We start from the raw sequence: 144,179 nt of genomic DNA, 5'->3' as shown, positions 1-144,179 counted from the left end.
GTGGGTTGTAAGGACTGAATATAGTATTTAAGCATGCCAATAAGCATGAGCAACAGATTATGGGAGTAGGGTGAGTATAGGAGTAACAGAGCATAGGAGTGTAGGGATGTGTAAAATAGCCACCCCTAGTATTATGTGCAGGCAGTCCCTCAAAGTTATGGACACCTAACTGGGTCCTAAAATACAGTTGGGAGGGGTACTGTTTGCTCTTCCTGCTCTAAGCTATGGCCCCTGCTGCTTCTGACCAGCAAATGGCATTGTGCTAGGATATAAAAGGCTCTGAACCATGCTTTCAGGGTCAATTTTGTGCTGGCTCTGACCTGAACAGGCAGGTAGAGCTCTGTGGAACCTAGACAGGTCAGGTCTAGTAAGAATAGGCTACTCACCATTATAGGTCACTCTAGGAGTGACAGACAGACAGGTTATTTAGCTGAGCAGCTCAAGGCTCCGACGAGGAGAGTCAGAGGGATTAAGATCCCTGGTACTAATAGCCCAGAAGTAGGGACTAAGTGTATAGGAACAGGGTAGATACACTTAGGGAAAAGGCTGAAACCTGGGTGTACCTTTATTGCTGCTGAGCACGTCCTCTTGCCTGTGGGGACTAATACTGACCATATGGTGTTGTGAGTATTGCCTATTCAATGTGATACCAAATCCTGTCATGCTCTATTGTATACTCCACTGAGGATTGTGTATGTTCAATAAATAAGTTCATGTTTAAGTTATAAGAACCACTGGCGCCCAATTATTATACTCTGAATCCAGTTACAGTTGCTCTACACCCTGCCTCCACTGCGTTGCGAGGGCTCACTCCCTAAGATTACAGGTCTCATCTCAATAGTGGTGTACAACACACACAATTTACTATAGCGCTACAGGAGTAATAGAATATACAACTATGGAGCATAAGAAATGAAGTACGGGAGTAACAAAACAAAGCAATTAAGCAACAAGGTTTTGGAATATTGGGCTTTGAGGACAGGGTATATGGGAATAACTGATTATCACAGCATGGGAATAGGCACGTAACAGAGTATCAGATAGTGGAATAAACTGCAGTGGAACATGAAAGTAATGTAGTATGAGAGTAACAGATTACTGTACTGTCTGGCTACACCAATTCCTCTACTTCAAGGATATGTAATGGAGACATCTGCTTTGTGACCCAAAAAATTATTTGTATTAATTATTCACCTTACTGCAGCTGCAACTGAGATCCACCAGCTCATAGGTTGATCACCTTGTAGATAAGTGTGTATCAAGGACATACTCTTTATATGTACCTCTGGACCATACCAACAAGCAGGGTCAAGGTGCTTAAGCTTTATTTCATGGTAGAGAATATGGCAGGCAGTTTAAGTACAGTGTAAACTGATGGTAAAGCCTCCAGCGGATTAGCGATAAAAGAGAAGGACAGATGCTTTGGTTATCGCCTTGCTCGCACTGTTTCCTGTTCCTGTTCCGTATCCATCCCAGTCATAGGATGTGAAGTCCCCGCATTGTCTTGGGCTCTCTTCTGGGAAGAAACCACCGCCTCCAATGCACAACTGTTGAGTTACCAATTTTGGTATGGTGTGTATCATAGGCCTTAATTTCATTTTATATAAAGATTAATGTGATTCAGGCCTGGCCCGGCAATCTGTGGATTCTGGCAAATTCCAGAGGGGCTGCTGTAGGATGCCATATAGACAATCACTATTTATGGGCCTGTGGGGGGGCTGTTTGGGTATCTGTGTGCCTGAGAGGCCACAGACAATTTTGAATCACAGTTCAGGCCTGACCTGATTCCATGGGGCAGCATCAGAGATGGATGAACTTTCTAACCAGACAACCGGGCCTAGGGCGGCAGTCTTTTAGGGGGTGGCATGCTGCCCAACCACACCCACATTGGTTCAGAAGCACTGGGGATGTGCAGGAGATACAATAGTTTTTCAACTTCCCGTGCACCAAATCCCAATGCTCCGATCCCGATGATGAAAATTTGCGTAAATACAAGGGAGGGAACGGGGCAACGAACTTCAGCTGGCCTAGGGGCGCCCGCTATGTTAATCTGGCCCTGCAGACAACATGGCTGCCCTGGCACTGCGTATTACCTAACAAGTTTTTTTCATTAATTCGAATAGAATCTGAAAATGTAGAATCTAGAAGCTCATTATGTTTTGAGTGTCAGTGGCACTGCACATGCTCAGTGTGCTCTAGACTGCTGCTAAGCTAAGTTTAGGGGGTAGTCAAAAATCATCATGCAGAATATGAGGTTCATCTGTCATAGAAGCTGATGCTACAGGGCTGATTATTACAATCTAATTTAATTACTAATACGTCTTGTTGTACAAAGGTTATATTGTATATATTGTGAGTGGGTCCCTATGCTCAGATAAGTGACAGCAGCACAGAGCATGTGCAGTGAATCAGCAGAAAAGAAAGTCAAGGAGCTGCACCTTCTTCAGGGGCACAGATCTTCCCTGCTTCAAGACTGTGGTTGTCTTAAAGAAGCCCAAAGTGTGTAAATGAATAGCATTACTATGTTACTTCTTTAAAATGCATCGTTTAATGGCACTCCTCCAGCAGAGTTCTGCATTGAAATCTGTTTTTCAAAAGAGCAAATAAGATTTTTATGCAGGGTTAGACACATTCTTAGTTTTTCAGGCGCCCTCTGTCATGTGACTTGTGCTCTTATAAACTTCAGTCACTCTTTACTGCTGCACTGCAAATTGGAGTGATATCACACCCCTCTCTTTCCCCCAGCAGCCTGTCAACAGAACAAGGGGAAGGTAACTAGATAGCAGTTCCCTGACACCTGCATCGCTAAAAATGCTCCATGCCTATTGGTAGATATGAGAATAGTACTCAATAGTAAAACACCCATTATCATTGCCATGACTCCTTCAGTTACATTGAGTAGGAGAAACAACAGCCTGTCAGAAAGCAGTTCCATCTTGAAAGTCTCTTTCTGAAAGCACATGACCAGAGACAATTACCTGGGATGGCTGCCTACACACCAATATTATTACAAATAATAAACAATGAAAACCAATTGCAAATTGTCTCAGAATATCACTCGCTTCACCATATAATTCAAAGGTGAACAGCCCTTTTTAGTTCATTTAAGGCAGTAGCAAGCCTACAACAAAGAACTCATTGGTGATTTTGTCTACCCCACCACCCAATAGGTTTAGTACCACAACACATCCAAAGTATAGAAACTTATGTGCCATGTCAAGGGCCCTGGGTGAAATTAACTTTGCCCAGTGCCCACTTTGCAATGCTTTTATGGACCAGTGCAGTCATTTTACTGCAGTTATCTGGCCTCCATTACCCTTACAAAAATAGAATTTTTTGAGTGTGTTCAAGACACAATTTTAATGTAAAAAGTAGTGTAGGACCACGCACACCCTATAGAAGTTGAGAGACGCCTGGTGCACAATGGTAGAGGCTCAGCAACCTCACAGCAGGATACAAGTCAGCGACATCCAATGGCACACAGGTCTACAGGAATTCTTCCAAAAATTCTTTATTTACGGATTGCAAATGCAACGTTTCGGGGAACAAAAATCCCCTTTGTCAAGCATACGAATTCAGAAAAAAAGTGCATACATATAGCCAAATCAATTATTCAATTAGTGTGTCATACCAAACTAGCCAATAGTGTGAAATAATTAATTGTCCAATCAAAAAGAGTGAACCTGCAGCACAATACACCCACTTTTTTAAGAATTATACAATTCTGTTAAAATGGTAAATGCACAGTTAAAAAACATTTTTAAAAAAATTGCAATACTACTGCATCCAATAAAACAACTATGTGAAGTGATACCATAAATTACATAAAAAGCACAATATCTGCAAATCCAAAAAACAGGTGTGTCTTAACACTACTCCCTCCTACAAAGAATCATAGTATAAAAAAGATTACATATATTAGTTATACAAAAATAGAAGGGTACATAAGAATTTACTCTTACCCTATAGAGGGATTACTGGAACAAAGAGAAGCTGACCCTAATACATAAATAAACCAGACCATGTGGGTATGTGTTGATCATCTGTAAAAGACAAAAAAATATTTTTGATAAAACAATAGCTATAAAAATATTTTACAAAAAGCAAGACATGTTGAAATCTTCATTGAGCCCTTTCGGATCACGTGTCTGCAGAAGCCAAATCCAAAAACACTCTCTTTGGAGTAGCAGCCTTTTAATGTCCTGTCCTTGCCTAGCAGTTACTTTCTCTAATATCTGCCATCTCACTTGTGACACCTGATGCCCTTGAATAAAAAAGTGTTTCGCCAATAATGTTTCTTTTCTTAGTTTGCCCTTTTCCTTAACCGCACCAGCATTCTCTGGTTTAAAATGTCTTATTACACATTTATGTTCATTTAAACAGACTTTGATCGGTCTTGTGGTTTGGCCCACATAGGCTTTACCACACGGGCATTTAATGCAATATATAACATTATGGCTGTCACAGGTGGAGAAACAGTTGACAGGGTGTTTAGTCCCTTGTGACGGATGTACCACTACATCACCAGCAATAATACCATTACAATGTCCGCATTGTCTACAGGGGAAAGTCCCCTTGCTATTCGTGGTTAAATGGAGATCGAAATTTTGAGTAGGTCTAGGTTTAATAAGGTCCCCGATGTTTCTGCCTCTTCGATACGAGAATACAGGGGGAAGATGAAATAAATGTCCTATTTTCGGATCAGCTTGTAACAAGCCCCAATGTTTTAAGATAAGTCTCTTACACGCAGCAGAATTAGTATTAAAGGTAGAAATAAAAGGGACTCGAGTGCTATTAACACCTGTTTTCTTACACTTCCCAAGGACGTCTCTCCTAGGTATCACTGCCACTTCATTCTTCACCTGCAATAAATTGCCTCTATTGTAGCCCTTGTCTGTGAATTTATCCACTACCTTGGTGGCTTCCAAATCAAAGAGTGCATCATTAGAAGTGATACGTCTTACTCTTAATAATTGACTCTTGGGGAGACCTTTAAACACCCCAGGCGGATGATGGCTAGTAGGACGCACCAAATTATTTTTATCCATCGGTTTGGTATACACAGATGTAACAAACCTATTGTTTTGTAGTTGGATGTTCACATCCAGAAAATGTATTTCACTATCATGTGATTCATATGTAAATTGAATAGAGTTGTGCACACTGTTTAAATAATTAACAAAATTAGATAAATTGTCCAGACTACTTGTCCAAAGAAAAAACGTATCGTCCACATACCTCACGAAGGAGTGTATGTGGCGGGCATACTCAATCTGTGAAAAAATGTATGTTTGCTCAAAATGATCCATAAAAATGTTAGCGTACGCCTTGTTGGCCCCCATTGCGCAGCCTTGTATCTGTAAATAATATTCATTTTTAAATTCAAAATAATTATTCAATAAAACGCTTTCAAGCAGTGTGCACACAAAATTAATCATGTAAGTAGGTGTTGACCCCTTTGATAAGTAGGTCCGAGTACATTCGATGCCTTCCTCATGGGGAATTGAAGTATATAAATCCTTTACATCTAATGAACAGAGAAGAAAAGGTTCATCTGGCAACGAAATGTTCTCTAACCTACATAAAAAAATCACAGTATCAACTAAACAGGGCTTCAATGTAGGTAAAACCTCCTGTAGGTAAGAATCAACAAAAATAGCCAGCGGCTGCCAAATAGAACCTACGTTAGAAACAATAGGTCTCCCTGGGGGATTAACCAGATCCTTATGTATTTTCGGCAGAAAGTAAATATACGGTGTTTTGGGATTCTGGGTCAACAACAGTTTAGCAATTTCATCAGAAATAATCCCATCAAGCGTAGCCTCATTTAACAGAATATTTACTGTCTCCTTAAATCGCAAAGTCGGATCAGCATTAAGTTTTGTGTAATGTAGTGGATTACTCAGTTGACGCTGCGCATCGCATACATAATCAGTAGTGTTAAGCAATACAATACCACCACCCTTGTCTGCCTTAGTGATAGTTAATGACTTATTTGCCTGTAGTATTTTTAACGCATCCCTTTCCGCCTTATTGAGATTATTATGAACTTTGTTGCTTTTACTCTGAGGCAATTTACCAAATTCTTGTAACAATACAGATTCAAATGTATCTATTGCAGGAAATCCCCCAGGTGGTGTAAAGTTACTTTTTGCTGATAATTTAGATCTTAAATTTAGCAACATTTTATCCTTCTGTACAGAAAGTGGTTTATCTGCAAAAAATGCTTTCAATTTAAGCGAACGAACAAACCTGAAGACATCAATAGTTAAAGCAAATGGGGGAACAGTGTGAACAGGAATAAAATTTAACCCCTTGTTTAAAGTCTTAAGTTGCAGCGGAGTCAGTTCGTGAGAAGAAAGATTATACACCATATTTACCTCCGCTGGTGGTATGGGCGTCTGCGACCCCTCCAAGTTGGAGCCGGCTTTTCTGCGACCCCTCCGAATCCTGCGTTTTCTGCAGTCCAACCTTTCCCTAAAAAAGGAGTAGAGGGAGTGGAAGAGAGTTGAGATGATGCCGAGGAACCAAACTCCCGGTCTGATGAGCCAGCAGAAAGAGAGGAAGTCCCGCCATTTGATCGCTGCGCTGTGCTCCGTGAGTTGCGGAATGCCCGTCTGGTCTCCTTCCAGGTGTAAACTTCTCCGTGTTCGTAGTCTCGAGTGTCGCGTTTGAATTTGCGCAGTTTGACTTGGAGGATTTCCTGTTGCAGTTGCGCCATCTTGCGTTCCAAATCCTGCAGCCTGCTTTCGTCCGCGTCTATTGTAGAACGGTAACTCTCCTCCATTGTATGTATTTGCTGTTTGAGCTCCCTCATCCCGGTGTGCAGCTGCTGTACGGTCAAGGTAATTAAATCTAGGGAGCAACGATTTAAAATACCTTGCCATTTCTGTAAAAAGTCCACGTTGTCTCGAAATAAGACAGGGTTCAGGTTGACACGCAGTCCTCGTGGGATACGCTGTGCCTTTGCATACTCTGCTAGTGAAGAATAATGCAGCGCCCATGATGTTTCTCGCCGTTTCAACTGTTCCAAATTGTGCAAATAATTAGGACCCACTGCTGGTATATTTAAGGGTAAGCTCTGTGCTGCATTAAGAATTTTCTTACGTTCAGCTTCCATGAAAGAGAAAGTGTCTGCTCTCAAATCCGTAGTTGAAGCAATATCCGCAAAAGACATATTTCAGCCAAATGGCACAATGGGGTGCTGATAGTCCTAAAACCGAAAATTCGCAGGTAAAAAGTAGTGTAGGACCACGCACACCCTATAGAAGTTGAGAGACGCCTGGTGCACAATGGTAGAGGCTCGGCAAATTGTCTCAGAATATCACTCGCTTCACCATATAATTCAAAGGTGAACAGCCCTTTTTAGTTCATTTAAGGCAGTAGCAAGCCTACAACAAAGAACTCATTGGTGATTTTGTCTACCCCACCACCCATTAGGTTTAGTACCACAACACATCCAAAGTATAGAAACTTATGTGCCATGTCAAGGGCCCTGGGTGAAATTAACTTTGCCCAGTGCCCACTTGCAATGCTTTTATGGACCAGTGCAGTCATTTTACTGCAGTTATCTGGCCTCCATTACCCTTACAAAAATAGAATTTTTTGAGTGTGTTCAAGACACAATTTTAATGTAAAAAGTAGTGTAGGACCACGCACACCCTATAGAAGTTGAGAGACGCCTGGTGCACAATGGTAGAGGCTCGGCAACCTCACAGCAGGATACAAGTCAGCGACATCCAATGGCACACAGGTCTACAGGAATTCTTCCAAAAATTCTTTATTTACGGATTGCAAATGCAACGTTTCGGGGAACAAGAATTTGCAGATATTGTGCTTTTTATGTAATTTATGGTATCACTTCACATAGTTGTTTTATTGGATGCAGTAGTATTGCAATTTTTTTAAAAATGTTTTTTAACTGTGCATTTACCATTTTAACAGAATTGTACAATTCTAATGTGTCACACCTTTAAAATGTATTGAAATGTATAGAGAATACTTGTGTTTATGTAGATACTTAAAGCAGAAGGAAAGGCTAAAATTAAGTAAGCTTTATCAGAGAGGTCTATATAAATACACCAGTAAACCCTCAAAGTAATGCTGCTCTGAGTCCTCTGTCAAAAGAAAAACAGCATTTTTTCCCTTCTATTGTGTCCTCATGGGCTTCTGTATCAGACTTCCTGTTTTCAGCATAAACCTTCAGGGCTAGGGCTTGAGCATGCTCAGTTTGCTCCACTATCCCTCTCCCACTCCCCTGCCTGCTCTAATCTGAGCTCAGAGCTATGAGTAAGCAGGGAGAGACTCAGGAAGGAAGTGATGCCACACCAAACTAATATGGCAGCTGCTATCCTAAACAAACAGAAAGAGCTTCTAGAGCTGTTTACTCAGGTATAGTAAAGCATTCTGCACAATAAATATAGTGTTATAGCTTGCACTATTATGACTAATCTATTGGCAATAAATGGCCTCTGTAGCTTTCCTTCTTCTTTAAGCAAAGAACCAGCAGCATAATGACAGGGCACTGGGCCCACCCACAGAAAAAAACTTCAGAGGGGCCTGACACGGACAGGAATCTACTAGGCTTCCCCCTCTCTTCCCTGGCTATAGGGGAAGCAGCTAATAGGCCTGCTTCCTCTATAGTTACACCATTGCCAAGGGCCTCAAGAATGCAGGGCCGGAACTAGGGGTAGGCAGAATAGGCATGTGCCTATGGCGCAAAGCTGGGGGGGCAGGCATGTATTTTATGTTCTCTGCCTCCTACCCCTAGTCCTGTCCCCTCTCTCATACCGGTTGTTCCCGGCTGAGAGGGACTATGCCCGCTTACCAGGGCATGGGAGGCAACGCAAAAGGCCAGGTTGCCTAGGGCACCTGGCTGGCCTGGCCCGGCACTGCTAGAATGTGGTATTTTGTTATTGTTCTTTTACCCACACTTACATGCTCATTATGGCACCCTTCGACCTTCATCCCTGGACACAAAGCCAATGCTGCTTTCTCTGTGTTAAACACTCGAAACTGGATATAACCAGGGGTAAACCTAGCTAAAGAGGGAAAGATAACCTTAGCATATATAAATGAACAATAAAAAAAACAACAACATATTTTGTGTGTCTAGTTCTTAAATATAGATTCCAACCAAGCCATAGATCTTTGAAATGACAAGTAAAAAGAAGCCGTCTTCTCGCTGCTCCCAAAGTCATACACGACTCGCTCAACAGGTCCATTGTTTCCTGGGCAGCTTCCAGCGTTGTACCTCAGCGGATATATCTAAAGAGCAATGAACAATTCTAAGATGATTCTAATTCCAGTGCTGGGCCTAGACAACAGGCCACAGTCAGGCCTGCTCCTCCTACTTGCACCTCCAGCCCCCCAGTCATCCTCTCGCTCATTGCTGCTCTGCTGCTCTGATTAACCCTATCAAAGAATTGAAATTAACCAGGGCAGGCAGGAGCGGCATGTATTATCGTATTATGCAGTCATTTTCTAATGTGGAATTATATCCATCCATAGCTGTGCTCTAGGCAGCTGCCTATCCTGCCTATGCCTAGTATGTTGCTAGGCAATTATTCAATATAAGAGTGTTGCTTTTTACTGAAATGAAAGATATTACACATTATAATTAATCTATGAGGGGCCATGTACAAAGACCCTGGACTAGGGTTGCCACCTGCCAGCTTTCAACCAGACAGCCCGGTTTTTAGAAAGGCTGTCTGGATGAAAACTGTCTGTCTGGTTTCCAAATAAGGAAATCCGGAAAGGACTTTGAAGTGAATCAGCCAATCGCCTATTGCCGTGTCGTAAACCTACCCCCTGATGTCATAGAACCACTCCAGAAATGTCATTCACCCATTCCCCTGCCCCGTCTACCCAGCCATAAAAGGTGGAAACCCTACCAGACAGAAGTGCAAGAGCAGTAATGGGTGCAACGTTACCACCTTTTATTTCTTTAGACTCTAAGACACATGTGGATTTACATCCCCTTTAACATCCTTGCACAGAGAAGAGAACATGGGTGGTTGGGTTCAGTTTATTCTGCACTGGTTACTATGGACAAGGCTCACTTTTCCACTGTTATTGTCTAACTCAGCAGCTTTGTAAACATGTGGGCAGTGGGCACTGTTAATGGAGGCAGGAGGAGCACAGGGTGAATAAAACCTCTGCATGGTTGATTTCACTGTGGAATAGTTTTTCAACTAGAAATAGAAAACACCATGTTAATCCTATTAAGAATGTTACATTTTGAAACTTTGTTTGTGGGTACTGACCTGGTACAAGTGGAAAAGGTTTCCACCTACTCTGGAAAAGAAGCCACTTGTTGTGTGATATCTCTGAAGGGATGAACCCCTCCAGCCTCTTAGTGGAGTCTTGTTGGGCACATGCCACACGCTGATGTCTTTGGCTTGGATGTCATAATAACCAGGATTCTGTCAGTTCATACAACACAGGACAGAGAAGCAGAAGAAAGTCTGTTAGAACAGATTCATATGCATAGTAGATGCCATTTCAGCATTTCATAGACGCAAACATATTAGGGCTCACTTAAGACCACAAGTTGAGCATTTACCCACGATACAGTGGTCCCCCCCACACACACAATTTGAGCATTACTGGGCCAAACACATTGCTGCATTCATTGTAATTGTGACTAAAGTGTGTCAGTGTCGGGATAGCTTCTTTACTATCTCTCAGCATTAAGGTGCCCATAGACGCAGTGATAATATTCTACCAAACTAATTTTCCTACGATAATCTGTGCATGTATGGTGGGAGACAAGCCGACTGATATTGGCAGAAGACTTGGATAGCTTGTTGGTCGGCTCGTAGATTGGGCCGGCCTGTAAAATTTTGATCGTGGGCCTTTGAAAGCATCCGAACATTGACCATTGTTAGTGCTGAATCGTAAGATACAGGTAGAATTCTATTGTTTCAACTTGGGAAGATCTTCTCCTTTTTCGAGCGTGCATGCATGCCGGGTTGCCTTGGGTGCCTGGTGGGCCTGGCCCGGCCCTGGCTTAGTCTGACATGCCTATGAAGGTTTGTGTTGAAAATGCAACCAATCAGCAGGTAGCATTTGCTGGTCACTTTTTTAAAAGCAAGCATCTTATTAGTTGCTATGGGTTACTGCTCCTGGGCAAACTCAGTGCCTTTTATTACAATAAGGGCCTTTTTCTGAGTCCAATTGGTTAAAAAAGATCCAATAGGATCAGAGCAGCTATATGACCTTGATTGCTTTTACCTGCCAAAGTTTTTTTTTGAACGCATTTGAATATTTTAGTGATATACATACTTCATAATTCTCAATTTTTTTGCATTTTAGAGAAATACCATATAAGCACCGAATATCATACGAAAATTCGTTTTGTACGATATTATTGGTGTGTCTATGGCCACCTTAAGTGTTGAATTGCAGATTGCTGGAATCAGCCAGTTAGGGCTGGTGAAATCCATCAGTAACACACAGCATGAGGGTGTTGGCTCCAGCCTGACCCTTTAAATATGTATGTATAAGTATACTGAATGTAATGTGAAAGAGGGCATTGTGGAATTGTTACCTTGTAGTCATCGCTAGTTGCTCCATCAACTGATCCAAACGTGTTATAGTTTGCCCAGTTGCCATCGCCCTCTGGATAGTCAGCTCGATTCCCTTGTTGGCTGGACCAGCGATCCCCCATAGTGCACTTTCCTGCCATGTTGTTCTCATGAACACTGGCCACCAAGGTCCAACCTCCTCCATTTGTAGTCATGTCACAGAAGGTCTGGTAGGATATCCCATCTGAAGAGGTCAGTGTGTATATTCCATCTGTGAACATGCATAGAGACTTAAATACATGTCCATTTTATTAAGTACATGGCCATGTAAAAATGCTCATGTGTATTTAAATAATTGTAATCAAATATAGGTAAAAATAATGAGCAGCACTAATACCAAGTGTGCATCCCATAAAATAGGCTATGAGGGGTAATACTTTAAACACATTGGGGGTTATTTATCAGAATCCAAATTTTTCTGATGTTTTAATATAAAAAAAAAGTCAGAGCAAACTAGAATCCACAATTTTCCCTTAGTTGGACTGGGAAAAAACTGTGACTTTTTTAGTCATGCGAAAAGTTTTTCGATTTGATGCCCAAAAAGTCAGAATTTTTTCATGAAATCAGAGGAATCAGTGGAAAAGCTTGAAATGTTTGGATTATCGTACGTAACCCAGTGCAGACCATAATATCTTCAAATTGGAAATAGGACCTCTGACAATGACTTCTACAGGACCTCGACAGGTTGAAGATGGAGTGTTTTTGGATTCTGACTTTTTGCATCCTCGGAATATAACAGGGGTGCTTCGCCAATGAGATGAGTTGAGGCTGTCGCCACTAGGTACCAGGGGCAGCAAAAATGCTGCTCCTGGTACTTTAAGAGCGAATTTCCGGGGGAGGGGGGGCAGCAGCAAGTGCTGCTGCCTCAGGTGGCAGAGGGGCCAGGATTGCCCCTGCCTGCAAGTTAAATTAACAGCCACGGGCTGTTCTTCTACATTAACTCGAAATTATCCTTTGATGATATGCATTTAATATTTTTTTAGTTTTTGGCATTCAGACAAAAAATAACCCCCATCTTACATAGGCCTATAGATACCCTTTATTTACACATATTCTGTAAAGGTTTATCTGGACACATATTGGACACAGCCCTAAGAAGGCAAACACATGGAAGTTACAAAAAAACAAAAAACACTAAGGCAAATTAATGGCACATAAGTAATGTTTGGGTCAACTGAATCCTCAGTCCTAATGATGGCAGATACGGTTTCTCACCTGGTGATCTTTCATTTGATTTCTTAATGTCCCAACAGCTGCTAAAAGTGTAGTAGTTATTCCATGTTGTGCCTGAAATGGAAAGAGATTCAACAGACAATATCCATTTCTATCCTGGCTGAGAGCACACGCAGCACAGCCAACATTCTATGTGCCCTGACTGTGGCCCACTGCACATTTTTAGGAATTCTTTTTCCTCTAAAACAATGTCAATTCAAAACCCCACAAAGGATCTCAGAAAACTGATATTCTATAGTGCAACAAGAGATTATTGCCTTGTAATGGATCTGGATGTTTGCAAATTATCTCCAGCATGGTGATCCTCTGAGATGTTTCAGAGATAATTCTTAGAAATAATGCTGGAAAAAATGCTGAACATTCCTTTTGTGGCACTCTGTAGCAAGGAATACATATACAAAGTATATGAGTGGCATTGATTCTTATTCTGAACAAATGTTACACTGACATCACCAGGGCCGTTTTATGGTACCAGTGGGCAGCAATCTCATTGATGGGCCCTTGCAATTTCCCCACTTCATCCCAAATATTGATAAAATACTGGAGCAAGTGAATTTGAAAATGCTAAAATAATTTAAAGTAAAATAATCCTGCAGTGATAAAAAAGTAAGAAAATATACTTACCCCATGATTGACAGAGTCCACCAATAGATGTCAGGGACAGAAGGAGGAGATTGTACACCAGCATCTTTCACTAAACTGAAAACAACAGTTCCCAGTCCAATCAAACCTTGCTGTTGCATTGCATTTATACACAGACCCCATTATAACATATTTGATTAGTACTGAGGTTTTGTATAGCCACATAAAAGTACAGTGCCTCAGACGTGGACATTTTATCCATGTCATGGTACTGCTGTAAGTTAGTTTACAAAATAATCATATTTTAAAGCACATTATTTTCTATCAAGCACAAGCTGCAGTGAGTTATGTGACTCAAGTGACATCACTGCACATCATTTATAAGGAAAGCACTGTATTTAAAGAAAATACTTCTCAAAGCTCTTGTGTAATAAGATTTTATTAATACCGCCTTGCTTCTGGGCTAAATACTGTATCACACTTGATTTTGTATAGTAGGTGAGACAGGAGAACCCATAGGAACCCACTGATGCCAGGTTACTTGGTAGCTAATCTCTATGTGGCACCGGGCAAGTAAGTAAAGTAAAAAGTACAGAGTAAAGTAAAAGTAAAAGACTCTCCTCTCAACATATTTAGGAAATTCTCTTACCAGCTGTGCAGAAGCTTTTCTGGAAGACTGGTGACCAGGGCCGCCATCAGGGGGGGACAGGGGGGACAAGCGTACCGGGCCCGGGCATGAAGGGGGGCCCGGCAGCGCTGCATTTTTTTGAAGATCCGGGCCCCCCTTACGAGCGCCCGAGCCGTACGTCTTGCCTCTTCAGTGCCGAATGCGGAAGTGCCGAAAAGCCGAAGCCGATGCGACGAAAAGACCCGAAGTCACGGAAAAAGCCGAAGTCCCGAAGTCACGAAGCGCCGAAAAGACCCGAAGTCACGAAAACAGCCGAAGCCGAAGTCCTGAAGCGGTGAAAAGACCCGAAGTCACGAAAGGAGGCGAAGTTGAAGTACTGAAGCCATGAGTTCAATTCTACTGAACACCAGTTTGTGTTTTTTTTAATCCCCTGGCCACCAATGTATTATTTTAATATTCTATAGGCCCCTGCCACCAATCTTTTTTTTAAAACTTTTGTTTTTGGGGCCCCAATTTTTTTTTTAACTCGTAAGGGGCCCCTTGCCACCATTGTTTTTTTTTGGGTTTTTTTTTAAAAAAAAAAATTAATTTTCTTTTTGGTGGCCCCAAATTTTTTTAACTTGTAAGGGGGCCCCTGCCACCAGTTTTTTTTTTTTTTCAAAAAAAAATTATTTTTTTTTTAAATTTTTTTTGGGGCCCCAATTTGTTTTTAACTTGTAAGGGGGCCCCTGCCACCATTTTTTTTTTTTTCAAAAAAATTTTTTTTTCTCCAAATTTTTTTTTTGGGGCCCCAATTTGTTTTTAACTTATAAGGGGGCCCCTGCCGCCAATGTTTTTTTTTTTTTTCAAAAAAAAATTAATTTTTTTTCAAATTTTTTTTTGGGGCCCCAATTTGTTTTTAACTTATAAGGGGGCCCCTGCCGCCAATGTTTTTTTTTTTTTTTCAAAAAAAAATTAATTTTTTTTCAAATTTTTTTTTGGGGCCCCAATTTGTTTTTAACTTAGAAGGGGGCCCCTGCCACCAATGTTTGTTTATTTTTTAGTTTTTTTTACATTTTTTTTTGTTGGGGCCCCAAGTTTTTTTTAACAGGGGGCCCCTGCCACCAATGTTTTTAAAAAAAAAAAAATTTTAATTTTTTTTTTTTGGGGCCCCAATTTTTTTTATAAGGGGGCCCTGACCATCAATAGCTTTTTACAACTTGTGTGTGGGGGGGGTTACTTTTTTAGCGCTGATGTCTGTGTGGTCTTTTAACTGCGATGTGGGCGGGATATGGGGCGGAGCTTGGTCGTCAGTGTGGGCGGGGCCCAGGGGGCCCCAAAAATTTTGTTGTACGGGGCCCCGTGATTTCTAATGGCGGCCCTGCTGGTGACACATTATGGAGCCTCCTTAAATAGAGGTAAGACTTCGGTGTCAGTGGAATTTCTTACACTCTAATAAATATTCTTTATCTTAATGTCAATAGATTAAACCATACCACAGAAGGACACAACTGTATCTCTTAATCTATCTGCAAATATAATAATGCTTGTATTTTCCAAAAGTAGAATTCATAAGAAACTCCACTACACCACAAACATTTGATCCAAAAATCACATCATAAACATCATGTCATCCTGGCACATCTCCATCTCCAGATCCATGAGCGTTTTTTTGTGCCATACAATAAGTCTATATCTCCTTATTCACCAACAGATCATCACTGTATCGGTATCAAATATTGTACATATGTATATCACGGCCTGGATGAATGAGAACCTTCACAGACATCACTGTATCAGCCATTCAGTCATAGTTGCCACCAGGGGTGCTTATGGGGTAAGTGCTGCCCTGAGGAAGCCTAGTGGATGTCGCACATGCTCACCTCCCACGTCTATTTTTCTTTGCCTCAAAGTAGGGTTGCCACCTGTCTAGTTTTTACCAGGACATCGCGATTTTTGGAAGGGCTGTCTGGGTCAAAACTTCCTTCCTGGTTTTCCAAATATGAACAAAATGGTCCCACCTCTTTGTACCACCTGCTCTACCCACGCCCATGCCCATGTCACATCATGGCCTTTCCCCCTGCCCAGACTTCATCCCATAGAAAGGTGGCAACCCTACCTCAGAGCAGGTTGAGCCACATCACTAATGTAGAAAGTGCAATAATTCTCTTTTTACCAACCCTGGTAACTTGCCAGGCATTTCGCAACTCGTCTCATGGCAGCAGTGCTCCTGTCTGCAACAATATCCAGGCAGCAAATAACGTGTATTTGAATGACGTGCAAGTTAGGAGATAGGGGGAAGGTATCTACTTGCCTCGCCCTCATGCCAACCCTTTATGCCTCCCTTATGCTGCTAAAGCAAGACAGAGCTGCATTCATTGGGGCAACCAAAGGTCTTTGTGTTTCATAACAGAGTGCAGAGACCCGCAACAATTCAGAGGGTGGAAGTGCAAAAAAGATGGTAGATTTAGTTCATTTTTTGCACTTTACATTCAACTTTCCACTTGGTAAATGATCCCCATTGATGCCTTTTTTTTTCTAACCATTAAACTGGGTTAGGGACATAATGGGGCATGACAAAAAAATCCCTCTCTGAATCCTGTCTGTCTGTGGCAGACCAGGGATCCCCAACTAACTGGTTCTTGAGCAACATGTTGCTTGCCACCCCTTTGGATGTTGCTGCAGATGGCCTCACCGATACACTCGTTTACTCTCATTACTTATCAGCAACCAATTGTAAAGCTTCTGCTCAAATTGGTCACTCCCAATGAACCTCTAAGTATCATTGCAGATGGAGTCTTTTGCAGGACACAAAATGTCTAATTTACAGGCAGGCAGGAAGGAAAATGCACTAAAATACCCCTGTATAGAGTATAAATTTATTCATGCTGACCCTGCTGGTTGATTGTCATGCCCTAGTATCAAAGAGGTCAACGTTGGCACCATTTTCTCTTTAATTGGTGAAACCAGGCTTTGTAAATAGACTCCTAGTCCTTGGGGCTTAGCCAAAACTCAAGGAAGCTGATAACAGTTTATTGCCGTATGACGCGATGTTCAAAGGAAATGGAACACCAAAGAGGTGCTGTTTATTAGTTGTTCTGTAGGGCATGGAATTTATTGTTATTCTGTAATTATCTGGCACTAACATATTCTACAGAGATTACACATCATTCACAGTTCCTGCCCCAGTGGAGCTTAAGCAGAAAGAATCCCAAGGCACACAGGATAATTGCAAGCAAGCTGCCTTGCGTGTTTATTGCAAAGTGCAACGTTTCGGGGTCACGCCCCTTTCTCCAGCATATGGAACACAGTGCAAAGGGTGAATATAAAGCATTTGATATGCAAATTAAGTATTGTCCAACAACCAATGATAGATAAAGCATTTGATATGCAAATAAAGTATTATACAACAACCAATGATGGATCATTCCAAAGTGTGGGTCATCAGTGTGTCAGTGATCCTGCAAAAATTAGTGAATTTTTTTTTTTCTAGCTTCATAAAAACATTACTATCATAAAACATTGAAGTATATAAATATACAAAGATAAAATACCTTAGTAAAAAAATACATTAATAGAAAAGTTAAGTGGCCAAGTGCATTCTAGTGAACCAATCAGAAGTATAAAACAGACAAAAAATACAAAATGACATTTACAATAAAAAATAAGTGAATTAGCACTTCTTACCCTAAACGAAGGGAGAGCAAGATATAGAAGGGAATAATATAGCATTCACCTGGAAGACAAATAAATTATTATAAAGAATTATTATAAAAAACAGGCCATATTAAATTCCTCATTTAGCCCCTTAGGGTGTCTAGCCTTTAAGAGCCATATCCAGTAACACTCACCTTGGAACAGCACCCTCTTTAGATCTTGGCCCTGTTTTACTACCAGTTTTTCTAAAATTTGCCACCTCAACTGTGACACCTTGTGGCCACATGCAAAAAGATGTTTTGCTAACAGTTTATTTTTTCGCCTCCTTATTTGTCTCATGTGCTTCTCCTGAAACAGGTTTAAAATTCCGTATCAGTGGAGCTTAAGGGCAGAGACACACGGTCAGATTCGGGGAGATTAGTTGCTGGTGACAAATCTCCTCTTCTTCGGGGTGTCTAATCTCCCCGAACTGCCTTCCCTGTCCTTTCCGCCGGCTAAAATGTAAATTGCAGGCGGATGGCACTCGGAGCGCTTCGTTTTCCGAAATCGCCTGAAGTTGCCTCACGAGGAAACTTAGAGCGACTTCGAAAAATAAACGATTCGAGTGCGGTGGGAAGGCAGAGGAAACAGAAATAGACCTATAAAACCTTACAAAGGTCGCGTTTGGGAGGTTTTTTTCTACCTTGAATAAACTCACAAACTCAAATGTTTGCTATTTATGAAAAAACTTGAATGTAAAAAACTCAAATTAATGCAATCGGGGAGAAAACTTAAATACTCTGAGTTATCAGCAAAAAAAACCTTGAATAGCTCGTATTGATCAAGTTTTTGAGCGCATACCAGTGAAGAAAAACAGAACATCAAGAAGGCTAAACACATTTTCAAATGGTCCAAGGGAGATCAGATGCTTCCAAATGTTACCAGACAGGACAGTCCTATACCCATCAGTCAGGAGAACTGGTTTCAGAAGGAAATGGTACTCTCGAAATGGTAACACCCTTTTATGCGGCAAACTCTTATGTCATAGGTTCCCAAGTTTATAAAAACTATGTGATGGGTTCTGACTCTTTGTGAGTTCCGAGTACCCCAAGCTTGTGTCATTATCTTTTCACCTCAAGTGGTCTCCGTTTCTTGCAGTTCCACAACACCTGTGGACTCTCACCTTACATGTAAGCAGTAAAAGGGGAGCCCAAAAGATTATTAAAAGGCCAAGTAAAGATGTTTTAAACTGTCAGTTACTATAGGTTCCAGTTTTGTTGGATTGTATTCCAGTTCTTCACCATACCTTAGGGGACACAAAGGGAATTCCATATGGTAGTGTGTAGGGTTTCTTGGGGTTTTTATTCCTATCAATTTGCTGTTTTTAATGTGTATACAATGTATGCCTATTTTGTAAGCTACTTTTCTGTAAAAATGATGTGTACCCAAAGGTAGTGCAACCTTAAAAACCCTAAGGTAGTTAATTACCAACTCATAAATGTATTGTATTGTAACTAAATTTGGTTAAAGTAAACAAATGTGTGAAATTAAACTTGGAAACTTGGAAAGGCAATAACCCAGACATATAGGCTCTCTTTCTGCACAGAGATTGACAATTGAGGAAAATTAGGAAAAGATGAAGAGATTTGCAAATGTTGAGAAGAAATTGTATTGACTGGTATGTAGTGGAAATGAGGGGAGAGCACATGGGGGAACCAGGTAAAAGACAAGATTGGTAAAAGGAAGATATCAGCCACATGAGAGGAGACTTGCACACAGGGAAAATGGGTAAACATTACCACAGGGGAATGGGGGATAACAGGCAAGAGATTGGCAAATCAGTGGAAATAAAATATTATGGTGGAAATCAGAGGAAAGGAAAAGGGATTGTCAGCCAGGAATCTTGTGCCTTCACATAGTCTCACAATTCCTTGGTAATCTACTCCTGGTGGTATCTAAGACTACAATTACCCCGGATTGATTACCTCAGAAATCAAATCGGATCAAACCGGTTAAAAACACCAAAAGGTAGTATTCACTGCATTTGTATAAATCCTCAGTGTTAGATGAAGTGTATAGTATTACTCCAAGAATCTGTATATATCTGAGCCTGACAGCTTAAGTCCCTATACTGGCAGCATTGACATGGAGTGTACTATCCCCAGAGTCAGACCGGGCTGGGGGGACACCGGGAAAAAACCCGGTAAGTAGGTGTGGCATTATAGCAGGAAGCTGCTATAATGAAAAAGCCAAGGTAAGTAGGTGTGTTCTACCACATTTTCATTTTCCTTGTTATAACACTGTAAAATGCAAATAATATTAAAGGAGAAGGAAAGTCTTCTTGCACTTGGGGTTGCCAAATGTTAGCCATTTTAGTTCGACTTACCTGGAACCCGGCCGGTGCTTCTTTAAGCAGAAAACTGCACCGGCCCGGCGTTATATCATTGAGCACCACCGAGCGATCCTCTTCCAGTTTCTTTAACTAAAACGTTGCCTATTTCGTTCTACTGCGCATGCGCCTGCCCCAGGAAATTTGAAGAAAGAAGAAGCTGGAAGAGAATCGCTCTGTGGTGCTCACTGGTATAACTCCAGGCCAGTGCAGTTTTCTGCTGATAGGAGCAGAAGGTAAGTAAATACAATCACTTAGGGGTGCCTAACATTGGGCACCCCCAAGTGCAAGACGACTTTCCTTCTCTTTTAAGTCATGTGTAGTTGATTTTGATTCCCGGAGACCATATGGACTGTGTTTCTCCTGAATGTCCTGTATTCTGTCTGACTTATCAGGTTCTTCAATTGAATTATACCAATAAGCAATTTTAGTGAATTATGGTTTACATAAGGAGGGTTGGCCTCTGGATAAACAACAGCATATCCAGAAAAAAAATTTATGTTCGTAATAAAATAATAATAGGCAGTTGAGCAAATACTCGCTTGATCTGTCACCTGCTTCAAACTCAGCTGTTTACGAACCTCTTCTTTCATTTGCAGTTTAACTTAAAATGAGCTTTAAATAGGAGTTAGACTGCACACTTAAATGACAACTTGCAGTTAGTCTTTGGGGTTAATTTACTAATGGAGGGGCAAAGGGCAAAAAATTCAGGCTTAAAGTGTGTTTTGCAGTTCTTTTCACACCAAAATAGAAACATAACATCCGGCCTGGGTTTGAACCAGTGATCTGCTGGTTGTTATGCAGTCTCCTATACTGTACCTCTGCTCCTGGTTCACTTTTACAGGTATAGAATCTGTTATCCAGAGTTTATCACAAATATGCGTTTCGAGAGTGTGGTTGCTCATATCCAAAACAAAACCCCTAGATTTTTAGCTATATGGGCTCCCTACGAACGCTTAGGTAAACCAGCTGATTTATAATTTGCACTTAATAAAACGGGTATGAAGGTGAGAGGGATACTACTTAATCTTTGTGCTGAGGGTGGGACTGAGATCCATTTCGAGATATAATGGCATGATTGGGCCAATGCCCGAAAAAGGCATCAGTTTCCCAAGAACAATATATTGAATACACAGAAGGAATAAGTAAAGGTAGACCAGTTGATGTTATTTAAATTAATTTCTTGTTTAACTGACATTACAGTATGCAACAGTATTTACAAATGGATAACAAAATACATTGATAATGTCATTGTTGTAAAGTGTGAAAGGGACACTGTGTGTATCTATGCAATGTTTTCTTATGCAACTGATGTAAACTTGATTTTATCCAATAAAAAAATCCAAGTTACAAAAAAAAAAAAAGAATCTGTTATCCAGAAAGCTGCAAATTACGGGAAGGTTGTCTCCCATAGCCTCCATTTTAATAAAATAATTCAAAATTTAAAAGAAAGATTTCATTTTTCTCTGTAATAACAAAACAGTAGCTTGTAGTTGAACTAAGATATAATCCTTATTGGTAGGAAAATAATCCTATTGGGTTTATATAATATTTACATGATTTTTAGAAGACTATGGGTTAAACAACACGAGAGATTTTGATCAGATTTTGTGGGTCAGATTCTATCTGATCTTGCCATGCAATAGCACGCAACACCATTGGATTTTGTAGGATGCTACGAAATCTGATCCTCCACAGCTGTAATGTAATGTCGGATCAGATAAAGTTGGATGGAGTATTTTGTTCGTCAATGTATTTCAACAGTCAATGTATTTCAATGAGAAAAAAAGTCTTTCAGCATGCTGCATTCCCATTTGATTCCCATCATGTTTCATGTAGTCTACCCATCAAATTGTTGTATCAGCCCCATTATATTTTAATCCATGCAACTACATCGGACTCTATTAACAGGGGATGACACATGGGAATGCCCCTTGGCTTTGTCATATTATAGCATGTGTTAAAGGAGAAGGAAAGGTTAAAACTAAATAAGCCTTATATATTTAGGTCCACCTAAATATACCAGTAAACCCTCAAAGTAGTACTCTGTCAAAAGAAACACCACATTTCTTTCCTTCTATTGTGTACACCTGGGCTTCTGTATCAGACTTCCTGCCTTCAGCTTAAACCTCCAGGGCTAGGGCTTGAGCATGCTCAGTTTGCTCCTCTCTCCCCCCTTCCTTTTCCCACCACCCTCCTCCCCTCCCTGCTGTAATTTGAGCCCAGAGCTATGAGTGAGCAGGGAGAGACTCAGGCAGGAAGTGATGCCACACCAAGCTAATACTGCAGCTGCTATCCTAAACAAACAGAGAGCTTCTAGAGCTTTTTACTCAGGTATGGTAAAACATTCTACAGAATAAATATAGCATTCTAGCTTGCACTATTGCAGCTAATCTATTGGCAATAAAATGCCTCAGTAGCTTTCCTTCTCCTTTAAAGGAAGGAGGCTAGAAATGTTGTACATACTGTTTTGGACTTCGGTACCAGCCCAAGACAACCACAGCCCTTTATCAGGGAATATCTGTGCCTCTGAAGATGCCCCAGTAGCTCCCCATCTTCTTATCTGCGGATTCACTGCACAGGCTATGCACTGCTGTGAGTTTAGGGACCAACTCACAATATAAATGTCACAATATAAGACTGATTAGTAATTAATACAGATAATTACTACATGGCAGCACAGAACTAGTGCAACTAGCATCAGAATTTAATACTCGGCCTTGTAGCATCAGCTTATATTACAGTCCAAACTCATTTTATGCTGGATAATTTGCAACTGCCTACTAAACTTAGCTTCTCAAGAGCTGCTCAGAGCATATGAGTGTCACAGACACTTTCCAAGATGGTGACCCCCCTGTGACAAGATTGAAGTCCTGGATCATTACTGCTATTGACAAGCTGAAACTTTAGATTGGTACAATGAGTTCAGTATATAAAATATGGCATTGTTAGCCATATTCATTTTACGGTTTAGTTCTCCTTTAAGTACAATGCTCCCATGTGTCCAAGAGTTCTGCACTCTGCACCTTACACTGGATTTTTAATCCAGCTCAAGGTGCAGAGCGCAGCAGATTCCATGGGTTATCGCACTTTTAGGATTAGTAAATAATTCCTATTTCCATAATTTTAGGTGGTTTTTAACCTTTATATCCTCTCTATTCCATGACATGTATAACAGCACTTATTCATCATGCATGCCGTTATATGGTCAAGGAACTCCTTGTTGTATATATCCCTATATTTTTTAAATTCAGGCCAGGTTTTATTGATACAGCAAAGTGTACATGCAATATACAATATCCCTATATTTTTCAATGGAGGGGTACATAATTCTCTATGCATTTTACAACAGAGTTTCATGTATAAACACTATAAATGACACAATAGCACTCACCCATCAGCCTCATGGTCAAGGTCAAGGAACTCCTTGTTGAATATATCCCATTCAGGCCAGGTTTTATCGATATAGCAAAGTGTACATGCAATATACAATATCCCTATATTTTACAATGGAGGGGTACATAATTATCTATGCATTTTACAACAGAGGTGACATGATTCATGTTTAAACACTAGGAATAACATATTTTGGCATTGCTTATTCTGCATGTGAAGCTCTGTCTATCTGCATATTTGTTTATAGTCACAAGTAAAAGCAACTACATTGATTTTACTGTCTGATGAAATATGCAGTGTATCTGAAGTGAGTAGGTGGTCTGCAAATGTATTATTCATCTAATACACAAAAGCCGTGAATATCTTGTAAATTATATCCTTATAAACGGTGAGTAGTGATGTCATCTGTTATAAACGGTGAGTAGTGATGTAATTTCTGTCACATGACTCACTAAAATTTGTGTATTATAATTAATAAAGTACCCCCAGTTGTAAAATATGAGGATATTAGAAGTTACCTCGGAGTTCCATGACCTGTATAAAAACACTCGGCCTTCGGCCTCGTGTTTTTATATGGTCATGAAACTCCTCGGTAACTTATAATATCCTTATATTTTACAAGAGGGGATACTTTATTCACTATATATTGTGTCACATTAGGGCAATTTGTAACTACACCCCCACAGCACCCTATATAATCCTCATCCTCATATAATTCACATTTGGCTTGATAAAGGGTCCTGGAGGGCCCGAAACATTGCCCCTGTATTGTATGTTTATGGGCTAAATAAATCACTAACCACAGTGTGCATATGGATTTCTTCTTCTGTATGTACCAGCTGACCCAAAGCAGGTGAGGGTCTTCCAGTATTAGCACCAGAGAACTACACAGGTATATTTAACGTGGGTTGAGCATTCCAAACTCCGAACATTAGGGCAATGAGACACGGGGCAATTTGGCAAAAATGCCAAAATGCATTGTCATTGCCTGCAAAGTAAATGACAGATGGTAAATTACTCAAATTACATAATTGTGCAGAAATACCTTCAGATTGGGATTTTTTTTAACATTTGTACACCATTTGCACCAACCCCATTTCAGCATGACATGAAGCTAACTCTTTTTGAACTGCTGAATTCAGCCTGCATGGGTGCTGAGATAACACTGGGAGGTATTTGAAACCTCCCATTGGGACATTGGTAATGATAGTGACAAATCCCTATTATTAACAGGAACATGTCAGGCAAGGATATGCACCACCTCCACCATTGTAGGGAAATTGTATTTTTTAAATGCTCCACAGACAAGTGGTTCCCTTTAAAGCCCTGGCAATTTGTTAATCCAAATATTAAACCATTTACCAGCACCTTCTACAATGATGGATGTTAGTGATTTGTTTGGACAAAGCTGAAGCTAATGCAAGTGCTCAAATTCTTGTGCTTATTGCAGATGATCAGCCTAGTTTAAAAATTGCCCAGGCCCATGACTATCTTTTGGGGGGATACCCCTCAGGTACCTATGTGGTAAATTGAAAAAAATACCACTGCCTGACACTTGCTGCAAATCTGGCAACAGATTTTAGGGAAAAAGTGGTACAGGTATGGAATCCGTTATCCTGTTATCAAGAAAGCTCCAAATGATGGAAAGGCCATCACCCACAGGGGCAAATTTACTAAAGAGCGAAGCGAAAATTCACCAGCATGCATCATTTCGGTACTTGGCCGATTTTCTAACGGTCTCTGGCGTAACTTCGCTAGCGAAGGAGATAGACTCTACCGGTACTTTGATCCCTAACACCTGGCGAATTTGCTCTCTGGCATATGGACGTAACTACGCAAATTCACTAAGATGCGGAATTTACTGAACGTTACCTCTTCACCACCTCAGACCAGGCGAAGTGCAGTAGAGTAGATAGGACTTCCTCAAAAAATAGTTAAACATTTTTCTAAGTCCCAAAAAAACGATAGCATCTTTTCCTTTTTCAGGGTGATAGGCTGAAAAATAGCGTATTTTTTTGGGGGGGGGGGTATCCGGCTTCCTCCCTACATTTCCTAACATATGGCACATAAACTATACACTGGGCTCATGTGTAGGTCAATATAACAACTTTATTTTATTCTATTACGTTTCCCGGGCTTGTGTAGTGTAATGTATTTGCTGCAACATATACGTTCATTGAACTTTAACTTCTCGCTGTATGCAAATTAGCCAACGCTAGAGCAACTTTGCTTCGATTGGCGCAGTAATGCTAACTTTGACTAACGCAACTTTGACTAATTTTAGTGAATTAGCGTTGTCCTGGCGAATCTACGCCTAGCGAAGTGTTGTGCTGTGAGCGAAGCCGTCGCTGCCGAATTTTCAGAGGTTAGTGAATTTGCCCTACAGACTCTATACATAGGGGCAAATTTACTAAAGGGCGAAGTCATTTTGGTACTTCGCCGATTTAATAATAGTCGTTAGTGAAGGAGATAGACTCTAGCGGTACTTCGCAACCTAACGCCTGGCGAATGCACATAACTATGCAAATTCACTAAGACGCGGGTTTTACTAAACATTACCACTTGCGCCAGACTTGCCTTCAACACCTCAGACCAGACGAAGTGCAATAAAATAGAATAGACCTCCCTCACAGTGCTGGCAGGGACAATTTTTAAAAAAATAAAAAAAACGACTTTTACCCTCAACCAGAGTGTGGGCTCTATTAGCCTACACCTTTGGTTGGGGAGAATATTTTTGCCCAACAGGTGCCCTTTAAATGAGAAACAAACCCCTTATTGAAAAAACCCTACCCCCCACATAGACCCCCCTCCCTAGCTGCTACCCTGGATAAATGCCCCTAACTTTTTACTTAACCCACGGTGCAGATTCAGGGATCGCAGTTCACAGCAGCAATCTTCCGGGTCTTCGGTAGGGTTGCCACTTTTTCTATAGGTGGGAGGGGGCGGGAACAAAAGGGGTGGGCCATAATGTCAAAAGGGGCGGGGCCACAGCATGGGGAACCGAAGACTGAAGAGAAAAGGTAAGTTACAGGGGATTGGGGGCAGCAGGCTGAGGGCTCTTTTTGAAGGGTATTACAAATTTACTGGCAGCTACATTGCTGGTAAATGTGTAATACCGGCCCCGGCCTTGGCAGGTGTTTTACCGTCTAGGCTGGTAAAATACCGGCCGGGTGGTAACCCTAGTTTTCGGTAATCTGAGACTGCAACAACTGCGCATGCACCAAAATTGCAGAAGTGCCGGAAGAAGACACGAAGACCTGGAAGTTGGCTGCCGTGAACTGTGATCCCTGAATCTGCACCCAGGGGTACAGTGTTGTACTGGGACACCAAGGCCCACCCAAAAAGCTTAGACCAGGGGTGCTATTATTCTTCCTCTTCTCACTCAACCTCTGTTTGCCTATTCTGTTTTCTTTACATACTATAACCTATTATAATACACAAAAGCCATGAATATCTTGTAAATTATATCCTTATAAACGGTGAGTTCTGATGTCATCAGTTATAAACGGTGAGTTCTGATGCCATTTCGGTCACATGACTCACTGAAATTTGTGTATTATAATAAATAAAGTACCCCCAGTTGTAAAATATGAGGATATTAGAAGTTACCTCGGAGTTCCATGACCTGTTTAAAAACACTCGTCCTTTGGCCTTATGTTTTTATATGGACATGAAACTCCTCTGTAACTTATAATATCCTTATAAGAGGGGGTACTTTACCCACTGACAACAGGGCCCACCGGGAGTTATCCTGGTGGGCCAGTCCGACACTGGAGAGCTAAGTAAAAAGTTAAGGGCATTTCCCCAGGGTAGCAGCTAGTCTGGGGGGGGGGGGAGGAAGGGGTCTATGTGGGCTAGGGGGTAATTTTAATAAGGGGTTTGTTTCTCCTTTAAAGAGCAATTCCTCCTTATTAGCAAAACTGTAATGACACATAAAACCTGACCCTAAAACCCCCAGAAATGTGTTCAAACTTACAATAACCTGCCAAATTTTGTAAAATGAACATGGTAATAAGGGGTGTGACCATAAAATGGGTGTGGTCAAAAAAAATCGCCAGTTCTGTCCAGCAAATCTTTTCGTCCCTCTTTCTATTTTCCAAATGTTGGGAGACAAAAATGTTTTTTGGATGCCTTTTAAATTATGTGCTTTGTCCTCAGGCCTGGATTTGTGCCACCAAGGCCTAGGCCGGCTGAATTTTAGGGGGCGGCATGCTGTCCAACCACACTCACATTGGTTCAGAAACACTGGGGATGCGCAGGAGATACGATAGTTTTTTAAACTTCCCGGGCGCCAATCCCCATTGCTCCTAAAATTTGGTGTATAAGGTGGCCATAGACGTAACAATTAGGATCTTTCTTGGAAAAGATCTTTCCAAGAAAGATTGTTTGTTTCAATACACACGTGTAGAGCTGAATCGTCAGATATACAGGTAGATATACGGGAAGGACCAATAGAATTCTACCTGTATCTGACGATTCAGCGACATCGCCAAACGAGCGGATCTTTCCCCGATATGCCACTAACGGCATGGCTATATCGGTGGTAATTCAAACGATCGAATTACGATACGCCAAGGGGCGCCGACGGGTCGGTCGGTTAAAAATCAAACCTTCCCGATCGATATCGTGGCCAGATATCGATCGGGAAGACCCGTCGGAAGCCCCCATACATACCTCCCAACATTTTGGAAGTAAAAAGAGGGACAAAACTTTTTTTCACGCACGTAGCGCAGCAATTTTGACCACACCCCTTTCTGTGGCCACACCCCCTAATTACCATGTTTGTTTTACAAAATTTGGCAGGTTATGAAAGTTTGAAAATATTTCTCCTAATCAGTGCTTGAATTGGGAACAAAAAGGTGAAGGGATGGTGTATGTGTGATGTGCAGCCCCGCCCACAGAAATGGTCTGGTACGAGGAAAGATGTGGCGCGCGCAGCGCGCCCCGAAAATTTTTCTGGTGGTCACGCCCCCTTTTGTTGCCACGCCCCCAACTAAATCAGGATGGCGTCGTGGCAATTTCATGTATAAATATCCCCAGAACCCATAGCAGGGAGGCACATAGACAATTTCATATATAAATGAATGCAGCCTGCCAGGAATTGTACTCACACATGGTAAAAAGCTGTAGTCATTCCTCTGTCCTGCTATATATCATGCTTTGATCTCCCTCATTGTGTCTCTGTCCTGGCCACAAATCAAGTTGAGATCTTGCTCCTCTAAAGTGAGTATTTTACTTCTGTGCTCCCACCTCAGTCTTTGTACTTTTCATTCTTCGCTCTCTGACTTCTGCATTATTTAATACTATAGTTCACTGTTCATTTTCTATGAGGTACCCATTTTAACTTCCTGCCCATAATGTTTTACATAATACTGCAAACTTCCAGCCAATATCCTTTTAATTATTTAATTTTAACCAATCTTGTTTAAGCAGGCATTTCTAATATTTAAAAGAGCCATGTTTTTTTTTGTCCAGCCAATCAGACAGGCAAAGTTCATATTGGCCTGCATTTGGACTTACAAGTTAGTTAAATTACTTATGTTCCTATTTAATTTAAATACTAATCTTACCATTTATTAATCGTTGGCTGTAATAAAAAATATATAACGAAGTGGCTTTTTTAAAAATTGGAAATGCCTGCTAAAACAGGATTTGTTAAAATGACATGGAAAAGGAGCAGTGAGTGAAATATAGTATGAAATAAGGCTGAAGTCAGAGGAAGAATATAGAAATGTACAGTGACTGAGGGGGGAGGTTAGAGCACCAGAGTGAAATATGTGCTTTGCAGAGGAGCACTAAATAACAAGTACAGAGAGGGGGGAGGGAGGTTTGAGGAAGGAGATATGAAAAAGGTATGGAGGGGCAAGGAAGGAGAACAAAGAACTAAAGTGGGAAGAGGAGACAGTGTCGGACTGGGACACCAGGGGCCCAACCAAAAACCTTAGACCAGGGGCCCACCATGAAACCTTAGACCAGGGGCCACTCTCAGTACTATTATTCTTCCTCTCCTCACTCAAACTCTATTCTCCTAGTCTCTTTAGTTATACATACTATAATCAATTATTCCATCTATTTAGCCTCTTTGTTCTCATAGCAATAGGGAATGACCATGAAATAGGCCAAAAGTTTAGCAGCATGAGGGCCCACTGACACCTGGGCCCACCGGGACTTTTCCTGTTATCCTTATGGGCCAGTCCGACACTGAGAGGAGACTGAAAAGCACAATGACTGAGGGGGAGCACGGATCACAGAAGTAAAATACGCACTTTGCAAAGAAGCCGAGATCGCAACTTGATTTGTGGCCAGGACGGAGACATCACAACGGGTTAGATCAGCGCATTATAAATGGCAGGACGGAGGAGTTAGTACACAAACACAATGCAGGATTCAATTCGGATCCGTAACAATCTGTACTGATAGCATGTAGTCAAAGTAAATAAAGTGATTCCTACATTGCCGTTTTTGGAGGCGAGTGGATTCCACTCTGCAGGCTGTTACTTACACTGGGGCTTCTCTTCCTTTCCCTGCAGCAGCGCATCAATACTGCTGGTACCTGTTAACTCGGCTACTACAGCTGAAATCGGGTAACTCTGCCTGACTGCATATGGGCACTCACTGCTCCTGCAACCAAACTGCCCCCCCGTCGGACTAGACCAGCGGGAATTGGCTCTTTTGGGCCCTCCAACCCAGACCCGCTCCCTGCACTCCTGCCTACTTACCTCCCTTGCTGATCGCTGCAACACGAAGGAAACTGTGGCGCGCAGGGGGGGATTGGCGAGCTGAATGGGTGTCCCTGAGGTGGGTTGCAGCTGGGAATGGTGTGGGGGCCGCTGTGCTGCAGGTCCGGTGGGCCCTGGTCCCCCACAGTCCGACGCTGAGTCCAGACAGGTTCTCCCGGCCAAATTTCACTTTCATTTTGCGCGCGCTTAAGAAGAACTGTGCAGCAATTGGAGGGGAGGCAGGTTCAATGTGTACACTGGTCCAAGCACTGCCAGCCTTTATAGGGAGCTTAAAGCAGGACAGTACAAGCATGGACGCTTGAAGTGACGTAAAAAAAATGTCAGCACAGAAAAGCTCCGGTATGCAAAATCTTTGCATCCCGCCCGGCGGGATGCAATTTGGTGAAAAAAAGAAGTGGCGGCATGGCATCCCGCCGCATCCCGCCCCAATTCAAGCACTGCTCCTAATCTAAACTGTGTTTTTGTCTCAAAATTGTTACAAAGTATCTTATTTGCACCTGTTAGCTGTTCTGGGCTCTCTGCTAAAAGCCAATTAAGTGAGAAACTTTGTTTCTTTTTCTGGCTGTTCAGTGCAGAGAAAAGAGGGACTTTCCAGTACAAATGAGGGACTGCGGGTTGAGCTGTCAAAAGAGGGACTGTCCCTCCGAAAAAGGGACAGTTGGGAGGTATGCCCATACACAGGCAGATAAGCTGTCAAATTGGTCCAAACGACCGATATCGGCAGCCTTATCTGCCCGTGTATGGCCACCTTAACAATGGGCGATGTTTGGGTCCCTTCAAAGGCACCCGATCAAAATTTTCCGTCCAGCCCGATCGACGAGCTGACCGATATCGCTCTTTTTCCACCATACACGCACCGAATATCGGACGAAAATTAGTTTCATAAAATATTATCTGTGCGTCTATGGCCACCGGGAGGGGACAGGGGCACCAAACGACAGCAGGCCTAGGGGTGCCCGCTATGTAAAGGCAGCCTTTGTAGCCTGCAGATGGTTTTCAAGGGTCACTGACCCCGGCAACAGCAAGAAAACCCTAGCAACCAGATAGGACCTGAAAACTGAAGCTTCAGAGACCGACAAAACATAATGTAAATATTTAATAAAAACTGAAAAAAGAAGACTCGTTGCAAACTGTTTAGGGATTCTTTGTGCCAAACTAAATTCTGAGCAATAGTTTTAGGGTGAACGATTTTTTAACAATCTATGTCAGTGTTTCTTTATTAAACAGCTCAATTTCTACTTTACAATTCTAGTAATAAAGTAACAGGGCCTGTCAAGAACAAATAACCGAATATAAACGCCTAACACGCATTCTAATACTAAAGGGAAAGCCGCTGCCGGATACACGTAACATTACCGCGCCACCTACTTCCGGCGCGCTCAGTGCTCACATGTGCTGTTCCTGTGCACAGTTCCAGGGCTGGTGTGGATAGAACGTTCCTATACTCCGGTTGTGACACCGCTACCATGGGGAAGACTGCAGGGAAGAAGAAGGGGAAGGTCCCCGCGGCAGCAGCCCGAGTTGTAGCCCAGAAAGCCCGCACGGAGATCAGGGATAACCCTTTTGAGGTGAAGATAAACAGGCAGAAATTTAACGTGCTGGGAAGAAAAACTGGGAAACACGACGTGGGACTGCCCGGGGTCTCCAAGACCAAAGCCCTCAAGAGGGTAAGAGAGGGGGATCTGTGGGAGCCGGAACATAAAGCTTGTCTGGAGGCTTTAAGTTAACTTTTACTTTGTCATAGAATGACCAGCAACTTTTCAATTAGTCTTCATGTTTTTTTTTATTTCATTTTTAAATTATTTGCCTTCTTCATCTGACTCCTAGCTGTCAAAAGGGGGTCACTGACCCCATCTAAAAATACAAATGCTCTGTAAGGCTACACATTTATTATTATTATAATTATTCTTAATTTTTATTACTCATCTTTCAATTCAGGCCCTTCCCCTTCTGATATGGCAGTGTTTTATTCAGATTAATTCATGGTTGCTAGAGTAATGTGGAACCTAGCAACGCTGTATCTTTTATATGCTGAGCCTTCTTGACAGATAGTCACAGTGTCAACTATATGTGTCTGATACTTTAGTTTCCTTCACTGCACACCAGCATGGATTTGGGGGCAAGATGCTTAGGGGCAAGTTATAATGATATATTCACCTGAATAAAAAGGAACAGTGCAACATAGTTGATGCATTTGTCAAGCTCCTTCTCCTTGAATTAATCCCTCCTTTTACAGTAGTGGTGTTGGACTTTTTCAGTTTACATCCCATTTAAAGATCTAAACTATGGTTAGGGTGGCCCTTAGCTATATATCCATGTTTTAGTCATTCAAAAAAGATTTAGGCCGCTCCAAACTCGCCCCCTGTGTGTTCTTCTTATTGTAGCTCCATTTTTTAGTTGTTGTGATCCGGGTGCTCTGCTGTCAGCGTCCCCACTGAAATAGTAATTGCTCAAGGAATGGAAAGGCGGCACTCCTGTAAGATAAAAAAGGTGGTTTATTCCAACAGGTCACTGACCAGCATCACCTGACGCATTTCGGAAGTAACTCACTTCCTATAGCCTATGATTAAGGGAGTTACTTCCAAAACGCGTCAGGTGATGTTGGTTTGTGACCTGTTGGATTAAACCACCTTTTTTTCTAACCTGAGTACCACCTTTACATTTTTAGAGCAATTTTTAGTCATTCAATCACACTTCCAATAATATCTAGAGCAATAAATACATATTCACCTCAGATATGAACCAAACTGACCTTCGTGCTGGGCTCTTTAGGTGCAGGTCTAAGGATTCAAAATAGGCCCTGGCATTCCACTTACACAGAGGTTCAAACAGCCCCCCACCCCACTAAATAGTGGCTTTCTATGGCATCTTACAGCAGCCCTTCTGGGATTTGAACCCTCAGAACCCTCCTTCTTAGCAAAGCAAATAGGCATTCTAAACAATTCTCTCCTGGCCTTTAAGCTGAGCCTGATGTCCCATTTCTATCACAAAACAAGAGACCTGCGGCACAACTGTTGCAATTGAATAAGTGATTAGTATTTATTCATCTCATAAAAAAACGGCAACGTTTCGGGCCTCCACTGTGCCCTTTATGGAGGCCCGAAACGTTGCCGTTTTTTTATGAGATTAATAAATACTAATCACTTATTCAATTGCAACAGTTGTGCCGCAGGTCTCTTGTTTTGTGATACACAATTTTTGGGCTTTTTGGGCAGTATTGAGCCCGACACCTGAAGGCACCTGACACCAACCCGGTGATACAGACCTGTGACAGCACTCCAATCTTGGGATTTGATGTCCCATTTCTAGTCCTCTAAAGGCCAGAAGGATATGCAGTTGATGCTAAAGTGGTCCATGCTTCAATAGTGTATGTTCCAAATACATGAAAAAGGGCTGGCTTTGTTTTGCAGCGCAAGGAAACAATTCTAGTGGAATACCAGCGGCGAGGGAAAGTCAGTGTTTTTATGGACAAGCGGTTTGGGGAATATGACACAAAATTAACCCCAGATGAAAAGATGATGAAGAGATTTGCTATGGAACGGCAGGTAAGGATCATTTATTATCATGTTTCTGTTTTTCACTTTTCCTGTTAATTATGACTCTGTTTCCAAGTTGCACATATAAATTGTCTGATTCTTGTATTGAAATTTAAAATTGTCACTCATTGTGCTAGGCAGCTCTTGGTTTTATGCTCTATGCAGTCCTTTAATATTCCCCAAAATTTGTTTACTATGTCTAAAATGATGGAGCATCGGTGGCACCTTCATACTGTACATCAGGGACATCGATCGCAGTCTACCAGTAGATCCCCGTCATGTTCCCAGCAGACCGCAACCTGGGGCCTGGCTTCGGAGCAAGAGAGAGCTGGCTGGGCTCAGTGCAGAGTAGATGGGCGGGCTGAGGGGAAGGGACATGGAGGGTAAGGAAGGCGGGCTACAGGCACAGGGAAGGAGGGCAGGCTGCAACAAGCACAGACCCGGAGGTCAAGGAAAGGAGGGCAGGCTACAAGCACAGACAGAGGGTAAGGAAGGGAGGGCTGCAACAAGCACAGAAACTGGGGCGAAGGAAGTTAGGGCTGCAACAAGCACAGACACTGAGGGACATGAAGGGTGGGCAGGCTACAGACAGGGACAGAGGGGAAGGAAGGGAGGGGTGAGAGCAGCAAGCACTTAGGGCAAAAGAGCGTGTTCAGACTTTCATAACCTGCCAAATTTAGTAAAATGAACATGGTAATTAGGGGCTGTGGTCACAAAAATGGGCGCGTTCAAAAATTGCAGCAGGTTATCAAGGTAGATTTCTTGATGGGGGCCAGTTGTCGAGAGTAGATCCCAGTGTAATAGTCTGGGCACCCCTGCTGTACATACTTCTAGTTAATTGTAAACTGTCAGTATTGTAAAACAATTCTGCTGGTGGCGGATGCTACATGTTGTAATTCTGTCACAACTGTAGAAATCAAACTGTTGAAACTCAGAACTGAAGGGAAACTGGAATGTGCTTACAATGTGATTAGTGTTGATTTGAACCACCACCATATTGTTTTGATTATGTACCCTAGAGAAGCACAGAGAAGAAAAATTTGTACAACCTAAATGAAGAAGAAGAGCTGACACATTATGGGCAGTCACTGGCAGGTCTGGAAAAACTAAATGATGCAGTAGAGAGTGACAGTGACTCCGAGGAACGTGGAGCTTTGTCAGGTAACTGCTGACACATTTGTCTTGTGTAATCAGGGTAACTGGCTACATATAGGTTTTCTACCTGGCCATTGAATGGACTTCAGTCTTATGAAGAGGCAAGAAAAATAACAGATAGGAAGGATGGTTTTTGCTTCATAAAAGTTGGCATCTTTAGTGGCACAACATTAGAATTAAGGGATACTGTCATCAGAGTGATTTATGCTTAATAATAACCTATAAAACTGTTATTTTGCTTGTGGGATTTATTTTTCTGATTGTCACCTGCACAGTTAGAGCTCATGGCAGTAGCTTAGTGAACAATTGTTAACAACATTGCTACCAATCTGATAATCAGGAGTGCTGTGTCAATGGGCCGAGTTGAGAAACTCGCCTCAGACGGCAGTGCCCCATAAGTTACCAGGGGCAGCAGTTCCTGGTAACTTTAAAAGGGGTTGTTCACCTTCCAACACTTTTTTCAGTTCAGTTGTTTTCAGATAGTTCAGAAATAAAGACTTTTTTCAATTATTTTCCATTTTCTATATGTGACCGTTTTTCTAATATTGAAGTGTAAAGTCTTATTTTTCACCTTTCTAAAGCACCTCTGGGAGGGGATACATTTCTTATATTTGGGGTTCATTAGCAGCTGCTCTTAGAATTGATACAATAATTGCCAATATTCCAGAGATGTTGCTGAAAAATGTATCAACCAAAATGTTGCAAAATTTAGAGTCTGCACCTGAATAACTGAGCAGCCAGACTCAAACACCAGAGACAGGGACATTAAACTTTAAACTTAGATTTTGGAAAAACTGTAAAAAATAAAAGATGGAAAGTAATTGAAAAAAGTCTTTATTTCTGGAGAACCACCTGAAAATAACTCAACTAAAAAGTGGAAGGTGAACAACCCCTTTAAAGCCAAATTTCTGTTTTTCAATCCGGAAATCCGACTTATAGTGCAGAGAATGCAATTGCACTCATGAAGTGGAGCCCACTGACCCTTTCCAGACCCGAAAATGGGACTGCCGTGGGGAGACTCAGACTGACGGCCACCTTGGGCGGCAATATGCCAAGGATCACTGTTGCTGCTAGTCATCACAAAGTATTAGTTAGCTGATATTAGCAACATTTTAATTTTCCAATCAAATACCGCTTTATTTCACTTCCATTTACAAAATATATTTGTGCTGCATTGCTGCCCCCTTGTGGGAAATCATGCGCCTCACCTCAAATGTTAGGAACATTTTTTTTTTAAATAAATGCATAGCACCAGGTCTGGACTGGGGATACATTTTAGGTACACAGAAGCTCAAACTGCACTTCACAGGCCCAATAAATCATGAGTAGCATCTATGACATCTTACAGCAGCCCTCTAGCATTTGCCAGAATACACATATTGTCAGTCTGAGGTCTCAAAATATTTGGAGTTAAATTTTTTTTCTTTTAGAAGATAGTACCATTGCTTTGTACACTTGAATTACTGTTCTGCTGAAGCATATGTTATTATTGGCATGAAATGATCGTGTGTGATTTTGAAAATGTGCAGCATGGGAGTGTTTTACACGTTTCAGGAATAAAGGAAGGGAGTATTTGCTATTTAGAGATGCATTCTTAATATAAATAATTAAAAGCTACATTTTATTACTACCCTTTCTGCAAAACGTTGGCCTACTCCTGAAAAATAGTACCCTTTTTCTCTATTGTTGTAAAATATTAAGTAGACTCTGGAGCACCCTCCTTTTACTTCCAGTAGGTACATTGTGAAATGAATGTTTGTGTGCAGACTGACCCCTCACTTTGTACCAATTGTAAACACAGATGAGAGAATGATCACTAGAGCTGCATGTCTTTAAGATGGTATAATGCAGTGCTATCCATTTGAATAATAAAAAGAGCATGTGAATTTGAAAAAAACACATTGTTTTATATTGGGAAGCTCATGTTTGAATTAGGTGTTTTATGCTCTACCTAAAAAAAAAAAAGCAAATTTCATGCAGCTAAAATCTTTCTACCTATATGATCATGTCACTGATACAAACTTTTCTTCCTTCCTGTAACTCCAGCTGAACTGACTGCTTCCCATTTTGGTGGTGGCGGTGGCCTGCTTAGAAAAAAAACCCAGTCTGATCAAAAGGACGAGGAGGCTGAGAAACCAAAGAGTCGTAAAGAGCTGATTGAGGAACTGATCGTAAAATCCAAACAGGAAAAGGTTTGTCAAGGCTTTTTTTTTTTGGTTCATCCAAAAGCCTCCAATAAAGCAGGGTTTATGTTCTTCAAGGCTGTTCTTGCCATGATGCAGGGTAAGAACCTTTCCCAGATAGCAGTGAGCAGGCAGTTACTAGGGGTGTCAAAAATCCGCAACTGGTTATTTTGAAGGGGAAGGAAATCTACCGAAGCAGATTATTGTCAATAGATTAGCCACAATAGGTCAAGCTATAACACTATATGTATTCTGCGGAATGCTTTACCATACCTGAGTAAACCGCTCTAGAAGCTCTCTGTTTAGGATAGCAGCTGCCATATTAGCTTGGTGTGACATCACTTCCTGCCTGAGTGTCTCCCTGCTCACTCATAGCTCTGAGCTCAGATAACAGCAGAGAGGGGGGGGGGAGAGGAAGAGAGGAGCAAACTGAGCATGCTCAAGCCCTAGCCCTGGATGTTTATACAGAAGCCCATGAGTACACAATAGAAGGAAAGAAATGCTGTGGTTTTTTTTTTGACAGAGGACTCAGAGCAGCATTACTTTGAGGGTTTACTGGTAAATTTATATAGACCTTTCTGATAAAGCTTACTTAATTTTAGCCTTTCCTTCTCCTTTTAAGAGTCAGATTTACATTGTTGGAAATGAAAAATCAGCTTTTCTAGTGCAGGGAGCGCAGTAGTGTTGCAGTTATTGCTTGACCTGCTCTGACATCAAAGAGCTCAGAGTGGGCAAAGGGTTGCGGCATCAGCCTCAGGCAGCAGCAGCAGTCCCAGAATCAGTGTTGCTGTTCCGGTGTAATTGTTGGAAACTTGTCACATATGGCTGTATATCTCAAGTTATTGCATTGGGAGAGTGTTGCATATGCAACACAACACAGGTGATTCTGAAGGTGTGTAAGCTGTATCATGCACCCTTCTCTTTTTCCATTATATTTTAAGTCCAGCTCTTGCATTCATCTCTTTTATCCACTTTCTCAGTGCTGACATAGTTCTGGGGCATTAACGATTTTTTGCTTTGTTTCTTAAGAGAGAAAGGCAGAGCCAAAAAGAGAAGTCAGTGGAACTAACGGAGAAACTCGACAATGACTGGAAAGCCATACAGGGACTCCTCTCACACAAAACACCAAAATCCGAGAGAAAGACAGAGGGAGAAAAGCCCAAGGTAAGCTCCTGGTCATCATTTGCATCCAGGTCTGGTTTAGGTTTTACTTGATGGCGCTCTATTATGTAACCATGTGAGTTTATAACGGATGGCGTATTTTTTTTAGCAAGGGAGAAAATACAAAGATACTGAAATGAATTGTAGAGTCATCATATAAAATAATATTTAGATGCTATCTGACACCCAAGAGAATTGTCAAAAATGTGGTGTCTACCAACCCTAATTGTTTTAGAGGTTGCCCCTAAAACAGGCTGGATGTATCACATCTGGGGGACGTGTGCTTACGTGATTTGATTCTGTGACCTGGGTATATAATGTTATTTTCTTTATTATTCATATAAATGTAAAGTAGGATCCATTGTCTGACTTACTAAATGGAAAGTGTATACGCTGCAACATAAACTACTCATGATGAACTTTTTGGCAGCACAGCAGACAATTGTCATGGTGTGGAAATTAATTTTTAGTTCACAGTTGATCGAAGTTGAGTTTTTTTTTTTTGCCTTCCTCTGTATCATCTAACATTTAAGCAGGTTTCATGTGGACAGGAACGTTTAAACTTATACAACTCTACGTTTATTATTCCCCCTGACCTTTCTGTTTCCCAATAGCCGGATCACTACGATAAGATTGTCCGGGAGCTGGGATTTGAGATGAAGGCTCAGCCCACAGACAGGATGAAGTCTGAAGAAGAATTGGCTAAGGAAGAGCAGGAACGCCTGCAGAAACTGGAGGTAACCAAGAGTTTTCATTTTAAAGGATCTCTTCAGTCAATGTAATAATGTGTATATTGCATTTACTTTGCTTATAAAAGGTATTTACAGTTTGCTTCTGTTGAATGGGGCACGGTACAACATTCCAGCTGATGCTTGCCATAGCACATGGGAGGTTTGATTGACTCTCAAAACAACTCCATACTCCCTACAAATAGTTTTTGTGCTGACTTCACTTCTGGAGGCAATCTGGAACTCTGCCGCACAGTTCATAAATCAGCTCCTTAGGCTCATTCCAAAGCCAACATTGTAGTCCAACACTATGGAAATTAATAGGAATGCATCGAATCCAGGATTCGGTTCGGGATTTGGGCTTTTTCAGGAGGATTCGGCCGAATCCTTCTGCACGGCTGAAGCGAATCCAAATCCTGATTTGCATATGCAAGTTAGGAGTGGCGAGGGAAATTATGAAATATGCAAATTAGGAGTGTGGAGGGAAAATTTAGTGACTTTTTTTGTCACATAACAAGGAAGTAAAAATGGTTTCCCCCTTCCCACCCCTAATTTGCCTATGCAAATTAGGATTTGGTTCAGTATTTGGCAGAGCCTTTATCGAAGGATTCGGGGGTTCAGCCGAATTCAAAATAGTGGATTCGGTGCATCCCTAGAAATTAAGGACCAGAAAACATTTTGTTTATAATTGTGGTACTACACCTGTACTACCATACTACTGTACAAGCAGGGCACTGAAATACAAAAAAACTTGTGTACGTTTTTCTGTTAGTGTACTTGTAACTTGAGTGTGCTTGTTGCTGCGGTCACATTGGTATGTGCTGCTGTGTATTGCTAATATAGTGAATAAAGTACCCCTTCTTAAAATATAGGGTATTGAAAGTTACTGAGGAGTTCCTTGACCATATAAAAACACGAGGCTGAAGGCCAAGTGTTTTTTATAAAGGTCATCGAACTCAAGGTGACTTCTGATATCCTTATATTTTGCTACAGGGGGTTCTTTATTATAATACACAAGTTTCAGTAAATCATGTGACATCACTTCTCTCCGATTATAACGGATGACATCACTAAGCACCGTTTACAGGATATTCATGGCTCTTGTGTATTATAGCTATATATTTATGTGCTTGTGTGTTAGAGGCATATGCATGCACAGCTTCTTTAACGACAATGAATCTGTTTTTGTCTCTTTTAATTCCAGGCTGAGAGGCTCCGGCGAATGCGAGGAGTAGATGAAAATCAGAAATCCAAGAAAGCCAAACACATCTCAGCTGATGATTTAATGGATGGCTTTATACTGGATAAAGATGATCGCGTGATGCTGTCCTATAAGGTCTGTCTCATCACCCATTACACATACAATACATGTTTAACTTCACCTTACCCAAATTTCTCCCACAAGCCAGAATTCTGCAGTGCTTGTAGGTCAATATTTAAATGTGGGAAGAAATGATTTCTCCAGTAGGTTAAATACACAATGATTTATATCCTCAAGTTAATTGGCTCCTGATAAGTTTGTGTCATAGGATAATGATAGACTGATGTGTCCCCGCAGTTGGGAGGGTGGGGCCAGCATCGGACTGGCCTGCCGGGAAACCGGGAGAAAACCCAGTGGGCCCTGGTCCTGTTGGGCCCCACAGTCCAGGCACATAAACAGGCAATTTAGTTGAGTGGAGGAATATGGGGCCTCAGAATGCCACGAGCGATAAACTGCCCAGAAAAACCATCAGCACTGGAGGCTTGGTGGCATCAGGTGGTGTGCCAGAGGGGGCCCTTAGCTCTGGTTTTCCAGTGGGCCCCACCTCCATCAGTCCAACACTGGGTGGGGCTTGTGAGTTTCAGATTTGTTTGAGCTTCTTGCACTTCACAATGATGAATGAGGATTAGAAAGGGTAGTAGATGAAGATGGAGGCTAAATATTTCCAACCAATTTATTTTCATGAAGACTGGTAAGATGCTTCTCACTGTGTAGATTGTAGTGGGTGAATCTTAATTGAAATGCTTTCTTTGTGATGTTTGCCTGTTGTAATAGCAGTTTTTGTCAGCATCATGGAAGTAGGTGGGTCAGAACCAATCAGCATGCTAGAATGTTTCACAGTTTGTTTTTTTTTCACTATAGGATGGCACCATGAATCTTCCTGTTACAGAAGAAAAAGAGAAGGAAGATGTAGAGAAAGAGAGCAGTGGTGATGAGAATGAAGAGGAGGCCAGTGGTGATGAGGAAGAGGAGGGCAGTGGTGAAGAGGAGGAAGATGACGGGAGTGAGGACGACTCAAATGAAGGTGATGCCTCAGACAATTATTCTGACCTAGAGTCGGATGCAGGCAGTGAGGAACAAGATAGCGATGATGAAAAATCAAAGACCAAAGGAAAAGAAAAGAAGAAAAAGAGCAAAGCTGACACAGAGGCTGCCAAGTCTGAGCTTCCATTTACTTTTGCTGGTAAGACTTGTTATCTTTATAACTGAGCATCTAGTCATAGCAGTCTAAATAGCCCGTTGTCATTTGAATATGGTAACACACAGGTGCACAGCTGTCCTTGCAGGGGAGACATTCTGGAGTCGGTGCCATTATCCTCCCTCCTTTGGGGTCACAGCAGAGCATTGGTTTTCTACACTGGAAACAGAAACAAGCTCTTTTGTGCTTATGTGTTGGTTTTCAATACATGCAGCTGTGGGATAGTGTCTTGTAAGGACTATAAATTAGAAAAGTATCCGTAGAGAGTATGCCACCTCCTGCCATGTTGTTTGCTTCAACTAGTACGTTCCCTAGTGTCCATTAATTGATTTTGTTGTAGAGCTGCATGTAAGGGCAGTCTACTACAAAGGGTCTCAGATAGGCAAACCCACGGCTTCTCATTATAAAATGTTTTATATTTCTTGCCAGTTCCTGAATCCTATGAAAGTTTCCAGTCTCTCTTGTCTGGAAAATCTGTGGAGCAGCAACTGGTTGTGTTGGAGAGGATCCAGAAGTGCAACCACCCAAGCCTGGCCGAAGGGAATAAGGCCAAGTTAGAGGTGCGCTCTATTGTTTCCGTGCCATCATGAGTGTGCCTGTGACATGTTCACTGATTTTATTACAACAGTAAAGAGAACTCACAGTATACATATCCAGTGCTTTAACATAGAATATTAATAATAATAGAACAGTAATAACTACAAATGAGTTCCAGCAAAAGCTATGTAATATACTGGTCTTGCCATTTGGTCATAGGCAATAGGCCTGCCTATAAATGACCTTCATTGTCCCTCCGCACGCATTAAAGGGGTGGTTCACCTTTAAGTTAACTTTTAGTATGTTATAGAATGGCCAAATCTAAGCAACCTTTCAATTGGTCTTCATTTTATTTATTTAATTTTTTTTTTTTACAGTTTTTTAAATGATTTGCCTTTTTCTTTTGACCCTTTCCAGCTTTCCAGTGAGGGTCACTGACCCCATCTGAAAAATAAATGCTCTGTAAGGCTAAAAATATATTGTTATTGCTACTTTTTATTGCTGATCTTTCTATTCATGGTCTCTCCTATTCAGTTAGGAAGATATAGACAGTGTCTCCATTTTGCACACGGTGATTTATACTAACATATGGTCATTATGAGGAACTCCAGTACTTTTAGCCATCCATTTAAAATACCTATGACTCAATATAGTTTTTTAAAAAGTATAAACTTTAATTCATCACTATTAAAAAAGTATTTTTTCAATCATGTGTACAAAGTTGATATTAATTCATTTAACCTTTAAAAATACAATATATAGAATATTACAGTTATTGAAACAATTGCGTATAGATTGGTGTATTAGGATTAATTGATGAGAAGGAGTTAATGCTTCAAGCTTGCATTAGACAGTCCATGGATTCCTATTTGAGGAAAAAGAGATTGATGTGGGAAAGAAATGTCGGAGGAATAAATCACTGAAGGCACCCGCTCTAAATTGTTTGAAAAAAGTCTCTGAAAGAATTCCGCGTGCTGGAAATAATTAGAGTCATTTGTTACTGTTAAGAAACATAGTATCCTGTGTAGAAAAGATGCTGAAAGCATGTAACAATGTAAGCCGCCTTCACTTCTTCTGCTGCCGTATCGGTTTACCAACAGCTTGTGAAGCAGTAAATCGGTGGCTGATTGACTCACTGTGCACCGGCTGCAATGTGAATGCCTGCAAGTAAGCCGCCCCAAGTATACGTTACCCTCAGTTCAAGGTCTGCATTAGTGTCTTTTTGTCCAGACTCGGATAACTCAGACGAGGGAATGCACGTGTGTCTCCAGATTTTTTACGGCTTATTCAAGTAACATCCAGACTTATCGCAATCTTTGGTTAGGAGCGGTTGAGAGCGGGTGATTCCTCCATCATGACACGCCAACGCGCGTTTCACCAAACAGGCTTCGTCAGGGCGTTTTTCCTCAAATAGGAATCCATGGACTGTCTAATGCAAGCTTGAAGCATTAACTCCTTCTCATCAATTAATCCTAATACACCAATCTATACGCAATTGTTTCAATAACTGTAATATTCTATATATTGTATTTTTAAAGGTTAAATGAATTAATATCAACTTTGTACACATGATTGAAAAAATACTTTTTTAATAGTGATGAATTAAAGTTTATACTTTTTAAAAAACTATATTGAGTCATAGGTATTTTAAATGGATGGCTAAAAGTACTGGAGTTCCTCATAATGACCATATGTTAGTATAAATCACCGTGTGCAAAATGGAGACACTGTCTATATCTTCCTAATTATATATTTTTCTGCCTCCTGCACCGCCAAAAATTGTTGGTTGAGTGAGACTAAATTAAAATATTGGGTGAGTGCTATGCCATTTTTCATATTTAATAGTTATAATCTCTCCTATTCAGTCCCTTATTCAAATCCTAGCAACCAGATTGTTGAAATTGCAAACTGGAGAGCTGCTAATTTAACCTAAATTACTGAAAAACCACCATTAATAAAAATAAAAAAATGAAAACCAATTGCAAATTGTCTCAGAATATCACCCTCTACGTAATATTAACTCAAAGTTGAACAACCTCTTTAAGGACGCATCCAAATACACATATTTGATGTTTTTTCATCTGATTTTAATTTTATGCTTTTAACTTTATTAGAAACTGTTTGGCTTCCTTCTGGACTACATAACAGATCTGGCCAGCGTGGACACACCTGATCTAAAAACAATTGACAAATTGGTCATGTAAGTAAATCATATTAATTGTTTTCTTTTTTTCGTGGCAACCAATCAGATGCTAGATATTTTAATTAAAGGTAAAGTCCACTTTACCTTTAATATTGGTATTTCATTAGCCCCACCAACATCCTGATTAGCAGGTGGAAGACTGTCCTTTCATTGAAGTGAAAGTGTTGATGAAGGTTTTCACACTGCATTGATCTCAGTGGAAAACCCTCAGTTCTACTGTGAATTGGTTCCAAGCTGTGCTCCCCACCTGAAAAATACAGAAGCTGCCAATCAGAACACTGTTCTTGAGTAAGTTCTGGAGGCCTACGGGATTCCATTAATTCCAAGTGGGCCTTAAGAAAGTCAGCCATGTCTTATTCCAAGTACTTAAAGGAACAGTTCAGTGTGGATAAATAGACTGTTCAAAACTAAAAATATTTTCAATATAGTTAGTTAGCCAACAATCTAATGTATAAAGGCTGGAGTGACTGGATGTGCAACATAATAGCCAGAACAGTACTTTTCAGCTCTCTTGGTTCCCACTGATGTAGAGGTGCTGGGAATTTTACATAAATATTTACATTTTCTGTAGTGCCTAATTCAGTAAAAGACAGGTTTGCTTCTTTCCACTTTATATCTGTTATGAATTAACCCTAAATGTGCTCCCTGCCATCCAGTATATGGCACCAGCATGAAACTGTCAGCGTTCCAGTGCTGAAGATGCTACATTTTCTGTTTTTAATTTGATCGATGCTGCTTTTTTAGTTTACTGACAACACAGTGGGGGCAAGAACAAACCCCTCAGGCATGCAAAGAGTTAAGTTGTTTATCATTTTTGCTTAGTAATTGGTGCTGAAAAAGTACATTTATTTGTGCTTCTCTTAATAATTCAGCGTTGTGTAAAGGGGGGAATGCACGTGGATGATCCCATTTAATATGAAATGTTATGTTTGGTGTCGGAATGATTCTGAAATTCCTTTGCGATTCCCCTCCCTTGCCTCTCACAGCCCCTTGTACAACCTGTGCCAGATGTTTCCTGAATCAGCAGCTTCTTGTGTCAGAAACGTTCTAGAGGAATCTGCACGTGCCATCGATGAAATGGTAGAAGCCAAAGGCCGAGCTGTTCTTCCAGGGATACACATGGTGGGTATTGTGTAACTGCAGAAAGGATTGTGTCAATCAGACAGATACCTGTGCAAAGACATTATTTTTACATCTCTGAAGTGACTTTGATATGCAAAAGTGACACACTTGCTATGAATGATTCATTTACATCTATTACACTGGTGTCTTTGATTTGTTTTTGTCACAGAATGTTGTGTCTTTGTTGTATAATCATAGTCTTTGTCTTGCAGCTGGTTCACCTCAAAATTACAGCGATCTTATTCCCCACATCTGATTTCTGGCACTCAGTGGTCACCCCAGCCATGATTCTCATGAGCCAGTTGCTAACTTTGGTAAGACAAACCCTGTAGTGCCTGTTAATTTTGTGTGTGTGTGTGTATACACACACGCACACATACAAAACACATGAGCACACACATATACATGCATAAACACATACACACACATATACATACATACACACATGCAAATGTACGTACGTACACACACACGTATACTAGGGATGTACCGAATCCATTATTTTGGATTCGGCCGAACCCCCGAATCCTTCGCAAAAGATTTGGCTAAATACCGATCCGAATCCTTATTTGCATATGCAAATTAGGTGTGGGAAGGGGAAAGCATTTTTTACTTCCTTGTTTTGTGACAAATAACATGCAAATTAGGATTCAAATTGGCCAGGCAGAAGGATTTGGCCGTATCCTGGACACACACACACACACACACACACACACTGCATGCACCTGCTCATCCTTTAACCCTCACTGTCTTTATTCCAGTGTCCAGTCTCTTCATTAGAAGATGTCGCTGGGGGCCTGTTTGTTTGCTGCATGTTTCTCGAGTACGTTTCTCTCTCCAAAAAGTTTATCCCAGAACTGATTAACTACCTATTAGGAATACTTCATCTAGCGGTCCCAAGGAAACAGTCAGTAGGTATGTTGATTTAGTAATGTTACTGTGTCGTCATTCTAACAATGGCATTATTCTAACCAATCAAAAAGGCAAGAACAGCTGTTAAATTCAAAAAGGTAAAGTGCAATGTTTGTTTTGCATATTTTTACATGTTTTGTGTCTCTGGTTTGGGTTGCTCTGTCTCTTTTAAGGATGCACCGAATCCACTTTTTTGGATTCCTGCCGAACCCCTGAATCCTTCGCGAAAGATTAGGCCGAATACCAAATCCTAATTTGCAAATTGGGGGTGGGAAGGGTACAACATTTTTTACTTCCTGGTTTTGTGACAAAAAGTCAAGCAATTTCCCTCCCCACCCCTAATTTGCATATGTAAATTAGGATTCAGTTCGGCCGGGCAGAAGGATTCGGCCAAATCCGAATCCTGCTGAAAAATGCTGAATCCCGAACAGAATCCTGGATTTGGTGCATCCCTAGTCTCTTTAAAGTTCTCCATAAAACCAAGCCTTAGAAGTGACATAATTACTGCTGCTTTCTAGGCAGTCAATGGGCTACTCACGTATCCATAATATCATTACATACTGTATGTCCCCCGATCACCACCAATATTTATGATAGATAAGATTCTTTATTTGTCACATGTATACCGCTACAACATGCAGTGAAATGCATCCTGTTTCACTTTTTTAGACTACAAAATTAAAAACATACTAGTTTAATACTACAACTAGTACAAAAGGATTACCATAAAATTAAGAATTCTAAGAAACATTTTAAATTAAAGGGATACTGTCATGGGAAAACATGTTTGTTTTTTTTTCAAAACGCATCAGTTAATATTGCTGCTGCAGCAGAATTCTGCACTGAAATCCATTTCTCAAAAGAGCAAACAGATTTTTTTATATTCAATTTTGAAATCTGACATGGGGCTAGACATTTTGTCAATTTCATGTTTTTCCATGACCGTATCCCTTTAAGTATAGCAGCAAAGCAGATGTAGTGCAAAATGAACCATGTTATTTACATAAGTGACAGTGAGTGAAGATTGTATAAAAATAGAAATATAAAAAACAGCAGTGCAGTACACAAAATAACCATGTTACATGAGGTGACGGTTTAATAAATGTAAATGGACTGTACTATGAGAAAATGAAAAAAAATGTACTATGGGCATCTGTTGAGCTCGGGCAGCATTGGGCAGGTTGTGGATCCTCTCCACTTCCTCACTTACTAATACACCATTCACTGACTGACTAAAAAGGCATGTAAAGGCAAAAAAATAAAATCCTAGTTTTACTTTCTTTAATGAAAAAGAAACATATCTCCAATATACTTTAATTAAAAAATGTGTAGCGTTTTTATAAGAAACCTGACTGTATGCAGTGAAATTCTCCCTTCATTTACTGCTGTGGATAGGAATTATCAGATGGTCCCTAACTGCTGAGCAGGGAAACAATCATACTTATGAACAGCAGGGGGAGCCCCCACCTTACTTCCCAGCCATGCAGAACTCAAGCAGCTTTGTTTGTTTCCCTGTAGAGCAGTTGGCGACTGTGTGGAGATTTGTATTGGGTTTTATTTTCCCTTTACTGTTTCCAACTCCAGCTGCAGGGACAAAGATCATGGAGACAGATTTAAACTGGATCAATACAAAAACTATAAAATCCACATTAGATTACATGAGAACAAAGGACCCAGTGCAGTCTGTATATTCTGATTATTAATCAGTCTTGCTGTATCGGCTTCTGGCAGATAATCTTTGATTTGTGCTGTTTTGATCATTTATGACGATCCCTAAGCAGCCCAGACCACACTGAGCATGTGCACAGTCTTGGTCTTGCAAAGATGTATAACAAAGTTACAAGATGGTGACCCCCTGTAGCCAATTTTGAAAGCATAAATTATTTGTTTGATTAGGCTTGTGGTGCAGTAAGTTCATGTTTATATTTAGTATACAAAATACAGCATTTCTAGCCTTATTCTATTTTAGACTTTACTTCACCTTAAATGCCTTTGCACCATTTGATCAATGCTGTATTGGCAGATAAGGAAGTGGAGAGGAGCTGAAATTGCTCTTCATTTCATGTTGTACCAAGACTGGAGCCATAGAACCCATAGACTGATTGCTCAGGGATTGTACCCATAGAGCCCAGTGTCTGATTTATTTCTCAGTCCTGGGATTTACAAAGCACAATGGCAAATGAAGCAGAAACACTTCATTTCAGTGCTTGGGTTTCTCGGTGCAGCCCCTGGCCAATCAACTGCATTTATGTCAGTCTTTACTTTTCCAACAAACGTATCTGTAGAATGAGAGATCTTCTTACGGTTCACCACCCTTAGCTAATAACATTTCCTGAAAAATATGATTTGGCTTTAACAAACCAAATAGTGTTTTTTATGTTTCCACTGGAAACTCTTAAAGTGTTGAGGTTTTGCCAGCGGTGGGAATCTGGAAGCCCAGTGTACACTTGGCACCCTGACAGTATTTTGAGTCAGAACTTTTCGATAAGGGCTTCCCATCCTCCATGAGAATAAAGTGCAATCTGGGAAGGAAACAAGAGAATTAGAGGGAATAAAGCTCCGATATAGAGCGCCTTGAGCACGTCTCCTGTTTTACTGAATGACAAATGCTCCACTGAATTCTTGTACTGAAGGCATCCATTACAGCACAAATGGCAGGACCAGCTATAATGTGTCTTTAAAAAACCTTTGTGTATATTATAGTTAATTGTAAAGGAACAGTTCAGTATAAAAATAAAAACTGGGTAAATAGATAGGCTGTGCAAAATAAACAATGTTTCCAATGTAGTTAGTTAGCCAAAAATGTAATGTATAAAGGCTGGAGTGACTGGATGTCTAACATAATAGCCAGAACTCTACTTCCTGCTTTGCATCTCTCTTGCTTTCCACTGATTCCATTGAAGAGCGTTTAAAGGGGATCTAAACATAAAAATATGCATTGATATAAACGTATTCTCTGGTCCCTGAGCATGTTTGCAGTTTACAGTAATGTTTCTATTTATAGTGGTTTCTGAAATATTAAGACAGCTATGGGACCTTTTATCCAGAATGCTCGGGACCTGGGATTTGGAGCTTAATACCTTGTCTACTAGAAAATAATGTAAACATTAAATTAACCCAATAGGCTGGTTTTGCTTCCAATAAGGATTAATTATATCTTAGTTGGGATCTAGTACAAGCTACTGTTTTTTTATTATAGAGAAAAAGGAAATCATTTAAAAAAAATTGGGTTATTTGATTATAATGGCGTCTATGGGAGACGGCCTTTCTGTAATTCTGAGCTTTCTGGTTAATGGGTTTCTGGATAACGGATCCCATACCTGTAGTTGTAAGCATACAAAATGCCATATCTATGCTTGGCTTGCCAATTTTATGATCATAACTTTGTAACTTAAAACTAGGGATGCACAGAATCCAGGATTCGGCTTGGAATTCGGCCAGGATTCTGCCTTTTTCAGCAGGATCCGAATCGGCCAAATCCTTGTGCCTGGCCGAACCGAATATGAATTTGCATATGTAAATTCGGGGCAGGTTGGGAAATCATGTGACTTCATCACAAAATATTCTTTCCACTTTTTCCTTTCCTGCCCCTAATTTGCATATGCAAATTAGTATTCGGTTCATTATTCGGCCAGATCTTTCACCAAGGATTCGGGGTTTCTGCCCGAATTCCAAATAGTGGATTCAGTGCATCCCTACTAAAAACCCCTGGGGGACAAGGGAATCTGCATTGATCAAACGCCTCTCTTTTTGTATGCTTTTGTAGATTGGTAGTTTTAGACTGCTAATATCAAACTTTCAGATCTCTCTATGAAGGTCAGTGTGTCCGTATCCCTATCTGTCTGTGCATTTCTTTCTGTAAGTCGGTTAAAGGATGGTCCACCTTTAAGTTCACTTTTAGTATGTTATAGAATGGCCAGTTCTAATCAACTTTTCAATTGGTCTTCATTATTTATCTGCATAGTTTTTTTAATTATTTGCCTTCTACTGACTCTTTCCAACTTTCAAATGGGGGCCACTGACTCCGTCTAAAAAACAAATGCTTTTTAAGGCTACAAATTGATTGTTAGAGCTACTGTTGATTGCTCTTCTTTCTTTTCAGGCCCTCTCCTATTCACATTTCAGTCTCTTATACAGCTCAGCACATGGTTGCTAGGGTAATTTGAACCCCAGCAACCAGATTGCTGTAATTGCTCGAGGAATGCTAAATAACTTATAAAAATGAAAACCAATCATCACTCTCTAGATCAGGGACCCCCAACCTTTTTTACGCATGAGCCATATTCAAATGTAAAAAGTGTTGGGGAGCAACACAAGCATGAAAAAATCCCCAATGGGTGCCAAATAAAGGCTATAATTGGCTATTTAGTAGCCCTATGTGGACTGACAGTCTACAGGAGTCTCTGTTTGGCAGTACATCTGTTTTTATACAACTAAAACTTGCCTCCAAGCCTGGAATTCAAAAATAAGCTCCTGCTTTGAGGTCACTGGGAGCAACATCCAAGGGGTTGGAGAGCAACATGTTACTCACGAGCCACTGGTTGGGGACCACTGCTCTAGATCATACTAAAAGTTAACTGAAAGGTGAACAACTCATTTAACCACTGAAAGACTAATTAACAGTCTAAAATTGCTAATATCTCAACCTCTAACAACAGAAAAATAATGTAATTGGCAAAATTGCTCAGAGAAGCACTTGGGTAAATATACATGAATAACATTTTTGGGTTTAGATTACAGTGTAGTGGATGGGGGGGGGCAACCTGAAGCTTATTTTAGGGTGTGATTTAGGAAGGAAGGGTTTATTAAAGTTGAAGAATGTCCTAGGAACTATAGAAGAGTAAACATTACACTTTTATAGACCTGTTATCTAGTTTGGGTATATAATGAAATCTTGGACCGCAGAGGGAGACCCAAAGCTAAAATTTGGTGATCTTTATTTATCAACAGAGAATAACCCATTGATTTCTCTGGGCTTAATTCTGATTACAGATTGGGAGCAGTCTCTGATGGCCCATTATCTAGTTATTGCATTCTTATAATCTACAGAGAGAAGACGTTGGGGATGTGATAGAAGAAAGGCAGGTGTAGAAAACAGGACAGTTTGCCTGTATCTTGCTGGTAACATTCATTACAGAATTAGGAGCTAAAGGCAGGGTACAGGGGAAGATTGAACAACAATGTTTGGTCTAATTACAGATTATGTATTGGTTCCACCATTTAAACCACATGGGAAGAACTCTGAGCTTCTACTGCTTGAGAATAAGGAGGACAGTGACACGTGGGCCAAGAAGCCTCTCCCAATAACTGCAATCAATGGGCTGACTGAAAGCAGTGAACTGGAAATTAGTCATTTCAAGTGAGTCCTGTTATTGTGTGTCATGTTATTTAATGAACTCTTCATATTTTTTTCTACTAAGCATGCAGTCTTGACATTGGGTTTGGAAAGGTGCAAAATCCAATGCTACAGCTGCAGGCTCAGTTCAGCGACCATGGTAAATGGATTCCCAAATGAGCCAATCTTTGCCCAATATGACAACCCTGGTGGTGGGCCAAATTGGGCTGATGCTATGGTCTTTCAGGCCAATGATTGCATCACCCAAGACTTCTGTCCTGACCCATCCACCAGAAGCAGCTCTTAATGGACAGGATTTTCTTGCCTGACAATAAACAACAGGCTGTGCCCAGAGTATTTATATATCGACACAGTCATCTTTTTTGACCCCATACATGGACCAGTAAACTCCCAGGCAATAAGTGTAGGACCAATGTAAATCTTGCAGATTCTGCTTCTCCATCATTCTTAGCCGTGTGTGATCCTATACAGTACAGAATGACTTGAGGGCTCGGAGGAGAAGTTGGGCAAGTGCAGTCCTATCATTAGTGCATGACCAATAGTAAAAGAACTGGTTGGACAATACAGAAACAGACTGGACACAGCTCACGTCTTATTTTTTTTTTGTGGTTTGAATGTCATTGTATGGTTATTTCTGAGCTTTCCCTTATTTAGGCCTCATATTTTTGCATTTGACTGTTTTCTCACAGGATAACGTGTATAGCAACATGTCTGGATCTATTAAAGCGATGTGTGGATATTTATGGGCCTTTACCAGCCTTCCAAGAGATCATGAATCCCATTACAACTCTACTCCGTAAGCATTTATCGACCAGCGACTACCCTCTGCCAATTCAGGTGAGCTTGCAATGTCTGGGTAATTGTGCACCCAAGTATCAACCTGCCCATATAAGAGTTGTTTGTTGGCTACCAAGTTTTTTTTATGACTTATTTGCAGGACTTGCAAGCAGATATACTCAGAACGATTGAGAGAAATAGCAAGAAACCATACAAACCGCTGGTGTTTGAAAAGCAGTTGCCTGTGCCGATGAAAATGTTCACACCGAAAGTAATGCCAGTGTGGGTATCTGCCTGCAAAGGCCAAGTATTGCTTATAGAGTCTGTACTTTGTCTTTGTGACACCTAATCATAGTTAAACACTTTATTGTGTATAAAGCATCCACTGAGCAATGAGACATATTGGGTATGTCGTTCTTTCCTTGATTAGCAGTTCCTAGCATAGAGGATGGCACACACCTGTATGTATTGACTAGTTACTAGCATAGAGGATGGCACACACCTGTATGTATTGACTAGTTACTAGCATAGAGGATGGCACACACCTGTATGAATTGACTAGTTACTAGCATAGAGAATGGCACACACCTGTATGAATTGACTAGTTAATAGCATAGAGGATGGCACACACCTGTATGAATTGACTAGTTCCTAGCATAGAGGATGGCACACACCTGTATGGATTGACTAGTTACCAGCATAGAGAATGGCACACACCTGTATGAATTGACTAGTTTCTAGCATAGAGAATGGCACACACCTGTATGAATTGACTAGTTACTAGCATAGAGAATGGCACACACCTGTATGAATTGACTAGTTACTAGCATAGAGAATGGTACACACCAGTATGAATTGACTAGTTACTAGCATAGAGAAATGACACACACCTGTATGAATTGACTAGTTCCTAGCATAGAGGATGGCACACACCTGTATGAATTGACTAGTTAATAGCATAGAGGATGGCACACACCTGTATGGATTGACTAGTTACTAGCATAGAGAATGGCACACACCTGTATGAATTGACTAGTTTCTAGCATAGAGAATGGCTCACACCTGTATGAATTGACTAGTTACTAGCATAGAGAATGTCGCACACCTGTATGAATTGACTAGTTCCTAGCATAGAGAATGTCGCACACACACAACTGTATGAATGTTTAGTTGAACACTTTACCCATTGAGACTTTTCCTGTTGCAGACTTGAGTTTGGCAGAAAACAAGGTTGCAATCGGGAAGAGCGTGAGAGAAAGAAGCTGCTTCACAAACACAAGCGGGAGTTCAAGGGAGCTGTCCGAGAAATTCGCAGAGACAACCAGTTCTTGGCCAGAGTAAAGCTGTCTGAGACCATGGAGAGGTGAGTGATTGGCTAAGCATTGTCACATTTATACAGTTACCAATCACAGTTCAGCTGTCAGTAGTGACATGGGTAAAGTTTACCTCCAGGTATGTAACTTGCAACAATCAATCTGATATTTGCTTTTAATTATTGTAACTTGCACAAGGTCAGCAGCTTGCGTGCCCAGTATAATGTGCCATAATGACTTCCTCCGTTAAGAGACAGACCACAAACCTATCTTTATCACTGTTTGTGACTTCTAATATCCTTATAATTTACAGTAGGGGGTACATTATCCCTTATAATACATGAGTGATACTCCGAGTTCCCTGTATAACTCAGCCTGCAGCCTTGTGCCTTTATATGGTCACAGAACTACTCAGTGACTTCTAATATCCTTATCATTTACAGTAGGGGGTACATTATCCCTTATAATACATGAGTGATACTCCGAGTTCCCTGTATACCTCAGCCTGCAGCCTTGTGCCTTTATATGGTCACAGAACTACTCAGTGACTTCTAATATCCTTATCATTTACAGTAGGGGGTACATTATCCCTTATAATACATGAGTGATACTCAGAGTTCCCTGTATAACTCAGCCTGCAGCCTTGTGCCTTTATATGGTCACAGAACAACCCCTCAGTGACTTCTAATATCCTTATCATTTACAGTAGGGGGTACATTATACCTTATAATACATGAGTGATACTCAGAGTTCCCTGTATAACTCAGCCTGCAGCCTTGTGCCTTTATATGGTCACAGAACCCCTCAGTGACTTCTAATATCCTTATCATTTACAGTAGGGGGTACATTATCCCTTATAATACATGAGTGATACTCAGAGTTCCCTGTATAACTCAGCCTGCAGCCTCGTGCCTTTATATGGTCATAGAACCCCTTAGTGACTTCTAATATCCTTATCATTTAAAGTACTGTGTACCGTATATTACTATATAATGTCTTAAAACAATATTTTGAACATTAGAAATCATGTTATACTGGAAGTTCTGTATTAAAACCCCTCTCATTATTATCTCCAGGGACTCTGAGAGGAAGAGGAAAGTGAAAGAGCTTTTTAATAGTCTTTCAACGCAAGAGGGAGAGTGGAAAGCACTGAAAAAGAGAAAGATGAAGGGGAAATGATGGAGATGAAGGCAGACTGGACTGTAGGGGAAATCCTTGGGACACTCGCAGGTTGTTCTGCATATCTGTCTCTTCATTGGAAAAGACATTTTTTAACCACTGCCCGTTGGAAGGACGGTTGAGTGTTTCTATTACTCTTAGGGGGTTATTTATTAAAGTCTGAATGCCCAGAATCTCAAAAATTAGTTTTTTGTAACTATAAAATTTTTAGTTGGAAAAAAAAAAAAAAAACTCACATTTTTTGAGATTTATTTTACCCCGAGGCTGCACAAAGTAGAATCTTAAAATCCACCATCTCAGACCTGCCGAGGTTGTATATATGTCAGTGGCAGAGGTTTCTGAAGTCTGTGCTGAAGCCCGAAAATCCGACTATTTTGGATGGAAATCCTAAAAATGCGGGCTCTTTGGGGAAAAAAGCCCAAAAATTGAACGATTCAGGGGGCAAAATTGTACGATTCGCAATGTCACTCGATTTTGAGTTTTCCCTGATCCGATATAATAGAGGTTTTTTTAATAATAAATAAGGTCTTTGGATTTTTTTTTTTTTTTTAAATCAGAAAAATTTGGATTTTGATAAATAACTCCCTTAGAGTCACTTGCTTTAAACCACAATGAAACGCCATAAGGTTTTTTTTTTCCTTGCTCTAGAGTGTGATCTATGTATACGCCAATTGTATATACTGTGGCCCGAGAAATAATTGGATATCATTCATACTGACTCAAATGTTATGTCTGGTTCAATATTCTCAATTATAAATTATTTGTCAACTGCGTATACTGATTTCAAATGTAAATGAAAATCCTACTAGATGTGCAGCTTCTCTTTGGCAATCCACATAAAAGAATAAACTGATCCTATGCAACCGTTTCTTAATAAGATCAAAGTGCAGCATTGTGTGTTATTAGTGAGTTTTGGTCCCTAGGTACCCGGGTTCTACATGATCATATCAATGTCCCATGGTGGAATTAGGAAACCGTTCTTATTCATTTCAGTTTTGGCCCATCGTGCTTACCGTCGCTTGGTATGGGACTCTGGTTCTACAGATGGAGGATGACAGAATATTGATTATAAAATACAAATGTATCTCCAGGTTGGTAAATACAGATATGGGATCCGTTATCTGGAAACCAGTTATCCAGAAAGCTCCAAATTACGGACCAGCTGTCTCCCATAGACTGAATTTTATCCAAATAATCCAAATTTTTAAAAATAATTTCCTTTTTCTCTGTAATAATAAAACAGTAGCTTGTTCCTGATCCCAACTAAGATATAATTAATCCTTATAGGAAGCAAAACCAGCCCATTGGGTTTATTTCATGTTTACCTGATTTTCTAGTAGACTTAAGGTATAAAGATCCAAATTACTGAAAGATCTACAAGTATTATCCGGAAAACTCCAGGTTCCGAGCATTCTGGATAACAGGTCCCATACCTGAATTAGTCATTTAAATCCATAGACACACACTTCTTATTTGCAGGTTTAATTTATTGAATAAATTGCACAATAATGCTTGTGGAAATGCTGCACCAAAGGCCTCTATGAAATAAGCATTGGCCTGTTTTGATTGGAGGATAGGGGTAAATGTAGCAGAATGGTAGAACACTCAGTATGAAGTTGACTCGCAGGTTCAGTCTTTATGTGCCCAGATTCTCCTCATTATACTCGCAAAGTGGAGCTGGTTACGAGCTTTTCTTACGCTTTTATACCTTTTGCCCTTTGGTTGAGGGAAAAAAAAAAGATTCATGTTATTTCAAAATGTTCGTTCTAAACATAATTTATTTATATGTCAAAATGCAGAATTACAGAAGTCATAAAATCACCATAAAGCTTTCTAACACAGGAATGATATTCGCCAACTACAAGTCATTATCTGAGTACCTGCTCTTTTGTGGCTTTCAAAGGGGTGGTTCACTTTTAAAGGAGAACGAAACCCTAAAAATGAGTGTGGTTAAAAATGCTATGTTTTATATAGTGAACTTATTGCACCAGCCTAAAGTTTCAGCTTGTCAATAGCAGCAATGATCCAGGACTTCAAACTTGTCACAGGGGGTCACCATCTTGGAAAGTGTCTGTGACACTCACATGCTCAGTGGGCTCTGAGCAGCTGTTGAGAAGCTAAGCTTAGGGCTCGTCACTAATTATCCAGCAGAAAATGAGCTTCCCCTGTAATATAAGCTGATGCTACAGGGCTGATTATTAAATTCTGATGCTAATTGCACTGGTTTCTGTGCTGCCATGTAGTAATTATCTGTATTAATTACTAATCAGCCTTATATTGTGACATTTCTATTCTATGTGTACTGTATATTGTGAGTGGGTCCCTAAGCTCAGTAAGTGACAGCAGCACAGAGCATGTGCAGTGAATCAGCAGAAAAGAAGATGGGGAGCTACTGGGGCATCTTTGGAGACACAGATCTTTACTGCTAAAAGGGCTGTGGTTGCCTTGGGCTGGTACCGAAGCACAAAACATAACGTACAACATTCCCTTTAGTTAAACTTTAGTTCTCCTTTAAGTTAACTTTTAGTATGTTATAGAATGGCCAATTCAAAGCAACCTTTCAACGTCTTCATTGTTATTTTTTTATAGTTTTTAAATTATTTGCCTTTTTCCTTCTGACGTTTTAACTTTCAAATGGGGGTCACTGACCCCATCTAAAAATCAAATGCTCTGGAAGGCTACAAATGTATTATTGTTATTTCTACTGTTTATTACTTATCTTTCTATTCAGGCCTCTCCTATTCACATTCCAGTTTCTTATTCAAATCAATGCATGGAGAGCTGCTGAATTAAAAGCTATCACTCTTTAACTCAAAGGTGCAAAGGTGCACAGTTCACTGTCTGATTAAAATAGCATTATTACGAGACTATAACCAGTTACGACCTGCTGCAGTTTGATGCCTACTTTTTTGCAGTGGATGCCACCAACCCTAGAATGTATATTGTTACCTAAGCTGCCTACTATGGGAATAAACTGTATTCAGTACAGTATCATACAACTGCAAATATCCATTTATTTTGTTATATTCACATAGAAAGAGAAATCTAATCTAAATGTGAAAGTCCCCTTTTAACTCTTCATAAACACTATTATTTGGCAGATGGACGTCTTTTTACCATGGGCAGGTAAAGAAAGCAGAGGGTAAAATGATGCCCATGGGTAGAAAGTGACCTGGGTATATGTATATATATATATATATATATATCACATCACGCTATACAGAGAAAAGTACAATAGTAAACTCATATGAACACCCCAAGTTGTGCTGCATACATGAAGGGAACATACTAGTGATGTGCGGTCCGGCCTGATACCCGTGGGTAGAGTCCTGTGTGGAACCAATTTCCAAGACCCGCGACCCGAACTGCAACCCGCATATTTAGCCACTTTGATTCGCTACCCGACCCGGACCCGCAACTGCCTTATCCGCAACCCGACCCGCAAACCCACCGACCACCATCAAACAGGAAGTGATGGTTCTGCAAACTAGAAGTGGCGTCATCAAAAGTGGGCAGGGACAGAAATAAGTTTAAAAGGAGTAAAATATAGACAATATTGCATAAGATAAGAAATTTAGATAAGACCCACAACCCAACCCACAGACCTGCACCAGAAAATCCTCCCCTCATTCCGCAGGGTGCCCACTTTTTTTGCAGGTAACTTGCAAGTACACGACCCCCTGCAGGACTCTACCCGCGGGTCAGACAGTGGGTTGAGCTCTTCTGCTCTCCCCGCCCGCCACCTTCGAATGCCGGCATCCGGCTTTATAGCCTCGTGCCTGCTCGCCCCGTCCCTTTTGTGATGTCATCGGCAGGGCGGGTCGGCGCGGGTCTATAAAAGGAACCCGCATGTTGAATGCGAGCGGGCGTGGAAGGGAGGGTGGGTCCGGGTCGGGCACATCACTAGAACATACCAACCAAAAAATTGGCAGTGATGTTGGTATATTTAATTTTTTTTCCCATTTTTGTTAAAAGAAATGACACAAGCTTTTTGGACTACAGAAATGAGGAAAGTTTGTGGTTCCCTAGCCAAACTGATTGGTTTCTCAACAAGGAACATAAGCTGCAACTGAAACAGGAAACAGTTGTTTAACCAACCATTTCTTTTGTGCGTGAGCTTTGAGGTTCCCATTTCTTATAACTACACAGAGAGAGAAGTAACCCCAAATTTGATGATGTAGGATGAGCAGCGAGGCTAGGGTATGCAAAAGGTAAATCACATGGTCACACAGGAGCTTTCCATTGTTCCAAGACTTGTTGTTAGAGCCCTACAATGTCCTGTAGCCTAGTACAAGGGGCAGATTTATCAAGTGTCGAATTGAAAAGTGTCATTTTTAAATTCCAATTTCGAGCTAATTTTAGTTTACTTCGACTTCTGCCGAATTGTTGTTTTAACGTATGGGGACCTCCTAGAACCTATTTGGAGTCATTTGGTGGACAAAGTTTTTTTGGAAAATCCTTCCGTTTGAATTCGATCAAATACAATCTAAATTCGAATCGAATACAGCCTATTCACCTCGAAATTCGACCCTTGATAAATCTGCCCCCAAGTGTAGAGTGAGTTATCTGATCTCACTGAAATAAAAAAAGTGAGTATTCACATTGTATCAGAGATGCATGCTTTGTATCATATAAAGCTTTATACTCCTACTGGACAGGAAGGGCTGCCTTTGAGAGGTTCTGGTGAAAAAGTTGAAGAATCCCTGGACCAGAAAGGCTCTGGGTTAAAGGATAAGTAAACCTTAAAAATAAGTGAATGTAAAATTGATGAGGGGATTATTCTAAGAACTTTTGCAATGTACATTCAGAATTTTTTTTTTTTTTAATTCCAAGTTATTAAAGGACTTGACTACTTGGTGGTCAGACTGGTGGGAAAATGACCAGCAGGTGGCGCTGTTGTAACTAAATTCATTCATGTAACAGTACATGTATCCCTTAATATCTTGGAATTTAAAAAAATAAATAATGAATGTACATTGCAAAAGATCTTAGAATAACAATCTCATCACTTATTATTCACTTATTTTTAAGGTTTACTTATCCTTATATGGTGCATTGGTGGTCTGGGCATTATGGACCAATGTGTGAACTTACTGGGCTTATCATAGTTACACATGCTCATGGAATGTTGGAAGGTAAGGGTTTCTTCAACAAAAACGCCTGCAAGGGGAAGAAGCCTTGTTACCGCTAATGTTCTGAGATAAACACATGGTAGCACCAGGACTATTGCATTTGATGGACTTGCACAGCACTGTAACACTAATATATAGAACCTAAGGGCAGCACACCTCTATAATAAACGGTAAATAGATGAAATACTTCAAAAAAGCCCCGCATTAATCAGTGGCGTAACTACCGGTGGAGCATGGGGTGCGATTGGGCCAGGGCCCGCACCCCCTCAGGGCCCCCCGGCAGCTCGCGCGCCACCGACTTCTTAAGTAATTGCGGCCGTTTCCGGGCGTACGGAGGGGGGCGGGGAGCCCGGCTGCACGTCCTGCACCAGGGCCCTCCCCCCTCTAGTTATGTTACTGGCATTAATGAGATATATTGTGAAAAAATCAAATTGATTCAAAATTGCATGAATAGCCTGAATAGTAAGTAGTTCATATAGTATTCCTTGCCTATTGCAAATAAATACAACCGCTCCGACTCACCGCAAATCACAAGGTAGAAGTCTGGCAGTTTATAAGGTACAGCCGGGTGCTGGATTCCCTTGGTGTCCCACGCTGCTACAATAGGAGAACAAAAGGTGGAGTTCCGCACACCGGGGTACTTTAATAGCATAAATGTTTATTCATCCATATTTAAAAGACATGCAGCATGGTTGCTTGACGCATTTCGGGCACATGGATGAATAAACATTTACGCTTTTAAGGAGGACGGCTGTGCTCGAAACGCGTCAGGCAACTATGCTGTGTGTCTTTTAAATAAGGATGAATAAACATTTACTTTTTTAAAGTACCCCGGTGTGCAGAACTCCACATTTTGTTCTCCTTTTCCTTGCCTATTGTTTATAAATGTATTTTGATTGAAGCAATAAAGTTCTTACCCTCACTTTCAATCTTAATTCCAAGCCTCTGTTCCTCTTCTTCCAGCAGTTTTCTGTAGACTGCTATCTCCGCATCCAGCTTGATCTTGATGTTTAGCAGATCCTGGTAATCTTGCAGATAGCGGGCTAAATCAGCCTTTGTCTCTAGTAACTGACTGTCTAGATGAGCGATGATTTCATGCAGGGCGGCCACTTCTTCCAGGTGCTGGGCTTCCATATCCTCCAGCTGCTTCTCCAAAGCTTCATTGCGGGCCCTCAAGGTATCGATTTCATTTTGCAGGTCTGACACTTGAGAGGAATACTTGCTGATATCTTCCCGGATGGTCTTCATTTTTTCTTCATTCTTGGAGACCTGTCCCTTTAGGGAACCAAGTTTGCTCTTATACCACTTCTCTGCTTCCTGGATATTTTTGGTGACTTCCTGCTCAATCTGAGCCCGTATTGCTTTAACTGCTGCTGCCAGATCAGGGCGACTGCTATCCAGTTCTGCAGAGACCCTCGATTCCTCGATCTGCTTTAGTAAATCAGCCACTTCTTCATCGTGAAGCTTCCTAAGGAACTCAATCTCATCCACCAGCTGCTCAACTTTCCTTTCTAGTTCGAGCTTTTGAATGGTTGCATCATCCACATCCTGACGGAATTCTCTCAGGGTCTGTTCAGCTTCACCTGTTAAAAATTAAACAAATTTGTTAAATTTTTATATGTAAACTGTCTGTGGTACTTTAAGGGAGTTATTTATTAAAGTCTGAATGCCAAAAACTCGAAAAATTTAGATATACCTCGAGGATGGAAAAAGTCAGAATCCAAAAATCTGGCATCTCTGACCTGCCAAGGTTGTATATACAGTCATATGAAAAAGTTTGGGAACCCCTCTTAGTATAGGATTAGTATTTAGTTCAGTCGGGAACTTGTACTTGTCTGAATCTGAATCCTGCTGAAAAGGCCAAATCCTTGCATCCCTAGTATAGAGGCACCAATGCTGCAGTCTATTTAAATTACAGTCATATGAAAAAGTTTGGGAACCCCTCTCAGCCTGCATAATAATTTACTTCACTTTCAACAAAAAAAGATAACAGTCTTTCATTTCCCAGGAACATCTGAGTACTGGGCTGTTTTCTGAACAAAGATTTTTAGTGAAGCAGTAATCAGTTGTATGAAATTAAATCAAATGTGAAAACTGGCTGTGCAAAAATTTGGGTATCCTTGTAATTTTGCTAATTTGAACGCACGTAACTGCTCAATACTGATTACTGGCAACACCAAATTGGTTGGATTAGCTCGTTAAGCCTTGAACTTCATAGGCAGGTGTGTCCAATCATGAGAAAAGGAGGCCAATTGCAAGTTGTACTTCTGGTTGACTCTCCTCTGCAGAGTGACAGCATGGGATCCTCAAAGCAACTCTCAAAAGATCTGAAAACAAAGATTGTTCAATATCATGGTTTAGGGGAAGGCTACAAAAAGCTATCTCAGAGATTTAAACTGTCAGTTTCAACTGTAAGGAATGTAATCAGGAAATGGAAGGCCACAGGCACAGTTGCTGGAAAACCCAGGTCTGGCAGGCCAAGAAAAATACAGGAGCGGCATATGCGGAGGATTGTGAGGATGGTTATAGACAACCCAAAGATCATCTCCAAAGACCTGCAAGAACATTTTGCTGCAGATGGTGTATCTGTACATCGTTCTACAATTCAGCACAATTTGCACAAAGAACATCTGTATGGCAGGGGGATGAGAAAGAAGCCCTTTCTGTACTCACGCCACAAACAGAGTCAGTTGTTATATGCAAAAGCTCATTTAGACAAGTCACAGTCATTTTGGAACAACGTGCTTTGAGACTGATGAGACAAAAATTTAGTTATTTGGTCATAACAAAAAGGGCTTTGCATGGTGGAAGAAGAACACCACATTCCAAGAAAAACACCTGCTACCTACTGTCACATTTGGTGGAGGTTCCATCATGCTGTGGGCTGTGTGGCTAGTTCAGGGACTTGGGCCCTTGTTGAAATCGAAGGTTAGATGAATTCAACCCAATATCAACAAATTCTTCAGGATAATGTTCAAGCATCAGTCACAAAGTTGAAGTTACGCTGCAGGGGTTGGACATTCCAACAAGACAATGACCCTAAACACACTTGGAAATCTACAAAGACATTTATGCAGAGGGAGAAAAACAATATTCTGCAATGGCCGTCACAGTCCCCCGACTTGAATATCATGGAAAATCTATGGGATGATTTGAAGCAGACTGTCCATGCTCGGCAGCCATCAAATTTAACTGAACTGGAGAGATTTTGAATGGACGAATGGTCAAAATTACCACCATGCAGAATCCAGACACTCATCAAAGACTATAGGAGGCGTCTAGAGGCTGTTACATTTGCAAAAGGAGCTCAACTAAGTATTGATGTAATATCTCTGTTGGGGTGCCCAAATTTATGCACCTGTCTAATTTTGTTATGATGCATATTGCATATTTTCTGTTAATCCAATAAACTTTATGTCACTGCTGAAATACTACTGTTTCCATAAGGCATGTTGTATATTAAAATTAATTTACTACTGAAAGCTCAGCCAATGATAAACAAAACTCCAAAGAGGGATTTCCACAATTTTTCATATGATTGTAAGCCAATGGGAGAGGTCCCTATCCTGTCTGTGATGGAATAATTTGGACTTTTTGGGAAAAAATCGAGTAATTCAGGGTACAAAATCGGACAAAAAAATCGTTCAATTCGGATTGATGATTAATACTGTTTTTTTTTATTCTAGTTTAAAATAATTCCAGCAGAGAGAAATACTCTCAATTAAGTTTTATTTTTGCAAGCACAATTTTTTTCTCAGGCACTTGTATATTTATGATAATACAATGTACTGGAAATTGGAACCGTGTTGCATTAATTCTCAAAGCATTTGATATTTGATTTTTTTAAAAATAAAACCATAAAATTGCTTGAATGTTGAATATACACCCCCTTTTGACTTATCTGACATTTGTTTTATTATTTGAATATTGGAAATGTTTTCAATTGACGAATCTCAATAATTTGTTAGAAAAACCAATTAAAATGGCATTTTTTGGAGATATTTTCTTCTAATTGTGGGAAAAAAACAAATCTCAAATTTTTAATAAATGTCAGAAGATCTGGGACTCTTTCAAAACCTTTTGATCATAAATATTTTCAAAAGGATTCCTATTTTGTGTTTTCCTAGAGCTAAACTTCAGTTGGGAGTTAAGTCAAGTAATGGAAGACCCCGACTGAGAATGTAGTTAAGTTCCCTGCTGAAATCAGTTGTGGCGTTACATGAACGGAAATCATCCCAACTTCCATTGCTCTACCTTAATATTACTTTAGGGAAAACCACCACCATGCCTTCAACTTTCAGTCTCCGTTTTTGCACTTAATGGCCATCCTATATGTTTGTTTGCCACAAAATGTGGTCACTATTGTTTACCTTTTAGGATAAGCTCTTCATCGCACTTTGCATTCCAGATATCAATTTCTTCTTCTAGATTTCCCCTCTCAATTTCAGCCATGCCCTTTTCTTTGGTTAACTTCTCAATCAGGTCTTTGAGCACCTTGAATTCCTTGTCGTACTCATCTGAAATGCAAGGACCCCTTTCTTTCAAACGGGCAGTCAACTCTTCAATCTCAGTCTGCAGGGCCTTGTTCTTTTGCTCCAAAGAATGGACTTTATTGATGTAGCCTGCAAAGCGGTTATTCAGCTCCTGAAGTTCTTCTTTCTCATTTGGGCGATAAATGCGGACCTTAGGAATGGCTTCTTCTACAATCTCCTTAATCCCTTCCTGGCCCTGAGTAAAAGACAGGTTATCATGACCAGATGAGCTTTGACCACGCATCCTGCTGGATTCATTGACTGTCAGAGACTTTTGAGAGTAGGAAGTGTTTCTCATGTTGCCTACACTGCACTTGGCCTTTGTTATATCAGAAGTGAACTGGCAGTAGCACAAACACAGCTTTTATACTGTACACAGGAATGTGTTAAAGACCCTGCAGCTGTATAAGTTTTAATGTATGGTTTCAATTAATATCCAATAAAATTATGTTGTACAAATGGGTTTGACAGCACGCAGCATTCTTCAAGTTTGGCACCTCAGTGAAAATATTTCTAAAGTTATCTGTAATGACATAACAAATTACCCATGGATATTTAGTCTTAATTTAGCCCTCTGTTTCCATGCTGGCCTGGGGAAAAAATATCGTTTGTCCTCAACTATATAACCCTGATGAGAAATAACTGTAGGTATAACTGTCTGTAGCACACTAGCTTGGCTAAACAATTAGTCAAAGTCAAAAATTCATTTTATCCAGGATCCACACATTTTTAATAAAATGTATAGTAGGATAAAGAAGAGGATATTTATATTAGGAGTTGCTGTGTACATAAAAATATATTTTATTATCATACCACAGTAGGAACCTAATTCCTTGAGGGATCCCTGGAAATCTGGTTTCAGCGAGCTCTAAGTTGTGGTTGGCAGTGCCATAAGTAGACTCTTCAGGGCACAAGTGCAAATCTTGCACCCTCATGCTATGTCTGTAGCTGGAATTTAGCATACCTCACCCAAAATGTATGCAGTGTTGAGCATTTTAGGTCTTGTCCCAGGACAAGCCTTGTAGCCACCACTATATAATCCCTCAAATGTAGAAGGCCACCAGGTCTTCCCAATAAATGAGCTATGCAGAGACATGGGTTTTGGCTGGAAGGATTTTGCCAGTCAAAAATCTGGCACAGACTACATCTACAACCAGATGAACATAGTCGGTTAGGGGGTTATTTATCATAGGTCAAGTTTTAGAGTTATGTGAGATTTTAAAAACCTTGAATGAACTCACAACTCAAATGGTTTCCGATTTAAGAAAAAACCCAAATGAACAAGTTCAGGGTTAACAGCCTGAAAACTTGAATTAATTGAGTTTTCTGTGGGAAAAACTGGAATCGCTGGAGCGGAACCCTGGAGTTTTTGAGCGGAACCCTCCTAAAAAAACTTGATCATCATGAAGACAACTAACATCTTCAAACAGTTCAAGGGACCTCTGCCATTTACTTCTACATGACCTCAACAGGTTTGAGATGGTGTATTTTTGGATTTGAGCTATTTCCAGGTCAGGGTATCATAAATCTTGAAAAATTAGAGTTTTTTTTACCAAAACTTGAAAAATTCAAGATTTTTTATTTTAACCCAAAAAATAAAGAAATCGATTTTTGACTGCAAAAATGAATTCAAAAACTCAAATTTTTTTGTGAAAAACACAATTCGACCCTTAATAAATAGTGTTGGATCACAAACCCCACAAAAACTGGTACATGTTACAGGGTCATACACAAAGAAAATCACTGGAGGACCAGACTATGTTCTTCACAAGCTTCAATATTAATTTGCATTGTCTTTGTTATGCCCTGTGTACAACGTCTGCAGATTTTAAAGTCGGCATTAGGGTTTTGCTTAAAGCCACAACATTTTTGAAGATGTTTTTAATGCTAGGCTGGCACTAGAGACTGAACCACAGCAGTTAAAAAATTTGGTTTTTAGGTCCTAAAGAAAACTATTTTTTTATGTTCACAGGGTGCAAGGTTTGTTCATCGATAGCAAGCACTTCCTCTTTCAAGTCCAGCTTAATTGATAGTGTAGCGTCTTTAAAACTATGTGTAATTAACAGAAGTAGATATGGCTCCTAAGGCCATCCAATGCTCTCTTTCCATTCAATCTCCGTTGAGTTAATACTAGTAATATAATATATCATAATATATCATAAAATCCAATAATAATTCAATCCAAAGACAATTTGGGGATCCAGTTGTGTTCCTTCACAATACTATTTGGTTTTAATTTAGGACAACAATCTAAATGGCAGTTTGAGCAATATACAGGTCTCACATTAAGAATGTGCAACATTCAAGTTAGTAAATGGGGGAGTCATATATTTAAAGGAGAAGGAAACCCCCTGGGTGCAAAAACCCTCCCCTGTGTTGCCTCCCTCCCTCCTCCCCCCTGGCCTACCTGTCCCGCTGGGCAAATGCCCCTAACTTCTTACCTACCCCTCTGCGCAGGTCCAGTCCACGGAGTTCACCGACGCCATCTTCTTCCACGCGGTCTTTTTCCTGCTTTGACCGGCGTTTTTGGCGCATGCGCAGTAGGAGCATTTCGCCGGTACGTATCTATTGCGCATGCGCCAAAAGTCACGAAGTTCAAATAAAGCTTTCTCTTGTGCAGACAGTACGTAGCTTTTTCTCCGTAAAAACACGCAGGCCCTGGAGCAGGGCAAATAGGTTTCATTTTTCACATGGGACCCTCTGCAGATTTTCTTGCATATTGCAAGGGAGGCTGCAGCCTAATCACATAAGTCAATCCATGTTTAGAATGCTACAAATAATCAGCTACAGTTTATTGGTTGGTCTGGATTTTATGTTGTTAAATGTTAGTGCCGTCTGTACTTTCATTAAATAGAATGATCTGTTTGGTTAGTGGTTCACTAAGTAGCAGAGAACAAGGGTGATATAGATAAGGTGAGACAAACGGCAAGGCAATAGTGATGTTTCGGGATGACCCGCACTGACCCTAACCCGCGTGCCCCTCATCCGTTTCAGCAGCACCCGCCTCCTATTTATAGACCCGCGATGCCCCGCCAATGACATCACGAAAGAAGCAGGACGGACAGGCTTGCGCCTATAAGACCAGAAGCCGGAAGTCAGAAGAGTAAGGTCGCAGGCGGGAAGAGCAGGCAGAAGAATTCAACCCGAAACCGACCTGCAAATGAGGGAGCTAGTTCGGCCCGAACCTGCCTGACCTCGGGCAAACCCGCATCTCCTGCACATCACCACAAGGCAGGGATATTGATTTATATATATCAAGTTATAACATATTCCATTTTGCACTGTAATAATCAGTTTTTTCACAACCCAACTAGACAGTGTGAAAACACAAAAGTTTGGAAATGCGCTAAAACTATATATACTTTGCTTGTATATTGTTTTACTCTTCCTCAAAAACCCACAGGCTCATTTACTACCCCAGCCACAGTTGGTGGTCTTGTAAAAATGGATGCAGTTGTTGCGTGCGTTGACACCATTTATTCCTTACACTTCTCTATATACTCGGAATCACTGCCTCAGTCTTGCCTCTCCTGATGTACAATATTACCAACGCATGGACCTACTGACATAGGGAAACAGGAGAGGTACAGACTGCAGTGTAAGGGGGCAGAGGCCACTCCTTTTCTTTGCACCGGCCCCATTCTGCCACCAAACTCCTACATCCGACACGGCAGGTCAGGGGATGGTGGGTGGGAAGCATATGAGCTGCTGAATTCATCTGGCAGTCTGAGACCTACAACAATTCAGGATTAATGGAAGGCAGTGAGCCAAGTGCTATATGCCAACATGACCGACTGCACAAAGTCTATAAACGAAGAGCATTCCACAAGCGAATACTCTGAAGTGATAATACTGAATGCTAAAAGTTGCCTGAAGTATTCAACAGAGCTATTCCTATAGAAGGAATCTGTGCATTTTTGTTAGTTAGAGAAGTCAACATTTGTGTTGCATTATTTGGATGGTTCCCTGCTGTTGTCTCAGTAGGAATGCTGAAAGTATTAGTTTGCCTTTAGATAAAGGGATTTGTTAACCATTATTTTGTGTGCATTAATGTACCCAGTGGAGTAATCCCTTTGCTAATACTTAAATCATACCAGATAGGAGTGTACCTAGTAACCACTGTCTCCCCACACCACAGTGGGGAGTAGGAGAGAAAACGATTTTGTCCAACTTTAAAGGGATCCTGTCATGGGAAAAGGAGATTTTGTGTACTCACCGTTAAATCTTTTTCTCTTCAGTCGCTTGGGGGACACAGGGACCATGGGGTATAGCTGGTACATCCAGGAGGGCAGGACACAACAGTAGAACAAAAAACTAGCCCCTCCCCTACTGGCTATACCCCCAGCAGGCGGAGTTTAATCCAGTTTGTTCCAAAGTCAACAGGAAATTAATAACTTTAACTAAACCTAAAATCGGTTAACAATCACCGTAATATGTCAGACGGAAAAAATGAAGGCCTCAGTCCAGGGAGGGAAGCCCTGTGTCCCCCAAGCGACTGAAGAGAAAAAGATTTAACGGTGAGTACACAAAATCTCCTTTTCTCTAAGTCTGCTTGGGGGACACAGGGACCATGGGGACATACCAAAGCAGTCCCCTAAAAACTCCGGGTGGGAGAGTGAGGCCTAAATGGAAGATGCCACTGCGGCCTGAAGCACCTTTCTGCCAAAGCGGGTGTCAGGGACCGCAAAAGTATCGAAATGGTAGAATTTTGAGAAAGAGTGGACAGAGGTCCACGTAGCTGCCTTGCACAGCTGTTCCGCTGATGCTTGGTTTCTGAACGCCCAGGACGTGCTCATCCCCCTAGTGGAATGAGCAGTGATTCTATCTGGAGGAGTTTTACCTCTTGCTATGTAGGCTCTCTGAATAGTCTGTTTGATCCAGCGGGAAATGTTTGACTTTTTGGCTGCTCCCCCTTGGTGGGGGCCAGAAGGAATGACTAGTAAGGAGTCCGCTTTGTGAATGTCTTGAACCCTGTGCAAGTAGAACTTTAGAGCTCTCACGGGGTCCAGAGAGTGTAGAGCTTTCTCCTTAGGATTAGACGGTGCCGGACAGAAGGTTGGTATGGTGATTTCTTGGTTCAAGTGAAAATCTGAGACCACTTTTGGTAAAAAGGATGGAATTGTGCGGAGAACCGCTCTATCATGGTGGAAAATGAGGAAAGGCGGTTTACATGACAATGCACTGAGCTCTGAAACACGTCTTGCCGATGAGATAGCCAGCAGAAAAACTGTTTTCCAGGTAAGCCAGGATAGTGGTATCGAACCTAGGGGTTCGAAAGGAGGCTCCTGAAGAGCACGTAGAACTAACGTGAGGTCCCATTGGGGAGCCGGTGCTCGTACAGGGGGAGCTATATGTGCTACTCCTTGCATAAACGTCTTGACATCAGGCAAAAAAGCGAGTCGTTCTTGAAAAAGAATTGATAGAGCTGAGATCTGAGACTTCAGGGAACCTAAGGATAGGCCCATGGATAGCCCTTCTTGTAGGAACTCTAGGATATTTGGAATGGAGAAACGCTTGAACTGCGTCTTGTGTCGTATGCACCACTGTTGGTAAGTAGACCAAACTCTATGATAGGCCCTCGCTGAGACTGGCTTTCTGGCAGCGTACATGGTGTTTGCTACAGCCTTGGAGAACCCCTTCTGAGTTAAAATCTTGATCTCAAGAGCCACGCCGTCAAATTTAGATTCTTTGGATTTGGGTGTCGAATGGGGTCCTGAGTTAGCAGGTCCGGAAGTAGAGGTAGAGTCCAGGGGTCTGTCACGGACAGATTGAGAAGGTCTGTGAACCAGGATCGTCGGGGCCACCTTGGTGCGATTAGGATAAAAGTGGTCGGTTCTTGTTGAAGCTTCCTGAGGATCCTGGGAATGAGGGGGAAAGGTGGGAAGGCGTAAACCAGATGGAAGTGCCATCTTGCCGTTAGAGCGTCTGCTGCTAATGATAGTGGATCCCTGCATCGAGCCATGAACATTGGTACCTTGCGATTGTGTCTGGTCGCCAGGAGATCCACCTCTGGTGTGCCCCACATCTGTGTTATCTCGTGGAAGACTTCTTCTTTTAATGACCACTCCCCCGGATCTAAGGATTGACGGCTTAGATAGTCCGCTTCCCAGTTTAGTAGCCCTGGAATGTAAATTGCTGACAGGTGAACTTGATGAGATTCAGCCCAATTGAAGATGAGCCTGATTTCGTCTAGTGCTCCTCTGCTTCTTGTGCCCCCCTGGTGGTTGATGTATGCCACCGCTGTGGCATTGTCGGACTGTATCTTGACAGCTTGACCCTGTAGCATCTGTTGCCAGTGAAGTAGTCCTAGACGGATTGCTCGGATCTCGAGAAGATTGATTTGCAGTCTCTTCTCCCGTGGACTCCACTGGCCCTGAGCCGAGAGGCCCTCGAAGACTGCTCCCCAACCGAACAGGCTCGCATCCGTTGTGAGGATACGCCAATGTGGTTCCCCCATTGGTTTGCCTAGAGACAGATGTGTGCTGTTCAACCACCAAAGCAGAGATGTTCTTGTTTTTCGTGAGAGTTTGATCTCCTGAAAGAGGGACTTCCTCTTCCAAACCCTCAGGGTGTTCCACTGGAGCTCCCGCAGGTGGAACTGTGCAAACGGTACAGCCTCTATGGTGGACACCATGACTCCCAACACCCTCATACAGAACCTTACTGAGTGTAGAGGTTTTTGCAGGAGTAGCTTTACTAGATCTTGGATCTGCTTGATCTTCTCCTGAGGGAGGTATATTCTCTGCACTTTCGTATTGAACTGCATGCCGAGGAATATCATAGATTGGCTGGGCGTTAACGAAGACTTCTCCAAATTTAGGATCCAGCCCAGTCTCTGAAGTGTGTCCATGGATGTCTGAAGAGATCTCTGAGCTTCTATGAAGGAGGGTGCTTTGTGTCGCGATCGCCGCCCGGAGCAGATCCAGGAGCTCCGGGCGGCGCGTCCTCTCCTGCCGGCGTCGCTCCCAAAATGGCGGCGCCCATGGCCGCCACGTGGGTAAGCGGCGCCGGCGCGATGACGTCAGTGCGCCGACGTCGGCGCAAGGGCGTCAATGGCGCCAAATTCAAAATAAAAAGACGATCTAGACGCCAGAATGGCGCCCAAGTATAGGAAATCTTCCCCAAAGTATTTCCTGGGTTCCCTGTGTGCTATTTTTGCTATCCTGTTCCTGATTATTATCTTTGACCCTTGCCTGGACTTTGGACTTTTGCCTTTATCTGCCTGCCCCTGAACTCTTGCCTGGATTCTGATTATTCTTCGATTAACCCTTTGGACACCGCGACCTTGTTCCCTCAAGAGGGCTTCCTCCTTGATCCTGACAACCTCCCTGGAGGGAGCTCCCGGCTCCCTGACACTTTGATAAGCAAATCGTCCAGATAGGGAGTGATGGAAACTCCCATATTGCGAATCACTGCTGTCGATGCTGCCATAATCTTGGTAAAGACCCTCGGAGCAGACATTAGCCCGAAGGGGAGACTTGTAAACTGGTAGTGGCGATTCTGGAAAGCAAATCTCAAGAATCTCTGATGTGGAGGGAAAATGGGAACATGAAGGTAGGCGTCCCTTATGTCTAGAGAGATCATGAACTGCCCTGGGGTCATTGCTGCAATGACTGATCTGAGCGACTCCATTTTGAACCTTCGTTTCCGAAGGAATTTGTTTAGATCCTTGAGATCCAGAATGGGTCGTACTGACCCGTCCTTCTTGGGAACTACAAACAGGTTTAAGTAATGTCCCTTGAACCGTTCTCCGGCTGGTACAGGTATGATTACCTCGGAAAGTAGAAGATTGGAGATGGCGCCTAGGAAAGCTGACCTCTTTGTTGAGTTCTGTGGCAGTCTGGACATAAAGAACCGATGAGGGGGTTTGAGGCGAATTCTAGATGATATCCACGATTTACCACCTCTTGAATCCAGGAATCTTGAATGATTGTGGCCCAGACTTCGGCAAAACGACCGAGCCTGCCCCCTATTGCCCTTGAGACTGCCGGTGTGAGGTCGCCGTCATGCCGAGGGAGTTTTGTCTCCAGTCTTGGAAACCTGCTTTCTGTTCTGCCAAGAAGATCTCTGTTTTCCGCTGAAACGTCCTCGATTGGTGAAGGACTGTCTTGGTGGTGAAGATCTCGAGTGTTTTGTTTGGGAGCCACGAAAAAACTTACCCCTGCGAAAGGAGGGGCGTGCCTTAGGTTGAGGTAGTAATGTGCTCTTGCCCCCTGTTGCTTGACTAATAATCTTGTCCAGATCGGGCCCGAAGAGAAGTTTGCCCTTGAAGGGAATGGAGGTGAGAGATTTCTTGGAGGACAGGTCCGCGGACCATAGTTTCATCCACAGGGACCTGCAAGCTGCAACAGAAAGTGCCGATGATCTACTGATGACTTGAGTAGCATCAAGTGAAGCCTCACACATGTAGTCATTTGCTTCCTTGATCTGGGAAGCTAGTTGAGAAAGTTCATGACGAGGAGTCCCGTCACTAATTGCAGTCAAAAGGGATTCCGACCAGGACTGCACCGCTCTGCTCACCCATGCCATAGCTAGAACAGGACGTAAGGCGGTTCCAGAGGCTGAGAATGCGGATCTTAAAAGACTTTCTAGTTTTTTATCCATTGAATCCCTGAAAGAAGAGGAATCGGGAACAGGGAGAGCAGTGTTCCTGGAAAGCCGAGATACTGGTGGATCGACTGAAGGTGGCATTGACCACTTTTCTGTAAGATCTCTTGGGAATGGATAGAGTTTTTGGAACTTGCGATTGGTTTGAAAACGCTTCTCTGGAACATCCCACTCTTGTTGAATGATTTGGTCAAGCTGTGAGTGAGAAGGGAAAACAGGTGAAGATTTGTTGTTACGTTTGAACAAACTCTTAGTAGTGTCAGCTGAGACTTCCTGTTCTAGATGAAGAGTCTCGAGTACTGAGGCAATTAAGGTGTCCACCGATTCTGAAGAATGTCTGTGTGAGCCATCACCCTCTTTGTCTGAATCAGATGAAAGTTCTCCATCTGAGCGATCTAACTCATCACCGGAATCTGGTAGGAGTGGTGAAAGATGTCCAGGGGGAGAAATACTCTCCTCATCAGATGGAGAAGGAGCTCTATGTTTAGATGCCTTTGCCTTAGGATTGTCAAGGCGAGAGAGAAGCTTGTCTAAGGATTGTGCTAATCTTGGTATTCCGGATGCCAATTGTGATGCCCACTCTGGCGTGGAGGATCTTTGAGGCTCCCTGCTTGTCGCTGGGGATTCCTCCTGACAGACCTGGTCCACCAGAGGGGGAGCAGGTTCTGGGGGTTCAGGTGCAACCTCAGTTGGCTTGCACTTGGCACATAATGGGTCTTTATGCCCAGAGGTTAAACGTTTAAGGCACCTGGCACAGGCTAGGTATCTTACTTGGGCAGTAGGTGCCCCCCTGGAAAAGAGCCCCTCACTAGGTCCCTCTGACATGGTAGCTGTGAGCAGAATACTGTCCTTAGCTGTGTCTGCTGAGGGTATATAATACAGGTATCTTGTGAGGCAAAAAATCTGGAGCTGAAACTTCCCAGCGTTTCTACTGCAAAGGTGAAAACGCAGGGCCACTATTACTTGCCCCCTGACTGAAAGAAAACAGACCGCTAAGCGTACGGCTCTGTTTCCGACTTAGGAGGTTCTTATATGCGCCCGTGATAAACTTCGGTGCAAAAAACAAAATGGCGGCCGTGACTTGGAGCGCGCCTAATAGCGCGAGATTTGAGGGAAATGGCGCCCATCGACGCATCCAGCCTCTGCGTTAGGCTCCTACCCTCAAGTCTGTGTCTCCCAACCGTGGCCGCAACACTTAATGCTGCCTAACTTTCCAGCGTAGCTGCAGGTAGAAGTACCTTGCACAACTGTGACAAGCACGCTGACACGGGAAGGCAGCCTGCGCAGCACAATGCCTCAGCGCTCTCGTCAAAGAATAGGACAGAGAGGTGGATAATGGCGGAGAGAAGGGAAACACAGGTAATATACCTACCGTGTCCCTTGGCGCTCTCCTCTGTCTTCCGGCCAGTCCGTCTTCGCCTGTGGGAAGGGAGACTAGAATGAGACTGGGTGGTCTTGGATAACCAGGGACCCCGGAGACAGGTCCCACGTTGGGGGATGCCTATGGGATTACTCTAACACAGTGTAGAGGTCCTGGGCATCCCCTAGTGTCAATAACTGACAGAAATGGAAAAATAATAAACAGAGTAGATTTCAATGTCCTATCCTCCTGAGGACACAACAAAAACTGGATTAAGCTCCGCCTGCTGGGGGTATAGCCAGTAGGGGAGGGGCTAGTTTTTTGTTCTACTGTTGTGTCCTGCCCTGGATGTACCAGCTATACCCCATGGTCCCTGTGTCCCCCAAGCAGACTTAGAGAAAACATGTTTTTTTCAAAACACATCAGTTAATAGTGCTGCTCCAGCAGAATTCTGCACTGAAATCCATTTCTCAAAAGAGCAAACAGATTTTTTTATATTCAATTTATCTGACATGGGGCTAGACATATTGTCAATTTTGAATGGTGTAATATGGCTACTTCAACCATCGAATAGGCTACTTCGACCTTTGACTACGACTTCGAATCGAACGATTCTAACTAAAAATCGTTCAACTATTCGACCATTCGATAGTCGAAGTACTGTCTCTTTAAAAAATACTTTCACCTCCTAGTTCACCACCTCAAACCTACCGAGGCCAATGTTAGCCTATGGGGAAGGTCTTTTTGGCTTCATTTTTGGCTTCATTTAGCCCATCTCACCCTAACCAGGTTCGGTTCTCTGGTTCGCTACTCCACAAGTCCTACCAACTCTGTAGCCATGTTCCAATATGTTGCACTGATGAGATCTAACAAGATTAAACAGGCTGTCTGCAAGTTTGGATTTATGGCTCTGAACCATTAGTCTGTATCTGTGCTATAAAACTAGCAGTTATGGATACATAGTTGGCCAAATGATTTGCTTGTCTCTGCCTATACGGTTGCCACCTTTTCTGGAATAAAATACCAGCCTTCCTATATATTTATCTTTTTTCCCTATTAATTACATTGGGATCAACCATCATTTTTACCGGCCAGGCCTGTAAAATACTGGCCAGGTGGCAACCCTACTTGTAAGTGAAGGGCTTTTTGGTTCCTTTTAGCCCATCTCACCATAATCATGTTCGGTTCTCTGCTTTACTTCCTAAAAGGCACTGATCATATGACTCATTGCCTTACACTGGTCATGGGGCTGATTTACCAATAAAAGTGGTTATTCACTGCAACCACTAAAAGTTTTGATTTCATGTTCTAACTTATATTGTACGGATTGGTTGTAACTGTTTATCGCAATAAAATAATCTAATACCGGTGTTGGTAAATTATCCAAGGTTAATTAAACAGAGAAATGTGCATGTGGGTGCCATGTTTCTGGGGTAGAAGCCTAGTGGGAAGGCAAGGGCCAGTCTATGGCCAGTTAAAAACTTGTTGAAGTTCTCAGCAGCTTTCATCAATGTCTAATGTGCTGGGCATGGGCAAATGTGACCAGTGACCCACCTGGTAATGATAACAAAATCAAAATTTTTTTTAATAAAGTTTATTTTATTGGTGTCAGTAACAAAGAATATATAAATTTTACAAATGTTTATATACAAAGTGCTGCATACAAAGGTATATTCAGTATAAGGAAATATACATGGATATATGCAGCGCTGTAAGTTAAAGATGTTTCTGGAATCATCTTCTTCTTTTGCCTTTGGTGTCAGCTCGTATAGTGTAGACTCGTACAGTGTAGAAGAGAAGTCAGCGTTGTTAGTTCATTGTGCAACAAGGTATTAAAGATTCTGCAACTCGATGTCTCTGGCACTTCAATAGCATTAAACATGTCGGGCATCAAATTTCTTCTATTCTTCTATTCAAAATATTTCAGGCCAGCATTGTGAAAGAAGTTCTCCAAAAATTGCCAAGATGAAACGAATGCGCAGTGGCCCGTACGTCCAATGAAAGAGTTGAATGATTTGGGCATATCAAAACTAACGTCGTATCTCACAAAGTTACAGTTCTTGTTGTTTAGAATAGGCTCAAGGGTGTTTCGGAGCATCTCAGTATAAACAGTTCCTGAAAAGGAAAACATGATTAATAAATATACGGGAGCCTTTCCATTACAGCAACAAACGTATCCAGCAAAGACTTGTGCACCTTCTTTATGTGCTGGAAATGTTTTAAATAAAATGTACAGCTAGAACTATTTAGCAGGGGTCAACTCTCCTCCAGCCAAGAGGCCTACTTTCCTTAGTCTGTTGTATGTTCTGTGATAAACAAACCTGTAAAGAATCACAGCAGTGTGCAAGGCATTGTGGGAGTCTTGGCTGGTGGAGAACTGGCTCCTGCTTCAATGGTGCATGTACTCCATTCAGTAGACATATGTTTAAAAGTGAGACCCTTACCTATCTCATCTCCCTTCAGAGCAGCTTTGCACATTTCAATACGAGTGGAGTGATAGGGAACAATGTGATCTTGTAACGCGCTCACTAGAATCACATTCTTGAAGTGCTCCAAGCCTGTAATACAATAATATTCACCATGAGATTCCAGAACAAGTTTAAGGCATCAATACAGACATGCCATGAAATGAAGGGATGATACTTTCAATAAGATACATTTGAAATCACTATTTTGCAATGTAAGTTACTCAAGAGTATTGGGTTCATATCAGGTCCATGGTGGCTGCACTTTAAGACCTGCAAATATCTTAAAATACTACCTCGCTGGTTATGGATAAAATAGTTTGCAAACGTTTCTAATAAAACTATCAAATAACTGAAGCTTTATTTTGGGATTTTGTACAATTTAATATACAGATGAAATCCATACAAAAGACGGGCCCAATGTCTTACCTGTTTTCTGGCTAAGTTGGTACAGGAACGTTTGTCTTGGGTCTTTGTGATCTGTGAATGCCATCTGCGATACGGAGACAGATTTATCGAACAGCTGCTCAAGCCACAGGCCTATAACAAAAGACATGCACATATTTATTAATTGTATTATATAAGAACATGCTAAAGTTAATTGAAATGTAGGTAAAGGTACGGAGTTATATTATCAGGAAACACACTGCATCTTAAAAGTTTCAAAATACAGCAACTTTCCTAACAATAATATTTTATATTTTTGACTTTTGTCCTGTCATAATGAGATATTACATTGTACTTGATGTAAATTAAGCATGGTTAAATCCATTTACATATATTTCTTGTTGTTTCTAATCAGTCAGTTACGTGTCAATAATAAAACAATGTAGCCAGTAAATCCCTACCAGTTTTAAACAGATTACTGCTGTGGCACATAAGACCCATATGTGGTCCACCAAAGGAGAGGAAAGTGTGCAGGTTTCCAAGGTAGGCTTCAAATTCAGGTCTCCACAGAGCTGCGCGTATTACCAGAGCGCCCAGAGAGAAGCCAATAAAGCTGCGGGGAGAGAAAAGTAACATTACTATAAGAAAATTCATACATATTAATTAATAAGTATAGAGGTTCTTGCTAATTACTGTACCTGATTCTGGTAATAATGAGCTTTTTGCTTGTTATGTGATCTAATATTTCAATTAGGAGACCGCTGGCCAAATAATCAATATCTTCAGAGGTGGAGTCCTGTAAAGAAAATACGAGAAGTAAAAAAGACATGCATAGAGACCAGCACTAATGAAAACATTGTAGTCGCCACAATTATTTAACGGCGTATAAAATAGCAATAATAAAGGGCCTATCTGCTAACAACCAGCAACAATAATCTTCTAAGACCTATCCACTTCCTGTCTTGTCGCTGCAACATTTTCCATGAAATGTGATCATATTTTTCTATATATCTTGGGATATCAAATCCCACAGAAGACGTTTTTGTCTTCTGATCGATCAATAATAGGGTTAATTTGTTTAAATATCAAAATGATCTTTATGGGCCCCCACTGCAACTGATCGTTTCATATTAATCATCAGTAAACTAAAAGCTAATAATAAAATCATATACTTCTCAGGAGAGTTACATTTTATCATCATTGTCTATTAGTTTACATTGAGCTGAGATGGAAATAATGTTTGAACAATTTCATATAGGAATAGCGATATCCCCCTCAGAACTCGATGCACAGACATGTCAGCGTACGTACCTTGTTGTACATAGACATTAGGAAGTCGGTCTTTTCATGTGTCACTCCACACTCGATGTAAGGTCTTACAAATACAAGATCATATTCGGAACCTAGAGTAGAAATAAAGCTGTTTTATTAACAGGGCAAGGCAATGTTATAGCTAGAACAAAACACCCGCACGTGTTGGTGTCAGAATTTAATCTTAAAATAGTTTTTTACTTACCAGCTCTGCCATGTACACAGACTACTAGATGTGTTCCGTCATCTTCACTACTGGCGTTGTCTTTGGAACCTACAATAAAATAACATCGAATAAGTCAATGTAATCAAAGTAATGCCCATCTTTCCTTCATAATGTAATGGAAAAATCAATGTTTATCTTACCAGTAGAACTGCTCTGATTTTCTCTGACTTTTCGCTTAGGTACAAGTTGCTCCCAAAGGAGTTTCTTTTCTTTGGATAATAATCTACACAATAAGAACACACAATGTTGGGTCAAGTAAAACTGTCCATTGAAACACAAAATAAAAGGAGCAATATTCGCATTTATTTTTGCTCACTGGGGGTGTTGTTGCTATTCTACTCTATGAGCTAATATTATAAGAAAATGATATGATGCATTTCTCATTAAACACAAGGGGTAACGTAGGCCCTGCCCTATAAGACCGTTGGGTCTCACATTACTTGATGTACATTTCTGTAGCTCACTTTTAACCCACTAAAGAAGAAAAGTTAATATCTTCATCTTTGTTACATATAATGATATAATTAGACATATTTAGAGTATATGATGCCTGAGGTAAATTTTTTCATGGTTTGTTGGAAGACCCGTATAGATATACAGTATTTGCATTTAATTTTATGAGATTGCATCAGAGAACATTCATTTTATTTAAGAATAACGATCTGTACAAAGCAGCAGTGGGGTAAATACTACTGTACCAGCCCCAGTAATCAATAGCAACCAATGAGATTCTCCCTTTCCAACAGGCAACCAGATGCTGATTGGTTACTCAAAGTCACTGGTCCTGGTAGAAAATGAACAACTTCTATTTCTATGTAATATTGTGCATAGTAAGTGCCCTGACTGCTGTATGTATATTTGTAGATAGAGAGATAGAAAGATAGAATTACTGTATGTACAATATCACATTCTTTACCTGATCCTGGATATTGTCAGACTGTTCGATTCTATGAGTTTTGCAATTTGGCTCAATAGACGATTTGCCAAAGAATCATATTCAACCAGAGTTTCATCCTATAAGCAAAACAAAAAAATATTATAAGTAATTTGAAATAAATACAGCATTGCCTTGAAAACCTAAGAATCAGAAGACCAACAGAGACTTAATACCTTGGGCATTCTAAAGACTATATTTTTAAGGCCCCTTTCCTCTAGCAACCTATAGGGTCTGAATTTAATAAAACAATTTAAACTCTCTTTCAGGACTCTGACACGACAAAGTAGCGTCAGCCCTCCCCCAGATTAGATTTCCTATAATCATATGGCTTCAATATTTTTATTGTTTCAATAGTCAGAACCAGCTATGCAGCAAATAGCAAAGGGCAAGCGGACAATATATCACGTAATCATTTCTCCCTCAGTTATTGATCTTGTTCCAAGTGCCGGCAACATACTGTACCTTGTTTCCTAGATGTCCGATGACAGCCGTTCTTCCACCGCGACATCCATATACAAAGGTAGTTATTACTTGCTCTTCTGTTGTACCTAGGGTAGAAATAAGTCCATGGTTATTGTTCAAGTTAAGGTAAAATATTTGTTATATTCATATTTCCCAAAGGAGAATATATAGTAAAAAGGTAATTACAATAAATAGGTCTCATCCTGATTTGCACAGATATTCCTTCGTTTGAGTCGTTGACTAGCTCCATGCTCAGAGTCAACTTCTTGGAACGGTTGTTGGAAAAGAAGCGACTTATCCATTCTCTCAGTTCTTTTTTAGCCTCAAGCAATCTAAAAAACAAAACCAAAAGATATATTTTTAGGTTAATACGAATATCTGTAGAACTAACACCACTGGGGGAAATCTAAAAATCCGGGTGAAAACACTTACCCCTTCCTCAGAGGATATGGCATGTCATGAAAGGAGGCACTTAAATCAGGATTTCCATCTGTTGCCATGATAGTACGGAATGACTTAAGTTTCTTGTGCGGATCTTTAGTACAGGCAACAGGGGAAGATTTAACATCTTCTGAACAATCTATAAAATCAAAATGTTTAATGTTAGTAGGAAAATGTTGGCACTTTAGAAATACGTATTCAAAAGATAGTGGATGGAAGGAGTTCTGGATGAACACCCGTGGATTCTTTCCATACGTACCAATTGCGTCAGGCTCTAAGTACCGGTCTTCAAAGATCACTGGAGCAGATTTCGATACAATGTCCGTGTCCAGGCACTCGAGAGAACTACTGACTTTTGGAGATTTTTTTACTTCTTCATAAATCTCTTTATGCCTTTGAGCGCTGCAATTGGAAACGGGTTCTTATAAATAATTATCTTATCTTAATAATCTTTATTATCTTTATTATCATAAAAAAGCTGTAGTATCCAAAAGCAACCAATCACATGATTTTAAACAGCTAATAATCAGACCAATAATATCTGCTGTTTGGTTGCTAAGGATACCAGACTTGTAGTAAATTTGTACCATTTATTACATTAGCATGACAAAAGTATGACATTTTCATATAAAAGTATCTCTTAGAGGTAAAACTGTAAAGGACATTCAGGGGGTTATTTATCAAAGTCCAAATTTATCTTAATAATCAAATCCGCTCTGGTTTTTTACGTTTATTTCTCATTACATTTTCCCGAAAATTTGCTTTGTGGGGAAAAAAAAATCAGATATTCATGATTTTTCCATCCGATTTTCACAATTTCTTTTGAATTTTCACCCGAAAACACAGTGCACATCAAAAAATCATTGGGACTTCTCCCATTGACTTATATGTAACCTCGACAGGTCTGAGATGCCAGATTTTTTTAGATTCTGACTTTTCCATCCTCAGGGTTTAATAAATTCTGAAAATTCATAATTTTTGTAAAAGTCTGTTTTTATAAAAAAAAAAAATCATAATTTTTTTTGTTTAGTAAATTATTCCAATGTCCATAAAAGTGTGTAAATGCAATATTCCCCAATCAGAGAACAACTGACTTCTCTAAATTTAAATATTTGAAGAAAACCCATTGTACTCACATTTTCTCATCAAATAAAATAGCTTCTTCTCGGGGATGGTCAGCAGAAAAGAAGAACTTCTTGAACTTTTCTTCCTATAAAACAATAAAAATAGACACAGTTCATAAGCACAATCTTGAGAGAAAACAACAGTATAAAACAATAAATGCAGCAACACTGACGAATGAAGGGCACAAGAGGAAAGCTGCATCTGCCCTAAATCCAATTCAGTCTGCTCCTTACCTTTATTTGCTGCTTTTCTGGTTTACTCTCCAAGGAGGATTGAAGAAATATTCCCCATAGATTGAGAAGTTGAGATGACAGTTCTATTAGGCTGCCATTTATTGCTTCTGGCAGATCATTGGCGTCTTCTATTTCCTATGGTTAAAATATTCAATAATCAATACATTGTGTAAACATGGAGAATACAGTATGTAAAGCCATTTTTTTAATACCCCAATATGGAAAGCAAACTTACCGTCACTTTGTCAGATAACTCACTGAGCCGGGCTTTCATATCAAGTTTTTCTGAGGAGGAAACAAAGACAATGCAAATGAGCAGTGAATCAACGGCTTTATATTACAATTCACTATAATGTTTTTTATATCTAAGAATAGAAGTTGTTCATATTCCCTTTCCCTCGTGGGTTACTTTGCTGCTGTGATGAAAAAAATGTAGTGGATCAGACTGGAAAGGAATGAGAGCCTTAGGATATAACAATGGTGTGACAGAAGAATCTAAGGACACAACATGCTGAGACTTCTTGGGAATTGTCCAGATGACCAATGTAATTCTCCAAGGTGGATTTAGAAAGCAAAGGGTTAATGTAATAAAACTTGTGCCACCGGGTCTACTAAGCCATAGTAACCAATGAAAAGGTACAATTCACTGGTCACCAGTTTAAAAACAAGCCTGTGATCACTTAGGTTACCAGACATGGTTCAAAATGAGCATCTTTTATTATATTAACCCACACGTCTTTCTACAAGTAATAATTCTTTACCTTTGCCTTTAAAGGCTGCGGCATACTGTGAGTCATGATCACTACTACTTGTAGCAGCAATGTAACCACCTGTTGCCCACCACAGGAAACAGCTCAATAAAATGAATAAGAAGTGTCTTGTTAGATTTGTAGGCAATAATTGTAGGTGCCCAGCTACTCGCAGTGCTTCCTAATGATGGTGAGTTACCTGAGATGAGTTTTACAACCAAAATGCCCCATTCGCCACTGATCTAATATTGAAGATACTAGAAAGGCCAGTGTGTAAATTAACAGTCACTTTGGGACACCTTAATGTGCACTTTGTATGTTAATACCCATAATCTTTAAACTTCCAAGAGGAAAGAATGTGTTAATTGACTCATCAATATCTATTATAAATTTGGGATGTCGGGCGCTCAGAGAAAGATCAATGTTTAAATGAACTAAGTTGAAAAAAACCTAACAGGCCAAATACATGGCACAAAGTAGAAGCAATCACATACCGAGCTCCAGCTTGAGTGAGGAAGGCAGCGTTTCTGATATGGAGGTGAAATAACTGTACAGTCCATCATAGGAAAGCAGCAAGCAGGATCGTAGCGTTGAGAGGAAACGGTATGCATGCTGCAAGTATTTCTCTTCGATCACGAAGCTTTTACCCTAAAATAGAGAAACAGAGGCATGAAGCAAGAAAGAAAGCAGAGGACACAAAGCAGTACAATATGGTGCCCTATTACCCCACAGCACTACTCTGCTTTCTTTTGCCAGTTACAGACATAAGTGCAAAGTGCTGGGGTTCAGGAGGAGGGAGGAATGCTGTTAGCAGAGCCGGGCCAACCCGGCCGGCCACGGCGCCGGCTTAGTGTGTGCTCAATTGTGTATGTGCGAAAGTACGCACCAGTGCGCATGCGTGAAACTACGCACATGCGCGCAAGCGCATTTAAATGCAAATTACCAGCGGCAGCCAGGGAGACACAGGACCGGACATGGGGTAGCCGAAAGAGCAGGTACGTGCCTGGCGCCCCCTCAGCTTTGCCCCCTAGGCACGTGCCTACTCTGCCTACCCCTAGTTCCGGCCCTGGCTGTTAGAGGGGCCTGGGGTTGATTGTGAGCTTTTGTTCTTATTTAAAATTACACTCACATAATTGTTTTTACCCCCTGGAAGGTTCACATACAAATTCATGTTTTTTACTTACGTCTGCTGCCAATTTCTTTTTGAAGTCTTTGCCAAAAATGACACTTTCCAACGTGGGTATTTTAGCCTTTGTCCACCGGTTAGGAAGAAGCCTTGTGAATACTGAGCTTTTCTCGGGAAAGCTATAAAAATAACAAATATAGATGGATGTATTATCTTGAATTTGATATGATTTCTTAATCGAATAGTAAAAAATGTCATCATCTATATCTGACAATAACAATCCGTGTACTTACTTCTTCAGTGGGGGTTGTAATACAACCAACAGGCCATGAACATTGACGGAGAGCTTTGAAAGTGTCTTAAATACTATATTCATGTGGCCATGAATCCCTCGATGCAGGTTAAAGTGCAGTGTCATGTCCTCGCTGCAGATTGGTGTCAAATTCTTACGTTCGTTTAATCTGTTCAGATAAAATCAGAAGATCGATGTATTAAACACAAATCAGATTTCACTAACCCATCAGTCTTGTTAGCTTTCTTGTATTACAATGAATTATATCCTAATTTATGGAACAGTATTGCCACTTAACCAAGTCTATTGATAGATCTATATACGTGTGTATGAATATACATATATGCCCTGAGGATCACTAAATAGGGTTCAATTTAGGAACTATTGTATTTTTTTTAACTAAATTAATTATGTAACTATATAATCTGTTCTCTGTTGTCCTTGTGTCAGGACAAAAAAATCATTCATACCAATTAAATAAACTTTTAGCATGATTTAGAGAGTGATATTCTGAAACAATTTATAATTGGATTTAATTTTTTATTATTTGTGGTTTTTGAGTTATTTGCTTTTTATTCAGCAGCTCTTCAGTATACAATTTCAGCAATTTGGTTGCTAGGGTCCAAATTCCCCTAGCAACCATGCATTTGAATAAGAAATATGAATAGGAGAGGCCTGAATAGAAAGACCAGTGATAAAAAATAGTAAAACAATACATTTGAACCAGGTACGGACTGAGAATTAAAATAGGCCCTGGCATTTCAGGTACACAGAGGCCCAATAAGCCCACATAGAGGCCCAAATAGCCCCCACCAGCCCACTAAATAGTTTTATGGCACTTTATAGCAGCCCCTCTGGCATTTGCCAGAACCCACAGATTGCCAGTCCGGGGCTGATTTGAACCCTTACAGAGCATTTGTTTTTTTAGATGGGATCAGTGACCTCCCATTTGAAAGCTGGAAATTATCAGAAGAAAAGGGCAAATGATTAAAAAAACTATTAAAAATAAATAATAAAGACTAATTAAAAAGTTGCTTAGAATTAGCCATTCTATAACAAACTAAAAGTTAACTTAAAGGTGAACACCCCTTTAATGGCTCAGGTAGAAAATCTATTTCTATATGTAAGTCTAAAGCAAAAACATTAGAGCGATGGGAAAGAAAGGAGTTACTTACTCTGCATAGTATATGTCAAATTTCATCTTGCTCTCCAGGGAATTCAGAGTCTCTTCAATCTGTCATTGCAGAGAAAATAAAAGAAACGTAAGATACGGTATAGGGAACCCAGAAACACAAACCTGATCTAAAAGACTTTTTATCACTTACTTTACTCTCATCCAGGAGGATATTAACTCTGTAGATCACAACGTCGTCAATTGTAACAGCGTGTTTGGTCGTAAATATTTTAAACTCACTGCTGGAGAGGACACTGCCGTCGACTGTAGCCGGATATGCCAGATCATCTAAAACAGAACAGTTTTGTACAATTTACCAAACAATTACACAACAGTGTGAACGAAGACTATGTCAACAATAAAAACGCATAGAGGCACATTTATCAAGGGTTGAATTTCAAATTCATGTGTTTTTTTTAACTTACTTAAATTTGATTTGACTCAAAATTTAAGTATTCGACTAGTTATTATTAGAATTGAATATGTAAAACTCAGATGAATTTTACAGACTGAAAAACTCGAATCAAATTCGACCAAACTCAATTCTCCGAAAAAAAATGTCAGGAAGGCTACAAACAACTCCAAATTGATCACTGGGTGATAAATATCAAAAATCGAATCTGAATTTCTTTAAAAAACTCAAATCGAGTTTGGATAATTCCCTAGTCGAATTTTATAGTTTGACCATAGAAAAACTTACATTTTCAATTCGACCCTTGGGGGCAGATGTATCAAGGGTCGAAATTCGAGGGGTTAAATCCTTCGAAATTCAACTGGGGAATAGAACTTACGCGCTGGCGAATATTCGCCCGGCGAATAGTCGCACGATCGAATATTTGATCGAAGGATTTTCATTCGATCAAATGCCTTTTTATTCGATCAAAAACTTAGAAAACAAGTCAATGGGACTTTCCCATAGGCTTTTAAAGCAATTCGGTAGGTTTAATCTGGTGAATTAGGCAGTCAAAAGATTTTTAAAAGAGACAGTACTTCGACTATCGAATGGACGAATATTCGTAGCATTTTTGCGCTCGATCTATTCGAATCATTCTACTCAGACGAATTTACGCCAATTCGATAGTCGAGGAGCACAAAAAACTTTTGTTCCTCTATTCATTCACCCGAGCTTGGTGAATGTGCCCCTTAATAAATCTTCCCCAAAGCATAATATTTGTGAAAACAACACTCGGGATAGTCATTGTTTTAGGAAAACTGGGTCTAAATGTTGATCAGAATCAGTGCCTGGAAAGAGGAACATAAATCTTTCCGTATGAAGCACCTGAATCCATTGAACGGGACCTGTAAACTCCATATGCAGAACTAGGTAACGAGGGAATAAGTAACAAGTACCTTTAGTATGAAAAATCCTTGCTTCAATTGTGTGAGGGATGATCGTCAGAACCTCAAAGGATGTCTTAATCTGCCAACATCTACAAACAAAAACAAAGTTTTCAATATCAATATTTAAAATGTGACATTAAAATGCAACTCCCTCTGAGCCTCATAAATACGTTCTGTTAAAGGGGACTAGTGATGGGCGAATAAATTCACCAGGTGCAATTCGCAGTGTCAAAAAACATGGGTGCGCGTCAGAATAGTCGTGCGAATAAAAATGATGGCGCGTCTAAATTATTTGGCCGCCTATTGACTTTAATACATTTGGACACAATAGGCGGGTGTATAAAAGTTGTCGCGGGCGTCAAAATTGATGCGGATCAAAATAATTTTGACGCCAATTGACTTCAATGCGTTTCGCAACTTTTTGCTATTTCGCAAATTCCGTGGTAAATTCACAAATTTTTCAGTTAAATGGGACAAATTCATCCATCGCTGGACATTGATTTGCCTGAATGCTTCTATATATCAAAGGATAGTCTATGGGGCAGATTTATCAAGGGTCGAATTTCGAAGTTGAAAATACTTCGAAATTCGACCATCGAATTGAATTACTTCGACTTGGAATATAGAAGTCAAAGTTTTTTTTTCATCTAATTTGGCCATTTGCGGTCGAATTAAAATAGTTTGATTGAACGATTTTTCTTCGACTTCCAAAAACTTAGAAGGCTACTCTTGAAGGTCCTCATAGGCTAACATAGCACTTTGGCAGGTTTTATTTGGCAAAGTATCGAAGTCAAAGTTTTTTTTAAAGAGACAGTACTTCGATTATCGAATGGTCGAATATTCAAACTATTTTACTTCTAATCGAATTCGAAGTCGTAGGGGCAAATTTACTTATGGTCGAATATCGAGGGTTAATAAACCCTCGATATTCGACTGCCGAATGGAAATCCTTCGACTTCGAATATCGATTTACCGCAAATAGTTTGATCGAACGAAAAATCGTTCGAATCCATCGATCGAACGATTTTTCTTCAACCCAAAAAAGATTGCTAAGCCTATGGGGACCTTCCCCATAGGCTAACATCGACTTCGGTAGGTTTTAGGTGGCGAACTAGGGGGTCGAAGTTTTTTTTTAAAGAGACAGTACTTCTACTATCGAATGGTCGAATAGTCGAACGATTTTTAGTTCGAAACGTTCGATTCAAAGTCGAAGTCGTAGTCGAAGGTAGAAGTAGCCAATTCGATGGTCGAAGTAGCCAAAAAAACATTCAAAATACGAAGTTTTTTTTATTCTATTCCTTCACTCGAAATAAGTAAATGGGCCTCTTAGTATCCCATTCGATGGTCGAAGTATCCAAAAAATCACTTCGAATTTTGTATTTTTACTTTGAAAATTCCCTCGAATTTACTTCGACCCTTGATAAATCTGCCCCTAAGTATCTAAGAGCAATGCCTTAGAAGCTGCCATATTGAAGTATTTGGATTCATCTAAACTCAGAAATGTAACCTAATGGGACTCCTTAAAGCCTTAAGACACACTTACCCACTTCGCAGAGAAATCGGATTCTGGAATTGCTCTAGATGTAATGAATACTCAAGCGTAGCTTGGACTTTTTCCATTGATGTTGTTTTTTGATTCATCTTAATATACTAAAAAGCAAACGAACAAACAGGAAAGTGAGTCTAAGTGGAAAATCATTTTAACGCTTAAAAAAATATTTTTCTTCGGTCTCGTTATTGAAAAATGTTCAAATGTATTAAAATGTAAGATTTATTCACTTACCTAGTTTGTAAAAAGAGTAAAAATCTGAAAAAAATGGGGAAAACTAGGGGAAAGCTTTCCTGCGATGCAACACGATGTGAAGTCACAGGAAAACTGATTCCTATTATGTTTTCAACCGACATCACAGGGTGGCTGGTGATGTCACAATGACACTGACCTACTTTCTGATAGTGTTTACTTGCTAACTGATGACCTCACAGTGGGACTGCTGTAAGGCAACTGAATGTAATTCACTGTGGATTCAATTTGAATTTTTAATAAACTGTGCAAGGAGAGTTATTACTGTGCAAAGCTCACGTTGCTCAATAAAAAGAGAAAAGAAAGAAACAAGACAAATACAGTTTGAAGCTACAGGAAAACTCATCCCCTAATGTGTGTGTTTTATTTACTCACATCACACGGTGGCTGGTGATGTCATAATGGCGCATCATGTGACTTGATGTCCAGCTTCCCAAAGCTGCAAACAGCTGTTTAACTGCACATCATATAAATTACCCTGATGCTTCTAATGAGCTCAAATGTTTTTCTCTTATTAAATACTGACTGTTACACATACAAAACGGACGATATCAGCAGAAAATAAGGGAGGCTTGAGGGCCACATCAGTTTAAACACGACCATATCAGTCCTCATTCCCTGTGTTTTTCTGCCTTTATACAGGAGTTTATCTGTGCTTTTAACTTCCATTTTTAACTAATTTCCTGTTTTTTATACCTAAAAATGATTTTCCATACATGTGTAATTATTTATTACTCTGTGCCTTTGCCCAACAGCTTTCTGATAAATTCTATTACAAAGAGTGAAACACCCCTTGGCTATTTATTTGTATTAATACAGGTTGGTTGGAGCTGCCATAGTGTTTCCCTTAGACATTATAGTAATAAAGGTACAGCTACTATGCACACAAAACATTCCAACTCTTTATATTTATAATTAGTGATGGCCGAATTTATTCGCCAGGCGCGAATTTGCGGCGAATTTGCGCGTTTCGCCGCCAGCGAATAAATTTGCAAAACGCCCGCGAAAATTTGCGGCAAAAATTCCCGGGCGTCAAAATTTATTTTTTCGAAAAAACGGACGCCGGCGTCAAAAACGGGCGCCGGCGTCGAAAAACGGCGCAGTTTCGCAAATTTTTCGCCGTTTCGCGAACTTCGCCCATCACTATTTATAATAGAAGTGGGAGCTGCCATAGTTCTCCTGCTGACAGGACATTACTTGTATTTACATATAAAGGTGGCCATAGACATGCTGGTTTACCTGCAATAACATTAAGTTGGCTGTAGCATCAGTTTCTATGACAGACCTAATTTTCTGCTTGATGACTTATGACGACCCCTAAGCTGAGCTACGGTGCCACTGGCATAAAATGACCTAACAAAATCCAAGTTAGTGAGCTCCTGTACATAACTATGAAAGCCTAAATATAACTATGGGGTTGCTGAACACCTAGCCCTGTGAAGTTCAGTATATAAAATACAACGGGGCTCATTTATAAACACTGGGCAAATTTGCGCCTGGGCAGTAACCCATAGCAACCAATCAGTGATTAGCTTTTTACTGTCAGCTGCAGGGTGAACACTAAAAGCAATCATCTGATTGGTTGCTATGGGTAACTGCCCAGGTGCAAATTTGCCCAGTGTTTATAAATGAGCCTCAGTATGTTTAGTCGTTTAGGGTTTTGTTCTCCTTTAAACCAATTTAGCTTAAGTACAAGGGATAGCAGTAAATGGTCTTCCTGCTTCTTCTTTCTTCAAATTTCCTGGGGCAGATGCATGCGCAGTAGAACAAAATAGCTGACTTTTTCATTAACATTCAGCTTTACTGAACTCTACTGCACACAGGCAGCCGGGAGAAGAAAGAAGAAGCAGGAAGACTATTGCTCCGTGGTGCTCGCTGGTATAACCCCGGGCCAGTGATAGGAGCACCAGCCTGGTGTGTCAGGTAAGTAGATATAATCACTTGGGGGTGCCTAACTTTTGGCACCCCCAAGTATAGCATGGCTTTCCTTCTCTTTTAATGGAACTATAATATTTTATATAAAATGATGTATTTCAGCTCTGCACCACCTCTGCATGGGGACCTCTGCTGGTCTCTCCCACCCAATGTTACTGTGTGTGTTGGCCAATGAGCTCCTTTGCACTCAGAAGGCCTGAGTAGCTTGATGTCTTCCTTCTCCTCTCCCCAAGCTCAGCCTGGTACAGTGTCTACACATCATGTAGGTAGGCCTGGAAAACTTCAGAATGGAACACTCAGATGCTTTGGTCAGGATCAGTACAGTTTACTCATGATACTTGTGCACCAAGAAACATACCAATGGGTAACGGTCTACATGTGCAGCGCAGCTTAGTCCCACACAGCATGGATTCCTGGCCTAAGCTTATCCTCCCCAGCACAATGTTGTCCATGTCTCACACAATGTCCACAGGACTTCCACCTCCAGATTCACTGCCTGCAAAAACACTTTATTAGTCAATGGCTCATAATGTTATAATGTCAGTTTATTTCCTCTTTGTATATATTACACTCATGTTCTTGTACAGTTATTTCTTATACACAGCACTTTTTGTGCAGTTAAAATGCATGTGGAGTGTGTAACACACATATATTACATTTACACATTTTTTAAAAGATAAATGTAAGATTGCTTGTGGCTTTTGGCTAAAAATCATCCCCATACAAGTTATTTATATGGAGGCCCCATGAACACAAGCGTGCAGCACTAACATTTTTGCCCGTGCAACACAAATGATCAACTAGCAGGTTGAAATTGTTGGATGAATTTTTTTTTCACCACAAATATTAATTCATGATGAGTGGAATACATAAATATATATATAAATATATATATATCCACTGTGACGTTATGTATTTCACTGCTCTAAGCTGGAATATATAAGGTCACAGTGGATATAGATCAGGCTAATATATACCTCCATGAGATGTTTTCTAATAGTAATTAATTGGATTGTATCACATGATTTGTGATTTCACATTAATTTTATAATACATGAATTGTGATAATTAATTTCCACACACCATGAATTAATATTTAATATTTAATATTGTACTCTGGTCACACAACAGAAACATCTAAATGTGCCATATAATATGCTATTTATTATTGTGATTAGTGTAATATACATGAATTCATTTAGTGTGATTGTTGTTAATTAATGAATTAGGAGATCTCAAACAATAGGTATGAATAAGAAATAAGCAAAAATAAAATCAAATGCAATTGAAGTAAAATTACCGTGTGCGAGAAATAGATTTTTATGGTACAATTTTGAATTTACTTATCTCACGCACCACCCATAATTGGGGTAGTGTAATCTTCACATTATGTAGCAGGTAGAAAAAAAGTAGGTTCACCCCAGATAACCATATATTTTCGGAAAGTACACATTCCCCAGAATCCAAATTTACTGCAAAATACCTAGGTACTATGTGCTTGGCAGTTTGAGCATTTTCCTGCCAGAACATAGTACAGGCTTGGGACCTGTTATCCAGAATGCTCGGGACCTGGGGCTTTCCGGATAACGGATCTTTCTGTAATTTGGATCTTCATTCCTTAAGTCTGCTACAAAATCAGGTAAATAAACCCAATTGGTTGGTTATTGGTTTTGCTTCCAATAAGGATTAATTATATCTCAGTTTGGAGATATACTGTTTTATTATTACAGAGAAAAAGGAAATCATTTTAAAAAAGTAGGGATGCACCAAATCCAGGATTCAGCCTTTATCAGCAGGATTTGGATTCGGCCGAATCCTTCTGCCCAGCTGAACGGAATCCAAATTTGCATATGCAAATTGGGGCGGGGAGGGAAATTGCGTGCCTTTTTGTCAGAAAACAAGGAAGTAAAAAATGTTTTCCCCTTCCCATCCCTAATTTGCATATGCAAATTAGGGTTTCGGATTCGGTATTCGGTCGAATCTTTTGCAAAGGATTTGGGGGTTCGGCCGAATCTAAAATAGTGGATTCGGTGCATCCATATTTTAAAGATTTCGATTATTTGTATAAAATGGAGTCTATGGGAGACAGCCTTTCCTTAATTCAGAACTTTCTGGATAACGGGTTTCCAGATGACGGATCCTATACATGTACTTACGTTCTTGGCAGTTAAAGGATTTAAATGTAATTTTATATGTAACTTACGGGGTTTGTGTAACTTTCACAACATTGCCAGGTCTCCTTCTGAAACCAGAAATCATATCTGTACATAAACATAAGGGCAGAGGCTTTGTTACTGCCGCCATTACAGGCCTTGCCATTAGCTCCCAGAATCCTTCCCTCACTGTCTCTTTCCTGACTGCACATTCCTGTGGGGACAAGAGTCTGTCTCTTCTATTCATTCCCCTCATGTCTCTCTGTGTCCCTGTTCCACCTCACTGCAGCCATGAGCAGCCCTTCTTCTCACACATGAAGCCACACCACCAGCCCCCACACTCTCCTCTCACTTTGTTTTTTATTCAACAAAAAGAAACTTTAATTGTTTGTGGACAAATGAGAGCTCAGTGCAATGGCTGCTGTGTTCCCCAGACTATACTCCCCATCCTCATCCCTCCTCAGTGTCAGACTGGGATGCCAGGGACCCACCAGAAAACCTTACACCGTGGACCCACTTTCCAAACTATTACTCCTCCTCTCCTCATTCAACCTCTTTATTCTCCTAGTCTTTTATATCTACTTACTATACTCTAGTCTTCCATTATTACACATTTTTTCCCCATAAAGAAATAGGGAATGACCATGAAATAGGCTAAATGATTAGAAACAAGAGGATCCACTGACACTTGGGCACAGCGGGAGTTTTCCTGGTATCCGGGTGGGCCAGTCCGACACTGTCTCTCCTCACTGCTGCAGCAGCGAAGTAGAACTCAGCGCCGGAGTTGCCATGTTTTGTGGATAACGGCCTTCTCTTTTTCCCTATTAATAAAAATGGCATCAAGTATAATGTTTAGCCGAGTATGGCAATCCCTGCTGTCAGGTTACTGGATGGTACTGTTGTGTCCTCATTAGACGATATTAATCTAAGATTTATGGATTTTTATGCTGACTTATACAGCCCCAAAATATGTACCACCGCTGATGACATACGTGACTATCTGGAATCCATTGCTATGCCAACTCTGGAGACACAACTAGCTATGGGGCTGGCTGATGGTATCACGCTAGTGGAGGTTGAAACTGCTATTGCCTCATTCCCAGCCGGGAAAACTCCAGGAACTGATGGGTTGCCAATGGAGTGGTATAAACAACATGTTAAGCTACTTGCACCACTCCTGACGGAACTATATAATGGGGTACAAATTGGGTCTCCGTTGCCAACCTCGATGAGAGAGTCTTTAATAATTTTATTGTTAAAACCAGGCAAAGACCCGCTGGAATGTACCTCATACAGACCCATTGCACTCATTAATGCGGACGCAAAAATTTTAGCGAAAGTATTGGCAACGCGCTTAGCGCCCTTACTCTCTAACTTAATTTCCCCAGATCAGACGGGTTTTATGCCTGGGCGATCCACGGACATAAACATCAGGAGACTGTTCACCAACATTTCCATTTCACATGATAATTCAGGTAGCAGGTTGATTGCCTCTTTGGATAACGAAAAGGCTTTTGACTCAGTAGAATGGGATTATTTATGGGCCACACTGAGCAGAGTAGGTATACCCCCATTGTACATTAACTGGATAAGGGCACTATACCGGCGGCCTGTAGCCAAAATTCGTACTAACACCAAACTGTCTGCTTCATTTCCTATCCTTAGGGGCACCAGGCAGGGTTGCCCTCTTTCTCCTTTATTGTTTGCACTAGCCATGGAACCTATGGCCTGCCGCATTAGGGCCTCCCATGAAATTGAAGGGCTTAAGATTGGGGAACTGACGGAAATGATTTCAATGTATGCTGATGACACATTATTATATTTACCCAACCCCCATCTGGCACTAGCTCACGCTCTAAATATTATAAACGATCACACTAACTATTCTGGACTTAAGATCAACTGGTCCAAGTCCGTCCTCTTTCCCATTGATGCTCTCCCACCGCATACCCCCCAAAAGACTCTTGGTCTTAACTGGGTGTCCACCTTCAAGTATCTAGGGATTTGGATCCACGCTGATTTAACCAAATATACAGAACTTAACATTCTGCCTCAAATTAAGTATATGGAACAGAAAAGAAATGCTTGGGCGAGTCTACCCCTATCTCTATTTGGTAGAATAAATCTATTTAAAATGGTGATACTACCGAAATTAACTTATATATTTAGGCAGTCCCCCATGTTGATTCCACGAGCAATCTTCTCCACACTCAAAAGTCTCACACTTACACTGTACTGGAATAACACTACTCCCAGATTAGCTCTCACCACTTTACAGCTCCCCTCTCATCAGGGAGGGTTGGCAGCCCCCAACCTGTTCCTTTATTATCTGGCAACACAGATGGTGGTTGTCAGGAACTGGGCCAATTCCGATGATACGAATGCATCTGTGATACTTGAAGCTAAACTGGCAGGGTCTTTTGAAGGATTGAGAAATCTACCATACCGGGGTACCACATACAATATTGCAGTATCTCTTCTGATGAAAGAGACATTAAAGGCCTGGCAGTTGGCTCTCCAATATTATCCGAAGCTGCAACACCAGTGCTCCGGTTTTACCCCACTATGGTGTAACCCTTATCTGAAGCAGCTGGAGCTACTCCCAGATCCCCAGCTCTGGGCAAGGTATAATATAAAATACTTGTCCAATGTCATAACAGAAGGTAAACCTGTCAGTTTTCAAGCTCTGAAAGACACTTATTCTTTACCGAATACTATGTTTTTCAGATATCTGCAACTGAGACACGCACTTGTAACCCAATTTAAGAATGCAGTTGTGGACATCGCTCCAAACGGCCTAGAGTTAGGGATACATAATCAGGAGTTACGCAAGCCGCTATCGCACTTTTATGCTCTGATGCAGAATACGAGGGGTACCCCTTTACATAAATTACGAGCAAAGTGGCAGCATGACATTCCCGAGATCACGCAAGAAAACTGGGAAGATTCACTAACCTCCATCTTTGAGGGTTTGATTAGCAGTAAAGATAGGATGACACAAATTAACTACTTGCATAGAGTATACTTTACCCCACAGCGATTGCATAAAATAGACCCAGCTATTAGTTCAGAGTGCCCCAGATGTCATCACTCTCCAGCGGACTTTTTTCATATGGTGTGGGATTGTCCAGTGATAAAGATATATTGGCGGGCGATTGTGCAACTCATTGCAGATAAGACTGACCTCTTCGTGCCACTAGAACCTAGAATAATTTTACTAAGTCAGGTAGAGGACGTCTCTCCGAGGAGGGCTCATCGCACATTACTGTCCATACTCTGTATGTATGCTAAAAAAGTGATTGCAATCAACTGGAAATCTAGCGGAGGGCCTACTGTTCATGAATGGGTACGGATCATAGAAAAATCCTTACCGTTGTACAAACTTACGTATATGAAAAGGGGTTGTCCTGAGAAATTTGCTAAGATATGGGGCTTGTGGATTGAAGAAGACCCTGATCTGGATCCACCTTGACTCATTAACAGCACACATTGTGCTCCTGTTATCCATTGTTTGTGCGTTTTATATGGATGGGATGTGGGAATGTCATAGGCCTAATTATTGGTTCACTACCTCTTACACAGTCTGCTCTTACTATGGTTGGGAGACAAAGGTATGCGGGACAAAGTCGGGATGGGATTAGTACTGTGTGTTTAAATTGAGTCATGACGGGAAACAATGGCAGTTTTCGATACTTGTTACAGTTACACTTATGGTTAACTTGATGTGCTGTGATAGAACTGCATGGGTCTAATTCTAAAGCTATGGCAAAGAAATCACGATCAAATGCAGGAATAATGCAAGAATTTATAGAATGACAATGACACCGTGTAATTGTTTTTTAGTTTATGTTTTATTTTGTAACAAAATGCTTGCATGGTACGTGTATAAAACGGTACAAAAATTGTGTTTGTAACAGTGATGTTGGTTGCATGTACAATTGTTTCAATAAAAGAATTGTTAAAAAAAAAAGTATAATGTTTAGCTGCCAAGACAGTAAAATACCACCAGGTGATGACCATACTCAGCACTAGCAAACTGTAAGGATATGGCTAGTACCCATAACATTCAGATAAAATCCTGTGCAGGTTCTGCTATGATATTGCTGCCACAGCTCCTCTTTAGTTATGCCAATGATTGTCCACATTTAGGAGTAACATTCTGAGCAGGGGATTCCTCAAAACTCAGTGCAGGTTGGTTGCATTTTTTTGTAAATGGCCTATTTATAACCACATCTAACCATTTGGCTTGATGTCTTACTCAAACGGCATGGATAGCCTTATAACGTCCCTACTGTCCCATGGCTTGGCATTTAAAGGAGAACTAAAGCCTAACTAAAGAATTAGCTAGAAAAGTTGTACATTATGTTTTGTGCTTCTGTACCAGCCCAAGGCAACCACAGCCCTTTAGCAGTAAAGATCTGTGTCTCCAAAGATGCCCCAGTAGCTCCCCATCTTCATTTCTGTTGATTCACTGCACATGTTCTGTCAGCTGTCACTGAGCTTAGGGAGCCACTCACAATATACAGTACACATAGAATAGAAATGTCACAATATAAGGCTGATTAGTCATTAATACAGATAATTACTACATGGCAGCACAGAAACCAGTGCAATTAGCACCAGAATTTAATAATCAGCCCTGTAGCATCAGCTTATATTACAGACCAACCTAATTTTCTGCTGGATAATTAGTGACGACCCCTAAGCTTAGCTTCTCAACAGCCAATCAGAGCTCACTGAGCATGTGAGTGTCAGACACTTTCCAAGATGGTGACCCCCTGTGACAAGTTTGAAGTCCTGGATCATTGCTGCTATTGAGAAGCTGAAACTTTAGGCTGGTGCAATAAGATCATTAAACAAAATATGGTATTTTTAGCTATATTCATTTTTAGGGTTTAGTTCTCCTTTAAAGTGTATATCTACCTACACACTGCTTAGACACCTATACAACAAAAGCTGAAGTATAAGAATAAAATTGACCAAATACAGGCCGGCTTTGACTGAAGCTCCGATGATACCATCAGATTGTACACAGGTGTAACTTTACAGCCCCAGGTCACCAAGTAAAAATGTATTTTCACCCCCTCCCTTCCTGTGTGGTATGTGGCCCCTCCATTTACCCATTGATACAAAGTACTGACATTCTGTATTTACAGTAATTATTAATTTCTGCTCTGTTTCCTAAGGTGAGCTAGAGGCAAACTGGCACAGACCAAATAAAAAATTCTGGCTGGATAGTTTTGCCATTAAATTGCATTCAATTCCAAGAAATCCCCTTGGAAAGCTTCTACACAATTCGTAAGCTTTGGGACCTATAGAAGTGGTTTGGGAAAGAGGAAATGCCTCTTTGTCCTTAGAATTGATTCTTCCAGCCTCTATTACTAGTGACATGCAGGGGCTCTCGCCTCAGGCGGCAGCGCCCCCCTGGTTGCCAGGGGCAGCAATTTGCAATTGCGCTCTCTGCACTACAACGTGGACCCCCCGACCCCCATCCGGCACTGAAGGTGACTGCCGTGGGGAGATGGGGGAGGGCGGGGTGGTGTTTGTGCAAATGGCCTGTAGATGTCACTGAGGACATGGGTTGTGCTGTGAATGCATAGTGCTTTCTATGCTCCTTAAGGTGATAGAGTTGAAGCTACTGCTGATGTATAATGGCTGCATGAACCTGCTAATAAAGCACTGTTATCAGGGCCGGATTTACATAGCGGGCGCCCCTAGGCCCACTGCCGTTTGTCCCCCCTGTCCCCTACCCTTTATTCATGCAAATTTTCATGGAGATTGTATCTCCTGCGCATCCCCAGTGTTTTTGAACCAATGTGGGTGTGGTTGGCCAGCATGCCGCCCCCCTAAAATCCTGCCACCCTAGGCCCGGGCCTAGGTGGCCTTCCCACAAATCCGGGCCTGACTGTTATATTCTACTTATCCTCGGCTACCATAACACTACAGACAGCAAAACTGAGGCTGCCTCAGGCGTCAAAATGGGCAGGATCACCCCTGGTGACATGAGTTAGAGGAACCTGTCTGGAGCTTTTTTTGGTGTCATTTAGGGTAGAGACACATGGTAAGATTTGGGTAGATTAAGTCAGTTTATTGGCCCGTGTGTACGGCCATCCGACGGGCTTCCCCGATCGATATCTGGCTTAAAGTCAGCCAGATGTCGATCAGGCAGGGTAAAAAATCCCGTTGGATCGCGGCCTCATCTGTTTGTTGATGCAGTCCCGCAATCCGACCACCTGTATTGCTGGCATTATGATCCGATCATTGTGGGCATATCGGGGTGAGATCCGGTCGTTTGGCAATGTTGCCTGTGTATGGCCACCTTTAGAAGTTCAATTGAATGCAGGTTGTCAGGCTTAGAACCTGACCTTATACTAATAGGTTTGTGCTCTGCTTGGCTGAGCCACAGGAGGCATTGGGGGTTTCTGCCTTGTAAAGCCTTTTGAATTCTACCCCCACCCTGGAGGTGTCTGTCACTCTAGGTTCCCCAGGTTGCATCAGTAGACACACCAGACATTGGCTTAGTAAATCGGACATTACAGCAGCTTGAAGCCATGCCCCATAGAATTGTGACACAACCCCACTCTGGAAATGCCAGATAAAACTTGCGCCACATTTGTTAAAAAAAAAAATCTGTTTTGATGCATTGGTCAGTAGAAGTCAACGCAACTCAGAGAGTGGACGTAATTATGCTGGAATTATGTTGGGGGGCATAGCATTATGGGTTAAAAAAAAAACAAAATTGCACATTGCATTTCATTCCTAAATAACCCCCTTTTTTCACATTTGTTATTTTATTACTTATTATTTTGCCCCAATATGTTCTTTAGAAACCAAATAATCCAGAATGCTCCGAATTGCGGAAAGGCTGCGTCCCATACCTTGTACTTGATTCTATATAATTAATCCTTATTGGAAGCAAAACTATTGGGTTTAATTAATGTTTAAATTATTTTTTAGTAGACAAAGTATGGAGATTCAAATTACAGAAAGATCTGTTATCCGGAAAACCCCAGGTCCCGTGCTTTCTGGTTAAAAGGTGCCATACCTGTACTTTAAGGGGATTATTTATTAAAGCTTAAATTTTTCTGACCAGACTCTTAAAGGGGAAGAAAAAAAAATCTCTATCCCAGAAGCAACCTGTCGAGGTCCTGTAGAAGTCAATGGTTGAAATCGCTTTTAGAATGTAAAGATATCATGGTCTGCACTGGGTTTCGTTCGATAATCCAAAAAATTTGTGGTTTTTGGGTGATAATTTTTTTCACGAGTTTATAGAGACTTTTCCCGAACCTAATTTTTCAAGTTATTTTATTAATAAATAAGGTAATGGTGATTGGGAGTTGACGCCCATGCGTTTTCCGAAGTCACCCTGAAGTTTCCTCGTAAGGTAACTTCAGGCGACTTCAGAAAACGCTGCGCCTCGTGTGCTTTAGCACAGGCAAATTTTCATTATAGCGGATGGGAAGACACGAGGAGGCAGTTCGGGGAGATTGTCGCCCAGAAGTCGAGGCAATTAGTCGCCAGGCGACAAAATCTCCCTGAATGATGCACATTTCAGTTGTGAAAAGCAAGTGCAGCCAATACAAGGAAGTTGCTTTTATGGTACTTCTGCCATGGAATGTTGCCCAATAAGTTGTTTCAGAGTTGTATTCAAGGCCATGAGTCAGCACTAATTTTCTTCCTATTTCGCAGTGAATGTGGGAGGTGAGTCTTTGGAAGAACTTAAAAGACTGACGTGCTGCTTTGGTTATTTTTCAGGCTGCTGTTGCTGTAGAGAGAAAGTTCACTGGAGAGGATGATGGCGAGCAAAACAGCAGAGACACGACCCGCAACCAATCACGGATCTCCCAGAGTCATCTCTGTAGTGTTTGTGACTCTCCTGATTGATTTATTAGGGTTCACTCTGATACTCCCCCTTCTTCCCTCTATTCTGCAGCATTTCAGCAAGTCTGACGTGAGTATTAATATTAATATAATAGCCTGTCAATAACTGCAATACATCCCAAGCACAAGATGCACTCTGTTATCTCACATGTTTCTGATGCTGGTAGTCAGACTGCATTAGGTTGGTCCAACCAGTTGGATAATTGCGCTGCAACTTCTGTGATGTAGAAAGTTGTACCAAAGAATCGATTCTCTATTCCAGGAGTTCCCATACTTTACTAATGCGAGGTCTACTTTTAGTGATGTTGTCCCATAATGATTTACATCCAAAAAATCATTATTAGCATTCTGTTCCATGGAAAATATTACTTAAATATTATATTGATTTATGAGAGAATTTATATTGCTATATTTAACAAACTATTCCATATGTAACCTTAACATAAATATGTGAATGAAAAGCATGAAATAGGAGGATGATATAGACAAGCTGTTTGTTGACAGTGACTTGAGATCTACTGATCACCAGCTAAAGATCTACTGGTAGATCCCCATCTACCTTTTGGGCACCCCTGCTCTATTCATCAATAGGAAGTCATACTGAGCCTCATGCACTTTACATTTGGGGAAAATGCATCTGTTGGTGTAATGCCAAAGCACAGAAAGCTAGATATTAAGTGACCAATATCCCTTTGTATAGATTATGTTGTACAGCTATGGGACCTGTTATCCAGAATGCTCGGCACCTGGGGTTTAAAATGCAGTATATGAGAGACGGCCTTTCTGTAATTCAGAGCTTTCTGGATAACGGGTTTGCTGTATAACGGATCCCATACCTGTATTGTTTCATAAAGCCTTAGTCAAGCCAGGCTTGCTTGTTTTAATGTTGCCATACACATGACAATAAAAGTTGCTGGCACTTCCAGTTGTATGTCTGTATATTTTTATTTGTATAGCGTTCCTTCAGGGCAAAGCACTGTACAACAGAACAATAAATTAGTAGAACAAACAGGGTGTCATTGCAATAATAGATAGTACTTTATTAAAACACAATTCACATACATATAAAGTGTACTTACAATACAGATTAAGTGCTCAGTGTCAAGGAGACAAAAGTATGGAGGTCTCCTGCCCCGTAGAGCTTACAGTCTAAATGGGAGGGTAACTTACTGACACAGTTTATTGGCCTTTGTATGAGGGCCTTCTACTAGCTACTAGTAGCAACTACCTGTTGTGGCTACAAAATGACAAAAAATACCCTGTCATAGACATTACTGAGAACAGCCTGTGCTAAAACACACAGTGTCTTAGCAAAGCCAATTATCACCATCAAAGGAGCTGCTACTAGTAGCTCTGTGTCAGGGGCATAACTATAGAGGAAGCAGACGCTGCGACTGCAGGGGGGCCAAGGAGGGAGTGTCGGACTGGCCCGAACCCCTCTCCAAATATTTCGATTTGAAAAAAAAAATGTTCACGGAGCTGCGCAGCACCACCTGTGCGCCGAACGACGCTGTTGCGTATGCACGTCAAGCGGCTCCCTCGCTGAGCTGTCGCATCACAGTAGGGGAGCTGGAGGGGGGACCAGCGGCAGGGTCGTGGGCCCCGGTCCCCCCAGTCCGACCCTGCCAGGAGTTGAAGGAGGAGTAATGAAGGAGTAATATCAACATATATTGGTAAAACAGGACAACCTATGTATATGTTGGGGACGTTAAAATGTATTTGCTGTGGGGCCCAGTAATGTCTAGTTGTGCCAGGACCTGAGCATTCTGTATAACAGGTCTCATACCTGTACTACTGTCTACATTTTACAAAAATAAAGGTGAATGGTCCCTTTTAATGAACGGGAACTGACGCGAAGAAGGCATTTCATTGAGGATTTGGCGAATCTGTATCTTTTTTTCATGTTGAATTTAAGCAGAAGTTGGTGACAATGATTGTGTGCAGTGATGCTGCTGAGACAAGCTCTGGTAAACAAATGTGTTTCTCATCCCCCTCAGGACAGCCTTTACCAGACAATACAGCACAGTGTTGATTGGTTTGCTTCAGCCATTGGGGTGCCTCAAGAGAGAAAATATAACAGCGTTTTGTTTGGGGGTAAGTATAACATTAATGCAAATGCGCTGGAACTTTGTTTTCTATTGAACCTTTTATCCTATCGTCAGTGTCATAGGGAGTAATTTAAACAACTAAGGGCTTATAACAATTTACATGTCGTACATGACTTTGGGGTCAATCAATCATATAATCGGTTCTGATTGGTTAAAAGACCTGGTGCAAACCTTGCTACTTTTATTTATCCATCTGTGTAGAATATTGGAAATGACATTTTTGAATAAGGGGAAAAACATTTGTCCACAGCCAGTTTCATTGTCTGACATGCTTCTCTAGTTCAGGAAATGAAGATTGCACAGAAAGGCCCCCAGGCCGACAGATTAAGTTGGCAGTTTATTACCCAGTGTATGGGGCACTCTGACCGGCTTCTCCAATCAATAACGGTCCGAAAGTATGGCAGATGTCGATTGGTCATCTTAAAAATCCCATTGGATCGAGGACCACATCGGTTAGTTGATGAGGTCCTCAATCCAACCGCCCATTTTCTCCTCGTTATGATCCGATCATTTGGCCCTAGGGCCCACGTTCGGATCAGCCAGATATCACCCACCTCAAGATGGGTATATCGGGGAGAGATCCGCTCGTTTGGCAACCGCTTTACTTTGTGGTAAGAACAGCCCATGAAATTTTAGGGCCATGCATCGTCACCATTGGGGGCCATACCCATTTGAAAAATTGCTCTTGTAATTACATATGACTATGAAGATTTTCATTCATCCAGGTCATGGTATAGTGTAGGTAAATCTAAAACAATCCATTACTCAGCAAGTCCAGTTGTTTTAGATTTACCTATCTTCTAATTACAGTTAGTTCTACATATGTCTATATTTTCCATAGAAAAGGCAGTAATAACAATCAGAAAAGACTTTTTTTGGCACTTTAAATCAGTTACATAAGTTTGCTAATGTTAGGTGAAAGGAGGCCAATAGTGCGTTGCACGTTTGAGTTCAGTGTCTCAAGTCCCAAACAGATGCTGACCATGAGGACGTTTGCTTTAGTTACTAACTTGAGAAGGCAGAAGCTTTGTGCGTTAATTCCCTATTTTGGTGGGATTAATCCTATTCCAACTCTGCAACAGTTGAATCAAAAGAACGGTAATGTGATATAGCACTAACATAATTCATTCTAACTGTTTTTCAGGCTTTATTGGCACCATCTTCTCCCTCCTTCAGTTCATCTGCTCTCCACTCACTGGGGCTGCTTCTGATTATTTAGGAAGACGACAAGCTATGATGATTACAGCGGTAATGCAATGCTGACATTAATCAAGAGAGAGAGACAGATTATATGAGAGTAAAATAAAAGTATCATCTTGAAGCAGGTGTCGAGTCAAGACACTTATTTCCTCTAAATTGTCCTGACACACTTGCACTTTATGAAGAATATATATCCTTCCATAGACGTTGTGCAGGTTATAGGGAATCCAGGATTCGGTTCGGGATTCAGCCAGGATTCTTCTTTTTTCAGCAGGATTCGGATTTGGCCGAATCCTTCTGGCCGGCCGAACCAAATCCTAATTTGTATATGCATAGAAAAGGCAGTAATAAATGAGTGAGTAATTTGCATATGCAAATAAGGGATGGGGAGGGAAATCACTTGACTTTTTGTCACAAAACAAAGAAGTAAAAAATGCTTTCCGCTTCCCACCTCTAATTTTCAAATTAGTATTCGGATTTGGTTCAGTATTTGGCCCGAATCTTTCACGAAGGATTCATGGGTTCGGCGAATCCAAAATAGTGGATTCGGTGCATCCCTAGCAGATTATGTAGGGAGGACCCTATTATTATATATTAGGTTATCTTCAGGTTAGCTCAGCATATCCCTGCCCCATGCATAAACTGGCAGCCCATGCAATCCGTCCTTTTAAAGGGAAAGCAATATTACAAATATGTATGCTGTAGTACAACTACGTTTGAGACAGTAGTCCTGGGTTGGAGCAGGTATATGAAGCAGTGTCTGAAGAGATACTTTGTTAGATCCTACCAGATAAATATGTTAGGCCCCTTATTGGGACTTGTCTGTGGCTGCCAATATTCACAAGAAATTGGGCGATTCAGCATCACTTTATAACCAGTTAGTTACTCTGCAACATCCCAAAAGACTGTATTCTGACTTAAACCCTATTTTCATCTCATTTTCATTCGCATTCATTGAAATAACTCCAGATTAGTCATCACTATAGCCAGTGGCGTAATTAGATATTACTGGGCCCCATAGCAAATTATTTTTCAGGCCCCCAAAATGTCTAGAGGTTGACTTGTTTTTCCAAGTTTTATTGGAATAGTATATGAATTAGGGCCTCGTGGGGCCCCTATACCTCCTGGGCCTCCTGCAGTCGCAGGGTCTGCTTCCTCTATAGTTACACCCCTGACTATAGCACAATCTCCTATGTCTCTCCATCTGTCCTATGTCTGTCACTCAGTCCCTCTTCTATTTATTCTGCAGATAGAACCTATCTCCTAATGTTTCTGCTCCAGTTCCTTTGCATGCAAAAGATAGTTTTTTCTCATTAATAAACAAGTGCACAGTTACCTACACAGAGAGGTACCTATGCATGGAGAACCTATAGATTTCAATATTGCTGTTATCAATGTTTGTGTGCTGTCCGCTGATGTGCATCTCTTCAACAGGTGGGGTTAATTTTCTCTTACACTTTATGGGCCATCTCCAGAAGTTTTGGGATTTTCATCCTCTCTCGGGTTGTTGGGGGACTAAGCAAAGGCAACGTCAGTCTGTGTACAGCTATAATTGCGGATTTGCCTTCTCTAAAGAACCGGAGCACAGGCATGGTATGTCGATCATTTTTTTATTTTAAAGGAAAGAAGCTCTTTATTTGTTCACATAAAAAGGAATCCATCAAGAAGCCAGTCTGTCTTAGATTCCAAAGATTCTAGGAGGGTACTGTATGTGCCCCACAATCAACTTGATAGCTGTACTGAAAAAATGGTGAATTGCATCATGGGACTAAGTAGGAAAGAGCAGCAGGTGATGGGTGAGTGATGGTGAATTGCATCATGGGACTGCGTAGGAAAGAGCCAGGGCCGGATTTACATAGTGGGCAACCCTAGGCCTGCAGTCATTTGTCACCCACGTCCCCTCCCTTTTATTTGCTCAAATTTTCATCATCTAAACCGGAGCAATGAAAAATTAGTGAATGAGGAAATGTAAAAAACTATAGATCTCCTGCACATCCCCAGTGTTTCTGAACCAATGTGGGTGAGGTTGGGCAGCAGGCCACCCCCTAAAATCCTGACGCCCTAGGCCTGGGCCTTGGTGGACTCTCAACAAATCTGGGCCTGGAAAGAGCAGCAGGTAATAGGCGAGTGATGGTGAATTGTATCATGGGATTGCATAGGAAAGAGCAGCAGGTAATGGGCAAGTGATGGTGAATTGTATCATGGGATTGCATAGGAAAGAGCAGCAGGTAATGGGCAAGTGATGGTGAATTGTATCATGGGATTGCGTAGGAAAGAGCAGCAGGTAATGGGCAAGTGATGGTGAATTGTATTATGGGATTGCGTAGGAAAGAGCAGCAGGTAATGGGCAAGTGATGGTGAATTGTATTATGGGATTGCGTAGGAAAGAGCAGCAGGTAATGGGCAAGTGATGGTGAATTGTATCATGGGATTGCGTAGGAAAGAGCAGCAGGTAATAGGCGAGTGATGGTGAATTGTATCATGGGATTGCGAAGGAAAGAGCAGCAGGTAATGGGCAAGTGATGGTGAATTGTATCATGGGATTGCGTAGGAAAGAGCAGCAGGTAATGGGCAAGTGATGGTGAATTGTATCATGGGATTGCGTAGGAAAGAGCAGCAGGTAATGGGCAAGTGATGGTGAATTGTATCATGGGATTGCGTAGGAAAGAGCAGCAGGTAATGGGCAAGTGATGGTGAATTGTATCATGGGATTGCGTAGGAAAGAGCAGCAGGTAATGGGCAAGTGATGGTGAATTGTATAATGGGACTCAATAGGAAAGAGCAGCAGGTAATGGGTAAGTGATGGTGAATTGTATCATGGGATTGCGTAGGAAAGAGCAGCAGGTAATGGGTAAGTGATGGTGAATTGTATAATGGGATTGCGTAGGAAAGAGCAGCAGGTAATGTGCTGAATACGACATGCTGTAAATTTACTCCATGTTCTGCTACAATGCTGCATAGCTCTGGGTGTCAGTATACATACACTTCCTTAGCCCTGGAATTACAAAACCCTGTTTGGCATGTTATCTGCTGCATTGTAATCATGCAAAAGATTTGTGAGATCTGCTGTTGTACTCTTTACCCACATCTTGTATGTGAAATATTTACTGGGATTATTATGACATGAATGTTCACAAGCTTTATCTCTACCAGCTTTCTGCTATAACTGCTATAACTATAACGGTCGTTAAAATGTTACAGCTGTGTTAGTATTATGGTATCGGAGTTTCTCAGTACTAATCCCAGAGTAACCATCTTAAAATGCGTTTATTTGGGGTGGGGATAGCGAGTACAGGTAAAACAAAACAGCGATATGTAATACGGCTATCCCAGTGTCAGGAAAGTGGCATTTGTACAGATCTCCAGGAAGATGAGCGGTGCAAACTGGTAATCTAGATTATAGATCTTTACAGGGATACTGTCATTGGAATAAATGTTTTTTTTCACAACACATCAGTTAATAGTGCTGCTCCAGCAGAATTCTGCACTGAAATCCATTTCTCAAAATATTTTTTTTTTATATATTTAATTTTGAAATCTGACATGGGGCTAGACATATTGTCAATTTCCCAGCCAGGGCTGGTCCTATCACATGTGGGGCCCAATTGGGACCATGTTGGCGGGGCCCCTAGACAAAGTGTTGCTGGCTACTGACACACCAAGTATTTAGGAAAATAAGGGCATACAGGCACAAAATAGAAAGGAAAGGGGCAGACAAGGTAAGAGAGTGAGAGGGATGAAATAGGGGCACATAATAGGGGCACACAGGGTAAGAGAGAGAGGGAGGAAATAGGAGAGTGGACTGGGTCAATTAGTTTGGGGCAGGCTGGGCCGATTCAGCTTGGGAGCAGGCTTGGTTGGATTGGGGGCAGGCAGGGCCTATCAAGGTTGGAGGAAAGCTGGGCCTATGAGAGTTGGGGGCAGGCTGGCTTATCAGAGTTGGGGGTGGGCTGTTCCTATGGATTTGGGGATGGGCTGGACTCTCAAAGTTGGGGGCAGGCCAGGCAGCATCATGTGCTGAGGGAAATATTATCTGTGCTGCCCTGTGGTGCGGGGCCCCCAGAGGTTCGGGCCCTATTGGGCCCAATTGGTCCAATAGGACTAAGGCCGGCCCTGTTCCCAGCTACCCCCAGTCATGTCACTTGTGCTCTGATAAACTTCAATCACTCTTTACTGCTGTACTGCAAGTTAGATTGATATCACCCCCCCCCCTTTCCCCCCAGCAGCCCATCAGCAGAACAATAGGTAGGTAACCAGATAGCAGCTCCCTAACACAAGATAACAGCTGCCTGGTAGATCTAAGAACAGCACTCAATAGTAAAATCCAGGTCCCACTGCAACACATTCAATTATCAAATTTTATATTGTAGAGTAAACTGTAGAGTAAATTATTTGCAGTGTAAACAGTGGAATTTAGAAATAAAAATCAAGACAGAGTCCCTTTAATCGGAGTCATTGTTTAACAACAACTGGAGACTTAAGGTTGTACCTGATGGACGTGTGTCTTTATTCAACGTAACTTACTATGTTACTATTTAAGTAGAAGAATAGGAGTCCACTCTTACAGTGTCAAGCTGTGAGCAGCCTCAAGCAGGTATATGGAATTCCTGAAGTACTCAAACAAAGTTTATTTTAATAGGCGGCTATTTTAAATAGAAAGAGGTTTATGCAACTCTCAGGTTTCCTCCCACGTTCTAAAAATATACAGTCGGGTTAATTGGGTTAATTAGCCCTAGTGTGTGTTTGTGAATGTGATAGGGACCTAGAATGTAAGCTCTGCTGTGGCAGGGGCTGATGTAAATGATTAACTTTAACTGTCACTGCAAGGAACTATGTAATAAGTCAGTACTATATAAATAAAGGAGTCATAATAATAAATGCAGCACAAACACTTATATAATGATAACCGTATGTTTGACCAAGATCACTTATAAGCACTTTATGAATAAATTCCCATGGGCATTTTATGATGATCCAGGGCCCGCCATATTATTTTGCCATTCAGAGCTGATACACGGGTGTTCATATCATAAGGCTTGGGCCATACCATATGGATCTCAGGCTGCAGAGAAATACAGGCAGTGAATCTGCTGCCTGCACCCGGAATCATTACCTCTGCTCGGGGCAGGCAAGCGTGGTGGAATTCGGTGGCATAACAGAAGATTTCTCATTTCATTCTAAAATCTGCCGCGCCTGCCTGTATCCGAGCAGAGGTAATGATTCCGGGTGCAGGTAGAGCAGCAGAAGAGGAGCAGCAGGGTAGAGAATTCTTGGTCTACGGAGATGTGTTTACTGGTGTATTTATATAGACTTTTCTTTGATATGATTCTTTAATATGCCACTTAATATGATATAAACTATCTGTTGCTTAAGTATTCATTTCGGGGGTATAGTTTTCCTTTAACCTTTCCTTCTCCTGTAAGAATGCACAGTTGTTATGATTTCAGTAAGTGCCGAGCACAGTTGAAGTGCTGCTAATTTGACCAAATTTAAAGAAACTATAATCCATAATATTAAAAAACTTCCCCTTTTCATTGCTGTATATAACATAAATCTAGCAACAAAGTTACATTTAGGGGCATATTTACATATGGTCGAATATCGAGGGTTTTAACCCTCGATATTCGACTGCCAAATGTAAATCCTTCGTTCGATTAGATGAATTTTAATCCATCGATCGAACGATTTTTCATCTACCTAAAAATTGTTAGAAAGCCTATGGGGACCTTCCCCATAGGCTAACATTGCACCTCAGTAGGTTTTAGGTGGCGAAGTAGGGGGGCGAAGTTTTTCTTAAAGAGACAGTACTTCGACTATCGAATGGTTGAATAGTCGAACGTTTTTTGGTTCGAATCATTCGATTCAAAGTCGTAGTCGAAGGTCGAAGTAGCCAATTCGATGGTCGAAGTAGCCAAAAAAAACATTCGAAAACATTCGCCAGGCGACCAAATCTCTCCAAAACGCCCTGTGTGGCCTGACCCTTAGGGGCACATTTACTTTGCTCGAGTGAAGGAATAGAAGAAAAAAAGCTTCGAATTTTGAATGTTTTTTTGGCTACTTCGACCATCGAATTGGCTACTTCGACCTTCGACTTTGAATCAAACGATTCGAACTAAAAATCGTTCGACTATTTGACCATTCGATAGTCGAAGTACTGTCTCTTTAAAAAAACTTCGACCCCCTACTTCGCCACCTAAAACCTACCGAGGTGCAATGTTAGCCTATGGGGAAGGTCCCTGGGCCTGGGGTTATACCAATGAGCATCACAGAGTGATCCTCTTCCGTCTTCTTCTTTCTTCAAATTTCCCGGGGCAGATGCATGCGCAGTAAAATAAACAAGCTGACTTTTTATGTTAATATGTGCACTCATATTCTGATTTGTAGATTTTACATTTAGTCAAAAAAGAAACACTCTAAATATTTGCTCATGGAAATGTCTATGCACATCTACTAGGGTGTGCAAAAACATTGAATATGTTTCTTTTAAAACCCAGAATTTGCATACACCATTGTGGAGAAAAAGAGGAGTTTTATTAACTTTTACGATGTTTTTTCTGCGTGTGTACGGCTGTGTTATGCTCATTTTCATCTGTGTGTCTGCTTGTCTGTCTTTCATCTTACCACTTACGTTGGGGGTGTAAGAAATATACATTTTGACAGCAGAGAAGAACCATATGGTTCATTTAACCTGCCCCATAAAATTCTGCGGATTCTACTGCCGGGAAGTTTATCTTCTAAATTATAAATCTGGATGTGACCTTTTTTTAATCCACATCACTAAACTTTTAAAAAATAATTTTATTTAAAGGGCATGTAAAGGCAAAAAAACAAAATCCCCTTTTTACTTTCTTCAATGAAAAAGAAACCTTTCTCAAATATACTTCAATTAAAAAATGTGTAACGTTTTTATAAGAAACCTGACTGTATGCAGTGAAATTCTCCCTTCATTTACTGCTGTGGATAGGAATTGTCAGATGGTCCCTAACTGCTGAGCAGGGAAACAATCATACTTATGAACAGCAGGGGGAGCCCCCGCCTTACTTCCCAGCCATGCAGAACTCAAGCAGCTTTGTTTATGACGATCCCTAAGCAGCCCAGACCACACTGAGCATGTGCACAGTCTTAGTCTTGCAAAGATGTATAACAAAGTTACAAGATGGTGACCCCCTGTAGCCAACTTTGAAAGCATAAATTATTTGTTTGATTAGGCTTGTGGTGCAGTAAGTTCATGTTTATATTTAGTTTACAAAATACAGCATTTCTAGCCTTATTCTATTTTAGACTTTACATGCCCTTTAAGGGAAAATTACAAAATCAGTGGGGAGGATGTCAGTTTTATTTGGCAAACTCTTATCTGTACTGTGCTTCCTTTTACTCACAGCTGTTTCCTTTACAGATGACGACACAGGTTTTGCATCACACCAGTGGCAAAGGAAACAATACAAAATTAGGATTGACTAGTATTGTCTCTATAGTTCATACATGTTACAGTCACTACATATCTACTAACAGAGAACAGGAATTATCTATATACGAGCAGAATAATTCTAAAATGGTACAGGTATGGGACCTGTTATCCAGAATGCTCAGGGCCTGGGGTTTTCCAGGTAACAGATCTTTCTGTTATTTAGATCTTCATACCTTAAGTCTACTAGAAAATCATTTAAACAGTAAATAAACCCAATAGGCTGGTTTTGCTTCCAATAAGGATTAATTATATCTTAGTTGGGATCAACTACAAGCTACTGTTTTATTATAACATAGAAAAAGGAAATCATTTTTAAACATGTGGATTATTTGGATAAAATATAGTCTGTGAAAGACGGCCTTCCCGTAATTCGGAGCTTTCTGCATAACGGGTTTCCGGATAATGGATCCTAGACCTGTATGATCACTTGGAAGTACAAGGGGACCTTGTCATGCTCAGATGGGACACAACAACCAAAACAGACAATGCATTGCAAAATAAAAGTTTACCCTATGTGACCATGCTGATGAATTTACATTGTAGAAATTGCACATCCTTCGCCCCCTCTTTTGTTGATAGAGAACATTACTGTAGATATAAACTGTTGTATTTGACTCACAGGAAATAAAACATCTGTTCTGTATTCATCACTCCGCTTTCTTGCTGTTAATGGGGTTGTGTACCTTTAAATGAATGAAATTTAGTCTGAGACAATTTGCAGTTGGTTTTAATTTTTAATTTTTTTGTGGATTTTGAGTTATTTAGCTGTTTATTCAGCAGCTCTCAGGTTGCAATGACAGCAATATGGTTGCTAGGGTTCACATTACCCTAGCAACCATGCATTGATATGAATAAGGCACTGGAATATGAATAGGAGAGGGCCTCAGTAGAAAAATGAATAAAACAAAGTGGCAATAACAATAAGGGGCACATTTACTAAGCTCGAGTGAAGGATTCGAAGTTAAAAAAGGTTGAATTTCGAAGTTTTTTTTTGGGGTACTTCGACCATCGAATAGGCTACTTTGACCTTCGACTACGTCTTCGATTTGAATGATTCAAACTAAAAATCGTTCGACTATTCAACCATTCGATAGTCAAAGTACCGTCTCTTTAAAAAAAACTTTGACTACCTAGCTTTCTATGCTTTTTTTGTTTAAAGGAAAATCCTTCGATCGATGGATTAAAATCCTTCGAATCGTTCGATTCGAAGGATTTAATCGTTCGATCGAACGATTTTTCCTTTGATCGTTCGAATCTAAGTATTTGGTAAATCCTTTGACTTCGATATTCGATATTTGAGGGTCGAATATCGAGGGTTAATTGACCCTTGATATTCCACCCTTAGTAAATGTGCCCCTAACTGTAGTCTTACAGAGCATTTGTTTTTAGATGGGGTCAATGACCCCCATTTGAAAGCTGGAAACAGTAGGAAGAGGAAGGCAATTAATTCAGAAACTTTTGTTTGAAAGCTGGAAACCGTCTGAAGAAGAAAGCAATTCATTCAAAAACTATAAAATAAAAAGAAAATGAAGACCAATTAAAAAGTTGTTTGGAATTAGCCATTCTTAGCATTTTAGCAGAGACGTTAGGTGAAATATCTGGATTGGCCGCGGCCCTGCTGGAATGGACATGTTCCACTGACGTAAGTGAGATATGTGACAAAACAGTCAGATAAATCTCTTATTATGAGAAGATATAGAGTCTCAGTGCAGTCGTTCTTTCCGGGAGTGGACGCAAAAAGGCTTGTTTTCTGAGTCAGACCTTCCTGGTCTCAGCGTGATGTTATGACAGACTCACTGTCAGCTACATGAGACTCCATGTTTATGGAGCAGATCTGCTGCAACTACAGTTGTATGGGAAAGAATGAGCCCCACTGCTGTTTATACCACACTTCATGGATAAATAATAGTATAGGCTTAGCTTCAGATAAGTTACACTACAATATAAAGGCAGATTTTTCTTATACAGGCGTTTATCCAGGACGCTCGGGACCTGGGGTTTTCCAGATAATGGATCTTTCTGTAACTTGGATCTCCATACCTTAAGTCTACAGGTATGAGAAAAAAAAATTACGGAAAGGCCGTCTCCTATAGACTCTATTATATCCAAATAATCCAATTTTTTTTAAATGATTTCCTTTTTCTCTGTAATAATAAAACAGTAGCTTGTACTTGATCCCAACTAAGATATAATTAATCCTTATTGGAAGCAAAACCAGCCTATTGGGTTCAGGGCCGCCATTAGAAATCACGGGGCCCCGTACAACAAAATCACGGGGCCCCGCCCACACTGACGACCAAGCTCCGCCCCATATCCCGCCCACATCGCAGTTAAAAGACCACACAGACATCAGCGCTAAAAAAGTAACCCCCCCCCCACACAAGTTGTAAAAAGCTATTGATGGTCAAGGGCCCCCTTATAAAAAAAATTGGGGCCCCAAAAAAAAAAAATGTAAAAAAAACTAAAAAATAAACAAACATTGGTGGCAGGGGCCCCCTTATAAGTTAAAAACAAATTGGGGCCCCAAAAAAAAATTTGAAAAAAAAAAAAACCATTGGCGGCAGGGGCCCCCTTATAAGTTAAAAACAAATTGGGGCCCCAAAAAAAAAAATTGGAAAAAAAAAAAAATTTTTTGAAAAAAAAAAACTGGTGGCAGGGGCCCCCTTACAAGTTAAAAACAAATTGGGGCCCCAAAAAAAAATTTAAAAAAAAAAGAAAATTAATTTTTTTTTAAAAAAACCCCCAAAAAAAACCAATGGTGGCAAGGGGCCCCTTACGAGTTAAAAAAAAAATTGGGGCCCCAAAAACAAAAGTTTTAAAAAAAAGATTGGTGGCAGGGGCCTATAGAATATTAAAATAATAATAATTGGTGGCCAGGGGATTAAAAAAAAAAACACACAAACTGGTGTTCAGTAGAATTGAACTCATGGCTTCAGTACTTCAACTTCGCCTCCTTTCGTGACTTCGGGTCTTTTCACCGCTTCAGGACTTCAATTTCGGCTGTTTTCGTGACTTCGGGTCTTTGCGCTGCTTCAGGACTTCGGCTTCGGCTGTTTTCGTGACTTCGGGTCTTTTCGGCGCTTCGTGACTTCGGCTTTTTCCGTGACTTCGGGTCTTTTCGGCGCATCGGCTTCGGCTTTTCGGCACTTCCGCATTCGGCACTGAAGAGGAATGACGTACGGCTCGGGCGCTCGTAAGGGGGGCCCGGATCTTCAAAAAATGCAGCGCTGCCGGGCCCCCCTTCATGCCCGGGCCCGGTACGCTTGTCCCCCCTGTCCCCCCCTTATGGCGGCCCTGATTGGGTTTATTTAATGTTTATATGATTTTCTAGTAGACTAGGTCCCAAGCATTCTGGATAACAGGTCTAACAGGTTTGTACCAGACAATATGTTTTTTGTATGTTTATTACCTAAATTGCTGGTTCATATCCATGTATACATCGAGCAGAACTACTTAACTTCTTAATTCATGCACATGTAACGTTGTATTTGCTTTTTTAAAGGAGTTGTTCACCTTTAAATTAACTTTTAAGTATGATGTAGAGAGTGATATTCTGAGACAATTTGCAATTGGTTTTCGTTATTTATTATTTGTGGTTTTTGAGCTATTTGTTTTTTTATTCAGCAGCTCTCCAGTTTCTGCAATTGTAGCAAACTGGTCGCTAGGGTCCAAATTAACCTAGCAACCATGCACTAATTTGAATTATAGACTGTAATATGAATAGGGGAGGACCTGAATAGAAAGTTGAGAAACAAAAAGTAGCAATAACAATACATTTGTAACCTTACAGAGTATTTGGTTTTTAGATGGGGCCAGTGACCCCCATTTGAAAGCTAGAAATAGTCAGAAGAAGGCCAATTGAAAAATTGCCCAAAATTGGCCATTTTATAACATTAAGGGGCAGATTTACATAGGGTCGAATATCGATAATTAACCCTCGATATTCTCGATATTCGACTGCCGAATGTAAATCCTTCGACTTCGAATAGCGAAGTCAAAGGATTTACTGATTCGAATCGTTCGATTCAAAGGATTTTAATCCATCGATCGAACGATATTTCTTCGACCAAAAAATTGATAGAAAGTCTATGGGGACCTTCCCCATAGGCTAACATGGCACCTCTGTAGGTTTTAGGTGGCGAAGTAGGGGGTCGAAGTTTTTTTTAAAGAGACAGTACTTCGACTATCGAATGGTCAAATAGTCAAACGATTTTTAGTTCGAATCGTTAGATTCGAAGTCGTAGTCGAAGGTCGAAGTAGCCAATTCGATGGTCGAAGTAGCCAAAATAATACTTCAAAATTCTACGTTTTTTTTATTCTATTCCTTCACTCGAGCTAAGTAAATGGGCCCCCACATATTAACCACCCCTTTAATGCAAAGCCAAATAAAAATACTGACGATAAGAAAAACAATAAAAATGTAGCTTTGCAGAGCTTCCGGGGTCAGTGCCCCCATCTAAAAAGAGTCAGAAGACGAAAGCAAATAATTCAGAATACGAAATGTTAATTTAAAGGTTTGGTGTGGATGTTAAAGAAGGAAACAGTTTGGAGAGGGTGGAGGAGCAGGTAAGTGAAAAGGAGCTGAAAAGCAGAAAATTCAGTGTTTATTGGTTACAATGGGCAACATTCTCTAGTATAAATTGTGTTCCAATAAAGGGGAGCAAAATACATCTACATAATTTGTCTGCCATTGAGGGGGACAGGCAGGACACATCTGAGGGACCAGGAGAAGAAAAGGGCCCTGACTTAAAGGAGCAAGTTTTCCTACCAAATGTGTGCAGTTTGAGCCTGGTCCTGCGTGGCTAATTAGCAATTCATTTAGATGCATGCTGCAGACTGAACTGATTACGGGCTCTTACACAAGGGCGGTTTTTCCTGCGCTCACCTGCATTGCGCTTTCTTCCATTCAGCCTCAGGGGAGAGCAGGAGAAGACGCATTTAATTACTGTGAAGGGGGCTGTTCTCACACAGACGCATGTAAGTGCCAAACGCAGATGAGACGCAGCATGTTGCATTTCACTTGTGTTCAGCGCATACATACGTATACGTACAGCCGACTTCATAATAATTGAGTGCGTCTATTCCTGCGCTCCCCTGCGGCTGAATGGAAGAAAGTGCAATGCGGGGGAGCAAAGGAAGAAACGCTGTGTGTAAGAGCCCTTATGTTATGTGCAGCCATGTATCTATGAATTGCTAATTAGCCATGAAGGCTGTGGATTCCATATGTGTTCGGTTTTAAAGGGGTGAGGTGGAAACTCTAGTGAGGCCACTTGGTAAAACCTGTTGCTGACTGTATAAGCACCTCCAGGCTGGACAGAGAAACTGTAAACATGACTCAGGATAAAGGGAATGATGAGTTTATAGCTTTCTGCATCCATCTCACATTATGTTGCCTATTCTGTAAGAAATGGGGATGGCATGTAAGTGCTGGTTTAACTAGACTGCTATAATTGCTCTGTGATATATACAGTATATATATATATATATATATTGCTTGCTTGTGTAGTCTCTTGTTGCTACTTGGGAAGCAGGTTGGAATACAGCTTGGAATTATAGGAGCCATTCCCTGTAATGTAACCAGTCAGTGGTGTTAGGATCAAGCAGGACACACTATTTAGGCCCAGGTGCCATGTTGCCACCTCACCCCTTTAAAACTGAACACATATGGAATCCACTGCCTTAATTTCTAATTAGCAATTCATTTAGATGCATGGCTGCAGACTGAACTGATGTCTGTGCAGCCATGCATCTCAGGGCCCTTACCTGCACTCTCCTGCGTTGCGCTTTCTTCCGTTCAGTCGCAGGGGAGCGCAGGAGTAGACGCAGCCAAATATTTTCAAGGGGGCTGTACTCACATAGATGCATGTAAGCACCAAACGCAGGTTGGGACACAGCATGTTGCATTTCACTTGTGTTCAGCGCTTACATGCGTCTGCGTAAGTAAAGCCGACTTATTATTTTAAAATAATTGACTGCGTCTACTCCTGCGCTCCCCTGCGGCTGAACGGAAGAAATCGCAATGCAGGGGAGTGCAGATAAAAATGCCCGTGTGTAAGAGCCCTAAATGAATTGCTAATTAGCCATGCAGGCTGTGGTTTCCATATGTGTTCGGTTGGGGGCAACCCTAGATACTATGATCTTTGCAGTCCTCTCAGCGAAAACAGAGAGCGCGCACCTTTACTCACCAACTTCCCGTGCATTTAAATGGTAAATGTGTTGCCTATTGTGCTGCAAACTCAGGTGACAGTTTCAGAGCCCTATATGCATCACGTTTCACAATGAAATCAAATGCCCTTATTTATTCCTGAGAGGGCTGCAGACAAAGGCCCAATAGATCACTTATGTCCTATCCATGTGACTCTCATAATGATACGGATTTAAAAAAAAAATGTTCTTCTTTCTCTTTCCAGGCAATGATTGGTGTTGCATTTTCCCTGGGATTCACCATAGGCCCAATGATTGGAGCTTACTTTGCAATGAATGCAGCCAGCGAGGAGATTTTCTATGTCCGACCAGCTCTACTTGCCCTTTTCTTCGCAGTAGCAGATTTGATTTTCATCTTCCTGTTTCTTCCAGAGACACTCCCCAAGGAAAACAGGGTAAGTAATATAACAAGAAGACATGCATAAGAAAACAGTATTATGTATAGGGCATTCTACACTATTGTTACATATACACAACAGTTCACTGAGTGTAACTAAACAACAAAGCCACACAGTCTATCCATGCACAACCCAGTCCCTCAGAGCAACCTAAGGCTGGAAGGACTGACGGATTTTATGGTATTGTTGAAAATAATGGAAATAAAAGAGCCCTGTTGGGACACCAACTTCTCATTAGAAGCACAAGGGACGTTAAAGGACACGGAAAATAAAAATAACTGGGTGGTGCCTATTTGTCAGTCACCCCAAAGTGATAACAATCTCTGCCCTTGGACTTTGGGCCAGTACTCCTTCTCCTGGATGTCTGGCAAGTGCTCAAAAAAGCATTGACTTTTAATTAAAGGGGAAGTAAAGTCTAAAATAGAATAAGGCTAGAAATGCTTTATTTTGTATACTAAATATAAACATGAACTTACTGCACCACAAGCCTAATCAAACAAATGATTTATGCTTTCAAAGTTGGCCACAAGGGGTCACCATCTTGTAACTTTGTAATACATCTTTGCAAGACCAAGACTGTGCACATGCTCTGTGTGGTCTGGGCTGCTTGGGGATCGTCATAAATTATCAAAACAGCACAAGTCAAATAATATCTGCCAGAAGCCGATACAGCAAGACTGATTAATAATCAGAATATACAGACTGCACTGGGTTTTGTGTTGTCATGTAATCTAATGTGGATTTTATAGTTTTTATTTTGTTTAATACAAACTTTCTCCAACTCTGCAGAACCAGTGGCTGCAGCAAAATAATCCTCCAAATAGAATCCCAGTTTATCTGTTTAAATCTGGCTCCATGATCTGTGTCCCTGCAGCTGGAGTTGGAAACAGTAAAGGGGATGTAAAGGCGAAAATAAAATCCAATACGAATCTCTACACAGTCGCCGACTGCTCTATAGGGAAACAAACAAAGCTGCTTGAGTTCTGCATGGCTGGGAAGTAAGGCGGAGGCTCCCCCTGCTGTACATAACTATGATTGTTTCCCTGCAGAGCAGTTAGAAACCGTCTGACAATTCCTATCCACAGCAGTAAAGGGAGAATTTCACTGCATACAGTCAGGTTTCTTATAAAAGCGGTACACGTTTTTTAATTAAAGTATATTGGAAATAGGTTTCTTTTTTTCCCTTTAAGGAACAAAAAGGATAATGAATATGACAAATTCTGGTGAGTTAATTAATTAAATTTAATCACAGGGCCTGTAGTAAAATCTATTGCACCGGTCTAGGGTATAATTCTGCTTGTTGACAGGAACATTCTTTGGGCCAGTGTGTTTTTCAGCCGAGTTTAGTGATGACAATTAGCCAAACAAACTTGTACAAGGTGCGGGGGCTTGGTTCATGTTTGACCTGTTTTTCAGTATATTGTGTAAAACATCAGCAGAAAGTTGAATTTGGTACTACTTTCAGTGCTTGTTTACTTTCACTATATTCAGCATAAATATTTTTTCTCTTTTTTTTTAATACAAATTCAGTGTTCATTTTTGCTTCTGACACAGGTCTGGACTATGATTCAAAATAGGCCCTGGCATTTCAAGTACACAGAGGCCCAAACAGGCTCCCCACTAGCCCAATAAATAATGACTATGGCATCTAACAAGGGTTGCCACCTTTCCCCACAACGACCTCCGGGGGAGGCGGGACTGTGACATGATGGGGGCAGGGCTATGCCGTGTCAATCTCAGGAAATCCATGCCGGGTGTCCCTAATTTGGGAAAACCGGGCAGCCACTTTTGACCCAAACACCCCTTCAAAAAACGGTGGCATCTAATAACAGCCCCTCTTGGATTTGAGCATGTCGTGTTTTGCCTATTTTTAAGAAGTGTAGCAATCACATGATGCTGTTGCCTTTACTTAGACTCGATGCCCCTGAACATACGGGTTAAACAAGATCTGTTTGTAAAATGTGAGCAGCTGAGGGAAGAATAGCGGCTGAGAGGAAATAGCTTTTATATTGTCATCCACTATCCATTGAAGCAGCTGCAATTATCAGTGCTCTTAAATATCACATTTCCCTGTATGAGTGTCTTAAAGGAACAGTTCAGTATAAAAATAAAAACTGGGTAAATAGAAAGGCTGCGCAAAATAAATAATGTTTCCAAAAAAATGTAATGTATAAAGGCTGGAGTGACTGGATGTGTAACATAATAGCCAGAACACTACTTCCTGCTTTTCAGCTCTATTGGTTTCCACTCAGGGTCGGACTGGCCTGCCGGGCACCTGGTAACATCCTAGTGGGCCCTAGGCCCTCTAATTACATCGGTAACGCAGTGCATCCTGTGCCAGAGACAGCCGTTGCATGAGTACCAGTGGGCCCACCCAACCGTTTGACAGCCAGCACCGGCCTTCACTTTGCACCCACACAGCCAGGCAATCGGAAGTCCTGCGATACTGGTTGGGACCCGATCACCCGGACATGACTGCTGGCCGGCCCTTGCGGCGTGTGCCGCGTCTGCATGTAACTCCTGTCCTGGCATGACGCAATGTCATCTGTGTCCATGTGCCTGCAGCAGATAGTAACTCCAGGTACTGGAGAGCGGGTCTGGAATGTGGTGAGGGCCTGGTAGCAAGAAGAGACTGTGAGTCTGAACATAAAGAGTTACCCACTAATTAGCTACTACTACCCAGAGGTATCTGAGTCTTCACCAGTGTGGTGGGGGGATGTATGGGGGCCCCAAAGTAGTGACCTCGGTGGGCCCTGGGCCCCCCAGTCTGACCCTGTTTCCACTGATTGGTTACCAGGCAATAACCAATCAGTGACTTGAGGGGGGGCCACATGGGTCATAACTGTTGCTTTTGAATCTGAGCTGAATGCTGAGGATCAATTGCAAACTCACTGAACAGTTATGTCCCATGTGGCCCCCCTTAAAGTCGCTGACTAACTCAGAGTTAGAGAACTGAAAAGCAGTAGTAGTGTTCAGACTATTATGTTACACATCCAGTCACTCCAGCCTTTATACATTACATTTTTGGCTAACTAAATATATTAGAAACATTTTTTATTTTGCACAGCCTATTTACCCAGTTTTTATTTTTATATTGAACTGTTCCTTTAAGCCAGGGGTCCCCAACCTTTTTTACCCGTGAGCCGCATGCAAATGTAAAAAGAGTTGGGGAGCAACACAAGCATGTAAAAGTCTCGTGGGGTGCCAAATAAAGGCTGTGGTAGCCCCTATGTGGACTGGAAGCCTACAGGAGGCTCTACTTGGCACTATGCTGAGTCTTTATGCAATTAAAACTTGCCTCCAAGCCAGAAATTCAAAAATAATCACCTGCTTTGAGGCCACTGAGAGCCACATCCAAGGGGTCGGAGAGCAACATGTTGCTCGCGAGCTACTGGTTGGGGATCACTGCTTTAAGCAAATGATCAGGACCTGTCGCATCCTAATTGGCTTGTTCTAAGATCTGTTGCTGTACTGATATTTTCCTTCAGTCTTGTCCTGGAGCATCTTTTAGCACAATTCCAGCAAACACTGGGCTCTGTATTAACTGGTTTGTGACTGCCTGTTGTATCTAGTAGTTCTGCTTTAATCAGAAATGTATTTCTATGATACTATTATGATTTCATTACTAAAGAAAAACTTTTGCACCCCACTCCAAGAATATGATTATATATCAGGCAAATGACTTGTTGCCCTGCAGCTCTAATGATCTACAGTTACGCTGCTTTATAAATCTGGAACAGAATGCAGGCAGTTGCAGTTTCCTGAGGGACAGTGAATCAGGCTGTATATGCTGGATTTTGTTAGGCAGTTTGGGGCCAAAAAGCAAATAAAAAAATAGACAAGTTAATTTAATTGAAAAGTAATTAGATTTTAAGCCTGGCTAAGCTTGTCTTGGTGTGGGTTTAGCAACAGCCCGCAGTTTGACTTGTCAGGATCATGCAGTGGGAATGTGGCTATAAAGTTTGACAATCTGTTGCAAGAATCTCAGCCATGCCTATGTATATAGGGTGTGTATGTGTAAAATAATCCAGTCCTTTCCACTGCAAACAACTTAACTGTTTCTGGACAAGAACAACCATGTCTAATGCGGGGTTTGTATTACGTTAAATCACATTATTGTGTAACCTGCTGTGTAATAAGTCAGCGCTATATAAATAAAGGATAGTACAGGTATGGTATGGGACCTGTTATCCAGAATGCTCGGGACCTGGGGTTTTCCGGATAATGGATCTTTCCGTAATTTATATCTTTATACCTTAAAGTAAAACTATACCCCCCAAACAATGTGGGTCTCTATAAAAAGATATTTATAAACAGCTCATATGTAAAACCCTGCTTCATGTAAATAAACCATTTTCATAATAATATACTTTTTAGTAGTATGTGCCATTGGGTAATCATAAATAGAAAATTGCCATTTTAAAAAATAAGTGCTGCCCCCTGGGATCGTACAATTCACTGTGCACACAAACAAATCAAACTGTACTTCTTAGGTCACATGAGCCAATTAACAGACAGAGTTGTGTCTTTTACTCCCACACTTCTTCCTGTTACAGTTAGAGCTGCAGTATTTCTGGTCAGGTGATCTTTGAGGCAGCACACAGACCATCACAAAATGGTGGTTCAAGGCACTATTACTATTTACTTAAACATATATACCAGTTTGGTAAGATTATTTAATATGCCACGTAATATGATATAAACTATCTGTTGCTTTAGTATTCATTTTGGGGGTATAAATTCCTTTAAGCCCACTAGAAAATCATGTAAATATTAAATAAACCCACTACACTGATTTCACGTCCAATAAGGATTCATTATTTCTTATTTGGGATCAAGTACAAGCTACTGTTTGATTATTACACAGAAAAAGGAAATACATTTTTTAAAAAATTGATTATTTGATTATAATGGAGTCTATGGGAGAATGCCTTTCCATAATTCGGAGCTTTCGGGAAAATGGGTTTCTGGATAACGGATCCCATAATAATCACGAGTGCAGGTTTGGGACTCCAGATGATCTGCTGTTTCATTGAAACTAACATTCCCACTTGCCATCCAAAGAGCAATGACATGGGGGACAATCCCAGATTTCTGTCCCAAAGTGATTTTCTAAATGAGCAAAATTGCAGATGCACCCTTGGGTTAGGCCAATGATCACATGGAGATACTTGCTGCTGGGTACAAAGAACATTTACCCCAACTGACAGGGGTGTAACAGTACGGGGAGTATAGAGCTGTGGATCAGCCGTCAGCAGGTTGTTTATTTTATTCCTACATACAAAGGATGCTTTCCTATCTCAGCTTAAAGGATAAGTAAACCTTTAAAATAAGTGAATGTAAAATTGATGAGGGTGCTATTCTAAGCTCTTTAGCAATGTAAATTCATTTTTTATTTATTTTTAATTCCAAGATATAAGGGATACTTGTACTGTTACTATGCGCTACCTGCTGGTCAATTTCCGACCAGTCTGACCACCAAGTAGTCAAGGAGAGAGAAAAAGGCTGCTCTGATGTTCTTCTGCTTAGGAAAAAAGATTAGAAACACTTTTTCAAATCTTTCCAAACTACAAGAACATCAGAGCAGCCTCTTTCTTTTTCCTGACAACTTCCTTCCATTTTGGTGGTCAAAATGGTCAAATAAATGACCAGCAGGTGGTGCTGTTGTAACAAAATTCATTCATAGTAACAGAACATGTATTTATTATTATTAACATGTATTTATATATAGCGCTAACATATTGCGTAGCACTGTAAAGTGAATGTGATTATACAACTAAATCCCATGAATTATATACATAGAACATATGGAGTTACATACATCACAATCAATACCGGTACAAAAGGTGAGGAAGGAAGAGCTTACACTCTAAAGGGAAGGGAGTGGGCAAGATCGAATTAACTGGGTGAGAAATGTGGTATTGTATGTGGTGTTGCATTTGGTAGTTAAGCAGAGTGAGGGTAGGCTTCTCGAAAGAAGTGCGTTTTCAGAGATTTCTTGAAAGCAGAAAGGTTGGGAGAAAGTCGGACAGACCGTGGGAGAGAGTTCCAGAGGAGGGGTGCAGCCCTTGCAAAGTCTTGAATGCGAGTATGTGAGGAGGTAATGAGAGAAGAGTTCAGTAGCAGTATCTTGGAATTAAAAAAAAAAAAAATAATGAATGTACATTGCAAAAAGTGCTTAGAATAGCCCCCTCATCAATTTTACATTCACTGATGTTTAAGGTTTACTTATCCTTTATAGGTACGTTTTTCACAAACACTTATGTCGGTTCCTTCCAACAGAGGATATTTGCTTTAAGTGAATGAATGACCTTGTAGAAACCAGGCAAAGGCTGCATTAGGAACAAACGTCTAAAAGGGTCTGCCATTTCCAGGCATTTCCAGGTACACTGCAGAGCTTTCAAGGACGGAGACATAATCGCGAAGAGCCACCTGGGGATTTTCTTACTAAAACCTTCAAATTTTAATGAATTATTTTTCATTTCCAATACGCTTTCATTATGTATATTTTATTCAGACGATCCTCAGTATGGGATACTGCTCGGCAGAACTATCTCAATAGGAAAACCAGTCATTCACTGTGACTTGTTAGAATGTGGATAATTAATTTTACGGTGAGGAGGCTTAGTTTCACTGTGTTATTCAGAATTTTACTTCTATCTATCACTGGATTGTTCCTAGCCCACAACTGGTATAACAACCTATATACACAGTCCATACCTCCCAACATTTTGGAAGTAAAAAGCGGGACAAAAAAAATGTTTCTGCACGTAGTGCAGCAATTTTTTGACCACACCCCTTTCTGTGGCCACACCCCCTAATTACCATGTTTGTTTTACAAAATTTGGCAGGTTATGAAAGTTTGAAAATATTTCTCCTTATCTAAACTGTGTTTTTGTGTCTCAAAATTGTTACAAAGTATCTTATTTGCACCTGTTAGCTGTTCTGGGCTCTCTGCTAAAAGCCAATTAAGTTAGAATCTTTGTTCTTTTTCTGGCTGTTCAGTGCAGAGAAAATAGGGACTTTTTCAGTACAAATGAGGGACTGCAGGTTGAGCTGTCAAAAGAGGGACTGTCCCTCCAAAAAAAGGGACAGTTGGGAGGTATGATAGTCCACTGCTTTGGGAACTTAATATTCTCTCTAATCATTTGGACTCTCCCCTTTTACTATTCACTGGTTGCCTCTCACAATGTCTTGTGGGTTTGGGTTCTAAAAGCACCTGCCCCAGGTTTGTCTTCCAATCTATAATTCATTTAAAGGATTGTGTTGAGGTTCCATATTATAATCAAGTGCTAAGCAGAGTTTTTTTTGTTTCCATTCAGGTTCCCTCTGTCACGGCTGGTTTTAAAGGGGCCTCAGACCTGCTCAGTCCTGTTGCTTTGTTTCATTTCTTAGCCATCACAAGAAGAAAGGATTCTCCTTCCACTGAAAGTATGTGCAAAGCTTCTTACACTTCTGTCTTTCGCATTGTACAGAGTCTGAATTAAAATGAACAGTTGCCCAAAGGAACCTTTCCCAGCACCACACTGAGCTTTGTGATGAGGGCTGGAAGAGTCACATGCATATTAACTTGCCAGTGAAATACTGAGGGACTTCATTCTTAATGGTGTCCCACCGAATGCTGGTGTTCCCTGGTTAGATTTGGCTTTACTTGTCCTTTTTCTTCAGGTGCAGGAAATACATGGTTTGGGCTGAACATTACTGGGAAAGCACCATGGGATAAATTCTCACTAATGTTTGATTTATTCAAACTCCAAAACCCTTCATAGCACTGTACAGAGAGTCATACTTAGATGTCAAACTCCTATAACTCTACAACTCCCATTATACTCCAAAGTTTATGAATTATGCAGGATTACTGGGAGTTTCAACTGGCAACAAAATCAGCTTCATGCTTTTCTACCCCCTTCAAACTCCAGGTGACTTTAAAGGGATTCTGTCCCTTTTTTATGGTGTAGTTTTTATTTCTAAATTACACTTTGGAATTACAGGATTGAACTGCTTTCTTGCAGGCTGTTGTTTCTCCTACTCAATGTAACTGAATGTGTCTCAGTGGGACCTGGATTTTACTATTGAGTGCTGTTCTTAGATCTACCAGGCAGCTGTTATCTTGTGTCAGGGAGCTGCTATCTCGTTACCTTCCCATTGTTCTGTTGTTAGGCTGCTGGGGGGGGGGGAAGGAAGGGGATGATATCACTACAACTTGCAATACACAATGCACAAGTCGCATGACTGGGGGCAGCTGGGAAACTGACAATATGTCTAGCCCCATGTCAGATTTCTAAATCATCTGCACAATGACTGGCATAAAAAAAAGGCTCCCTAGTCTACTTGTTAGCAGAAAATTCCAATAGTCATTGGTGAACAAGTTCAGTGGAGCTGAGCTTCTTTGATGTAGCCAAGCTGTTCTGTGAATAATACGTATATTTGTAGTTCTTCATGAAACTGCCAGGGGGCGCTAAAGTTATAGTAGCAAAACGTTGGCTGCAGTTTTGCCTTTGCTAATAATAAGAGCTGGAGCAGTGAAACCAGATACTAAAGCTCTGTCCTTTCTACAGCTCACAGATTCTATTCCCACACTCGCCAGCACAGAGCAGTTACCAAATCCTTACTAATAGTCAATTAAATCCTTAAATCGACTTGGTTTTGATCCTATCCAGGTGAAAAGTGTTAGGCTACTGTATGATCCCAGGGTGCAGGGTACATGTGCATTGTGAATTTTAAGTCCAGGTTAAAACATCAGTACAGGTATGGGACCTGTTATCCAGAATGCTCGGGACCTGGGGTTTTCGGGATAACGGATCTTTCCGTAATTTGGATTTTCATACCTGAAGTCTACTAGAAAATCATATTAAATACATATTAAATACACCCAATAGATTGGTTCTGCCTCCAATAAGGATTAATTATATCTTAGTTTGGATCAAGTACAGGTATGGGACCTGTTATCCAGAATTCTCGGGACCTGGGGATTTCCGGATAGTGGATCTTTTCATAATTTGGATCATCATACCTGAAGTCTACTAGAAAATCATATAAACATGATATAAACCCAATAGGTTGGTTCTGCCTCCAATAAGGATTAATTATATCTTCGTTTGGATCAAGTACAGGTATGGGATCTGTTATCCAGAATTCTCTGGACCTGGGGTTTTCCGGATAATGGATCTTTCTGTAATTTGGATCATCATACATGAAGTCTACTAGAAAATCATATAAACATTAAATAAACCCAATAGGCTGGTTTTGCTTCCAATAAGGATTAATTATATATTAGTTGGGATCAAGTACAAGCTACTGTTTTATTATTAGAGAGAAAAAAGGAAATCATTTTTAAAAATTTTAATTATTTAATTATAATGGAGTCTATGAGAGATGGCCTTTCTGTAATTCGGAGCTTTCTGGATAATGAGTTTCTGGATAATGGATCCCGTACCTGTACATATTTTTTCTATATACAACATCTGGGGCTGAGGTTCTAGCTGGGGGGTCACAGAATGAAATCAGGGGTCCCCAGGTTTATGACTGAGTGAAGTTGCACAGCAGCTCTGTGCTAGAGGTGTAAATTAATAGAGCAAATCTGGGGCTTTATTTCCCTTATAATTCACAAAAGCCATGAATATCTTGTAAATTATATCCTTATAAATGGTAAATTCTGATGTCATCAGTTATAAACAGTGAGTAGTGATGTCATTTCTGTCACATGACCCCCTCTAGGATCGCTACTGCCCACTGAAACTCGTGTATTATAATAAATAAAGTACCCCCTGTTGCAAAATATGAGGATATTACCTTTGGCCTCGTCTGTTTATATGGTCATGAAACTCCTCTGTAACTTATAATATCCTTATAATTTACAAGAGGGGGTACTTTATTCACTATATAACTAGTCACGTTTATGTGTTAATACTATAGTTTAATAGATGAAAATGTATATTAAATTGTCGCTTTTAGTAGAAAATATAAATAACCATAAACTTGTACTGATAACGTACTGATTTGCCATATCTTTATGTAGATCTTCAGAAGCTGCGGTTGCTGGGGATGGTCTATTTCCTGTACCTCTTCCTGTTTTCTGGCCTGGAGTACACCCTCAGCTTCCTCACTCACCAGCGCTTCCAGTTCAGCAGGTAAGGTGTGGCGGAACCCTGGTCACTAGACCTAAAATGTTTTTGCCAAAGAGCAACGCTGACGCACCGGGAATTCTAACAGGGAAATAATGTTAATGGACAAATACTGCCTGTTAATGCACAGCCCATTTTGTAGAATAATGCCAATCTGCAAGGAAGTATAGAGAGCTATGCAAAGACAAGCTCTCCCAGCTACTGACACTAATGGACACCCTGACTAATACCACTAATGCTTCTACCCTCACTCTTATGGATTTTCCTGTTCCATTTCAGTATGTATATTTAACCACATATTGATCTCTGCTCCATCATTACTGCCGGGCCTGATCTTGGACAGTATGGGCCAACCCTGCACTGAGACAGCTCTTGGTTCTGAACTGGTCACCTTTATACACTAGAGTTCCACTAGAGAAACAAACATCACTTCATATACTTGTGCCCTAGGGTAGTGATAGCAGAGCCGCCCAGGACTATTGCACAGTGCTGGAACTAGTTAAAGGGATACTGTCATGGGAAAAAACATTTTTTTCAAAATGAATCAGTTAATAGTGCTGCTCCAGCAGAATTCTGCACTGGAATCCATTTCTCAAAAGAGCAAACAGATTTTTTTATATTTAATTTTGAAATCTGACATGGGGCTAGACATATTGTCAATTTCCCAGCTGCCCCCCAGTCATGTGACTTGTGCTCTGATAAACTTCAGTCACTCTTTACTGTTCTACTGCAAGTTGGAGTGATATCACCCCCCTCCCTTTCCCCCCAGCAGCCAAACAAAAGAACAATGGGAAGGTAACCAGATAGCAGCTCACTAACACAAGATAACAACTGCCTGGTAGATCTAAGAACAGCACTCAATAGTAAAAACCCATGTCTCACTGAGACACATTCAGTTACATTGAGAAGGAAAAACAGCAGCCTGCCAGAAAGCATTTCTCTCCTCAAGTGCAGGCACAAGTCACATGACGAGGGGCAGCTGGGAAATTGACAAAATGTCTAGCCCCATGTCAGATTTCAAATCTATTAACTGATGCGTTTTGAAAAAAAACATGTTTTCCGATGACAGGATCCCTTTAAAGGGGAACTAAAATTTAATATAAGCTTCATCATACTGAAGTTAGAAACTTTCTAAATACAATCAATTAAAAGTTCTGCATTTTTTCAGAAAGAATCTAGGTTTATCTTCACTCTCCCTCTCTCAGCATCTGTTTCTCTTCATTCTCTCTTCATGCAGCAGTTGGGTGTCAGATGAATGATCCAATATATCTTATAGGGGGGACTTCCTATCCTAGCAGATGTATTAGAGCTCAATCAAATAACTGATTCCAGTACAAACAAAATCTAACAAAATAACTGCCTTTTGTACAAATTCTGCATGTAGAGAGATAGGATTTCTGGTGAGTTTAATAGAGTGACCTCTAATACATCTGCTAGGAAAGGAGCCCCCCTATAAGATATATTGGATCTAACTGTCAATGAATATCTGACACCCAACTGCTGCATGAAGACAGAATGAAGAGAAACAGATGCTGAGAGAGGAATAGTGAAGATAAACTTGATTATTTCAGAAACAGTGCAGAATATTTAATTGTTTATACTTACAAAGTTACTTATTTCAGTATGATGAAGCTCACAATTTAAAAAGTTTTTGATAATACTCACCCCACCTTACGCGTTTCGTACCCTCCGGCACTTAGTCATTTGCAGGGCTGGCCCATACTGTCCAAGATCAGGCCCGGCAGTAATGATGGAGCAGAGATCAATATGTGGTTAAATATACATACTGAAATGGAACAGGAAAATCCATAAGAGTGAGGGTAGAAGCAGATTCTTATTTCAGTATGATGAAGCTTATATTCAATTTTCATTTTCGCAATAGTTCCATTTTAAATATTCGGAACCATTTGTGAAATAATCAAGTTTATCTTCACTATCCCTCTCTCAGCATCTGTTTCTCTTCATTCTCTCTTCATGCAGCAGTTGGGTGTCAGATATTCATTGACAGTTAGATCCAATATATCTTATAGGGGGGGCTCCTTTTGCCTAGAAGATGTATTAGAGCTCACTCTATTAAACTCACCAGACATCATGTCTCTCTACATGCAGGATTTGTGCAAAAGGCAGTTATTTTGTTAGACTTTGTTTGTACTGGAATCAGTTATGTAAGTGAGCTCTAATTCATCTGCTAGGAAAGGAGCCCCCCTATAAGATATATTGGATCATTTATCTGACACCCAACTGCTGCATGAAGACAGAATGAAGAGAAACAGATGCTGAGAGAGGGATAGTGAAAATAAACTTGATTATTTCAGAAACAATGCAGAATATGTAATTATTTATGTTTACAAAGTTTCTTATTTCAGTATGATGAAGCTTATATTAAATTTTTATTTTCACGATAGTTCCCCTTTAATTAAGGACAGCAAGGGGTGTGTAAGGGGAGAACGGTGCCTTTCTAAATCCAAAATGCATTTTTCTCTGTCTTCCTCAGCAACAAGGGTCGCTCCTGTTTATTATTTCAGTCCAACAAAACGTGAAAGACAAAACCACAGGCCTTTGGTACTGGGCCTTTAGCAGACACGCTGTCACTGTGCAGGAATGTTCCCCTGACTGTACGTCTGGATCAGACCATCTCCATTACACCCCCTTTTGTGCCCAGTCCATAAAAAGCAAAGGTGCACTTGTTCCTGCTTGTTCTTACGTATCCAGTAACTGCCCCTGGATTTATAAAAGCTTCACATCCCTCTAAATACCACTTTCCTTTCCAAAATTGAATACAAATCACTTGGCAACAAAAAGTCGTGGTTTGTATTACAACTTACTGTTATTTTTTTCATCCTGGGGCCTGGGCAGTATAGATGCGAATGAGCCCTCCATAGCATGGGCTGTCAGTAACGACTGAAGATGCCGTCAAAGGGGAACTTTCGTGAAAATTAAGATTTAATATTACCTTTAGCATACTGAAATAAGAAACTTTCTGAATACAATCAATTAAATATTCTGTAATGTTTCTGAAATAATCAAGTTCATCTTCTCTATTCTTCTCTCAGCATCTGTTTCTCTTCATTCTCTCTTCATGCAGCAGTTGGGTGTCAGATGAATGATCCAATATATCTTATAGGGGGCTCCTTTCCTAGCAGATGAATTAGAGCTCACTCAAATAACTGATTCCAGTACAAACAAAACCTAACAAAATAACTGCCTTTTGCACAAATTCTGCATGTAGAGAGACATGGGGGCAAATTCACTAAACGCCAAAGCGCCTAACACTAGCATGAATACGCCAGCGTAGCGCATTTTCGTTAATTCGCCATTTCACTAACGGACGCTGGCTTAAATTCGCTAGTGTTACTTCACACCCTTACGCCTGGCGAATTTGCGTAACGGACGTAACTACGCAAATTCACCACGCAAATTATTCTGAACGCTACCTTTTACGCCAGGCTTCCTTCGCCACCTCAGACCAGGCGAAGCGCAATAGAGTAGATAGGGATTGCTTCCAAAAAAGTTAAAAAAAATTCTAAGTCCCAAAAAACGCTGGTGTTTTTTCATTTTTTATGGGTGATAGGCTGAAAAAGATCGAAAAAATTTTTGGGGCTCCCCTCCTTCCCCCCTACATTTCCTAACTCATGGCAACTTAACTATACAGAGGGCACATGTGTAGGGCAAAATAATTTTTTTTTTGCTGTTTTGAAGGTTTCCCAGGCTTGTGTAGTGCTGCTACATATACCTCCATTGTAACTTCAATTTGGCGCTGTATGCAAATTAACCATCGCTAGCGTAACTTCGCTTTGCTTGGTGAATTAACGCCAGCACAACTTCGCAACCTTATGCTTCCCCTGAGCGCAACTTCGGATTTTAGTGAATTTGCATAGCGCTGGCGAAAATACGCTTGGCGAAGTGCGGCGAAGCGGACGCTGGCGCAATAACGCATATTAGTGAATGTCCCACATGATGTCTAGTGGGCTTAATACATCTTCTAGGCAAAATGAGTCCCCCTATAGATATATTGGATCTAACTGTCAATGAATATCTGACACCCAACTGCTGCATGAAGACAGAATGAAGAGAAACAGATGCTGAGAGAGGGATAGTGAATATGAACTTGATTATTTTAGAAAAGGTACAGAATTTTTAAATGATTACATTTTCATTTTTGCGATAGTTCCCCTTTAAATAGATCAGCAGCCGGGCTAATGAGTAGATTACTGTACAGCATCCGTTTATTTGTGCGTAAAGCACCATAGTGTAAGGGTGATGTCAGGGTGCGGATGGGCGAGGGACTGTTGTTTCAGTTGCAAGTATCCAGTCGTGTTTAGGGAGAGGATATTTAACCCTTGACCCGCTTGCTGTTTTGTGAACTACGATTCCCATCTTCCTCAGACATTCAGCTGTTCCCAAAGTGCAGAGGTCACCGTACTTGCTTTGGGAACAGTGGATGTTTTTCATGTGCTGGAAAGTGGCGTTGCAGTGTTTGGCTTGGCAAGTACAGTTGTTTGCTAGTCTGCTAGCCACACGGGCTCACAACAGTAACAGCTGCAAGGTTTAATGAGCTTCGGAGCAGACTGTACTAAGGAGCAGCTGAAGGTGCAACAGTGCGAGATCTCCTCCAGTATTTCTTTAAATGTGGGACCCCTTGTTTTCTCAGGCACCATTGTCTGCCATTTGTCTGCAGCCACACCTGTGTATGTGTGTCCAGCTGATATATTTGCCACTGATCAGTGCAGATAGTGTTTACTCGTCCACTGGAAGCAACACCTTGAGTAAGGCAGTAGTAACAAGTGCAAATGTATGCTGTGGAAAAGTCAAGGCATTTATGATTTATTGCCCTGTTTGCCTTATACGTGTGTGCCTTTCTCCATTGGGAGCAATGTGTTAGACTTTGAGCGGATGTGTGGTTAGCCCAGCAGAACTAGGCAGCGGTGTGGGAGAGAGAAGACAAATCAGAACACTTGTTTCCCAGTGATGTATCTCCCTTTTGAGCTGACTTTCATCTCTCAGTGCAATGATTTATTATTGTGCGGTATAAACAGGGCCGGCACAGCTGTTACTAGTTAACATGGGGATGAGCTCAGCTGGGCTGGAGAGTAAACAGAGCCCAATAATGTAAGTGTTGCCGGCTGTGAGGCCTGCCCATAACCTGCCCATAACCTGCTCTCTGTGATTTCCTTTGGCAGCATGCAGCAGGGGAAGATGTTTTTCTTCATTGGAATCACCATGGCTTTGATCCAGGGAGGATACGCTCGAAGAATCAGGCCGGGAAATGAAATCAAGGCTGTCAAACGGGTACGTTTGTGTCAAATGGTGAGGGAGGAAAGTCCTAATAAACTGCTTATCCAGTCCAGTCCTTAAAGGAACAGTAACACCAACAAATAAAAATGTATTAAATGAATTAAAATATCATGCACTGTTGCACTACTATAGTTATATAAACAAGCTGCTGTGTAGCCATGGGGGCAGCCATTCAAGCACAGGATACACAGTAGATAACAGATAAGTACTACTATAGTTTATATAAACAAGCTGCTGTGTAGCCATGGGGGCAGCCATTCAAACACAGGATACACAGTAGATAACAGATAAGTACTACTATAGTTTATATAAACAAGCAGCCATGGGGCAGCCATTCAAACACAGGATACACAGTAGATAACAGATAAGTACTACTATAGTTTATATAAAAAAACTGCTTCAGTTTCCCAGGTGCCCCCAGTCATGTGACTTGTGCTCTGATAAACTTTAGTCACTCTTAACTGCTGCTGCAAGTTGAGTGATATCACCCAGAATAATGGGAAGGTAACCAGATAGCAGCTCCCTAACACAAGATAACAGCTGCCTGGTAGATCTAAGAACAACACTCAATAGTAAAATCCAGGTCCCACTGTGACACATTCAGTTACATTGAGTAGGAGAAACAACAGCCTGCCAGAAAGCAGTTCCATCCTAAAGTGCTGGCTCTTTCTGAAAGCACATGACCAGGCAAAATGACCTGAGATGCACCTACACACCAATATTACTCCTATGAATATACAGTTGCTGGTTCAGGAATGAAATGTTATATTGTAGAGTGAATTATTTGCCGTGTAAACAGTGTAATTTAGAAATAAAAACAACATCATAAAAATCATGACAGAATCCCTTTAAACATCTTCAGTCTGTGTGTTTTTTCTTTAAAGGAGAAGGAAAGGTTAAAACTAAGTAAGCCTTATCAGAAAGGTCCATCTAAATATACCAGTAAACCCCCAAAGTAATGTTGCTCTGAGTCCCCTGTCAACAGAAACACTGCATTTCTTTCCTTCTATTATGTACACATGGGCTTCTCTATCAGACTTCCTGCCTTCAGCTTAAACCTCATTGCCCTGGGCAAGAGCATGCTCAGTGTGCTCCTCTCCCCCCACCCCTCCCTTCTCTACTGTAATCTGAGCCCAGAGCAGGGAGAGACTCAGGCAGGAAGTGATGTCACACCACATTAATACTGCAGCTCCTATTCTAAACAAACAGAGAGTTTCTAGAAAACATTCTACAGAATAAATATAGCATTCTAGCTTGCACTATTGCAGCTAATCTATTGGCAATAAAATGCCTCTGTAGCTTTCCTTCTCCTTTAAGACACTATACACAAATAGAAGAGCTGGAGTAAACTAATACACTCATGTATTGGAAGAAAAGCCCAGAGCATGTCTATCCCCAGGACACATCATTAGTCAGCTGGACACTTATCTCTATCACTTTACATGTTACTCAGCACGTTTGCCTGCCCATTATCAGAAAAGCCGAGGATTAATGCTGTTTCTCTTCCTTACTCAGGCGATCATTCTGCTGATCCCAGCGTTCCTGCTGATTGGCTGGGCGAGTAACTTGCTGGTGCTGGGAGCAGGGCTGTTACTCTACTCCTTCGGTAAGTTTCTATCACTGCAGACCAGCCTCAACTTGCTACACGAGAGAGAGAGAGAGACATTGTCAGTATATGAGAGTGACTGTGGGAAAATGTCGTGTTTCTCAGCATTCATTTCTCTGAGATAAAAACAACACTCTCACTTCAACACGAAGCTTGCTCACAGCTCACCCTGCGGGCTACACAGGGATAGGGGATGCTAGCCACATGGAATATAATGTGTAATATTACCATCCCCAAATCATGAATAAGTAATGTCTGTTAGCCCCGCTCTCACTCAGTTTATAGGTCTGTAATTTACTTGTTCAAACAGCAATATTTTGGCAGAAAAATCTGCTGATATTGGAAAATTATTAATTCAATGGAACTTGTGTTGGGAGGATCCCATTTTCTTTAGCTGCACAGGAACAGCATCTACTCAAGAAAAGTGTGGGTAAAAATAAAAATGGGCAGAGAATATTTGGAGATAAAATGAATAGGCAGAAGGCATTTCACTTAAAGGGATACTGTCATGGGAAAAAGTTTTTATATTTAAAAACGCATCAGTTAATAGTGCTGCTCCAGCAGAATTCTCCATTGAAATCTATTTCTCAAAAGAGCAAACTGATTTTTTTATATTTCATTTTGAAATCTGACATGGGGCTAGACATATTGTCAATTTCCCAGCTGCCCCAAGTCATGTGACTTGTGCTCTGATAAACTTCAATCACTCTTTACTGCTATACTGCAAGTTGGAGTGGTATCACCCTCCCTCCCTTCCTCCCCCCCCCAGCAGCCAAACAAAAGAACAATAGGAAGGTAACCAGATAACAGCTCCCTAACACAACATAACAGCTGCCTGGTTGAACATCACTCAATAGAAAAAACCCATGTCCCACTGCGTTCTATTCAGTTACATTGAGAAGGAAAAACGACAGCCTACCAGAAAGTAATTCCATCCTAAAGTGCAGGCACAAGTCACATGACTGGGGCATCTGGGAAATTGACAAAATGTCTAGCCCCATGTCAGATTTCAAAATTGAATATAAAAAAATCAGTTTGCTCTTTTTAAAAATGTATTTCAGTTCAGAATTCTGCTGGAGCAGCACTATTAACTGATGCATTTTGAAAAAAACATGTTTTCCCATGATAGTATCCCTTTAAGGCAAAATAAAGGGAAATATACCCCCTTTTCGGAAGATTAGTCGCCAAATGACAAATCGCTTTGTTTTCCAAAGTTCCCATACGAGGAAACTTTGGGCGACTTCAGAAAGCCGAAGTGATCCGACTGCCATCCATTCTTCCCCGAACTGCCTTCCCGCCGGCTAGAATCTAAATCGCCGGCGGGAAGGCAGTTCATGGAAGAATGGATGGCAGTCGGATCACTTCGGCTTTCTGAAGTCGCCCAAAGTTTCCTCGTGAGGGAACTTCGGAAAACTAAACGCTCCGAGTGCCATCCCACCGGTGATTTAGATTCTAGCCGGCGTGATGACAGTTCAGGGAGATTAGTCGCCAGACTAAGCTCCCGAAATAGCAGCGTGTGCCCTTACCCTTAAGGTCAGGGTTTTGTTCAGGGGCTTCTGTTTAAAGGCACAGTGTGGAGAGGGGAGGGGGGATTTTATTACAAGGGGGATTTAGTTCTCCTTTAAGGGCAGAGAAACATGCCCAGATTGAGGGAGATTTAGTCAACCGGTGTTAAATTGTCTCTTATTCGGGACGACTAATTTCCCCGAACTGCCTCCCGCCGGCTAGAATCTCAATCTCCGGCGGGATGGCACTCAGATCGCTTTGTTTTCCGAAGTCACCCAAAGTTTTCTCCTGAGGCGACTTCGGAAAATGAAGCACACCATTCCGCCAGTGACTTACATTCTAGCTGGCGGGAGACAGTTTGGCGGAGATTAGTCGCCCCGAAGAAGAGGAGATGTGTTGCTGGGCAACTAATCTCCCCAATAGCTTTGTGTGCCCCTGCCCTAAAGGGGCAGTACTCCCCTTGTTCCATGTGGAATGAATAGAGCTTTCAGTTTCCAATATCCTGGTTCTTTAGAGCAATAGTGGGAGGAGTAGAAGGTGTTGAATAAAATTACCAATGCACAGATGAAACGCCTGTGTAATAAACTCCTCTTTATCTGTAAGACAGAGAGTCAGACACATCAAAGGGTGTGTGTGTGTTTAGCCCTATAGATAACTGAAATGTCCCTTCTTTCTCTTTGATCTCCTGCACTGACGCCAGAAAAAGATACAACATTTCTGGAACTAATTAAAATGAGGTTTTTTTTGGCAGAGAGCCCAGAACACTCAGCACCTGCACTTAGATACTTTTGAAACGATTTAAGATAAGCAAAGATATAATTATAACTAGGGCAACTAGGGGGGCATAGGGGGTACAAGTGTACCGGGCAGTGCTGCACTTTTCAAAAGAGCCCATGACAGCGCAAAGCCGTGCCGTCCGTCCAAAGTCCCAAACCGCCAAACAGCCCAAGTCACAAAGCAGCGAAAAGATCCCAAGTCACGAAAGGAGGCGAAGTGGAAGTTCTAGTGAACACCAATGTGTATTTTTTTTAACTTTTTTTTAATCCCCAATGTATTATTTGAATACTCTATAGGCCCCTGCCACCAATGTTTTTTTGAAAAAATATTCTCTGGGGCCCCAATTTTTTTTACTTGTAAGGGGGGCCCTGGCACCAATGTTTTTTTTTAACTTGTAGGGAGCCCTGACCACCAATTTTTTAAAAAAAACTTTTATGGGGGCCCTGGCGCCACAGTTTTTTTTAAACTTATAAGGGGGCTATCAAGAGATTTTTATAACTTGTGCGTGGGGGGTTACCTTTTTTAGCACTGATGTCCGTGTGGTCTTTTAACTGTGGTGTGAAGTGGGCGGGATCTGGGGCGGGGCTTAGGGGCCAGGAAGGACAGGGCCCACAAAATTTTTGTTGTATGAGGCCCCGTGATTTCTAATGGCGGCCCTGATTATAACTATTTAAGATAAGCAGGTCTCTTGGGAGAACTGAGACTAGCATCTTAAAGGGCATTTCACTTTCGTTAGCAAAACTGTTATAACACATAAACATTGCACTAAAACTCCCAGAAATGTGTTCAAAGTTTCATAACCTGCCAAATTTTGTAAAATGGACATGGTAATTAGGGGTGTGGCTATAAAATGAGCGTGGGAAAAATTCACACTGCGTGGCACAAGTTTTTGTTTTTTCAAATGTGATATAAAGGTGGAATGTCTTACACTTAGTTCTGAGCACATGGCGCAGTCCAGAACCAGACCAAGGAGATTTGGCACTAGGCAAGGGTGGCAACCTGCACCCCTCCTACAGTTCTATTACTCCTGGCCTGATTCAGCCGAATCCTTGTGCCTGGCGAGCCGAATCCTAATTTGCATATGTAAATGAGGGTCGGGAAGGGAAATCACGTGACGTTTTGTCACAAAACAAAGAAGTAGAAACAATTTCTTCCACTGTTTCCTTTCCCATCCTTAATTTGCATATGCATATTCAGATTTGGTTCTGTATTCGGCCAAATCTTTCATGATACCAAAGAGTGGATTAGGTGCATTCCTACTTGAAAATAAAGTGGTGACTTTCTGTTGGATGTGGCCACACTGTTTGTTACCTCTGTGTTTCTGTTTTATTCCAGCCGCAGCGATTGTCGTGCCTTGTTTATCTTCTGTGGTGTCTGCATACGGTGTGTACACTCCTTCCTACTGGAATCAATCTCATCACTCTCTTTAAATGGGTTGTTCACCTTTAAAGGGATACTGTCATGGGAAAAAAAATTTTTTTCAAAATGAATCAGTTAATAGTTCTGCTCCAACAGATTTTTTTATATTCAACTTTGAAATCGGACATGGGGCTAGACATATTGTCAATTTCCCAGCTGCCCCAAGTCATGTGACTTGTGCTCTGATAAACTTCAGTCACTCTTTACTGCTGTACTGCAAGTTGAAGTGATATCAACCCCCTGGGAAATTGACAATATGTCTAGCCCCATGTCAGATTTCAAAATTGAATATAAAAAAATCTGTTTGGTCTTTTGAGAAATGAATTTCAGTGCAGAATTCTGCTGGAGTAGCACTATTAACTGATGCGTTTTGAAAAAAACATGTTTTCCGATGACAGGATCCCTTTAAATTAACTTTTAGTATGTTGTAGATCTTCTGAGACAATTTGCAATAGGTTTTCAGAATCAGAAGAAAAAGATAAATAATTAAAAAAATAAAAATAAACAATGGAGATCAATTGAAAAGTTGCTTAGAATTAGCCATTCTATAACATACTAAAAGTTAACTTAAAGGTAAAAATAGGTCACACACACACACATGTGATTGGAAATCAATGGCTTCCATTTATGTTTAGCAATAATTCTAAATATTTTAGATTTTCTTCTGCCGCTGTTTAATATGCCGTGTGCCGCCTCTCACTCCGGGTGCAGCCTGAGCCCACTCTGTGTCATAAGTGAAATCTCCTGGCAGATCCATAATGGAGTGAATGCTGCTACTTTCTCTGCTGCAGTTGCATTAGAACTGGCAGTTGTTAGACAAAGCCACTGTAGAAGCACGTGCCAGTCAATAGCAACACTAGAGTGACGCTGCTAAAGTCGTGCAATCGGCAGGCACAGCTGTTCTAGAGCCTCACATACATTTTGAGTGTTGTTTTAATTAAAGGGGTGGTTCACCTTTAAGTTAACTTTTAGTACGTTATAGAATGGCTAATTCTAAGCCACTTTTTTATAGTTTTGACTCTTTCCAGCCTTCAAATCCTCTTTAAGGCTACAAATGTATTGTTATTGCTACTTTTTATTACTCATCTTTCTATTCGGGTCTCTCCTATTCATATTCCAGTCTCCTATTTACATCAATGCATGGTTGCTAGGTTAATCTGGACCCTAGCAACCAGATTGCTGAAACTACAGAGTTGCTGAATACAAAGCTGAATAACTAAAAAAAAGAAAAAAAAGAAAACCAATTGCAAACTGTCTCAGAATATCACTCTCATTGATTCCTCAATGTAGGTTGACAATCCACATAGGGGCTATCAAATGGCCAATCACAGCACTTATTTGGCACCCGAAAAACATTTTTCATACTAATGTTGCTCTCCAACTCCTTTTACTTATGAATGTTGCTCACGGGTTCAAAAGGTTGGGGATCCCTGCTCTACAGGGTCGGACTGGCGCATTGGGGGCCCACCGGGACTGCAAAGCGAAGAACCCTCCTGGCAGTCACCGGGGGCCCCCTCCCGACCTCCAAATTCCCTCCCCTGAAAGATGCACCGCGCACACGTGAAGAAGACGCTTCTCGCGCATGCGCAAACACACATAGGATCCATCCAGATGCCGTTGGGCCAGCAGATCGGGGAGCAGGCGTGGGCCGTCGGGGGGCCATGGAGGTGGACCCTGACTCTCTACATCTTACTAAAAGCTAATTTATAAAGGCAAACAACCCTTTTTGTAATTTCTCCCACTAAACAAGACAATGAAAATGCACTTCCTGGTTCTGCCGAGTCACTGTTTGTAGAGATGTTGGGAACCGGTATTTCTTATTGTAATTTGGAATATATATAAAGATGGGGTTTATTTTCCTTTTTATTCATAGGGGTGCAGGGCCGGATTTACATAGCGGGCACACCTAGGACCTAGGTTCATAACCTCCTGCCCTTTTACAGACCTGGATTTGTGGAGAGGCCACCAAGGACCAGGCCTAGGGCAGCAGGATTTTAGGGGCGGCATGCTGCCCAACCACACCCACATTGGTTCAGAAATGGTTCCAAAATGCTGGGGATGCGCAGGAGATTTTTAAAATTTCCCATTTACCAATCCCCATTCCTCCGGTCCTGATGATGAAAATTTAAGCGAATAAAAGGGAGGGGATGGGGTGATGAATGATAACGGGCCTAAGGGCTCCCACTATGTAAATCAGGCCCTGGCCTTCTATGCCTTTGTGCCAGTGCTCTGTCTGTTTTCTGCTCCTCACACATATTATTCTGTTCAATTAGGCTCGGCCAGACAGAAAGGAACGGTCATGGGAATCCTGCGCAGCTTGGGGGCTCTGGCCAGAGCTCTTGGACCCATCTTATCCGCATCACGTAAGTTCTACTACTTATTTCTTGTGCCTCTAAATCACTATTTATTAGTCCTGCACTGCCCACTACTTTACACTTCTACTGGGTCTCAGTGGCTTTCTGACAGTGGCCCTTCCCGGGAAGGTCTCACTAGATTCAGGGGGGAGGATTTCTTAAAGGGGAACTATCGCGAAAATAAAAATTTTATATAAACTTCATCATACTGAAATAAGAAACTTTCTAAATACAATGAAATATTCTGCATTGTTTTTGAAATAATCAAGTTTATCTTCACTATCCCTCTCTCAGCATCTGTTTCTCTTCATTCTGTCTTCATTCAGCAGTTGGGTGTCAGATATTTATTGACAGTTAGATCCAATATATCTTATAGGGGGGCTCCTTTCCTAGCAGATGTATTAGAGCTCACTCAAATAACTGATTCCAGTAAAAACAAAATCTAACAAAATAACTGCCTTTTGCACAAATTCTGCATGTAGAGAGACATGATGTCTGGTGATTAGGGATGTAGCGAACGGCGGAAAAAATGTTCGCGAACATATTCGCGAACTTGCGTCAAAAATGCGAACGGTTCGCGAACGTCGCGAACCCCATAGACTTCAATGGGAAGGCGAATTTTAAAAGCTAGAAAAGACATTTCTGGCCAGAAAAATGATTTTAAAGTTGTTTAAAGGGTGCAACGACCTGGACAGTGGCATGCCAGAGGGGGATCAAGGGCAAAAATGTATCTGAAAAATACATTGTTGACACAGCGCTGCGTTTTGTGCTGTAAAGGGCAGAAATCACACTACTTCACTCAGGTGATGTTTCTGGACACGGAATGTGAAAAAGCTCACACAGCTAGGTGGCACTTGGATACGGAATATATTATTGCTGCTGTAAAAACATCACTCAGGTGATGTTTACAGACACGGAATTATTATTGTTATTTAGACAGAATGTGAAAAAGCTCACACAGCTAGGTGGCACTTGCATACCTCCCAACTGTCCCTCTTTTGACCACTCAACCCCCTGTCCCTCCTTTGTACTGGAAAGTCCCTCTTTTCTCTGCACTGAACAGCCAGAAAAAAAACAGTTTCTAACTTAATTAGCTTTTGGCAGAGAGCTCAGAACAGCGAACAGGTGCAAATAAGATACTTTGTAACAATTTTGACTCTGGTTGGTGCTGGTGGTGGTGAACTACTAGGAGGAGCAGCACACCAGTCCCACTCCCCAACACAGCTAGACTAATAGCACTGGGCTCTTACAGTAGCAAAGTAAAAAAAACAAAAAAGAAAATAAAAGCAGTCCTTACAAGGACTATTGGGTTACAGGCAGCAGTCAGCAGATGAGAGATCAGCAGCAGTGCCCACAGCAGCTACATACAGAGCACTGCAGTAGAAGGTAGATTACTAGTCAGCAAAGCTACCTAACCTAAAATGTCCCTCAAATCCCTGCAGAGTTCTGTCCCTACAATACAGAGCAGTATCAAGTAGATTACTAGCCAGCAAAGTTACTATCAACTGTCCCTCAAATCACTAACAGCTCTCTCCCTACACTAGCTCTTCCAAGCACACACAGGCAGAATGAAAAAACGCTGCAGGGCTTCAGTTTATATATGGAAGGGGAGTGGTCCAGGGGGTGTGGGGGTGGTCCAGGAGGGAGAGCTTCCTGATTGGCTGCCATGTATCTGCTGGTCTGGGGTGAGAGGGCAAAAATAAGCGCCAGCTAAGGCGAACCCAAATTGGCGAACGTCGCGCGACGTTCGCGAACATTCGGCGGACGTGAACAGTCGATGTTCGCGGGCGAACAGTCCGCGACATCCCTACTGGTGATTTTAATAGAGTGAGCTCTAATACATCTTCTAGGCAAAAGGAGCACCCCTATAAGATATATTGGATCTAACTGTCAATGATCAATGAAGACAGAATGAAGAGAAACAGATGTTGAGAGAAGAATAGTGAACATAAACTGGATTATTTCAGAAACAATGCAGAATTTTTAATTGATTGTATTTATAAAGTTTCTTATTTCAGAATGATGAAGCTTATATTGAATTTTAATTTTCGCGATAGTTCCCCTTTAAAAAAACAGTTCTTATTTTTGACAGAAATGTGTCAGTGTCACTTTAATGTTCAAAATGTTCAAATGGAATTTCCTCCCCCATTTTTATCAGTGAGCCTGTCCGCCCCACCTTACGTTGTGTTCATTCCTGGACTGTGCTATGCTGTGAGGGGGGCAGGGAGATTACATACTGGCAGTTTAGAATGTCTATTAGTAAATAGGGAAGGCTGAGGCCTGGGATTTGCCGTGTAACAATGTGATGTGTATATATTTGCAGTGTACTGGTTGGCCGGGGAGCAGATTTGCTTTACCGTCTTTGCCTTTCTCTTCCTCGTCCCACTGGTTTGTCTGGGAAGATTGAAGGAAAAAGAAGAATAATGGACCCTGAGCCGGACTTTCTGCACTGCCCAAACCCAATGGACACCTGGTATCATTCTCTCTCTCTCTTTCGGTGCCTAAAGGGGCAAGTCTGTAAGTACACCCCCTGCATCTGCCATGTGGTCCATTCCAAGTCATTGATTGGCTAATTCCGCTCCCTACATTTCCTGCAACATGTATCCTCGAGTTGGATGGTACCTAAATATATATTAATACAAATAAATGAAGCGAATCCTAATTTGCATATGCAAATTAAGGAGGGGAAGGGAACAAGTGAAGGAAAAAAAGTTTTACTTCCTTGTTTTATGCTAATTTTCATATGCAAATTTGTATTCAGCTGAATCTGAATCCTGCGGAAAAAGGCTGAATCCGGAACTGAATCGTGGATGCCGCACATCAATTCCGCACATCCCTGATATCTACCAACAATAGTGACATTTTTGATTGGATATGTAAAATGGATCAGAATGGCAGGTCTCATATCTGCAGCATGTTGTGTATGACTTTTAGTCACTTTTAGAATAGAGGAGGCGCTACGGTTATTTTTCTTCTGTTTCTGAGAATCTTTTTAAATGCCAAAGGCGAATTTGTACTATAAACATGTCACATGTGATAAATAAAGTTGTTTTTATATTTCTGAGTGTTTCCGTGCTCCGCGCAGCTTCTCTGGTGTGTCTCACGCCCCGCTGTGGGCTCCGTCTCTCTCAGTTACATCACTACATGGAAAGGGCTGATCATTTCAGCAGTCGAGCCCAGGGCTGTCCAAACTCAGGCTGTGACTCTCCAAGTCATTTTTATTTTATATATAATTGTATAGTACAAAGAAGTACAGCA

The 144,179-nt window shown here is 41.0% G+C and overlaps 5 protein-coding genes and 1 long non-coding RNA gene across 7 annotated transcripts; 2 read left to right on the top strand and 4 right to left on the bottom strand.

The window, feature by feature from the left end:
- Positions 1-1,203: 1,203 nt before the first annotated feature.
- On the bottom strand, positions 1,204-14,204 carry LOC121402017 (intelectin-1-like). Its single transcript, XM_041587667.1, has 8 exons — positions 14,053-14,204; positions 13,446-13,520; positions 12,804-12,875; positions 11,552-11,799; positions 10,266-10,424; positions 9,137-9,267; positions 8,938-9,037; positions 1,204-1,547 (listed from the first exon to the last, which is right to left on the bottom strand). The coding sequence occupies exons 2-8, from the start codon at positions 13,507-13,509 to the stop codon at positions 1,395-1,397; spliced, it is 927 nt and encodes a 308-aa protein (XP_041443601.1). The 5' UTR covers positions 13,510-13,520; positions 14,053-14,204; the 3' UTR covers positions 1,204-1,394.
- A 17,309-nt stretch (positions 14,205-31,513) lies between these two features.
- Positions 31,514-55,671, top strand: nop14.L (NOP14 nucleolar protein L homeolog). Of its 2 annotated transcripts, XM_018245080.2 has the most exons (19): positions 31,514-31,838; positions 33,582-33,716; positions 34,727-34,868; positions 36,909-37,054; positions 38,075-38,209; positions 38,821-38,943; positions 40,139-40,270; positions 41,057-41,378; positions 41,823-41,953; positions 44,045-44,130; positions 45,120-45,255; positions 45,468-45,569; positions 46,017-46,170; positions 51,217-51,288; positions 51,367-51,526; positions 52,213-52,360; positions 52,461-52,582; positions 53,508-53,663; positions 54,690-55,671. In XM_018245080.2, exons 1-19 carry the CDS (start codon positions 31,638-31,640, stop codon positions 54,790-54,792), a joined length of 2,706 nt encoding a protein of 901 aa, XP_018100569.1. In that variant the 5' UTR covers positions 31,514-31,637; the 3' UTR covers positions 54,793-55,671. The 2 variants fall into 2 exon arrangements, with proteins under 2 accessions (XP_018100569.1, XP_018100573.1); XM_018245084.2 differs by lacking the exon at positions 51,217-51,288 and having other exon boundaries at positions 31,515-31,838.
- A 492-nt stretch (positions 55,672-56,163) lies between these two features.
- LOC108697828 (vimentin) lies at positions 56,164-64,754 on the bottom strand. The gene is made up of 3 exons (XM_018228270.2): positions 64,295-64,754; positions 60,842-61,507; positions 56,164-56,508 (listed from the first exon to the last, which is right to left on the bottom strand). The coding sequence occupies exons 1-3, from the start codon at positions 64,752-64,754 to the stop codon at positions 56,495-56,497; spliced, it is 1,140 nt and encodes a 379-aa protein (XP_018083759.2). The 3' UTR covers positions 56,164-56,494.
- Positions 64,755-76,042: 11,288 nt separating this feature from the next.
- LOC121401029 (protein FAM135A-like) lies at positions 76,043-77,513 on the bottom strand. Its single transcript, XM_041585426.1, has 3 exons — positions 77,318-77,513; positions 76,868-76,981; positions 76,043-76,538 (listed from the first exon to the last, which is right to left on the bottom strand). The coding sequence occupies exons 1-3, from the start codon at positions 77,448-77,450 to the stop codon at positions 76,333-76,335; spliced, it is 453 nt and encodes a 150-aa protein (XP_041441360.1). The 5' UTR covers positions 77,451-77,513; the 3' UTR covers positions 76,043-76,332.
- Positions 77,514-84,104: 6,591 nt separating this feature from the next.
- LOC108719556 lies at positions 84,105-85,635 on the bottom strand. Its single transcript, XR_005966040.1, has 3 exons — positions 85,503-85,635; positions 85,353-85,411; positions 84,105-84,346 (listed from the first exon to the last, which is right to left on the bottom strand). It is a non-coding gene; the product is annotated as an uncharacterized LOC108719556 (long non-coding RNA).
- Positions 85,636-100,355: 14,720 nt separating this feature from the next.
- On the top strand, positions 100,356-143,978 carry mfsd10.L (major facilitator superfamily domain containing 10 L homeolog). The gene is given in 12 exon segments (NM_001094915.1): positions 100,356-100,532; positions 102,460-102,556; positions 103,715-103,818; positions 105,205-105,363; positions 117,649-117,837; positions 125,163-125,271; positions 127,859-127,970; positions 133,145-133,253; positions 134,775-134,865; positions 138,484-138,531; positions 140,841-140,930; positions 143,245-143,978. Coding segments are annotated over 12 exon segments (1,365 nt in total). The 5' UTR covers positions 100,356-100,376; the 3' UTR covers positions 143,346-143,978.
- Positions 143,979-144,179: the final 201 nt, after the last annotated feature.

This window comes from Xenopus laevis, chromosome 1L, assembly GCF_017654675.1.
Source record: "Xenopus laevis strain J_2021 chromosome 1L, Xenopus_laevis_v10.1, whole genome shotgun sequence".
Classification (NCBI taxonomy): domain Eukaryota; kingdom Metazoa; phylum Chordata; class Amphibia; order Anura; family Pipidae; genus Xenopus; species Xenopus laevis.
This window is presented reverse-complemented; position numbering and strand designations above follow the sequence as displayed.

What these genes read in the sequence shown, in the direction of transcription:
- nop14.L (XM_018245080.2), top strand. Translation starts at nt 31,638, where the DNA reads ATGGGGAAGACTGCAGGGAAGAAGAAGGGGAAGGTCCCCGCGGCAGCA. An exon ending in GGAATAAGGCCAAGTTAGAG is followed by an intron (nt 41,954 to 44,044) that starts GTGCGCTCTATT and finishes TAACTTTATTAG; the next exon opens with AAACTGTTTGGCTTCCTTCT. An exon ending in ACAATTGACAAATTGGTCAT is followed by an intron (nt 44,131 to 45,119) that starts GTAAGTAAATCA and finishes TGCCTCTCACAG; the next exon opens with CCCCTTGTACAACCTGTGCC.
- LOC121401029 (XM_041585426.1), bottom strand. Translation starts at nt 77,450, where the DNA reads ATGTGCATGTCTTTTGTTATAGGCCTGTGGCTTGAGCAGCTGTTCGAT. An exon ending in CCAACTTAGCCAGAAAACAG is followed by an intron (nt 76,982 to 77,317) that starts GTAAGACATTGG and finishes ATTGTATTACAG; the next exon opens with GCTTGGAGCACTTCAAGAAT. An exon ending in TCTGAAGGGAGATGAGATAG is followed by an intron (nt 76,539 to 76,867) that starts GTAAGGGTCTCA and finishes TTTCCTTTTCAG; the next exon opens with GAACTGTTTATACTGAGATG.
- LOC108697828 (XM_018228270.2), bottom strand. Translation starts at nt 64,754, where the DNA reads ATGAGAAACACTTCCTACTCTCAAAAGTCTCTGACAGTCAATGAATCC. An exon ending in TGAAGAGCTTATCCTAAAAG is followed by an intron (nt 61,508 to 64,294) that starts GTAAACAATAGT and finishes AATTTTTAACAG; the next exon opens with GTGAAGCTGAACAGACCCTG.
- LOC121402017 (XM_041587667.1), bottom strand. Translation starts at nt 13,509, where the DNA reads ATGCTGGTGTACAATCTCCTCCTTCTGTCCCTGACATCTATTGGTGGA. An exon ending in TGGACTCTGTCAATCATGGG is followed by an intron (nt 12,876 to 13,445) that starts GTAAGTATATTT and finishes TTTCCATTTCAG; the next exon opens with GCACAACATGGAATAACTAC. An exon ending in ACCTTTTCCACTTGTACCAG is followed by an intron (nt 9,268 to 10,265) that starts GTCAGTACCCAC and finishes ATTGCTCTTTAG; the next exon opens with ATATATCCGCTGAGGTACAA.